General features: G+C 42.6%; 1 protein-coding gene across 1 annotated transcript; it reads right to left on the bottom strand.

The window, feature by feature from the left end:
- Positions 1-25,352: 25,352 nt before the first annotated feature.
- LOC124554102 (ankyrin-3-like) lies at positions 25,353-141,500 on the bottom strand. The gene is made up of 6 exons (XM_047128167.1): positions 141,445-141,500; positions 102,612-102,781; positions 102,441-102,488; positions 57,458-58,034; positions 40,612-40,761; positions 25,353-25,927 (listed from the first exon to the last, which is right to left on the bottom strand). Exons 2-6 carry the CDS (start codon positions 102,697-102,699, stop codon positions 25,441-25,443), a joined length of 1,350 nt encoding a protein of 449 aa, XP_046984123.1. The 5' UTR covers positions 102,700-102,781; positions 141,445-141,500; the 3' UTR covers positions 25,353-25,440.
- Between the last annotated feature and the right edge of the window lie 2,679 nt (positions 141,501-144,179).

Genomic DNA, 144,179 nt, shown 5'->3' with positions numbered 1-144,179 from the left:
TATGGCAATTGTGATCAAAATGCGCAACGGGCGTGTGCTATGTATGCTGCTCGGTATCCTGGACAACATCATCCAAGTGTCCGGACCGTTCGCCAGATAGTTACGTTATTTAAGGAAACAGGAAGTGTTCAGCCACATGTGAAACGTCAACCACGACCTGCAACAAATCATGATGCCCAAGTAGGTGTTTTAGCTGCTGTCGTGGCTAATCCGCGCATCACTAGCAGACAAATTATACGAGAATCGGGAATCTCATAAACGTCGGTGTTGAGAATGCTACATCAACATCGATTGCATCCGTACCATATATCTGTGCACCAGGAATTGCATGACGACGACTTTGAACGTCGTGTACAGTTCTGCCACTGGGCACAAGAGAAATTACGAGACGATGACAGATTTTTTTGCACGAGTTCTGTTTAGCGACGAAGCGTCATTCACCAACAGTGGTACCGTAAACTGGCATAATATGCACTATTGGGCAATGAAAACTCCACGATGGCTGCGACAAGTGGTACATCAGCGACTTTGGCGGATTAATGTATGGTGCGGCATTACGGGAGGAAGGATAATTGGCCCCCATTTTATCGATAGGAATCTAAATAGTGCAATGTATGCTGATTTCCTACGTAATGTTGTACCAATGTTACTACAAGATGTTTCACTGCACGACAGAATGGCTATGTACTTCCAACATGATGGATGTCCGGCACATAGCTGCCGTGCGGTTGAAGCGGTATAGCGTCATGACAGGTGGATTGGTCGTCGAAGCACCAGATCGTGGCTCGCACGTTCACCGTATCTGACGTCCCCAGATTTCTTTCTGTGGGGAAAGTTGAAGGATATTTGCTATCGTGATCCAACCGACAACGCCTGACAACATGCGTCAGCGCATTGTCAGTGCATGTGCTAACATTACGGAAGGCGAATTACTCGCTGTTGAGAGGAATGTCGTTACACGTATTGCCAAATGCATAATCATTTTGAGCATTTATTGCATTAATGTGGTATTTTACAGGTAATCACGCTGTAACAGCATGCGTTCTCGGAAATGATAGGTTCACAAAGATACATGTATCATATTGGAACAACCGAAATAAAATGCTCAGACGTACCTACGTTCTGTATTTTAATTTAAAAAAAGTACCCGTTACCAACTGTTCGTCTAAAATTGCGAGCCACATGTTTGTGACCATCACAGCACCATCTATCACAAAGTGAAAAAAGTGGTCCAACTAAAGCATTCATATTTCTTTACATACTACACGAATATGTAATACAAATGGGTGTTCCTATTTAAAAGAACGCAGTTGATACCCGTTTGACCTATGGCAGCGCCATCTAGTGGGCCAACCATAGCGCCATCTGGTTTCCCCCTTCACTAGTCACTAGGCAGGTTTAGTTCTTTGTAGTTTTTTCGTTTGACGCTTATTTCGTGAAATAATTGGCCCGGTCACGGTCAATGGTATATATATGGTGTTACTAAAATGTACGGCCAAACTTTCAGGAAATATTCCTCACACACAAATAAAGAAAAGGTGTTATGTGGACATGTGTCCGGAAACGCTTAATTTCCATGTTAGAGCTCATTTTAGTTTCGTCAGTATGTACTGTACTTCCTCGATTCACCGCCAGTTGGACCAATTGAAGGAAGGTAATGTTGACTTCGGTGCTTGTGTTGACATGCAACTCATTGCTCTACAGTACTAGCATCAAGCACATCAGTACATAATATCAACAGGTTAGTGTTCATCACGAACGTGGTTTTGCAGTCTGTGCAATTTTTACAAATGCGGAGTTGGCAGATGCCCGTTTGATGTATGGATTAGCACGTGGCCATAGCCGTGGCGCAGTACGTTTGTATCGAGACAGATTTCCAAAACGAAGGTGTCCGACAGGAAGACGTTCGAAGCAATTGATGGGCGTCTTAGGGAGCACGGAACATTCCAGCCTATGACTCGCGACTGGGGAAGACCTAGAACGACGAGGAGACCTGCAATGGACGAGGCAGTTCTTCGTGCAGTTGACGATAACCTTAATCTCAGCGTCAGAGAAGTTGCTGCTGTACAAGGTAACGTTGACCACGTCACTGTATGGAGAGTGCTACGGGAGAACAGTTGTTTCCGTACCATGTACAGCATGTGCAGGCACTATCAGCAGCTGATTGGCCTCCACGGGTACACTTCTGCGAATGGTTCATCCAACAATGTGTAAATCCTCATTTCAGTGTAAATGTTCTCTTTACGGATGAGGCTTCATTCCAATGTGATTAAATTGTAAATTTTCACAAACATGTGTGGGCTGACGAGAATCCGCACGCAGTTGTGCAATCACGTCATCAACACAGATTTTCTGTGATCGTTTGGGCAGGCATTGTTGGTGATGTCTTCCACCTACGCTCAATGGAGCACGTTATCATGATTCCATACGGGATACTCTACTGGTGCTGCTAGAACATATGCCTTTACAAGTACGACACAACATGTGGTTCATGCACGATGGAGCTCCTGCACATTTCAGACGAAGTGTTCGTACGCTTGTCAACAACAGATTCGGTGACCGATAGATTGGTAGAGGCGGACCAATTCCATGGCCTCCACGCTCTCTTGACTTCAGCCCTCTTGCCTTTCATTTATGGGGGCATTTGAAAGCTCTCGTCTACGCAACCTCGGTACCAAATGTAGAGACTCTTCGTGCTCGTATTTTGGACGGCAGTGATACAATACGCCATTCTCCAGGGCTGCATCAGCGCATCAGGGATTCCATGCGACGGAGGGTGGATGCATGTATCCTCGCTAACGGAGGACATTTTGAACATTTCTTGTAACAAAATGTTTGAAGTCATGCTGGTACGTTCTGTTGCTGTGTGTTTCCATTTCATGATTAATGTGATTTGAAGAGAAGTAATAAAATGAGCTCTAACATGGAAAGTAAGCCTTTCCAGACACATGTCCACACATCATATTTTCTATCTTTGTGTGCGAGGAATGTTTCCTGAAAGTTTGGCTGTACCTTTTTGTAACACCCTATATATATATATATATATATATATATATATATATATATATATATAGAGAGAGAGAGAGAGAGAGAGAGAGAGAGGAGAGAGAGGGGGAGAGAGAAGTTTTTTCTGGATGTTGAAGGTGATAATCACTCTGAATCTTGTCTTGCTACGCAGTTTTGTCTATCTTATATTCTGTTATTCGTAAACTGATGTGCAGAACTTTTTCATGCTAGGCGAGCTGACTCGGGTCTGAATTGACGACCCCCATACAAGTATGATATGTCATGGGAGTGAGTACAGAAAAAAGATTGCTCTCTGTAGAAGCCATTCCTGTAGCCAAGCAACCAAACAACTACGCTCGTTTGCCTGAGAGTGTGGTAGAAAGAGGTTGCCATATGCTACTGAAATAATAGGCATATATGTAAAGGAATTTAGGAGAACATGATTGCACTTACAGTATCTTCAACTAATAGGTTTCATAAGTGGTTTGGGGGTTGTCGAAACTGACTGGTGTATGCAACGGATAAGGAACAATGAGTTGTGTAGAACAGCTGGAGGGGATCTGACATGGTACAGTTCTGAAATCCCATATGGTGGACTGATGAACTGATGTGAAATCAGGAGGTATCATTGATGAACAAATTATGGGCAGCGTCATGGGATTAAAAATGTGAAGTGCTCACTGACTGCTTACAAGCTGATGCTGTGTGTGTGTCTACCCTGCTCCTTGAAAATCGCCTCATCTACATCTACATCTACATCACTACTCTGCAATTCACATTTAAGTGCTTGGCAGAGGGTTCATACAACCACAATCATACTATCTCTCTACCATTTCACTCCTGAACAGCGCGCGGGAAAAACGAACACCCAAACCTTTCTGTTCGAGTTCTGATTTCTCTTATTTTATTTTGATGATCATTCCTACCTATGTAGGTTGGGCTCAGCAAAATATTTTCGCATTCGGAACAGAAAGTTTCGTAAATACACTCCTGGAAATGGAAAAAAGAACACATTGACACCAGTGTGTCAGACCCACCATACTTGCTCCGGACACTGCGAGAGGGCTGTACAAGCAATGATCACACGCACGGCACAGCGGACACACCAGGAACCGCGGTGTTGGCCGTCGAATCGCGCTAGCTGCGCAGCATTTGTGCACCGCCGCCGTCAGTGTCAGCCAGTTTGCCGTGGCATACGGAGCTCCATCGCAGTCTTTAACACTGCTAGCATGCCGCGCAAGCGTGGACATGAATCGTATGTGCAGTTGACGGACTTTGAGCGAGGGCATATAGTGGGCATGCAGGAGGCCGGGTGGACGTACCGCCGAATTGCTCAACACGTGGGGCGTGAGGTCTCCACAGTACATCGATGTTGTCGCCAGTGGTCGGCGGAAGGTGCACGTGCCCGTCGACCTGGGACCGGACCGCAGCGACGCACGGATGCACGCCAAGACCGTAGAATCCTACGCAGTGCCGTAGGGGACCGCACCGCCACTTCCCAGCAAATTAGGGGCACTGTTGCTCCTGGGGTATCGGCGAGGACCATTCGCAACCGTCTCCATGAAGCTGGGCCACGGTACCGCACACCGTTAGGCCGTCTTCCACTCACGCCCCAACATCGTGCAGCCCGCCTCCAGTGGTGTCGCGACAGGCGTGAATGGAGGGACGAATGGAGACGTGTCGTCTTCAGCGATGAGAGTCGTTTCTGCCTTGGTGCCAATGATGGTCGTATGCGTGTTTGGCGCCGTGCAGGTGAGCGCCACAATCAGGACTGCATACGATCGAGGCACTCAGGGCCAACACCCAGCATCATGGTGTGGGGAGCGATCTCCTACACTGGCCGTACACCACTGGTGATCGTCGAGGGGACACTGAATAGTGCACGGTACATCCAGACCGTCACCAACCCATCGTTCTACCATTCCTAGACCGGCAAGGGAACTTGCTGTTCCAACAGGACAATGCACGTCCGCATGTATCCCGTGCCACCCAACGTGCTCTAGAAGGTGTAAGTCAACTACCCTGGCCAGCAAGATCTCCGGATCTGTCCCCCATTGAGCATGTTTGGGACTGGATGAAGCGTCGTCTCACGCGGTCTGCACGTCCAGCACGAACGCTGGTCCAACTGAGGCGCCAGGTGGAAATGGCATGGCAAGCCATTCCACAGGACTACATCCAGCATCTCTACGATCGTCTCCATGGGAGAATAGCAGCCTGCATTGCTGCGAAAGGTGGATATACACTGTACTAGTGCCGACATTGTGCATGCTCTGTTGCCTGTGTCTATGTGCCTGTGGTTCTGTCAGTGTGATCATGTGATGTATCTGACCCCAGGAATGTGTCAATAAAGTTTCCCCTTCCTGTGACAATGAATTCACGGTGTTCTTATTTCAATTTCCAGGAGTGTATATCTCGCCGCGACGAAAAACGTCTTTGCTTTAATGACTTCCATCCCAACTCGCGTATCATATCTGCCACACTCTCTCCCCTATTACGTGATAATACAAAACGAGCTGCCCTTTTTTGCACCCTTTCGATATCCTCCGTCAATCCTGCCTGGTAAGGATCCCACACCGTGCAGCAATATTCTAACAGAGGACGAACGAGTGTAGTGTAAGCTGTCTCTTTAGTGGACTTGTTGTGTCTTCTAAGTGTCCTGCCAATGAAATGCAACCTTTGGCTCGCCTTTCCCACAGTAATATCTATTTGGTCTTTCCAACTGAAGTTGTTCGTAATTTTAACACCCAGGTACTTAGTTGAATTGACAACCTTGAGAATTGTACTATTTATCGAGTAATCGAATTCCAACGGATTTCTCTTGGAATTCATGTGGATCACCTCACACTTTTCGTTATTTAGAGTCAACTGCCAACTGCCACACCATACAGAAATCTTTTCTAAATCGCTTTGCAACTGATATTGGTCTTCGGATGACCTGACTAGACGGTAAATTACAGCATCATCTGCGAACAACCTAAGAGAACTCCTCAGATTGTCACCCAGGTCATTTATATAGATCAGGAACAGCAGAGGTCCCAGGACGCTTCCCTGGGGAACACCTGATATCTCTTCAGTTTTACTCGATGATTTGCCGTCTATTACTACGAACTGCGACCTTCCTGACAGGAAATCACCAATCCAGTCGCACAACTGAGACGATACCCCATAGGCACGCAGCTTGATTAGAAGTTACTTGTGAGGAACGGTGTCAAAAGCTTTCCGGAAATCCAGAAATACGGAATCAACTTGAGATCCCCTGTCGATAGCGGCCATTACTTCGTGCGAATAGAGAGCTATCTGCGTTGCACAAGAACGATGTTTTCTGAAACCATGCTGATTACGTATCAATAAATCGATCCCTTCAAGGTGATGCATAATGTTTGAATACAGTATATGCTCCAAAATCCTACTGCCAACCGACGTCAGTTATATAGGTCGGTAATTTGATGGATTAGTCCTACTACCCTTCTTAAACACTGGTGCGACCTGCGCAATTTTCCAATCTGTAGGTACAGATCTAACGCTGAGCGAACGGTTGTATATGATCGCTAAGTAGGGAGCTATTGTATCAGCGTAATCTGAAAGGAACCTAATCGGTATACAATCTGGACCAGAAGACTTGCCCGTATCAAGCGATTTGAGTTGTTTCGCAACCCCTAAGGTATCTAGTTCTAAGAAACTCATGCTAGTAGCCGCTCGCGTTTCAAATTCTGGAATATTCCATTCGTCTTCCCTGGTGAAGGAATTTCGGAAAACTGCGTTCAATAACTCCGCTTTAGCGGCACAGTCGTCGGTAACAGTACCATCGGCACTGCACAGCGAAGGTATTGACTGCGTCTTGCCGCTTGTGTACTTTACATACGACCACAATTTCTTCGGATTTTCTACCAAATTTCGAGACAATGTTTCGTTGTGGAACCTATTAAAGGCATCTCGCATTGAAGTCCGTGCCAAATTTCGCGCGTCTGTAAATTTTAGCCAATCTTCGGGATTTCGCGTTCTTCTGAACTTCGCATGCTTACTCCGTTGCCTCTGCACCAGCGTTCGGACCTGTTTTGTGTACCATGAGGGATTGGTTCCATCTCTTACCAATTTATGAGGTATGAATCTCTCAATTGCTGTTGCTACCATATCTTTGAATTTGAGCTACATCTCGTTTACATTTCCATAGTTCGGAAGGAATGGAGCTTGTCTCTTAGGAAGGCATCTAGTAACACTTTATCCGCTTTTTTAAATAAAATTATTTTGCGTTTGTTTCTGGTTGATTTGGAAGAAACGGTATTGAGCCTAGCTACAACGACCTTCTGATCACTAATCCCTGTATCAGTCATGATGCTCTCTATTAGCTCTGGATTGTTTGTGGCTAAGAGGTCAAGTGTGTTTTCGCAACCATTTACAATTCGCGTGGGTTCGTGGGCTAACTACTCGAAATAATTTTCGGAGAAAGCATTTAGGACAATCTCGGAACATGTTTTCTGCCTACCACCAGTTTTGAACAAGTATTTTCACCAACATATCGAAGGAAGGTTGAAGTCCCCACCAACTATAACCGTATGAGTGCGGTATTTATTTATTACGAGACTCAAATTTTCTCTGAATTGTTCAGAAACTATATCATCGTAGTCTGGGGGTCGGTAGAAGGAGCCAATTATTAACTTAGTTTGGCTGTTATAACCTCCACCCATACCAATTCGCACGGAGTATCTACTTCGACTTCACTGCAAGATAAACCACTACCGACGACACAAACACTCGACCACCAATTCTGCCTAACCTATCTTTCCTGAACACCGTCTGAGACTTCGTAAAAATTTCTGCAGAACTTTTTCAGGCTTTAGCCAGCTTTCTGCACCTATAATGATTTCAGCTTCATGCTTTCTATTAGCCCGTGAAGCTCAGGGACTTTCCCAGCACAACTACAACAATTTACAACTACAATTCCGACTGTTCCTTGATCAAAGCACGTCCTGTATTTGCCATACACCCTTTAAGATTGCAGCCCACCCCGTACTTTCCCGAGGCCTTCTAACCTAAAAAAAACCGCCCAGTCCACGCCACACAGCCTCCGCTACCCGTGTAGCCGCCAGCTGAGTGCAGTGAACTCCTGACCTATTCAGTGGAACCCGAAACCCCTCCACCCTATGGCGCAAGTCAAGGAATCTGCAGCCAACACGGTCGCAAAACCGTCTGAGCCTCTGATTCAGACCCTCCACCCGGCTCTGCACCAAAGGTCCGCAGTCGGTTCTGTCAACGATGCTGCAGATGGTGAGCTCTGCCTTCATCTCGTAAGCAAGACCGGCAGCCTTCACCAAATCAGATAGCCGCTGGAATCCATAGAGAATTTCCTCAGATCCACAGCGACACACGTCATTAGTTCCGACATGTGCCACCACTTGCAGCTGGCTGCATCCTGCGCTCTTCATGGCATCTGGAAGGACCCTTTCCACATCAGGAATGACTCCACCCGGAATGCACACGGAGTGCACACTGGATTTCTTCCCCTCCTTAGCCGCCATATCCCTAAGGGGCCTCATTACGCGCCTAACATCGAAGCTCCCAACTACCAATAAGCCCATCCTCTGCGATTGCCCGGGCTGAGAATCATCCTCTGAAACAGGGCAGGCAGCTGCATCTGGCTCAGCCAGAGACAGTACCTGAAACCTGTTTGTCAGACGCACCGGGGAGGCTTTCTGATCAGCCTCCGGGGACGTCTTTCGCTGCCTGCCACGCCTTAGAACGACCTCCCAATCAACCACAGGCGAGGCCTTAGCCCCATTGCAGGCAGCAACCGGGGCGACCACAGCGGCAGACAGATCTGGGGACAGACGGGACGAGATTGACATCCCCGTGATACCCAAGTCCGGCTCCCCACAGTGGTGACCATTGGCAACAGCCTCAAGCTATGCGACCAAAGTCAGTGCCGCCAGCACCTGTGAGCAAAGGGATGTCAACTCAGCCCTCATCCGAATACATCAATCACAGTCCCTGTCCATTCTAATCGATGTTGAACAACAGTTACTGAAACACGAGTCCGTGCCTAGATAACGCAAGGGAAACACGCAAAAAATGTATGAACTAACCTGTACAAATGCCTAACGACTGCGCTACAATCTGCCTGAATTTACGATTACAGAACTAAAAATTACACCTCCTATACGAAACTCACACGCAATTTTAGTAAGAATCTACGAAGTAAACACTAAAGCGCGATGCTACAAATCTCAAATACTATAATACGTTCGAAATTTATGAATTAAACAATGCAAGTACCAAAAACACTCAAAGAAATTAAGAATTGAACTATGTAACAAATAAGTAAGCTAGAAGTATACGACTTGCTGCTGGCAGCTGCTTATCCAACGGCGACGGGGAGCATACTCCCTCATATGGAACTGTGTTGTAGCAACAGAAGAGAAATGTGATTGTGGCTCATTTGAGAACTTTTCTAAGTCGCCTCAGATGTTGTGCTACTTTGAAACACGCTTATGTCTGTACTGTAAATGCACAAAACTAAAACTGAATATCGAGCAGACGGAAAGTATATAAAGGGTATTTATTATATATTACTGACAATTTGTGAACAGTGACCAAAAGATTCACGGAAATGGGTGCACCACAACACATCACAATGAGACTGCCACGTCAGAAGGAGAAAGTGGGTGACCGTTACACAACATTTTCGTGCAAACATCACTCCAGCTTCCAAAGTGTCATCTCTTCTTACTAAGTTTTCTCTTCTTCCACAGGATGACCGCAGCGTTTACGAAAAGACTATGTAATATCAGTATGATTTTATTGTAAAGTTGTTTTTCTATTGCCATTTAGCCTAAAGATGAGGTTTAACCCTCGAAACATGTCGCTAAATAAATAATACAATAGTTGAGCCGGCCAAAGTGGCCGTGCGGTTCTAGGCGCTGCAGTCTGGAACCGCGAGACCGCTACGGTCTCAGGTTCGAATCCTGCCTCGGGCATGGATGTGTGTGATGTCCTTAGGTTAGTTAGGTTTAACTAGTTCTAAGTTCTAGGGGACTAATGACCTCAGAAGTTGAGTCCCATAGTGCTCAGAGGCATTTGAACCATTTTTTGTTACAATAGTTGACAATGTTTGTGACTGGAAGCGGTAATTTATAAAAAGCTTTTACATATTTCTTGAGACAGTCACGGTCGAAAAATATTCAAGAAGGAAAGTAACTGGTGTGGCAATCTCAACATGATGCCTGAAATGGTTCAAATGGCTCTATGCACTATGGGACTTAACATGCGAGGTCATCAGTCCCCTAGACTTAGAACTACTGAAACCTAACTAAGGACATCACACAATCCATGCCCGAGGCAGGATTCCAACCTGCAACCGCACCAGCTGCGTAGTTCCGGACTGAAGTGCCTAGAACCGCTCGGTTACAGCGGCTGGCATGATGGCTGAATTTGGACAGTTTTATGATTAGTATTCTGAAACTATCAATTCATGTAAATAACTGCTCTTGTCGTAAATCCTGTGGAGACAGCATTTCAAAGTTAAATTGTTAGAGGAAACACCACTGCGATGTGTTAATCGATTCCTTTTCATAGGGCACTAGCATGAGTTTTTGCTTGCACTCATCTTCAAATTTTGATGTAATACAGCATTATGTCAGGCATGGCATCTTTCAAAGTTGTGTTGTCCATCCCTGAGAGTGTTGCTGTCACAAAATGGCATACACCCATAGCTGAGGATCCAGTATGGCTCTTCTGAATGTTCAACAAACGATCTCAAACATTACCCAACCGACAATATCGCCGATGACACAGTGATGTGAAGAGACAAGTATTTCCATCCCCAGAGGAGATGGTCTACTGCTTTGCCTACATCCTAATGAAAGTACAACTGATGCACTCATCGCAAAACTGAAGAAAAACGAAATAAAATATACAATTGATATTGTCCATCTTAATGTTCTAATAACCAATAAGAACTCATTATCACAACAATATCTCGTTATGACACCCAAAGATCTAACCTTGGTGAGATGTACCATTTCGCCTGAGGTTTTTGACTTTTGATTTTTCCTTAAAACTGGCCTAAATGGGGAGCACATTTCCAGTAAATCCAGGGAATAAGTGAAATCCAACCTTGAACCCCGCGATTGTCACTAGTAGAATATCGTAAATGTTAAAAGTATATATCCAGTCCAGTTAAAGTTTGTAGTGTCACACGTATCTTAATAATGACAAAGACATATTTTTATAGCCTTCAGCCAAATTATTTCTGACGCTGAGTGGCAGCAGGTACATTGAATTTAAGACTTCTTAAGATTTATGGTGCCATACAGTTTATTATAAATATTGTTAAATGCTTGATGCATTCCAGAGTATAGTTACTGAATTGGGGCACAGTATTAAGCACTCGCTGCCCATGGTTATCACCGACCCTGCTCCATTGTCCGGGATCACAACTACAAACGAGTATTGTATGAATACTTTGATCTAAAATCCGAATCTTGTAGGTCATGATATAAGGTCATGTATTTGAATTAGAAGCATGAGTTACACCATTTCGACAATGTGTAATTCACAACTATCTCACTGATTACAACAAGAGATTAATAAATGGTCGTCATACTTCATAGTGACCTAACCCAAAATTAATCTTTATTGTTCATCTGACTTGATAACTAACGCTTATCTTGAATCATTTTATGTAAATATTTGTGTGACTTGATGATGATTGGCAGTTTGTGGTGTAAACTAATAGAGCCTCTACAAAGTTCAGTCATGATGTTTCATTTATTAATAAACACTAATTACTTGAATGACAGTTACTACAGCCACCAACCAATCAATGTGAGATAGCACTGCAAGATGCTGAGCTCTGTCCCAACCACTAAATGTGATAAGCCTTTACACTAAAAGAAAACAATTTATTTCAGACAAGTTACACAGTTTACCACGATACAATTTTAGATTTTTCTGTAGAATAACATGGTACAATGAACATTTTTAACCTAAAAATTAATCGAAATACTATGTAGCAAAATGTGGAATGCATAACTTTCTGTAGAAAATAAAACCATGTGTTTTAACACAAGTATCTGAAAAGCACAATATATTGTAGAGGAAACACTTAAAACCCTGCTTTTACTCATTCAAAACCACCTCCAGCGTTGTGATACCTCACAAAGGTGTATTCAGCATTGCCAAAACATGGTCCACAAACATACTTGTCACACATTATACATAAGTGCTTGCTTCTATTGTTGCCTCTGCACCCTCCAATTTGACCAGTCCTCCAAATGCTGCGATGTTGTGATGCTATATGAAGAAGAGTATTTTGTACCCTTGAGTCCTTACATGCTGAAGCCAACCCTTCTGCCAATTTGTATATAAACTAACGTGTGCTTAATTTTTCTCCTGTTACTTCCTTCCAGAGTGCCCAAGCAATTATAGCTGTTAAGCCCAAGGCATTGAACAAAACGTGAATGGGCCATCTGCGGCATCCATGCTTCACCGTGCAAAGCCGAGCCATTTGATCGTTTACGTCAACGCCATACTTAGTGCTACTGCAATAGGCCACTGACTCTGCTAGCTGTTTAAGATGTCGTTCATCGATAGTTACTGTGTCATGCACTGAACTCAAAATAAGCACATCTTTGTTCTTTTTCCCCTGATATCATGTTAGAGTCATGTCACCTGACTTACAAAGAATAGTTGTGTGCAAAGGTGCCACAGTAGATTTTGCTGGTCGAGGTAATTCCCTTCTAGATTTCTTCACTGTACCTACAATGCTTGTACTCTTACGTTTCTAAATTTCTGCACGGCATTTCGTTGCGAAAAACTTGTCACAGATTATGTTTCTTCCTGCGCAAACAGAGGGCTGCATAAGACACGTTACAACATGCCTTGCAAGGGGAACACCTGTGGGACGCTTCTCATCTTTGCCTAGGTGAGGAAACCCTTTCACCAGATACTTAGAATTCGTATCAACTGCTAGCCGAAATCATATTCCTAATGTGTCAGGTTTATTGCTCATGTATTGAATAAATGAATGGAAACAGTTGCTCATCCACAGTGATATTTTCACTTTTCACATTTATATTGGATTATAACACAAAAAGGAATTGGCAATGAAAGGATTCCACACAGGGATAGCAGGTGCAAAACGATCTGTCTTTAGTCTATGTGACGTGTGCTCTTTTCGTCAAATCGCATAAACCAAAATATTTCGGTGAACTTATTTCTGATCTTTGTGTTCCGAAAAAAATGCTGGCCTCCATGTATTCGACCACAACAGCTTCAGAGAGTTTTTTTCTATATATACGCCCTGTAAATACGTAAGTGATATTGCGTCTTCTATTGAGTCGACGCTAATGTCTGATCATCATCATGTAGCTCTTGGCGTGCTCTATGTTCTGTACATTTCTTTATATTTTGTAGCATTCTGTCACCAATTAGCAGTCTCCATGCACTACAATATACACTTTTCCTGACAATCTTCTTCGCATAGCCTGTAGGTCCCGGTGCTACCTTCAAGTTGTTCTACTGTGGACGTCTTCCAGGAACAGCTTTCGTATGTGTAAGAGTCCATGTTGTTCCGTCATTAGCTGTATCACTACTCCCAATGGAAGGATTTCCTTCCATCTGAATTTTTCCTTTCATTCTGCCACGGACGCGTCTAGTGTCGTTAGCTGGAGGTAAGCGCACAGTGTTATTTAAAGTACCTAAATATACAGTATATAATAGAATAATCCTGTCACTACAAGAACGATAAATTTCAAATTGTAATACAGAAAAATAGAACACATATATAACGCTTGCTGAAATATCAGTTGCGATAGAATATAAAATTATAGTACAATGGCTGTATAAAAGTACCTGCTGTAGGTAAAGCAACACTGGTTTGCAACTGCTTGTCCTTGTCCAGTAGTTGCAACATGGCTGTCTCAAGATTTACTTATTTCATTGATGGGAGGAATATATTCCTCATCATCAACAGCGCTTGCAGCGTCGTCTTCTCGTAATTCTCCAGCCTCACAAACATCATGAGGATCTTCTCCTTCGTATTCCCATCTGACATTGAGATCAAATATTTTAAAATTTGTTCATCAGACAAACCGTCACTTTGAACCACCATTACGAAACAACTGATACGTCGGCCACAAAAACTGCGCCACTTGAGCAACAAAGCTTCGTTGCTCCTCGACAATGAATCTGCAGAACACAATAATCAAATTAGGGAGATAAAAACCAATAGTTTGGGACATGTCCGAAAGCTATTGTTTGGGACACTTTTCAGAATGGTCCCATTGGGTAAATTCTTTGCAGACGTCTACCTAAGAAATATTTATGAAAAGTCACAGAAAATGGGACCAGTAAAGAATCCATTTAGGAAACATAAGTCTATAGATGTAGAATACCCGACAAAATGGGTGTGTTAGTAATCATTAAAACTGTTCCAGACATATAAACAATTACTGTAGTACTATTACAGTGTCTAGACTGGGTAACTAGTGAGGATGTAATAAATTGGATCCGGATCAAGAATCATCAGTTTGGTAATGGAGGACAGTTGTGATGGTCTGCGAGATGTGATGGACACTGCAGTGGGAGACCAGGACTTGGATACAGGAAACAGGTTCGAATCGATGTAGGTTTCAGAGTTATGCAGAAATGGAGGGACCTACTGAGGGTAGAGTAGTGTGGTGGACAGCATCAGACTAGAGCTGGGACTGAAGCCCACAGCAGCATCAGGGAGTGGTCCACGGCCAGAGGCTGTCTGGTGAGGGGAGAGAAGTGGGCTGCTGCCCACCCAGTCCAGCACTGTAATGGCCTGACAGCTGGACCTGCCATAGCGTGAAGTTTGACTGGACTGATGTTCGCTGACAGTGCTGCCAAAATTACTTTTGGTGTTGATGATGATGTTTGGTTTCGAGGCACTCAAGTGCATGGTCATCAGCGCCCATACAAAATCCCAATTTTTACACAGTACAATTTTTTTGGCAGTCCAATCTAGCCACTGTCACGAATGATGATGATGATGATGATGATGAAATGGATATCACAAACACCCAGTCCCGGTGCAGAGCAAGTCCCCAACTGGGCTGGGAATCGAACCTGGGACCCCATGATCCAGAGGCAGCAATGCTAGCCACTAGACCACCAGCTGCGGATATTACTTTTGCGTTGTTGAGGAGAGTGAGGATATATGCCTCCTACTTTAGTAGCAAGATTGAGCTTATTGTCTCTGAGAGAATTTGTTGTGCAGAATGGGCCATTGTGTAACATGCTCGCCACATTGCAGACTAAGGGAACAACCTAGAGCAGTGTATCAGGACAGGAGGAAAGATGCTGTTCGTGTTCCAGAAAAATAAGAAAAATTTTCAGAGGTGTTAGATTATTTGCCGATATTTTAACATGCAAATGTCAGAGTAAATCTCAGTACCAGCTTTGTGCTCCTAAATATCTGCGCTTCCTATTCCAAGTGTGAGCATGTAAGATATAAAAGTCTGTTTACATTGAAGAACCAAAACTTTAGTAACGGCCAGTTTTGAGAAGCCTTATCGAAAAAATTCTGGGAGATTCATACCTTGAACTAACTTATTTCAATTTGCCTTAAAATCGACGTCTTCTGCCTGTTTGCCATTTTACCATACGGAATGCTAAAAAGGCTTTCTTTCATATTTGTCACCACTACAGCCTTAATAGTTTACAAGCAGATGAAATTAAAATACAGCGAGAAAGAGCAGCAGCAGACGAGAGCTCGGCAGAGCAGGGAGTCCCAGCAGCGGCTTTAGAAATGGGTGCCTATTGTTCAGTAATAACTTGGTGACAGTATTTGTTACTATATTTAAAGCTTACACGTAGCTATTTTTGAAGCCTTTTGCTTAAATTAGCTAGCAAATCTAGGTCGTTAGTGTCTGATAACGTTACTCCAGTCTACCATTTACCATACATTGCTCTGCTGGGAAGCTCAACATTTCTACATCAACACCGGTGAGTATTGGAACAACAGTGGTACTGGGACAAACTACCGTTATCCGAGATGGGGGCGATGACGTAATCCAAATGGTGGCGATGACGTCATCCAAGAAGGCGGATTTTGGTGGAAGTTTGATTTTTACAAGAATGTGCCACAACCCCCTTCCCCAGAAAAATGGTGGGAAGTTCAAATTCCAACATGATAATGCGTCACATCTAGGAAAATGGCAGGAAAAATGGACTTGTCTTTATTATCTAACCAATTTCAAGCATGTGTGTTCGCCACTAGGTCTGGACCCCAACTGGCTTAGTTCATATCGTTGCCACCAGAGAACACCACTGTGATGTCAGATCATGATGCAAGTAGCGTTATTCAAGATGGCTGCACCCAGTGTATCCACCACCTGGCTTGGGACACAGAGGACGCTGTCTTGATGTCAACTGATAACGCGAGTACTGTTATCCAAGATGTCTTATATTGTCTTTGTTGGAGTCAAAGTTAAAAATCTCCACGGAGTTTACAGGTAGATAATGAAAACTGTATGCAGACAGAGCATAATTTATAAGCTTTTATCGGTCTTGAGGGTCCGGCAGACTTACTTGCATACCTGTCAATTTTCGGGTGTTCTTATTACTCCAGTAGACAAATTGTAGAACGTTGTTAAACATCACACAGCAACTGTTCTGTAAATTATGAATTGAATTTTACAAGAATGTGCCACAACCCCCTTCCCCAGAAAAATGGTGGGAAGTTCAAATTCCAACATGATAATGCGTCATATCTAGGAAAATGGCGGGAAAAATGGACTTGTCTTTATTATCTAACCAATTTCAAGCATGTGTGTTCTCCACTGGGTCTGGACTCCAACATGGATGCAATTGGCATAGAATATAGTGGGGCACATAATAAATACTGCTTGTTGGTGTCCAATACATTTAAACAACTTATCACTGGGTCGAACACACGATCCATTCTGTAGATGTATATTGTGGCCTCCAGCCTGGTAATGCCATGCTCCTTAGCCAAAGAAGACGTACAATTTTCCTGTCGTCGTGTGTCTGGACACTGTAACATCTATAAGATAACTTTTTTTACTCCTGGACTTGTGATTTGACATATAAATTTGTTATATACTTTTACCCTACAATTGGACCTCATCCACGTTGGACAGTCTCTTCCAGCTGTTATATCGTTGTCCACAATCACACTGCTGCTTCCCTGATGGTCTCCTTCCATGCAGAAGTCGTGGGTTGATATTAGGTACTCGCACATCTCCATTTCATTAAAAATTCCGGCAAAGTCTAGCGTTATGTCTAAATCCAAAAGGTAATAATCGTCCACAAGTAGCTGCTACAATATTCTGGGCAACTCCTCTATTAGAACATCCAATTTAACGTCCGCTAATTCCACTTTATATGGTACAGCCCCAAGATTTTTATATTTGTTCGAAATCGTCTCCAGTGCTTCCTTGCCGATTTTGTCAAAAATTCCTCTAGCTATCACACTGTCGCTTCCATGTAGGAGAAATGGTAGCCTCGCCTTGATACCGTGTCTTGCAGTGACGAAGTTGCAGGATTTACTACGTAGATAATAGTTAAATGAGCAACACATCTCCTATTTTAACATTACAGATCGTCCCTTCTCTAACTGCTCCTGACAGTCCTCTTGATCACAGATTTTAACTACCACAATGTTATCGCAAAAGGGTTCTGTAATAGGAGTAAGCACATTTAAGTTCTTCTTGCTGAGGAGCGTACCATTTTCGGTGTAATTTATGTTACCAATGTCAGAAACCAGATTGTCGAGGTTCCCCAGTAGTAACCATAAACCAAAGCGTTCGTCAGTTGGTCTCCTCCTCCTCCCTAATAGTTGAAGCATGTTAAGCACTTTGGAGGAATCCATGTTGACACTTTCAACTACCACAGAGGACTGATTAGATGCAGATGTCATGCATCCTTTTATACTCTACAAATCCGAGATGATGGCACTTCCAGTCACACGATTTCCGGTCATACACTCTGCTTAGACTGTAGCCCAATTGCGCTATTTTGTCGCAAGGTGTCCTTAGGAGGGAAGGCGACTACTCCATGTTGGAATTTGAACTTCCCGCCATTTTCCTGGGGGAGGGGGGCTTGGCACTTTCGCGCCAAAATTCAAACTTCACGCCAAAATCCGCCATCTAGGATGACGTCATCGCCATAATCTTGGATGATGTAATCGCCCCTATCTTGGATAACTGTACTTGTAAGGAAACTGTAAGTTGGAATTTGTATGATCAATGTTTTCAAGGTTTGTACAGATTGTAATGGATGAGGTCAGATGTTTGGAGATACTCAGCCAATTAATACATTAAACCAAGATAAATCTATATTAGCAGTCCTAGTGACATTCCAACAGCACATAATATATACAAAACCTAAATTATCTGCAGATAACTCTGAAATATGTTTGCAATGAAATCTCCTTATTCACTGTTGAACATCGGACAGGTGATTATATGAAAGAAATAAGTTATACACGATCTAGATACTGAAGTATGAGGCACTCATTGTCTGCAGTTGATTATGCTTGGAGCTGCATTCGACACCATACTTTACACCATACTGCTTTAGCAGGGCAAGTCTATAACTGTGATTAGTAAATCTATTGACCTTTCAATTAATTAATGAAACAATAAATTCATTTGAATTATGTACTTGATTTATGGGCCAAAGTATAGAATTTTATTTCAATTACTTTAATTACGACCGTAATTGCACCCTTCTGGTTGATGTGTGCGTCCAGCATTGTGGACTATGTGTTGCTCTTTTGTGTTCACTGTTGGCAGTCTGCCTTCTGTCTGAAGTGCAACCTCAGTTCTTTTGACCGTTGTACTTTGATGTCGCAAAATTGACAGGATAATATCAAGAAAACACTCATTTTATTTTCCGCATACGCCGTCATTCATTCACGACTGTATTAGTGCATCTGGTCACTCCTTCATCTTCCTTTACTCTAAACCAAATTGATCTGTTTTCATATTTTATTGAATATAACGTGGTTTCCGATAGTCTCAAAGAGTATTATATTACATGGCCATTGTATCGGAGCTTGTTAGATATTACCTGGCAGTCACTGGCAGTCCTCTGTTTGATAACTGAGTCTGTTGACTGTAATCTTCTACTGTCTGTTTCGGCAGAAGGTAAACAAATACCTCTTTATCTTTACAGCCATTTTTTAAATATTATGAGCGGTTTCGGGTTTTACCCCTTGAGAGTGGAGTGGCATTCACGCACTATCTGACATGTTAAATTTTCTGACAGAATTCCCTATACCAATTCCTCATTCAGTTGTACACTTCCCGCAGGCCATAGTTGGGCAGACCGATGCCTAAGGCAGTGGAGACGCGGGAAGTTCAAATTCCAACATGGAGTAGTCGCCTTCCCTCCTAAGGACACCTGTCTGGCCAGGGCTGCTGTGCAGCTGGTAGCATGGCGGCCCCTGCAGACGCGTTGTAGACGTGATGCCTGACAGAGGAAAATGCACTGAAGATGGGAAGAAGCAAAGTGTGGGAAAAAGGGAAAAATTTCTGTAACTTTCTGTAATCTGATAGTGCAGGTCAATGTTACGTGATACATGGTAATACGTCTTGTAAGTGGATTGTCACAGCTGTGTGTTGTATTTGTGATTATATGTCATTCTACAATTCTTTCTTCTTTAAGATAAACTGCTAACTTTTCAAATGATTAGCACATAACTTCGTTTGATTATTGCTACAGATGGCACACTGCAGTTATACATATTAGTCACTGAGTTACGCACATACATGAGTCAATTAGTTCCAGTGTTAAAGTCAAGAGCTGGCACGCCAGTCGGGAACGTTAGAGCAGAGAGGGCTGTGAAGAAGACGTCTCCAAATAGTACGCTGACTGACACCTCTATAAGACGACAATGCGACAGCGGCGGCCTCTGGGCGAAGAGAACGTAAGGGTAGGTCCCGACGGGTCGCGGCCACAGCGTCAAGATTAGGCACTTCAAGACCACCGACTTAGGATTGTATATACTGAAGAGATTTTTTTGTTTGCGTGTCGCCCTCTCCTTGCAATACTGTGTTATTGACAAAGTTAAGTATTGCCATTGGTTCATTTAGTAATAAAACTAATACTATTTGCTTGAATTGCTGTCTAGCGATCCGAGAAGGAGGTTCCCCAGGCACAATATATTGGGCATCTAGGCATGATACAACATTGGCGATGAGTATTAAGAGGAACTCAGTCCCTGACGACCACGGATTTCGTTTTCTATTTTACTGGCGCTTTAATTCTGCTTTGGCTTTTCTTTGCAGGGGTGTGTTTACTTGCTTTAACCCTGTGGCGCATAGCGTCCACTACAGTGGACAGCTTTTAATGGTCGCTTCTCCGGCATTTTCAATCAGTCCTGAGGCTGCCAACGCACACGGTTGAGTGCAGTCGGCAGTCCCTACTGGTGTTGTGTCCTGCATGCATTTGCAACCGCATGACTGATTGAAAATTCCAGAAAATTGACCATTATAAGTTGTCCACTGCAGTGAAATTCACGCACCACAGGGTTAATAGTGTCTCATATTGTTTTCGCTAATCAGTGTTTCCAGGTGGGCGTTGCGGAGATTTTCTTTGCTTCTGTACTTATTTTTATTGCCTGCCTTGTCTGTTTATTGCAGTTCTCTCTTCGAAATCGAACAACCCACTACTCTCTCCCCTTGGTCCAGCAGCACAGCTGCTAGCGATATATGAAACGCAGCTGACACAGATGTTTCAGTTTCAGAGTCAGCAAATCGCAATTCTACTGAGTACAGTACAGCAGCTACTCACCACTCAAGCCACTAATGAAACGCAAAATACCACACCTCTAGCTGCGAGTGCCATACTGCCTTTTTGCCAGTTTAATTAACAACAAGACGAATGGCTAGATGGGTTGCAACAGTTTGAAGCCCACATAATTGGTCACAACATACCAGGTACTGTGGATCTTCATTATTTCCTATCAACAGTAGGATGTGCTGTGTTTTGTCTTATTCAGAGATTATTCCCTACCGCAACTCTGAGTGAACTTTCCCATGATAAGGTTGTAGATTCACAAATTAACTATTAAGACCAACAAGTAAATGTAGTAGCAGCTAGATATCAATTCTTTTGTTGCAAGAAACTGTCAGAACAAACTTACTGTGAGTGGGTAACAGATTTGCATGGTGTGACGAGGAAATGCTAATTCAAAAGTGCTTGTGGTGCTTTATATTCAGATGTTATGTCACGTGATGCGATCGTGTGCAATGTAACTGATGTCTCGCTTAGAGAACAGACTTTGAAACTGTCTGATCCATCATTTCAGCAAGTAGTGCAAATACTAGATCAGCACAATTCGGGTGCCATGGCAGCTGATAAATGTAAGCAGCCGCCAATCAGGTTGAGTCCCTTGCTCCCGACAGGCACATTAGGCAGCATCCACTTGCGAGCGCCACGCCATGTACACAGTTCTCTATGCAGCCCAACCAGCTCTCTACACAGGCAAACAGAGTGAAGTCATGCCCCTGGTGCTACTCACAAACGCCAAGACTGCCTGTCTAGACAAGCACAGTGTCATGCTTGGGAAAGAAAGGTCATGTACAATCCGTATGTATGCAACAGAACAAACATAAAAGAAATTGTAGTCACAAGGCCCATGTAATCAATGCAGTCTAGTCAAAGCCTGCTGGAGGCATCAGCATAACTATCAAGCGAACATTTTCTTCAGTGCAGTTTCTTCAGTGGGCACAAAAAGTTTGTGGGAAAACTTATTGTTCATTTGCACATTAGTGGAAAACATGTGAAATTTCAGTTGTACACAAGTGTCTCAGTAACATCCCTGAATCGTAACTTTTAGGTTCCCCACGCCTGTATAAACCTAGCATGTACCTGATGGCTTATAACAGACAAGACTTCCTGTTCTCAGAAAATGTACTTTGCCTGCCATGTATCGCTCACATTCGTGAACTTTAACTTTCAATGTGTTACAATCATGCGTTTGTGAGAACTTAATTGGCCTTGATTCATTTGATTTGTTTGGCTTTCAAATTCAGTACAATGTGTTGGCAGTCAATGCATTCAATGCCAAAGACAGTGTAGCTAGTTTGCTAAAATAATTCCTTTAACTCTTCTCTGAACGGTTAGGCAAGGCTAACAGTTTTGTTCCACATATTGGTCTACTATGAATATCTATGGAACCGAAATTTTACCAGGCTAGAACTGTTCCTATTGCATTACTGGATGAAATAGCCGCTGGAAATAAAGAATTGCAAACTAGCGGATCTATTGTTCCCATTGGTTTTTCTTCCAAACTTTCAGGTCGCATTCGCCTCTGCTTCGACTTCAAGTGCATGGTCAACCCACAAACTGTGATTCATACTTACTCCTTACCTCGCTCAGAGGATCTCTTTGATAGATTAGGCGCTGGTCGCTACTCTTCAAAAATTGATTTGAATTGTGTGATGCGCGTCTTCAAATAACGCTTGATGAATAATCTCGAAAACTGTGTATAGTGAACACTCATTTGGGCTTATTTAAATATTTGCGTTTGCCTAATGGCAGTGCTTCCACACATGATGTTTTCCAATGTTATTAGGAACAGCTGACTGCTCAAGTGCCAAACTGTTCAAACTACTTAGACGATATTGTTGTAGCAGGTCGTACACCTGAAGAACTCACTGCAAGTTTGCGTGCTTTGTGTGTTACCTGATGCAGGACTAAAGTGTAGACTGGACAAGTGTGATTCTTTTTTAAACATGAGTTACAGTATGTTGGTCATGTCATAAACAGTCAAGGTTTACATCCTCTTCAGTAGCATTTGTTAGTCATACGAGACCTGCCAGTTCCTCGCTATCTCACAGAATTGCAGTCAGTTTTAGGGAAAATGAACTATTATTCTCGGTTAATACCGAATGCTGCAGAAATTGGAGCTCTATTCGACCGCTTGCGTCGCAAGAATGTTCTCTTTGTTTGAACAGATAAGTGCCAAGTAGCTTTTCGAGAACTTTAAGATGCGTTGCTCAGTGATCGATGCTTAGTTGACTTTGATCCTGACAAATCAACTGTATTGCCAGTTGACGCTTCCTCTTATGGACTCGGTGCAGTTCTTTCACATAGATTTGGTGATAAAGACAGGCCTGTTGCATTCGCATCAAAAGTGTTTTCCAAAGCTCAGTGTAATTATTCACAAACAGAGAGAGGGGCACCGGCTATTGTGCATGGTGTCACCAAATTCCACCACTATTTGTATGGCATGAAATTCTACTTAGTAACGTATCAAAAGCCTTTGCAGTCGTTGTAACTATTGGCCAAAAGTTGCAATGATGGGCTTTGTTGTTGTCTCAATATTAGTACGAGATTGTAAATCTTATGACAGATCAACATGATAATGCGGACATACTTTCATGTCTTACGATTGACCCTGATACAGATTTTGACGCTTCTGCAGCATTTTGTTGTCACATCGATGGTCAGGATTCTGAATTGCTTCAACCTTTGCCTCTGAACAACAGGAAAATTGCACAGGCCACAGAAGCTGATTCAGATTTGGAGATTCTGCTAAACTACATTCGCACAATTTTGCCTCGCTCATAGTATAGCATTAAGAACTCCGTAGCGCGCCAATACTTTGCACGTCGGCATAGCCTCGCTATACAGCGAGGGGTGATTCTTGTTCAAAATTATAGTGGACTGACACTGGGGGATAATTACGAAACAGCACGTCGAGACTGTACTTGGGAGGGTATGGATAGCCAAATAGAACAGCGTCACGCATGTGGGGAAATTCGGTCCGCTCCCCCATAAAAATTCTCTTCTTGGCCTAAGTCGCAATCTCCATGGCAACGTGTGCACATAGATTTTGTGGGATCTTTTTCGTTGCTTGTGGTATACACTTATAGCAACGGTTTCTCACCTCCTATCGTTCGCATCCACAAGATGGACCATCGCTGGCGGACACTGCTCCACCGGCTCCACCATCCTCAATATCCGGCGTCGAAGTATGGACACAGATGGTAGGTGCGAGGCGAGATCGTTCGTCGACTTGGTGCTTGCGTGTATCTCATTTCAGGCCCAGACGGATTGCAGTACCGACATCAGGATCAAATTCGCCACTGTAATGTGCACAGTGATACTTGTGTATCTCTTCGCCCAGATTCACAGATCCCGAGGACGTGTGGCCACAACAGCTGTCAAAGAGTGTCGTCACGACACCACAGGACGACCCCGTGGAGACGGAGGCGTCGCCTCCTCCTCTCGTCTTACCCAAGGAGCTGGACCCGCCAACGCTGCAGCAGCTTGCGGCTTCTCCATCTGGTTATGGGTCTCAGGAGTTGGATGCGTGCCCTTCTGTGCGTTTTCCGGGTGACGTTTGCACCTGAGTGCAGATCAGATGGCGGGCTACAACTGGAAGCCTGACGTCCGCTGCAACCACAGTTTCCAGTCCATCGCAGCATCCACGCTCCTGCCTTCCCTCCCGTTGTCGCGCTCCTTATACGACGACGGTCCGTCGTTTTGGGGGAAGGAATGTTATGGCGTAAAGTCGAGCACCGGCACGCTGATCGGGAATGATAGAGCAGACAGGGCTGTGGAGAAGATGTCACCCAATAGCACGCTGAGCGACCTCTGTCTAGGACCACAACGTGACATCTGCGGCCTTCAGCGGAAGAAAACATGAGCGCCACTCCCTACTTGTTGCGGCCACTTCTACAGCAGACATTAGTCACATCAAGACCAGTGACTTAGGAATTGTTTATACTGAAGAGATTTCTTTCTTGCATGTCGCCCTTTGTTTGCAGCACTTCTGTGTTATTGTCAGAGTTAAGTATTGTCATTGACTCATTTCGTAATAAAACTCTCTAATACGATTTGCTTGAACTGTTGTCTAGCGATCCGAGAAGGAGGTTTCCTAGGCACCCCATACTCAACAACTAGACAGAATACAACAAAATTCTGTCTGGAATCGGAACTAATGTGTTGTAAGTACTGGTAATAACACCAATTTTTAACTGCCGACACAAGTTGCTGCACTGTCAGCTCATTAGGTACAGAAGTAAATTCAGTGAAAGATCTCAAATGAAGATGTATTTTAAGTATAGAGCTTATGTGTCAGCAATCTGGATACAAGGAAATATATAAAAGTTTTATATAAGTTCCACATAGCACCAAACATGCACCTAAAATGTACTTTTCAGTAAAAAAATATTGTAGAAAACTAGTGTTCCTTAGTAATCGAGTATTATTCAGTTTATTTTGAATTTTCAGTAAAAGGAGAGTCCCTCTTTGAACTTATAGTAGTCTATAAGCACTCTTGGTGTAATGGTACTTGAGTTGTTGTATGTACTATGTAAATATGGGTACAAACCAAGGCTGCGGGATAAGCTTTTCTGTATTATTTATTTTATAAGTAACAAAGGTCACATAGAAGGCTTTTTTTATTTTACTCCAGAGTCGTTTGCACTATATTTAGCTTGATCCTAGGATGTCTATGAGCTGCTGGTGGTTGTTCCGCTTGGCTAGGTCCAGGGGCGTATCCCCATCGTCATTCCTGACTTCTCTGTCGGCCCCTGCCTCCAGTAGTGCAGTCGCCGCGTCTAGGTGGCCACGCCATGCGGCATCGTGCAGTGGCGTGTTCCCAGTGTGATCCCTGGCGTTGCAGTCGGCAGAGGATGCCGCCAGCAGCCGCACCACAGCCGGATTGTCATTCCATGCAGCCTGATGCAGAGGCGTGTTCCGCCAGCGGTCCCTGGCGTTGACATCAGCTCCATCCTCCAGTAGACGCCTCGCCACCTCCACATGTCTCCTGGCTGCTGCAAAGTGCAGTGCGTTCAGCTGGTTCTCGTCCTTCGCCTCCACATCCGCCCCCACTGTCAGCAACGTTCGCACCTTGCTCACTGACCCCTCCTTAGCTGCCGCAATCAGCATCTTGCCCTTCTCTTCTCCAGAAAGATCCCTGCAACAAAAGGAGAATACTTACAAATTGCTCCAAACACACGCGCCCGAGGCAGAAGCAGAACTGTGATGAGTCCGTAAAAGTCATGAAGGTTACCGCAATGCACTGGTGTCCCAAATTAAAGCTTCTAACTGCGATTTTCCGTCCTGTGTCCAATTTACGATGTAATCATGCAAACTGTCAACAGATGTCTGCACAACCGTGTTCTACACGCAAGTTAGCATTCCAGTCAACGGACAACCACGCCCACGACGAAGTCAGCGCGGCTAGCAATGGGGTAGTGTTTGCTTGGTACTCCCACATCCGCAATCATCGTAGACAGTCACAGATGGTGCAGTATGGTACAGAGAAGACGCATACCAGGCTCTCCGCAGTGGAGGGCCATAGGAGGAATGGGAGGAGGACAGTCACAACCTGATGTGGCCCGATGGGTTAATGTGAATCGCACTGTTGTTTCTCAGATGTGGCGACTGTTCGTAGAGATGGAAACTGTATCTCGAAGACGAGGGCAGACCACGTGTGATACGAGAAAGGGAAGACCGTTATTTGGTTAAAAGGGCATACGGTATTGCCTTACTACTGCACAGCAACTGGCACCTCACCTCGGAGGATGCACTGGATGTGTTGTATCGAGGCAAACGTTATACAGAAGATCTCACCAGAGTGCCACTTATTGTCAGGGGCCCGTTGTTTATGTACGTCTGACACTTCACAGAAAGAAATGTGTAGAGTGAAGTCGTCAACATCCCACCGAATGGCCGAACAGTGGGCCAATGTTGTCTTCACACATGAGTCCAAAAATGGTCTGGAGAGTGATTCTCGACGGATTTTCATATGGAGGGAACGTGGAACAGGATTTCGTGACCCAAATATCGTGCAAAAGAGACTGATATCAGGGAGGTTCTTTAATGGTGTCCTCAGCGATTACGTGGACTACCTGAACACATGACATTGTATGGGTGAATTGGCAAGGCTTAGCTCCTGTCAGGTATCGTGACGAGATTTTGGAACCTCATATGCCGTCGGTGCGAGGTGCTGTGGCCTACCACTTCGTATTGATGGACGATAAAGGTATGCCCCATAGAGATCAGCTGATTGAAGTTTTCTTGGATATGGAAGATATTGCACACCTGGAATGGTAACCTCGATCTCCCAATTTGAATCCCATAGAGCATATCAGGGATAAACACCTCTACCAGAAAACTTGAGTGAGTTTGTTAAAGCTTTAAAATACTGTGCACGGCAGAGTACACGAGAGGACGTAGAAAATCGTACATGCAAGGCTACAGGGAAGAGACAAAAGAGAAATAAGAAATGTATTGTGGTCTTTATGACGCCAACACATTCTTCCCATAAACAATGGAGGTGGGCGAAGAAGTCATAACAACAATGATTGATAATAGAAGACAGAAGTGGTAACACACTGTAGAAAGCATTAACATGACTCACAGTAGTTGGAAAGCGTAGAGACTGCTCAAAAATTAGATGGTATACCTGCAGGTACACCAGGCTTTGCTGGCGGTACAGCAGACCAAATAGCCTCCCAACTCCTGAAAACCGTTAAAGCGAAACACAGACTGAAGAAAGGGCATACGAGTAGACTTAATGCTGTCCAAGACGAAAATAATGATACACTCGATCGTACATTTACAATATCAGAATTGAAAGAAGCAATCAAAAGTTTAAAGACTGGTAAGGCCACAAGCGTAGATGATATTGAAAATGAACAGATTATACGTCTTGGCGTTCGCTCTAAATTGTGGCTGTTGGAGTTTATGAACTGCTGTTGGGCAACTGGACGAATTCCTGAAATCTAGAGACAGGCAAAAATAACTGCAATTCTTAAGCCTGGTAAGGACCCAGAAGATCCTAAGAGTTATCGGCCAATCTCTCTGTTGTGCACAACACAAACTGTTTGATACTAAGCAGATTCAAAGAGCTTACTGAAGGCACCCTAATAAAAGAGCAAGCAGGATTTCGGCCTGGCAAATCTTGTACCAGTCAAGCTCTCAGCCTAACCCACTATATTGGAGATGGGTTTGAGAAAGGACTTATTACGGGGATGGTGTTTATAGATTTTATGGAAGCATATGATACCATCAACCACAGAAATCTCATTGCAAAAGTGCAAAAAACAACAAAAAGCACTCAATTGACTGCTGTACTCAAATCAGTTCAACAGAAGGTATTTTGTTGAGTTCCAAGGTAACAAGAGCAGATGGAGACTACAAAAAGATGGGCTTCCCCAGGCCAGTGTTCTTGCCCCCATGTAATTCAATAATTATACAAATGACCATCCTATTAGTCCCTGGTCAACATCTTTCATTTATGCTGATGATAGGGCAATAGCAGCTAGGCATAAAACTACAAGGATATTGAGGAAATACTAGCTGAGAACCTGGAAAATCTCATCATGTATTACAATGAAAATCAGTTGAAACCCAATCCAAGTAGGACCCAGACTTGCCTATTCCATCTTAACAACAGGCAGGCGAAACAAGAACTGAATGTTTGGTGGAATGGCACAAGATTAACACACTGCCCTCTCCCAGTGTACTTGGGAGTTACTCTTGATAGGACACTGTCATTCAAGTGGCACATTGAGAAGAGCAGGGCAGAAATCCAATCACAGAATAACTTACTTGGCAAGCTAACAACATCCAGATGTCGACCTAATCACGCACCACCACAATGGCACTCTGTTATTCTGCTGCTGAGTTTGCAAGCTGGACACTGTCCTGAACCTGAACGAGCAAAACAGGTTCAAAATCAACATCATCTGCTCCATGGGTACCAAATGGTACCAAAACGCCTTATGTGAAGAAGTAGTTTTCTCCACTCAACCAAACCGGTCACAGGTTCACCAAAAACTTCTAGAAAAAGTCTGTGGCAGGAACAACAAGAATATGAACACGATTCTGAGGAAGTGCTGCCATCAGGTGCGGAACTTAGGTGGGAGAGATGGAAAACCCTGAACAGGCTATGTTCAGGAATGGACAGATGTAACAGAAATCTGTACAAGTGGGGAATTAGTGAAAGTGCTTTGTGTCCATGTGGGAATCCAGGCGATGAACCATCTGCTTCAATGTCCGTTAGTAAACCATCCAAGAGCGTGCATGGCCCAAGACCTGATGGCGTGCAGCAAAGTAGCGAGGGCATATGTGGACTTCTGGAGGAATGACATGTGAAACAAAGACTGTAAAAACTTTTATTATACTGTATATAGTTTTCCATGAATTTTATTTTATAAATTAGCATTGTAATATTGTAAATTTCATAGAGGACAAATTATTCTATAATGTGTGGATTTATTGTAAACTGTTTGTAATACGTATATGAACTATATGTAGTAGTGAGATGGGTTGCATCACACAAGCATCCACCAACAATTCCATAAGACTTGAGAGTAGCTCAGCAGGAGGAATGGTGTTATTGCCTCCACATGAGACAGCTTGCCCTGTCGATGTCAGGGTTGTATGAGCCAGAGGTGGTCATGGCCCATGCTGAGCACATTATCCAGTTGTTGGATTGTGTGCAAATCTGTTAAGTTGGAAAAAACGAAGAACATTTTTTTCTACCTTTATGCATATTGTAGTTGTTTATGTTATTCGTTCTTAACATTGTTCCTACTTCACTATCACCTGTTTGTACTATTTTATGACAAAATAAAGGCAACCTCACAAAATTTCTGTTTGTTGCTTTAATTTTGGACACCAGTGTACATCGAATTTCATGCGCTTTTCATACCGTTCAAATTTCTAGGCAATCTGGATCTTGGCTGCGTGAATACACTAAAGACCTGACAGCATTTACATACACTGTTGAGGTTCTTGCGGTCTTCAGTCCAGAGACAGCTTTGATGCAGCTCTCCCTGCTACTCTATCCTGTGCAAGCTTCTTCATCTCCCAGTACCTACTGCAATCTACATCCTTCTGAATCTGTTTTGTGTATTCATTTCTTGGTCTCTGATTACGATTTTTAGCCTCCACACTGCCCTCCAGTACTAAATTTGTTATCCCTTGATGCCTCAGAACATGTCCTAGCAACCGATCCCTGCTTCAAGTTGTGTCACAAATTCCTCTTCTCCCCAATTCTGTTCGGTACCTTCTCATCAGTTATATTATATACCCATCTAATCCTCTGCATTATTCTGTAGCACCACATTTCGAAAGCTTCTATTCCCTTCTGTTCACTTCCATTCATGGCTACACTGCATACAAACACTGTCAGAAACGACTTACTGACACTTAAATCTATACTCGCTGTTACCAGATTTCTCTTCTTCAGAAACGCTTTCCTTGCGATTGCCAGTCTACAGTTTATATCATATATGTTTCGACCATCATTAGTTATTTTGCTCCCCATATAGCAAAACTCATTTACTACTTTAAGTGTTTCATTTCGTAATCTAATTCCCTCAGCATCACCTAATTTAACTTGACTATATTCCATTATCCTCGTTTTGCTTTTGTTGATGTTCATCTTATATCCTCTTTTCAAGGCACTGTCCATTCTGTTCAACTGCTCTTGTAGGTTCTTTTCCGTCCCTGACAGAATTACAATGTCATCAGCAAACGTCAATCTTTGCATTTCTTTTAATTCCTACTCCAAATATTTCTTTTGTTTCCTTTACCGCTTGCTCAATATACAGATTGAATAACATTGGGGGCAAGCTACACAATAGGATCAAAACTATCTAAACACCTCTATCTAATGTGTGATTGACCAACAAATGTAATGAAAGGACGATCCGCCAGTATAAAAGGAGGCTGGTTATGTTATTATTCCCCTATTGAGCTTAAGAAAACACTAAATTCGACAGCATATGAATCACGTTTTCCAGCTTTATGTACTGCATACAATACAGTATCATTAATTGTATTAGCAAGACAGTGCTCCTTGTAATAAATCATTATCTGTCACGTGAGAGTTTGTGGACAACAACATTCCATGAATGTACTATTCTGCCATGAATTCCGAGCTGAATCCAATGTAACTGCTTTGGGATGAGTTACAAGCTGACTTCGTTGCAGATTGAAAAGTCCAACGTTGAGGAAGAATAGCTTCTCATTTTTCCACTGAAGTTCAGACCCATTACTGAAAGTTTCCTCAGCAGAGTCAAAGCCATCATAGGGATGAAACTTTGACACATCCCTTATTAATGTTCACTAATGAGTGTCGAGAAACTGTCGATGTAACTGAATGTCTACTGAGAAACGGGCCATGTTATTTGCATTTGACAGCAACACCTACATTTTGATGTTACAAACTGTGTGTTGCAGCCTCAGGAATAACATGTTAAACTTTCTTTGTGAACTAAAGACAATTAAGTACAAATAAATTCAATTAATCTGTCAAATGAAATTGTTTTAGCCAGTAGTTATGTAATTGGTTTGATGTGGCCTGCCATGAATTCCTCTCTTCCACCAACCTTCATCTCAAAATAGCAGTTACACACTACATGCTCAATTAATTGCTGGATGTAGGCCAATCTGTCTTTCTCTTTAGTTTTTACATCCCCCTCGTCTTGTCAGTCTTTCTCCATGTCACTAATTCTGCAAAGTATCCCCTCTTTCCATATCCAACATGTCCACCTAATTTTCAACACTTTTCTCTAGCACCACATCGCAGACACTCGTAGTCTCCTCAGTCATGGTGTTTTGCCACTGTCTACGATTCAGTATCATACAAAGTAGTTCTCTAAACATAGATTCTCATAAATTTCTTCCTCAAATTATGACCTTTGTTTCATAGTAGCAGAATTATGTTGGCTAGTTGTATCCAATTTTGCCTTTGCTAGTATGCTTTTTATGTCCTTCTTGTTTTGTATATCAGGGGTTATTTTGCATCCAGAATTCCTTAATATCGTCTACATCATGACCACCAATTTAAATGTAAAAAATTCCAATATCTGCTACTTCACATTAGTAATTTATTTCCGTGATTCATTCTCAATTAATATTCCTTACTCATCAGACTCTCCATTCAATTTAACAGATCCCGTAATTCTTCACTTTCTGTGAGAACAGCAATGTCATCAACAAATTTTTTCTTTGGCATCCTTTCACTGTTAATCTGAATCCCACACTTGAACCTTTATTATATTTCCATCATAGCTTCTTCGATGAATTGATTGAATAGTAGGGGAAACGACTGCACCCTGTCTTACACACTTTTAATCTGAGCACTTTGTTCTTTATTTTCCCGTATTCTTCCCTCTTGGTTCTTGTACATATTGTAAACTACCTGTCTTTCCCTGTAACTTACTTATATTTATGTAAGACTTTCGAAGATCCTGCAGAATTTTATATTTTCGAACGCTTTTTCTAGTTAAAAAACTTTTGACTGTATTTTGACTTTTCGTCAGACTTGCTTCCATTATCAAGTACAACTTTCAAACTGCCTGTCTGGCGCCTTTACCTCTCCTAAAGCCAAACTGACCGTCATCTGACAATTTCTCAATTTTCTGTTCCATTCTTATTTATATCATTCTCATCAGCAGCTCGGAAGTATGAGTTCCAAAGACGATTGTGCTGTTGCTTTCACAATTATCTGCCCTTGTTACCTCTGGAAATATGTGGATGGTTTTTTTCTGAAAGTGTGACGGTACATTGCCAGTCTCATTGATTCTACACTCTATCTTGGATAGTCGTTGGGTGCAACTTTCCCCTATGAACTCAGTAGTCATGATTAAATTTTATGTATCCTTCTAGCTTTATTTGTTATCAAATCGACCAGAGTTCTTTTAAAAATTGCCTCTAACAGTACATCCTCTATATCTTCCACGCCAACACAGATTGTTTCCTCTTCCATGTCATCAGAAAAGTTCCTCCTTCATAGAGGCTGTCAATGTAATCTTTCCATTTATCTGCTCTCTCTGCTGACGTTGGGAATGGAATTCTCATGGTAATTATTGTTTTGACTTTTCTATATTCTGTGTCAGTCCTTCTTACGACTGTTTGTTTAAAGTTTTGTCTTAAGTTTTCTGCAGTTATTTAGCCTTGGATACCTAGAACATGGTACTTATCTCATTCCTAAATGACTTACATCGAGGTGACAAGTTGTGCAAAAGTGATGTGCACATACGAAGATAGCGGTAGTATCGTGTACACAAGATATGAAAGGGCAGTGCATTGGCGGAGCTATCGTATGTAATCAGGTGATTCATGTAAAAAGTTTCCGACGTGATTGTGGCCATATGCCTACACAGCGAGAATTAACAGATTTTTCACACCGAAAGGTAGTTGAAGCTAGACGCATGAGACCGTACATTTCGGAAATCGTTAGGGAATTCAGTGTCAAGAGTGTGCCGAGAATACAAAATTTCAGGCATTACCTGTCACCACGGTCAATGCTGTGGCTGACAGCCTTCAGATAACGACCTAAAGCAGCGGCTTGTACATAGGTTGGTCAGTGCAAGAGACAAGCAACACTGCGTCAAATAACCGCAGAAATCAATGCAGAATGTACTACCAGCGTATCTGTTCGGAAGTGCGGCTAATTTGGCGTCAGTGGGCTGCGGCAAAAGATGACCAATGCAAGAGCATTTACTAACAGTATGTTGTCACCTGCAGCTCCTGGTCTCATGACCATATTGGTTGAATCCTATACAAGTGAAAAAGCGTGGCTTCGTGAGGTAAGTCTCGGATTGAGTTGGTGAGAGCTGATGGTAGTGTTAGAGTGTGGCGTTGACCGCACGAAGCTACAGACCCAAGTTGCCAACAAGGCACTGTGCAAAATGGTGTTGGCTCCATAACGGCGTGGGCTTTGTTAACATCGAATGGGCAGGGTCCTCTGGTACAACTGAGCCTATCATTGAATGCAGACGGTTATGTTTAGCTACTTGGAGACCATTTTCAACCATTTGTGGACTTCATGCTCTCAAATAACGATATCATCTAAGAGGGACTAAACTGTTCGCCACTCGCCTGGGGAAGATTGTGGACCACTAGAGTAAATGATTTGGCCACCTGGATCGTTCAATATGAATTTCATCGATCATTTATGGGACATAATCGACAGGTCAGTTCCTGTACAAAATCCTGCACCAGCAACACTTTAGCAGTTGTGGGTGGCTATAGGGGCGGCATGGCATATTATTTGTACAGGGGACTTCCAACAACTTCTTGGTTCGCCGCCACGTCGAGTTGTTGCAGTAGGCTGGGCACAAGGAGGTCTGACATGATATTAGCAGGTATCCAACGACTGTTGCCACCTTAGTGAATGTAGCTGTCTTCCTGTCTTTCTCTGAAAATGTTTATACTTTCTTCTTTCATCGATCAGTTGTATTTTATTTTCTTACTCAACATTTTTTCGAAGTTAGCTTCCCATTATCTGTGTTCGTCTGTCCACCGTCTGTGATTTTACTTTCTAGAGATGTCCTCTCCTCTTCCACTGAACAGCCCACTGTGATATTCCTTACGGCAATATCCACATCGTTGGTAAACTTTAAGTTTCGTTTCTCAGTACTGCGGTATGTTACATCCTTCTACACTGATTCTTCTGGTCGGCTCTCTTAAACCTCACTCTGCTCTTCATAATTATTAAATCTATGTTTACATCTGGGAACGCCTTACATTTCAATATCTGATTTCGGAATCTCTGTCTGACTATGATGTAATCCAACTGGAATCTTCCAGTGTCTCTGGGTATTTTCCAAGTTTCTTTTTTCCTCACATGTTTGCTGAACAGAGTATTCGTTATTACCATCTCAATTTGATTGCAGAAATGAATTAGACTTTCACCCGTCTCATCCCTATGCCAAACCTGTATACCCCATGACCCTTTCTTCTTTTCTTTCCCCTAAAACTTCATTTCAATTCCATACTTCCTCTCTTTTCTCCTTTTGCTTGCGTCGTTGCCATGTGTATATGAACTATCGTTGTGGCGTTCGTTTGATTTCGAATCTGGTGAGAAAAACTCTGGCATAGAGCTGTTCACAGTAGCCCACTCTCTCTCTCCTACCTCTTATACATAACGATTCCTACTCCCGTTACACAATTTTCTGTTGCTGTTGATATTACCCCAATGTGTCTTATGACAAATCCTTAGCCTTCTTCTGTTTCACATCAATGACCCCCACCGTATCTAGACTGGGGCCTTTGCACCTCCGTATTTAGACCCCCTAGCTTTCCAATTACGATCAAACCTCTGAATTTAAAGCTCCCAGTCGTAGAAGGTTATCCCTATGTAAATTATTCCGTCTCGTTTTCATGATCACTTCGACCTTTGTAGTCCACTCCCAGAGATCCAAAAGGGTAACTTGTCCGGAATCTTTTCTCAATGCAGATTGCTTCAAGACAGTTTCCCTGTTAACGACGTATGTCCTATGGATACACGTAATGTGGTTTTAATTTATTCGATTCCATTTCCTTCTGCATCCTCTCGTCATTGATCATTACTGACTCTTCTCCCTTTTAAGGTCAGTTTCCCACCCCAAGGGCAAGGGAATGCCCTGAAGCTCTGTCGTTCCTCCACCCTATTTGACAATGCCTTTGTCAGGAAAATGGCGACTTCTTATGCTGGACGTCTTCTGCTGACACTGCTGTTAATTTTTGTTCAGAGGTTAAGCAGTGCCTGCGTTGAAAACTGGGACACAAAAAATTTTGATCACTAGTCAATGACGCAGTCCTAAGCCATTGGTATATAAAAGCAAACACTGTCCCAACGTTTATTAGAGAATCGTATAAAAATGTGAAGTAAGTCGTTCAAGAACTTTTTGAGGTTTTGGTATCATTGTTAACAACGTCTTTTACTTTCGAAATCGTAAGTACAACGAAGGATTGCAGCACCAAGAAGAAGCAGTGCGACATAAACGAAAGTTGGTAGGCGTGTTTCTACATCTGAATGATGATGACTTTTCGCGGCAGTCACGTCGCTTAAGAGTGCCGCTAGTAGCACCACAGTGAGGGAGCAAATGAAGCCTGCTTTAATTATACGCTGTAACGGGCTCGAGCGTTAGTTACATTTTGAGATTGGACGCAGTGAGTTTATGTAGGGCCAAAATGTCTTTGACACGACAAAGACGCATTTATCAACATCCCATAGGGATTAAACGAAGTCTGTAATGGGGCTACGAGATGCTGGTTGTTCCTTCCGTGATGCAGAAATATTTCACAGTAGAGTAGCCACTATACATGCCTGCTGGGAGAGGTGATTACAAGAATATTCGGTTGCAAGAAGACTGGGTTCCATACGGCTACGTGGAACTACTGAGAGGGAATACCATCGTGTTCTGCGTATTACTCTGGCGCATTGCAATACATCTCCAGCAGCAGTTTGAGCAGCAGGTGTCACCAAGTAACACAATGAAGTATTACAAATCGGTTACTTTAAAGACAGCTCCGAACCAGATGCTCTGTAGCATGCGTTTCACTGATCCCAAACCACCAGCCTCGCTGCTGGTATTGGCCATGTTTTGATTAGGCCAGTTGGGGGCCTACAACCAGCCTTTCTGTGTGTTAACAAACTGGACCTACACGTGGAGTTATGGTCTGTGGTGCGATTTCGTATGACAGCAAGAACATTCTCATGGTTATCCCACACACCTTGTCTGTTTCAACCTGGTGATTCGACCCGTTCTGCTGCCATTAACGAACAGCATTCCAGGGGGATGTTTTCAACAGGATAACGCTCGCTCACTTACCGCTCTTGTAACCCAACATGCTCTATAGAATGTTGACAAGTCTCTTGGCATTCTCAATCATCAGGTCTGTTTCCAGTCGAGCGGATATGGGACATCATCATACAGTAACTCCAGCATTATTCACCAACAGCTATAACCGTCCCAGTACTGACCAACCTGCTGCATCAGGCATCGAACTCCATTTCAAATACTGATATCTGATACTTGAGCAACACAATCCATACATGTTTGCATGCCTGCATTCGACCTTTTGGCAGTGCTCCAGCATTTCATGTTTCCAGTGGCTTATCTCGCACTTACATTAACTTGCGATCCTGCAATGTTATTCAGTTAAATATGTTACCCTGGCAAATGTATTCTCGACGTTTCACTGTTCTATATTAACAGGTTTTTGGTTTTGTGATTCTTTTAAATCCGTGTGTTTATGACTGTAAACTATTTTTGTTTAAAGCTGTTCTCGCCTTTAGTCTTCCAAAGCCTATATTTATGTAGGACCTCTTACTAGTCACCACAGCCGTCTGATGTCGAAGAAAAGAGGAAGCCTTGGCTCTCTTTTTCCCTGTACATTGTTATTCACAATACTACCACGTTACGCACGATCTGTTCTCCAGGCTGGTTTTCTTAACTCACTCTCAACAAACTTTTCACTCCATTATCGAGTATTGTCTTAATATGTTTCATTCCTGCTCTGAATAGTTTATTTCCTCATGCTGATGTTTCTCTGTCGCTTTTTAGCCAGCTTTCTCCTCTTTTTATGTTAATCTTTTTATGCAGGAACATTTTTCAATTTCCATGTATGGTCTCTTATTCAACAACAATAATTTATTTTCAAATTTTTTTTCAGCTCCTTTTCTACTGAGATTCTGCTAATTTTATATCTAGTACGTATAACATAATTTACAGACTTTGCCTGAGATCATACACATTAATTATTTTTGATTATGCTGCATCAAGCTACATTTATGAGTTTCCGTTTTATCTACCAAGTATTCTTCGTTGTGCTCTCTATCTTTAGTCTTTCCTGTTACACTTACTTCTCGTTGGTTGTCTTCTTATGTCAAATGGCTAATGCTATTTGTATACGACAAATTGGGTAAATACTTGTCAGGCTCTCTTACTTATAAAATTTCACCGTACATTCTCTGTATCTTTCTATACTATCAGACCCATGGATGAACTTTTGTTGCCTGTGTGCATAAAGCTTTTAGATTGGGAAAAGTACTCTGAGAAGTATTTGCTCAATTTGTGGACCACTCGAGTAAATGATTTTGCCACCTGGATCGTCAGGCATCGTACATCTGTGGCTGACCATAATAGGTAATTAAAGCCCGAAATCCTTGAATCACTGGTAGAGAATGAATTTTCATAAGTCCACTGAAACATTACTGATCCCATAGTCATTGTTAAAATACCTGGTAGGGTTCCTTATTTTCTCTTGAATAGGTACAGACTCCTCTATTGCCCAATAACTTGTTGGATTCTGCTCTGATTAATTGTAAACGCACATTGAATACTCTGAACTGCCACTTTTGGGCCTGCTGAATTCAGGCATCAACTGAACTGTGTCTTGCAACAATATCAGTTCACTATCAGATAGGGTTATTATTTCACAAAGCGACAGTAAAACATCGGTGACTACCACTATAGATCAATGATTTCAAAGAAGAAAAGGGAAGTGATGACGAATTTACGCTGAAACTGGTCTGCGATGAATAAAAAGAAAACTTCTGTCACTTCGCCTGTAAAACTCCCTGAGCTACAGAAGGTTTTCCAGCTGACGATATATGGCTACTGTGTCCATTTCCACTCAACCATGCCCATACAATAGGACTGACCTAATTTTTATTGATCCAAAATGGTCGCCTTTATCACTTGGACACCGACAGGTCCGACTTCCACTTTCGTAGAAGCTCATGTTGCCACGAATGATTTCCAAAAACTGCAAATAGACGTTATCACATACGTCTCTCGTAGTAGGGTAAGCCACGGATCTCAGCTCATTTCACTCCCTCAGCTACGGTGTTACCACACACCCTGTAAGAGACTTTCTCATCATACCGTTCGGAGAATAATCATGGAAATGCAAGTGAAGGGTTCTTCCCTACATAGGTTATTCATAAGATAGGAAACCATATACGTCTACGTCTTCGTGATTACTCTGCTATTCACAATAAAGCGCCTGGCGGAGGGTTCAATGAACCACCATCAAGCTGTGCCTCTACTGTTCCGCTCTTAAAACGGCGCGCGGGAACAATGAGCACTTTTCTGTGCGAGATCTCTTATTTTATCGTGATGATCATTTCTCCCTACGTAGGTGGGTGCCAACAGAATGTTTTCGCAATCGGAGGAAGGAAACTGGTAGTTGAATTTAATGATAAGATCCCGTCCCAATGAAAAACGCGTTTGTTTTAATGATTGGCAACCAAATTCACGTATCATGTCCGTGGCACTATCTCCACTACTTCGCGGTAATAAAAAATGAGCTGCGCTTCTTTAAACTTTTTCGATGTCATCCGTCAGTCCCACCTGATACGGATCCCATATTGCACAGCAATACTCCAGAATAGGATGGACAAGAGTGGTGTAAGCAGCCTCTTTAGCAGACCTGTTCCACCTTTTAAGTGTTCTGCCAATGATTCGCAGTCTTTCGTTTGCTCTACCCACAACAATATCTACGTGATAGGTCCAGTGTAGGTCATTTGTAATTGTAATCCCTAAGTATTTAATTAAATTTACAGCCTTCAGGTTTGTGACACTTATCGCGTAATCGAAATTTTGTGGATTTCTTTTAGTACTCGTGTGAATAACTTCATACTTTTCTTTGTTCAGGGTCAATTGCCAATAATATAGACCAGGAACGATAGAGGGCCTGTAACAATTCCTTGGGGAACGCCGGATATTACATCTGTTTTACTCTATGTCTTTTTGACAGTAAATCACGAATCCAGTCGCGCAACTGAGGCAATATTCAATAGGCACGCAGTTTGACTAGGAGATGCTTTTGAGGAAATGTGTCGAAAGCCTTCTGTAAATCTAAAAATATGGAATCATTTTGACATCCCCTGTCGATAGCACTCATTACTTCACAACTATAAAGACCTAGTTATGTTCCACAGGAACGATATTTCTTAAGCTCTTGATGATAATGTCAATAAATCGTTTTCTTCGAGATAATTCATAATGTTCAGACACAGCATATGTTCCAAAACCCTACTGTAAATCGACGTTAGTGATATAAGCCAGTAATTCAGCGGACTACTCGTATTTCTCTTTTTGGGTATTGGTGTGACAAGAACAATTTTCCAGTCTTTAGGTGCGGATCTTTCTGTGAGCGAGCTGATGTATGTAATTGCTAAATATGGAACTTTTGTGACAGCATATTCTGATAGGAACCTGACAGATATACAATCTGGATCGGAGGCCCTGCCTTTATTCAGAGATTTAAGCTACTTTGCTACGAGGATATCTGCTTCTATGTTTCTCACTTTGAAGTTATTCTTGATAGGAATTCAGGAACATTTATTTCTTCTTATTTGGTCAAGGCGTTTCGGAAAACTATGTATAATAACTCTGCTTTAGTGGCACTGTCACCAGTGACTTCACCATTGTTATCACACAGTGAAGGTTATTGACTGCTTCTTTCCGCTAGTGTGCTTAATGTATTACCAGAATATCTTAGGGCTTTCTGCGAGATTACTAGACAGAGTTTTCGCTGAAAACTGAAATTGCTCCCAACACACCAGCACAGTCGTTAGTTTTGGGGAAATATTTAGTGTTATCTTACACAAGTCAGTTGTGTTAGGAGCTGAAATCGAGTCATGCAACAAACCTGTAGAAGGGTGTATAGATCGCCTTATATCCTTGCCTCGTCGAACGTCACAATTAATGAAAGGAAAAACTTTATACGAGACCTACAACTTCTGCTTCGTCAAAAGCGTAAAATAGTGACATTCGATTTCTTGACTTTATCACTTGGCTAACTGCCCAACATGTCGCTCTGTGATTGTGGACAGTCTACACGTAAAGTGGCTGAACTCACCGCAGGAGAGAGATGGCGACGTCATCAGGCTGTGGAGTGGCCTGGGGAGTGGTGGGGGGCACAGCTGTGGCTGGCCTCCGGCCGTCGTCGCTGTGGCCACTGTGGGGCTGCGAGGAGGGGCCGGTCCTGCCCTCTCCAGCGCCTGGCGTGCTGCACGGAAGGAACACTGCCTCAAAAACGGTTGTCACATCGAGTCCAGTGGGGAGATTACCACAGACTGTATGGCTGTCCACACACAGATAATAGAACACACACTGCCAACGACAGTAGTGGCCCACGTAAGACGAATGACAGCATTCAGGTATTCATACATCTTACTTCTCCTCATTTTCTCATACCTGTAGCCTAGCATATTACACAATATTTGGTACAAAATAAAGTATAAATATAAGATGTGTACAAAGTTCAACAACTGTGCTTACAACACCCATTGGTCAACATAATTTCAATACACAACAGCGTAAATCACAAAAAAAAATTGAATGACCGAACCCTTAAATGCACTTAATGTGGTACTACCGTCATGAGATGGTGTTGTAGCTCGTATGTTAAGGGGGTTGGACGTCAAACGGACCGACTTGGAGCAGAAGAGGCACCACAAGATACTAAATTCTACTGTCTATATTTTTACAAATAAATTCATAGAATTTTTGTCAGCATGACCAGGATTCACAATCATAGCAGTGGAAGTTCAAAAACATAACGAAATATTTTTTTTTACATGTGAAATTTTATAATTTTTTCACTTACTATTGGCTGCATTTTTTGCTATAGGTACAGTTTCTTCATAAGTAAGAGAGATTCTTCGATGAATTTTGCACAGCATACAATCCATACATAAAGGTGTATGAAATTCTAGAATTTATTTAATTTTCAAGAAAATGAATGACCTGTTACATTTTAAACTTCATGTTTAGAAAAAACTCAAATTTTGTAGTTAATTATCTCAAACTTTACCACAGTTTTTAATAGAGATGGAAAATTCTAGAGTTTTTAATTAAGGAGTTTGTGTTTAATGATACCACGTTGGAAAAGGAATGGGATATTTATTTTGGATGTTACATGTACCTGAGAACAGAAATTTGTGTTTTGCAGAAAATGGCCATTAAAGTTTCTGGCTGCATTTGGCATCTTTTAGAACGGTCCAGCACCATAAAGAGTTTTTCTTTCCATTTCGTAAATCAGTTTTCGTCTTTTCCACATTCTTATCATTCACACGATTTACGTGCTTTCACTACAGGCTCTCTGTTTATCGCATACAAAGCTTTGATGCAGTTCACTTTGCCCCTGATTCCCATTTTCTTTAAAATATATATCCGGCATTGCACACCATCATTAAAACATGTAACTGCATCATAAACACCAACAGCAAGCGCATCTCTTCCACACAAAATTTGGTTTTTGGCAATATTTTCCATGCACATTCATTAAAGCTTTCATTGGGGTTTGAGTGCCGCCATCAAGACATATCTTCTATGTCAATAGTCCTTCGTTACACGTATGACCATCTCTGGCGCAAATATAAACATTCGAATTCTACACAGCGAAATACACGTATGTATGACAGCAGACGTCTGTGGTCTAGCGCTTCATCTTGGTACACGTAGGACCAAATAGCGTGCCTTAAAATCACTGAAATATATATGTTTTATACATCAAACTATTCAGAAAGATGTACTCTACAAAAGAGACATATTTTCGAAAAGTCGATTTTTTTTTAATTTTTGACATCCTACCGCTTAGGAGACAGGAATCGGACTATAGAGGGAAGAAATTGGAGACAGGTATCTAAAAATCTCTTTGGGCTCTTTCGTCGCTGTTGTCTGTCAGAATGATGCGAAAATAAACCCAGAACACGAAGAAATGGGATATAAATCAAGAAGGGGATGAATTATGCCACTGATATGATGTTGTGCAAGGTTGTTAGTTTGTGGAATGTCTCTTCCGAACATTATTGATGGCCCAAAACAACACAGGGACCGCAACGCTCTCGTGACGCGATAGCACATGGGGAATGGCTCCAGTTCCGCCCTGGGGCCACGATGACGACAGCCTCAGTGGCCAGCCGCCCCAGGCGTCGCGTCGCCCCCTGGGTGAACGGCAGACAGCCCGGCGGCTGCATCGGGGGTCACCACTGGGTGAGGCGAATGCCGCGCCGAAAACTGGGGTCGACCTCCATGTCTGTACAGCGAGAGAAACTCGACAGCGCCGAACTGCTCCTTTGCCAAACAGACTACCGTCACAAGGGACGTCATTTCGGTCTCGCCGCTCGCTACTCGCTATCAAAGACAACTGAGGCGTAAGGTATCTATGGTATAATGTAAAAGTTGATCTATGAATACTAGATGTAGACATGTAACATATAGGGATTAATTCTTATCACTTTACTGTTCCATCAAGTCGTTAGACTTCCACGAGTCTTAGACAGAGTGCTCGTACGCCATTGCCGAGTAATAGCTACTCTGCGAGTTTTTTCTGTATGTTGGTATTTTAATGCCTCACAAGGAGGTGACAAAATAGCCAAATACATTATGTCTACAAGGCACAATGTCGTTGATAAATGTTGCATAATATGAAACGAATGAGGTACGATAGAAGACAGTTACCGAATTTTCAGATGTTTAAGTGAATTTTGCCCTCTCATGGTGAATAGAAAGAAATAGATAAATTGAAGCATACCGGAAAAGCGGTAATGAACGCATAATGCGGTGAGATGTCATTCTGGCTTCTTACGCACACACGCCATCAGCTGCAGTGTAACTCATCAGGGTTTCAGTTCTCCATGACTGGTAGACTGGACACCACAGCACTTTTATATAATGCCCGTGAACAGTGTCAGATGTTGTGTGATACTTGTGAAGGATACAGAGACACTTTCTATGCATGCGTTATCTGCAGTTGACATAATCTGGAAGCTGCTCCACTCTTGATCTCCAGTTGCGTGGCTGGTCTAATTGTGCAGCAATAAGATTTGGGGGCATTTAGATGTTACAATGTAGCAGTGTTGAGTTGCACATGACCACGAGGGCAGGCATTATCGTTGTCAAGGTTACAGTCTATCACATCTGGTCAAGACAAGGGAAGAATGCCATATTGCATACTGGGCTCACAGTGACCCCTTTACAACTGTGCCTACCATCTGAGACCAAATAATGGTCTTTTATCAGCAATGTGTTATCCTGCACTTTGGTTCAGAGATTCATTTATTGGTTTATTTATTTCTTTATGTCATTTTCTCAATACCCTCTCAGGTGGAACGGCGATCTTTGCAATTTATAAATAACAGACTCATTAGCCAGAACATTATGATCACCTGCCTATCATCGATTAAACGTGTACTGGCAATAGCAGCGTCACTTCACGAGGAATGACTGCCAGTCAGACGCATGCACAGTCGATGTAGGATCAGCAAATGTGCTGTCCATCTGTAGATGGGGAAGGTGCGCTGTATGTCCCAGTTTGAAGCTGAACGCTCATCACAAGCATTTCGGAATGCACGACTTGTTGAGTGTTCGAGGAGCGCTATCGTGAGTGCCTTCGACATGTGGCGAAACCTAAGTGAAACTATGTCCAGACGTCATGGGGTTGGGTGGCCGTCCCTCATTACATATCTCGAATGTTGTAGGCTGGGCAGACTGGTAGAACGCGACAGACGGTGCAGGCTACAAGTGTGTCTGAACACACAGTGCCCTCAAGACTCCTAACAGTGTTCCCCTGCAGCTGACAGCCCATACATTTGCCAATGTTAAGACCATGACATCAGCAACTATGACTGAAATGGGCACATTAGCATCTCCTGGGCACCTATGCTGTGGGACAGAGAGAAACTGGCGCTGGTTCCATTGTGCTCTAGGGAAATTCACCTTGACATTCATAGGTCCAGTAGAGATTGTTCAAGGCACCATGATGGCCAACAAGTAATATACACTTGTTTCAGACCACATACTCCTCTTCATGAGGATCATGTTTCACGATGGCAGTGGCGTTTTTCAACAAGGTAATGCACCATATCACAAGGAATGGAAGTGATGGAGTATTTCGAGGAACAGAGTGGCGAGTTTCAATTAATGTGCTCGCCCTACAACTCACCAGATGGGAATGTGATTGAACACATCTGGAATGTGCCTCGACGTGGCGTAAGAGCTCATTCCCCCCATGAGGAATTATTGGGAATTAGGTGCCTTGTGTGGGCAGTGTGGTGCCAGTTCCCTTCCAGACCATGATGCGTCACTACTGCTATCCATTGCAAAGGTGGACATATCAAGTATTACGTAGGTGATTATAATGTTCTGGCTGATGAGTGTTTATGTTTTAGTCCTTAGTAACTGTTTTCATTTAGCCTACTGGTTGCTGGTTTTGGTACACAATGCCACCTCAGGACATCCTCTGCTATGCTCTCGGGAAACTACTAGGTACCTCGAATATGTCAAGCTTGTTTTTCTTCTATTTCTTTCTTATTTTGAACATTATAATATGGTATATCTGAAATATAAGATTTTCTCTGTCCTTTTTCTGTCTACTAGTATGCTCCAACATTTATATGGATATCGATGTGGTGCTCTACATAGGGGCATTCGTTATTTCAAATCATCTTACCTAATTTTACTATTTCATTTTACATATTGCTATTAACACTACAATGAGAACTGATACTGTAATTGCAGTAATAAACAATATAACTTTTACAACTATTGAAAGCCCCTATTAATACTACATCACCATGAATTTTCTCTAGAAGCTACAACTACTACTGTTACTACTATGTTACTACTGACAGTTGTTACTAATATTAACACTAATAGAAATACTTATACTGCAGTCACAAAAGATAAGATTTTACCTTACTGCCTTGTATAGCTTTGCTCTTTCCATATACAGTAGTCTAACGTGGACGCACATACACACGCAATTTATTAGAAGGTGGGGTCAAATAAAAGCTGCCAGAGATTAGAGTTCTATAGTACAAAGCAATACAACAGAGGAAAGTAAATACAGCACTAAGATGACGATAGTAGCTGTTGAAAATGACCACCATTCATCTCTTGATGCTTTTGGGCCCTGGTCGGTAGGTTGCTGAAGGCGGATCGGAGGTTGGATGCTTGAATTGCTGCAGTCTCATCTGGAGTGTTCTGCTGCAGTTCTTGATGACGATGAGGGTTGTTGTGATTGACTCTGCTCTTGAGGGCTCTCGTGAAGTGTAATAACACACTGACAGATCAGGTGACAAAGATGGCCAGTTAGGGCCCCAACCAGGCTGACCTCTGCTAACAACTGTGAATCATGAAATTGTGTATCTGTCTCAAAGGTTCGGCTTGCTGTATGACCAGTTGCTCCATCTTCTTGGAAGTAAATGAACGCGTTTCCCTCCTCCATTAATGCTGCCACAAATAGCTCCAAAATGTTGGCAATGTGATGGGCCAAAGTCAGCAGCTGATTGAAGAAGGTGAAACCAGTAATGCTGCGTGCAGACATTGCACACCAAAATCCAACCTTATGATCGTGCAAAGGTGTTTCGTGGAAGTTCTGCTGACTCTCTGCTACCCAGGACCTGTGATTCTGTTAGTTGACGTAACAACTAAGCTGAAATTAGTCCCCATCAGACATAAAGAAAAGATACATGTCCAAGCCATTCATTGTTATCTCAGTGAATGGACATTCACAAATATGGAGGTGCTTGGGAACATCTGCTGGTTTTAATGCATGACCAACAGACATGCGGTAGGGATATACAGGGTGGTCCATTGATAGTGTCCAGCCCAAATATCTCACGAAATAAGCATCAAACGAAAACACTACACAGAGAGATACTCGTCTAGCTTGAACTGGGGAAACCAGATGGCGCTATGGTTGGCCCGTTAGATGGCGCTGCCATAGGTCAAATGGATATCAACTGCGTATTTTTAAATAGTAACCCACATTTTTTATGACATATTAGTGTAGTACGTAAATAAATATCAATGTTTTAGGTGGACCACTTTTTTCGTTTTGTGATAGATGGCGCTGTAATAGTCACAAACGTATAAGTACGTGGTATCACGTAACATTCCGCCAGTGCGGACGGTATTTGCTTCGTCATGCATTACCCATGTTAAAATGGACCGTTTACGAATTGCGGAAATGGTTGGCTCTGAGCACTATGCGACTCAACTTCTGAGGTCATCAGTCGCCTAGAACTTAGAACTAATTAAACCTAACTAACCTAAGGACATCACACACATCCATGCCCGAGGCAGGATTCGAACCTGCGACCGTAGCGGTCACGCGGTTCCAGACTGAAGCGCCTTTAACCGTACGGCCACACCGGCCGGCCGATTGCGGAAATGGTCGATATCTAGTTGATATATGGCTATTGTGATCAAAATGCCAAATGGGCGTGTGCTATGAATGCTGCTCGGTATCCTGGACGAAATTATCCAAGTGTCCGGACCGTTCGCCTGATAGTTAGCCTACGTTATTTAAGGAAAGTGTTCAGCCACATGTGAAACGTCAACCACGACCTGCAACAAATGATGATGCCCAAGTAGGTGTTTTAGCTGCTGTCGTGGCTTATCCGCAAATCAGTAGCAGGCCAATTGCACGGGGATCGGGAATCTCAAAAACGTCGGTGTTGAGAATGCTACATCAACATCGATTGCACCCGTTCCATACTTCTGTCCACCAGGAATTGCATGGTGACGATTTTGAACGTCGTGTATAGTTCTGCCATTGGGCACAAGAGAAATTACGGGATGATACTACAAGATGTTTCACTGCATGACAGAATGGCGATGTCCTTCCAACATCATGGATGTCCGGCACATACCTTGCGTACGGTTGAAGCGGTATTGAATAGCATATTTCATGACAGGTGGATTGATCGTCGAAGCACCATACCATGGCCCGCGCATTCACCGGATCTGACGTCCCCGGATTTCTTTGTGGGGAGAGTTGATGGATATTTGCCATCGTGATCCACCGACAACGCCTGACAACATGCGTCAGCACATTGTCAATGCATGTGCAAACATTATGGAAGGCGAACTACTCGCTGTTGAGAGGAATGTCGTTACACGTATTGTCAAATGCATTGAGGTTGACGGACATCATTTTGAGCATTTATTGCATTAATGTGGTATTTACAGGTAATCATGCTGTAACAGCATACGTTTTCAGAAATGACAGGTTCACAAACGTACATGTATCGCATTGGAGCAACCGCAATAAAATGTTTAAACGTACTTACGTTCTGTATTTTAATTTAAAATACTACCTGTTGCGAACTGTTCGTCTAAAATTGTGAGCCATATCTCTGTGACCATTACAGCGCCATCTATTACAAAGCGAGAAAAGTGGCCTAACTAAAACGTTCATATTGCTTTACGTACTACACGAATATGTAAAAAAAATGGGGGTTCCTATTTAAAAAAACGCAGTTGATATCCGTTTGACCTATGGCAGAGCCATCTAGCGGACCAACCATAGCGCCATCTGGTTTCCCCCTTCAAGCTAGTTAAGTTTTTTTCATTTGACGCTTATTTTGTGAGATATTTGGCCCAGTCAGTCAATGGACCACCCTGAATATGCAGGTCTGCATAATCAGTGTGATATCATGGTCTCTTGTGATAGGTATTGGATTGATTTGGTAGGTCTCTGAAACATTTTCTGGCGCACTGCAGCCATGTTTTGTGGTGTGCAGGGGAGTTTAGGCATCTTTTTTTACTGGTTCAAAACAGATCCTGTTTGACAGCACTTTCGGATTAAGCGTTGCATGGGACTCGTTGCTCACACTTTAACACCACTAAATTTTGCAGAATACAACTGACCACACCGTTTCCATGACTTCGTTCTCACATAACTTTTCACAACGAACGCCTGCTGCTCCACTGAGAGTACCACCGCCCCCTTTGCTCTGCTCCACTCACAATGGCACAGGCCCGCACTACAATCTGAACTGATGTGGATCACGTGGTGGATCACATGGCGTGCATGTCACAGGGTGTGGCTACATGCATATATTCAAGTGCAAACCTATCCAACCTCCCAAGCCACTTTAATTTGCTCCACCCTGTACTAACAGAAGTATCTAAGGTCTCTCTATGTTTGCAGCCAGATTTGCCACGCTATCATGTCCGGCAATATTTTACTGCCTCGAGACAGCATTGCAACCGATCAAAGGGTATCACTTATATTTCACTCATTTTTCTAATCTTCTTAGATACACTCGTGGTCACCTTCCTTAACACTTTTGTTATTGGACCAACCAATCGCAGTAATGTATTGTTTTGTTCACAGTCCCTAAGGCCATGAGCATGTCTTCCTCATCGCTGCATTGGTGTCAGAGACTACTAGCAGATGGACTATGGAATTATTGAGCCATGTGTAGCTGTCATTACTAGCAACACAGAAAAGGCTACTACTGGGGTGGTGCTGTGAATATAATGCATAGACAACTGGCATTACAGCAATGAATCACATCTTGTACTGGCCCAGATGAGCATCGTCAGGCACTATGGCGGCGACCTTGGTAGAGGTCGCATTCCTCCTGTTTTCTGGAGACGTGCAGCAGTGTTACTTCTGGTGTCATGGTGTGTGGAACCACTGGGTATGACCTCAGCTCAAGACTCATACTGACTGAGGACACTGTCAGCACAATGGTACGCCACTGACATCCAGTGTCCCTGTTTGCTGCCTCTCTTGCAACAGTGTTGTGACATCAACAATCAACAGGAAAATGCTCACCCACACATGGGATGTATCTGCATGAATTGTCTGCATGACGTTGAAATACCCCCATGTCCCGAAAGACATCCAGATCTAACAAGTAGGATCATGTCGGGTGTCAATCCATTGCAGTCGTAGTAGCCGTGATATCAAGGACGTATTGCAATGGTTATGGGCCACTTTGCCTCAAGAGAGGGTATAATGACTTTAGAATGTTCTTCCCAACAGGACCAACGCACGTGTCCAGGTAAGTGTGGTTGCAATGCCAAATTATAAATCGGTTCATGCCACTAAGTTCTGTGTAAATTTGATTGGATTTTTCAATGACTCATATAATGTCACATACTGTCTCAACCTGTGAATTATCATTTAGTTTCGTTTGCCCTTCCTGATACTTCAGTTCTTGTTGATGTAATGTATATTCAAACATCAATTCCACATGAAGTGATGTTCATAGTCTTATGTGGAGGTTATCTTTCCAGTCTTACATGCTTCACTTTCTGCAGACTCTACCTTTCACTTTTGCAGCTGGTAAAGTCCATAAATTTATGTTCATGTCATATAGCAATGCACCGGCAACCTATTTCCACATCCATTTCCTTCAATATTAATTTGGGAGATATATAACCAACAATGAAACTAGAAACTCCATCCACTACATTAATATATACAGAAACTTTGGAAAAGAATTTTAGCTTAGGAAACAATCCCCCTACTACCACACTGAATGAACATAATACAAAGAAAGATGTTGACATCGATTAAAACAATAAGTTTACTGTTAACCATTGCCATCTCTGCTTTTTAGAAACTAAAATTCGATTTTTTTTCGCCATAACACTTCGCTAACGCCACCCTCCTCTAATTTGTTTAAAGATATGCTTATGTAGTGACAGAACTCCCGACATGCCAGAGACGGGGGTTGAGTGGGCACCTGTGGTCTGCACAGCTGTGATGACGGTCCGGCCACAGCCGCTGTGCTCACTGTGTGGCTGTATATTGGGGGTTGGTCCTGCTGTGTGCAGTGGCTGGCCCACAGTGCAGATGTAGACTGTTCCAGTACATGTATTAACACAGAGACCACTGGGCAGCTGTCCATCCACAGATAATGGGACCAATACAGCCAAAGGCGACAGTGGGTCGACTAATCCACTAAGATAAATAACTTACCTAGTGAGACAATCAGTTTACACACTGCCTCTCATGAGTTCCTCATACTAGCAGTTTAACATACCAAGTTACAATCACTCAGAAATTAGATTGGCAAAACGTTTAAATTTACTTAATTTGCTGCCGGCCATAATGGCCGAGCGGTTAAAGGCGCTACAGTCTGGAATCGTACGACCGCTACGGTCGCAGGTTCGAATCATGCCTCGGGCATGGATGTGTGTGATGTCCTTAGGTTAGTTAGGTTAAAGTAGTTCTAAGTTCTAGGGGACTTATGACCACAGCAGTTGAGTCCCATAGTGCTCAGAGCCTTTTGAACCATTTTTTTTTGCTTAATTTGCTACTATGTCCATCAGATGGTGTTTGTAGGTCATATGCTACAGACTGGGCGGTAGGGGGAACATAGAGTAAATATGGTGACAGATACTTCTGAAATGACTGGGGAAGGAAATTCAGAGAAAAATGGAGCACAATATTTGTCATATTACGAAGCTACTGCAGTAAAAATTTCACTTCCATTAAAACCTTTACGACAGAATTGAAACTTCGGCCAATAGATTTATTTGATTCACATTGGCCAATGAGCACTCACACGAAACAGGTGAACGTTGAATAGTACCTGACTGGGAGGCTGAACGAGTCTATGAGTATAATCAGCAAAATAAGAAGACACATTAATTATTTATATATATATATATATATATATATATATATATATATATATATACGCCTAAGGGCTGATTACAGGTTGTCTCTCACTGAAATCAAGAATTTGGTTTGGTTACTGGGTTCAGTGTAATGATACTGTATTAGTATATGTCATGGATACAAGAATGATTGAGTATGATTGAAAACCATGAGAAATAGGTTACATAAGGCAATGCACCAAATATATCTCAGTAAAGATTCATGAAATCATGCTTTCACATAGAAAGAAGAGAAAGTCCATTGTGCCTTCTTCAAGTTAGAAGAAGATACAGGCAAATGTCTGGAGACTGCAAGATACTGAAGTGTTTGAGTGTGTGTGTGTGTGTGTGTGTGTGTGTGTGTGTGTGTGTGTGTGTGTGAGTGTGTGTGTGTGTGTGTGTGTGTGTGTGTGTGTGTGTGTGTGTGTTTGTGTGTATGTGTGTGTGTGTGTGTGTGTGTGTGTGTGTGTGTGTGTGTGTTTTATATTAGTGCATAATAATTTAAATGAAAGTGCAATGCACAGACAAAGGAACTATGCTACATATGCCAGTTGATAGAAATTTGTATATAGTGTGATAACAAGTGAAAAAGTTGTGGCTGGTGTCTCGACGACGTGCAATTTACAAGTGGTGCTTATGAAGCAAGTGTTGTCATGGAAAAAGACAAGCATTTCCAGAGCTCTGCAAACAATGCTACATGCAGCAGTGGTGTTCAATGGCAGTAACTGTTTGAAGATACGTGTATCAAATGAGAACTATGTTGCTGAAGATGTGGCAGCTTCTACTTTTGTCACTTGTAGTTGTGAGTGTGTGTGTGTTGGTTAACGTTTGTGATTTCTCACGAAGAAACAGGACGATGAATTTACGATTGACATAAGAAGAGAGGCTTCATGTACATGCACGTAACGTGGATGGATACTTGTGTGTGAACTGGTTGTCATGGTAAGCAGATGAATAGGTACAATGCAGTAGTGTACATAGCTTGAGGCAATGAAGAAGATACTGGTTGGGTCTTGTGACATGCACGCTATTTAAGAAGTGGATTTCCCAACTTTACTTCTAAATAATTCAGATAGAATTACATATTTAAAGTTAATGTGTAAATAATAGGCATCTTGAAAACATGGCTGTGTCGATAAGCATTTTCATTCAAACATTGATTTTCGTTTAAAATTATGGAATACACTTCTGTAACAATAAAAATAAATGAGAAATGAATCACTCAGTGTAAGGATTATTATGTGAAGGATATGATGCCAGTTTTTGAAGCAGCTCAGAAAGTGGTGCATAAATATTCAGATATATCTAAAAAGAAAAGTAATTTATGATAATTACTAGTTACTAGCATTGTAGTGAGTATTTATAATGTGATATGTTCATAAAAAAGAACATAAGTATCTAAAGATCTCTTTCATTTTGACGTGGTTGGGGATGGACCAACAACTGGAACAGGTCAGAAAAGGAAAACACTAAGTTCTACCAGAAGAAAACACTGCAGGACTAATATTTACAAAAACCACAGGGAAAATTAAGCAAAGACTGGTCAGTAGATATTTGACAGACCCTCCTCTAAGAGCCAAGTACGGAGTTATCACACAAAAAAGCGCCTTCCTTTGTGTGTTGCACAAGGGAGAGCACTGAAGCATGGCAATGTCATGGGAAAGAACAGACTAGAAGCGGGAAGGAAATGTGAAGGAAGACAGAGCATTATGTGGAGCTGCCTGAAGCGGCAGAGCTGTGGTGAAACCCGGTGGCCTTTCTTGTGAGGTGGTCATGTGGTGTTTAAGAATTATGTTTTCATATCATCTCCTTCAAGGGAGATGGTCCAAATATGCTCCGATTGAGAATGACAACATATTCCTTAGAGATTAGTAAACTTCAAAAAAGTTTTTTCTAATTCCCCTCGAATAGTTTTTTAGAGTTAATGAATTTTGTTACAGAAATTGTCAGCGAATCCCACATATATACCTACAAAGTAAAAGGGAGGTACACAACACACAGAACTGTTGTACTGATATGGATGTAGCGACTAATGTGACTGACCACTACAACGAAGATTTCAGGTTTTACAGAATGGAAACATCACGAATGGGGAATTTAAAATACCTTGAACTGTGCTGCAGCATTCTAAGATACACTATGTGATCAAAAGTATCCAAACACCTGGCTGAATTACAAGTTTGTGGCGCCCTCTATAGGTAATGCTAGAATACAATATGGTGTCGGCCGACCATTAGTCTTGATGATAGCTCCTACTCTCAGATGCATACGTTGAATCAGGTGCTGGAAGGTTTCTTGGGGAATGCCAGCCCATGCTTCATGGAGTGGTGCACTGAGGAGAGGTATCGTTGTCAGTCGGCAAGGCCTGGCACGATGTTGGTGTTCCAAGACATCACGAGAAGTTCTTTAGGATTCAGGTCAGCACTCTGTGCAGGCCAGTCCATTACAGGAATATTACTGAGGCGTAACCACTCCACCCCAAGCCGTGCATTCAGAACAGGTGTTTGATCGGGTTGAAAGATGCAATCACCACCCACGAATTGCTCTTCATCATAACCGCCTCCGAAGTTTACTGTTGGCATTACACACACTGGCAGATGACGTTCACTGAGCATTCGCCACACCCACTCCTTGCCATCGGATGGCAACATTGTGTACCGTGATTCGTCACTCCACACAACGTTTTTCCACGGTTCAGTCGTAGAATGTTTACTCTCCTTAAACCAAGCGAGACATTGTTTGCATTTACTGGTATGATGTGTGGCCTATTAGCAGCCACACGACCATGACATCCGAGTTCTGTCACCTTCCGCCTAACTGCCATACTACTTGCAGTGGATCGTGATGCAGTTTGGAATTCCTATGTGATCATATGGATAGATGTCTGCCTATCACACATTAAGACCCTCTTCAACTGTCTGCGGTCTCTGTTGGTCAACAGATGAGGTCGGCCTGTATGCTTCTGTGCTGTACGTGTCCCGTCACGTTCCCACTTCACTACCACATCGGAGACAGTGACCTAGGGATGTGTAGGAGTATGGAAATCTCGCGTACACATGTATGACACAAGTGACACCCAATCACCTGACCACGTGCGAAGTCCATGAGTTCCGCGAAGCGCCCCATTGTGCTCTCTCACTTTGTGTAATGACTACTGAGGTCACTGATATGGAGTACCCGGCAGTAGGTGGTAGCGCAATGCACCTAATATGAAAAACGTATTTTTTATGGGGAGTCCGGATACTTTTCACCACATAGTGTAGATGTTTCCCTGGTCCTGGTAAGGAGCGACAGACTTGCTCCGCTTCTTCACCTTCACTTTACACAGTATAACGCTATTTATAGGTATCTCATTCCCAGAAGCAGGGGAGACAACAAACGAGAACAGAGGGTACTTTGAAGGAAGAGGTTTAGGGTAGCATGTACAGCACAGAGAACAGAGTGGGCTTTCCCTAGCTGCCAACAGCACATGTCACTGTGGTGTCTGTCTGTGATCTGAGCAGTCCATCATTGTGTCCATCACTCGAACGGAACCTGCAGTGGTCACAGCTAATTTTCCTTTTTCTTCAAACATTTCAGGAGCTAACGTAAATAACAGCTTGTTGTACACATGCAATTCAATAGAAATGTTGACTGCAAATAAGACCTAAATAATCCACGTAGCTATGGAAATCTTGGCTATTGCATGATTCTCTTCTTGCTAACATATCTGCCAACAAAAGATTTGATGAAAATGTTATTAGAATTCAACGAAAGCATTGTGAGCCATCAGAAAGTGCTATTTCTATTTCCAGTGTCTGTGTTTATGGCTCTACTGTGCAATGGCCTTCAGACATCCATGCATGTTTGAAGAAACAAGTACAGCTTGAGCTACAGCTGCGTGAAGTACAAGAGGCGTATTCACAATCGTGTATACGATGAGACTCCAACTGTACAGTTTACTGGTGATGTAAAAAGCTTGATGTCAGACCTGGACTGGAATCTGAATTTTCCAATGTGCAAGTATGATCGCCGAACAACTTCGTCTATGCGAGGATGCTTCAGTGACCGACCTAAAACTCCACATATCACCGTGAGTTTCCATGTCTTGCTGTAGAACAATCACTGTAACTCTCACTCAGGAAGAAACTTACTTATTGTTGCCACGACCTGTGCCTGGGCATATGAATACTACTTTCAGCGCCTGTGTTCAAAAACCTCCTATGGCATGTCCTTCAGACAAGGATGCATGTCTGAAGGAACAGACGCTGCTGCAGATCACACCTGTATTTAGCATAATAAATGTGTTTGCAGTTTAAAATACGATGAGATTCTCACTCTACAATTTACTGGTGACATTAGAAGATTTGTGCCAGACTGGGACCCGAACCTGGATTTCCCATTTTATGCGAGCAGTGGCCTTAACAACTTCCAGGATCCAGGTTAGAGTGTCAGTATGGAAGAAATTTTACTATTTTGCCAATATATAGGGTAAATCACCTAATGCTTCCTCCAGAAATATTGCGGGTATTGAAAGTGCTATTCATCTGCTGTTTTCATACAGTGGATTGGTAGTCTGGAGCTCGTATTGTTAGCCAATCCATAGATTGTACTAATACCTAGGAAGTGTATTTGTTGTGACAAGATACACTTTTCTAAATAGACCTACTCCTATTGACATTAACAAACGAAAAGTAGCGAAGTTCAGAATGTCAGTGGTGTTTGTTGCAGGATCCAAGTATGAGTCGTTTACAAGATACCGTATTTGAAACGTTCGACATCGGCACTTGTTTGTGGCATTCAACCTGCTTATTTGCGAAGTACAATGTCTTTATGTTTGCTTACTTCGAGCATGCGTGTTCCTTGAGAGCATTTAGACAAGCTATTCAGTTAGTGTGTGACAATCCAATGCAGACAACGCCGGTATTTGTATGACATACATTATGTGACCAAAGGTATCTGGACACCCCCAGAAACATTCATTTTTCATATTAGGTGCATTGTGCTGATACCTACTGCGAGGTAGTCCATATTGGCGCTCTCAGTGGACATTACACACCGTGATACAGCAGAATGGGGCACTCCACGGAACTGACGGACTTCGAATGTGGTCAGGTGATTGATGTCTCACTTGTCATACGTCTGTATGCGAGATTTGCACACTCCTAAACATGCGTAGGTCCGATGTGATAGCGAAGTGGAAACGTGAAGGGACACATACAGCACAAAAGCGTACAGGCCGACCTCGTCCGTTGAATGACAGAGACTGCTGACAGTTGAAGAGGGTCGTAATCTGTAATAGGCACATATCTATCCAGAACATCACACGGTAAATCGGAACTGCGTCGGTATCCACTACAAGTACAATGACATTTAGACGGGAGGGGACAATACTAGGATTTCATGGTAGAGTGGGTGTTCTTAAGCCACACATCACGATGGTAAATGTCAAATGACGCCTCGCCTGGTGTAAGAAGAGTAAGCATTGGACGATTGAACAGTGGGAAAATGTTGTGTTGAGTGACTAATCATGGTACACAATGTGCCAAGCGGATGGAAAGGTGTGGGTATGGCGGATGCCCTGTGAACTCTCTCTGCCAGCATGTGTAGTGGCAACAGTAAAATTCGGAGGCGGTGGTTTTATGATATGGCCGTATTTGTCATGGAAGGTGCTTGCACCCCTTGTTGTTTTGCGTGGCACTATCACAACACAGCTCTACATTCGTGTCTTAAGCGCCTTCTTGTTTCCAACTGTTCAAGAGCAGTTCGGGGATGGCGATTACATCTTTCAACATGGAAGAGCATCTGTTCATAATGCATGGGCTGTGGCCGAGTTATTGCATGACAGTAACGTCTTTGTGAACGACTGGCCCCCACAGAGTCCTGACCTGAACGCTACAGAACACATCTGGGATATATTGGAAAGTCAGCTTCGTGCCAGGTCTCACCAACCAACATCGATACCTCTCTTCAGTGCAGCACTCCGTATAGAATGAGCTGCCATTCCCCAACATACGATCCAGCACCTGATTGAATGTATGGCTGCAAGAGTGGAAGATCAAGGCTAAGGGTGGACCAACACCAGACTGAATTCCAGCATTACTGATGGAGGGCTTCATTGAATTTGTAACTCATATTCAGCCAGATGTCTGGATACATTTGATCACATACTGTATACAAGAAAATTGATATCAGTAGTAGTGTATTTTACTGCGCATGCACATCTAATTAAACTTTGTGGTGGACATTGTAGGCCTGGCAGTACACACACTTATCGTTGTGTAGCGTAGAATTGTAACTTGTCTCACGCTTACCTGGTGTCTGTCGGTGTCTCTGCAATCAGATGAGTCAGCTCCACAACAGTTTGTGGGTCGTTAACTACAGCCTCAGCCCAGCCCTGCGTCGCCATCACACGGAGCATGTGGGCCTTTATGAAGGCGACGGCGGCCTGCTTCAGCCTGTTGGCGGAATGCCTAATCGCGATAACACCTGCAGCTGCCGCAGTCTCGACAGACAGCTGGGCGACCACCTGTTGCTCACAGTGCGCTTTCAGTACCGACAGGCCGTATACGTCGGCGGCGACCAGCAGCTGTGGGGCCATGCTGGGCAGCTGGGGCACCTGCAGGGTGTAGAGGTATGCCAGCACCTGGCGCAGCACAGGACCCTCTGTGTCCGAGAGTACGAGCTGGCTGCTGCTGCCCTCTACAGTGACGCGACGGAATGTGTCCGCAAACACGGGACTCCTGGCGGCCAAGACAGCCCTGTGAGCCACAAGCCGCGTGTCCCCAGCCAGCAGAGTAACCATAGCGCCGTCCCCGGCGTCCAACAGGGCACCCAGATCCACGGCCATGGCCTCCTCAGCCTGCTGAACTCGTCCCACTGTGAGGGATTCTGGAACACAGTTTCCCAAGGGACAGATGGGAGTGGCTGCCAGTGCAGAGTTAATTATTTTATCAATTTAAAGGCATTTATAAAGCTGCCATCAGGATAAAATTCACACACAACATAGACTAAAGTGTGTAGATGAAGGAAATAATACTTTGGAAAATCTATTACATCTCCTCTTAAAACTTCCCTATTTGCTTGTAAAAAATGCCACGGAAGGAATACAGGCCTCCTATCATTTGTCTCTTTGTACAATTACTTGCTCAAAGTATCAAAATGGTGATCTAGCACAAAACTAAGAGCATATTTTATTCAACACACAGTCCCAATTTCTGCACTTATTTAAGGAAACAATGATATTTTATGTCTGAAATCTGTACCCCTCTGCCCTTAACCGCTAGCCCAGCATGTTTCTCTCCAGGAACTGATACAGGGGATCAACTAACTGCTGTCACAGTCTGGAATGACTTTTCTAGAAACATGATATAGAGATGGTGGGCATAGCTTGATGGCAACTTCTCACATATTCCAACATGACAACACCCAATATTTTGTAGGGTAGTGGCGTAACGGCCCCCTCCCCCAGTGGATAAAATTAAATTTTATGTGGGGTACAAACAACTGTGTCCAACTGTGTTTCGCTCACAATACTAAATTATTTCTAAAAGATCGTGTTTATCATTAATATTTCACAACAATGTAATAGTTATTACATAAGTTAACATTAATTAATTTTTATTTTCAAATAATAGAAGTAATGAATGACACAATGTGGTGCATGCTACAGCTTGTCAAACGAATGTATGAACTTCATATTCCACACATTATCCTCCTGCTGCACGCAATAGTTTTCACTTTGTACCATGATGGAGAAATTGAGACATATAGATCACATATGCTTCAATATCTCATAAAAATTTCTAGCAAATGACCAGAAATTTCGTCATCACTCAGTTCATAATAGTAAATGAAAAAATATTAAACTTCAGCTCAACACTTACTATGTAGTGGCTATTATTGTAGTGTAAGATGTGTACAGTACTTTTTTTTATTATTATTTGTGGCACCTAGTCACACACAAAGCGTTGGCAAGTTAAAATCTTTCGATTTCTGACACTGCAGAAGTAAGGAGTCCAGCAATCAAGTGATTCAGAAACAGTAAGTAGAGTGCACGAATTTTCACTTGATTGATTTTAAGTAAAGGTGCAGGGCGAGGGTGACACAAGTGTCAATAGAGAGAGAAGTGGTGTAGAGGAAACAAGTTTTGTAACAAGTGCATAACTTCACTGCAGACAGTTAGTTAACTTCCATTTTTGAGTAGTCTTAGACGCAATGAGAAAGGCTACATCATTACAAATCAGAAGTACCAATTGTATAATTGACACATTAGTCTGAGGATTAATAAAACGTCTACAAAGCTAAGTATCATTTATCTTTCATCACTTTCAAAATAAAAATTTTTGAAGGAAATATTCTTCTAAGTGGAGTTTAGTTAATTGCTAAATATGATGACTTAGTGTGTGTGTTTGGGTGGGTAGGGGGGTGGGGCAGGGGAGGTGGAGCTCTAGCTAGTGTCTGTTTGCACTCTGGGATAATGGTCTCAGAAAGGTTGGGAGCCATTACTGTAGGGGGATATGTCAGGGCCAGTCATAGAGAATACGCTATATTTTCAACACACATTTTTTCTATCATTTGATAATTCATGACACCCTACCAAATTGTTGCAGGTGGTACTGATAACTGACCTTTGTTGGTGTAAGTTCTTCATTATAAGCTGTTATTAGCGCTGAAAATAGTCACAGTTCCAGTTACTAAGTTAGATGATCAGGTTGATCCTTTAAATGACTTTTTAAATTACTATTATTTATTGCACTTGTTTTCTATCAGGTAGCTCTGAAAATCCGAGAAACAAAAAAGTCCTGGGAAAGACAACATTCTAGCTGACTATGTCGAACGTGGAAGAATTGGAATTAGAAATCTGTTAAATACTCCCTAGCATAACATATAGAAACTGCGGAATTTGCCCTCAGATTCTAGAAAAACGTTACACGACATTTGTCCTTAAAGGAGGAATGTCTTAAAATACGAAAATTACCGAAGCCTTAGCTTAGTTGAGAATGCCTTATCAAATAAAAGCTTCCACTGTCTTCGAACAATTGAGACAGGATTATCAGAAAGTCAGTTTGGATTCGGGAAAAAACAAAGAATCCAAGAAGGAGTAATATCATTAAACTTAATTTGAAATTGTAAATACATAGCTTTGGTAGGTATACAGGAAACGTCTCATGATGTAAAATGGCCAAATAAAGTTTGAGGTACAGGAGAGAGTAGGAATATACATAGAGAGTGATATGTTATGTGGAAGCTGTATAATAAAAGAGAAGACTTCCATTGGAGTGCACTCTACACAGGTTCAACGCAAGTTCACAAATGAGTCCGGCAGGGTGGTGTACTATAAACAGTTATCTTTAATCTATTCAACGAACAGATACTTAGGAGGGGGAGAAGTGTTACATGTAGTAATACAGGAGAATAGAGCAGGTATGCATGGCATAGCTGTTTTATCTGAAAGTGAATACAGTCTAGGGCCATGCTAGTGGCCTCTGTGTGCATCAGAACCAGAATGGTTCCCAAAGTGCACCTCCAAGGTGAATTTGGATAATCCATGAGTGGACATTGCACACCACACAGTCTTCCATTGAGGGTAAAGTGACATCTCGATCGCCAAATACTGCCTCTCAGCTCCCAACCGTGCCAATTTCACTTACTAACGAATCCATACAAATAAAAGTGGCCGAGAACAACATGGGGTGTTCGATGGGCATTCTAATTCCCATCGTGTCCCGCGGCTGGGGCATTGGACTGGATGAAGAAGACCCATTGAGTTCCCTCCACGGTCGCCAGATCTAACACCTACGGACTTTTACTTGTGGGGAACTGGAGAAACTTCCCACGCTGGAGGAACTTCTCCAGGAGATTACAGCGACATGTGCAGCGATCTACACTGTAACAGTGACTGACATAGTTGCGACGAGCCGGAAGCTGTGGCCGAGCGGTTCTAGGCGCTTCAGTCCGGAATCGCGCTGATGCTACAGTCGCAGGTTCGACTCCTGCCTCCGGCATGGATGTGTACGATGTCCTTAGGTTAGTTAGGTTTAAGTAGCTCTAAGTCTAAGGGAGTAATGCCATAGTGCTTAGAGAATTTTAACTACCGCTCGTCATTCTGCTATGTGTATAGCCGCCGACTATAAACATTTTAACACTTAAAGGAACCCTATGCTAAGCTGAAAGTTGTACAACATATGTGATGAATTATTAATTGTAAAATAAACACATAAGTAATAGTTTTCGTTCCTTATGGTGTGCATACATTTTTCTGGCTGACTGTATATAAAGAAGAAAAAAAATTTTAATTAGTTACAAAGTTCGGCGTGTTACAGTTTATTCAAAATGTAAACGTTACTACATATATTCGGATTAAGGTTATGACATCTTCGATGTTCCTGCCGTCATTGGCGATGAGGTGGCGCAGATGAATAGCAAAATTCTGCGTGACCCGCTGAAGTGTCGGAAAATCGATGCTGGCGATGGTCTCCTGAGTGTCTGTTTTCAGCTCAGCAATAGTCTCTGGGCTATTGCTGTACACCTTGACCTTAATATAGCCCCACCGAAAGAAGTCGATGTATTCAGATCCAGAGAATATGGAGGCCAATCGAGGTCCATGCCCGTGCCTCCTGGGTACACCAGAGCCAGAATGCGGTCCCCAAAATGCTCCTCCAGGACATCAAACACTTCCCTGCTTCAAAGGGGTCGAGCACTATCTTGCATGAATCACATCTTATCGAAATGAGGGTAACTTTGGATAATCGTGATTATATCATCTTCCAAAACCAAAAGAATATTGCACTGATTATTCCGTGACTGGAGACTGCACACCACACAGTCACCCGTTGAGGGTGAAGAGACTTCTCGATCACCGAATGCGCAGTCTCAGTCCACCAAATGCGCCAATTTCGCTTATTGACGAACACATCCAAATAGATGTGGGCTTAGGGGCGAAACGAAACCATATTCACATCAAAGTCCTGTTCGTCAATTCTGGAGACAAGAGTGTAGGCGAAACAAAACTGCTGTTCCATGGCCCTCGGGCTTAATGACTGAGGAGTTTGAATTTTGTATGGGAAAACATGCAGGTCTTCAGCAACTATACGTCGCAGTGCCTCCCAGTTTATTCCCAGCTGTTGTGCAGCGCGTCTGATAGATTTCCTGGGGCTGGTTTGAAACACAGCGCTTGTCATCCTGATGTTTTCAGGCGTTTCCATCCGTTTTGGTCCACTGACATTACGAACACTGTCAGCACGAAAGCTACCCGTTCTCTCAAACTTGCGGATCATATTCTTGATTTTTAGCACACACGGACCGGGTGTCTTCATCCTAATCTCGGTCGCACCACTTCCTTTGAGCCGCATTTGGGCTGTTATTGCTCGTGTAGTAGGCCTTCACAAGTGGTATATGTTCAGGTACGCTGTACCGTGACGTTTTCTCGTGCACGTAGCCGACAACAACCAGGCGCACGTGCATACGCAAACTAATTCCCATCATCCCCCGCAGCCAACAGTGCATTTTGAACGTCATAAAGGAAACCGTTCTGAAGCTATGAAGATTTCATTTCATGTAGGTCAATAATTGTCACCCTCAAACTTCCTGGCAGATTAAAACTGTGTGCCGGATCGAGATCCGAACTCAGGACCTTTGCCTTTCGCGGGCAACTGCTCTGTCGACTGGGCTACCCAACCACGACTCACGTCCCGTCCTCAGGGCTTCAGTTCTGCCAGTACCTCGTCTCCTACCCCCCAAACTTCACTAGCACTCCTGCCAGGAAGTTTCATATCAGCGTACACTCCACTGCAGAGTGAAAATTTCAGTCTGCAAACAAAGCCCAGGCTGTGCCTAAGCTATGTCACCGCAATATCCTTTCTTTTTTGGAGTGCTAGCCTTGCAAGATTCGCAGAAGAGCTTATTTGAAGTTTGGAAGGTAGGAGACGAGGTACTGGTAGAACTGAAGCCCATAGGAGGGGACGTGAGTCCTGCTTGGGTAGCTCAGATGGTAGAGCACTTGCCCTCAAAAGGCAAAGGTCTTTAGTTCTTGTCTCGGTACGGCACACCCTTTTAATATGCCAGGAAGTTTCATATCAGCGCACACTCTATTGCAGTGTGAAAATTTCAATCTCGAAGTGTCAGCCTGCATGAATAACTTTCCTTCCTGATTTCTATCGTAAACATGTTGTTGTTGTTGTTTTGGTCTTCAGTTCAGAGACTGGTTTGATGCTGCTCTATCCTATGTAAGCTCCTTCATCTCAAAGTACCTACGGCTATCTACTTAATGTATTCATATCTTGGTCTCCCTCCACGCTGCTCTCCAATACTGAACTGGTGATACCTTGATGCCTCAAGAAAAGGCAGACCAAGAGATCCCTTCTTCTAAACAATTTGTGCCACAAATTTCTCAATTCTATTCAGTACCTCCAGACTAGTTACTTGGTATACCCATTTAATCTTCAGCATCCTTCTGTAGCACCACATTTCGAAAGATTCTATTCTCTTCTTGTATAAACTATTTATCGTCCATGTTTCACATCCATACATAGCTACACTCCATAAAAATACTTTCAGAAACGACTTCCTGACATTTAAAACTATACTCGATGGTAACAAATTTCTCTTCTTCAGAAACGGTTTCCTTGTCATTCTCAGTCTACATTTTACATCCTTTCTACTTCCACCATATCAGATAATTTGCTCCCCAAATAGCAAAAGTCATCTACTACCTTAAGTGCCTCGTTTGCTAATATAATCCCCTCAGCCTCACCTGATTTAATTCGACTACTTCCCATTATCATCGTTTCGGTTTTGTTTAAGTTCTTTTATCCTCCTTTGAAAACACTGTCCGTTCCATTCGACTGCTCTTCCAGGTCCTTTGCTCTCTCTGAAAGAATTCCAATGTCATTGGCAAACCTCAAAGCTTTTATTTCTTCTTCGGATTTAAATTCCTACTCTGAACTTTTCTTTTGTTTTCTTTACTGCTTGCTCAGTACATAGACTGAATGACGTTGGGGATGGGCTACAACCATGTCTCACTCCATTCTCAACCACTGTTTTCCTTTCATGCCCCTCGGCTGTTATAACTGCCATCTGGTTTCTGTACAAATTGTAAATAGCCATTCACTCGCTGTATTTGAGCCCTGTCGCCTTCATAATTTGAAAGAGAGTATTCTAGTCAACATTGTCAGAAGCTTTCTCAAAGTCTACAAATGCTAGAAACGTAGGCTTACCTTTCCTTAATAAACCAAATAATCGTAAACATACGCCAGTGTATTGCTCTTACGTCTTTCACCTTAGGCAAATACATTTTTTTCAGCTTTGGAAGACAAGAGTCAATTATGAATGAAAAACGAGCGCAGTACTGTTATGTCGTCCATCAGTCCCTCCCGATGGGGATCCCACACTGCACAGCAATACTCCAGAATAGGACGGACAAGCCTGGTGTAAGCAGTCCCTTTAGTAAAGCTGTTGCAGCTTTTAAGCGATCTGCCAATGAACTGCAGTCTTTGGTTTGCTCTAAGCAAAAAATTATCTATGTGATCGTTCCAATTTAGGTTATTTGTAATTGTAATCCCCAAGTATCTAGTTGGATTTACAGCCTTAATATTAAGTGTGACTTATCGCGTAATCAAAATTTCTTTGGATTTCTTTTAGCACTCGTGTGAATAACTTCACTCTTTTCTTTATTCAGCTTCAATTGCCACTTTTCGTACCATACAGATATCTTATCTAAATCATTTTGCTGTTCGTTTTGGTCATCTGATGACTTAACAAGACGGTAAATTACAGCATCATTTGCAAAGAATCTGAGAGGGCTACTCAGATCGTCTCCTATGTCGTTAATATTGTTCAGGAACAACAGAGGGAAAAATTTGGTAATTTGTGGTAAGGTCTTATGGGACCCAACTGCTGAGGTCATCCGTCCCTAAGCTTACACGCTGTTTAATCTAACATAAACTAACTTACGCTAAGGACGACACACAGACCCATGCCCGATGGAGGACTCGAACCTCCGACGGGGGGAGTCACATGGAGCGTGACAAAACGCCCTTGACCGCGCGGCTATCCCGCTCGGACACAACAGATGGCCTATAACACTTCCTTGGGGAACGCAGGATACTGCTTCTGTTTTACTCGGACTGTGATCTTACTGAGAGGAAATCACGAAGCCAGTCGTACAATTGAGGCGATTTTCCATATTCATGCAGTTTGGTCAGAAGACGCATGTCAGGAACGGTGTCGAAAGTCTTCTGGAAATCTAAAAATTTGGAATAAGTTTGACATCCCCTGTCGATAGCACTCATCACTTGATGAGTATAAAGAGGTAGTTGTGTTTTACAACAACGATGTGTTTTGCATCTGTGAGGCAATACTGGACTTACGACTTATCTTAGAAGGAAGATTAAGGAAAGGCCAACCTACGTTTCTAGCATTTGTAGACTTTGAGAAAGCTTTTGACAATGTTGACTGGAATACTCTCTTTCAAATTCTAAAGGTGGCAGGGGTAAAATACAGGGAGCGAAAGGCTATTTACAATTTGTACAGAAACCATATGGCAGTTATAAGAGTCGAGGGGCATGAAAGGGAAGCAGTGGTTGGGAAGGGAGTGAGACAGGGTTGTAGCCTCTCCCCGATGTTATTCAATCTGTGTATTGTGCAAGCAGTAAAGGAAACAAAAGAAAAATTTGGAGTAGGTATTAAAATCCATGGAGAAGAAATAAAAACTTTGAGGTTTGACGATGACATTGTAATTCTGTCAGAGACAGCAAAGGACTTGGAAGAGCAGTTGAACGGAATGAACAGTTTCCCGAAAGGAGGACATAAGATGAACATCAAGATAAGCAAATCGAGGATAATGGAATATAGTCGAATTAAGTCGGGTGATGCTGAGGGAATTAGATTAGGAAATGAGACACTTAAAGTAGTAAAAGAGTTTTGCTATTTGGGGAGCAAAATAACTGATGTTTGTCGAAGTAGAGAGGATATAAAATGTGTAAGTAGGCTGTTTATGTTTTCTTTATGTAAGTAGGCTGTTTAGGTTCTTATATTGGTAACGCCGCCGCCACGTAGCGCTCTCTGTATGAAAATGAAATCACTGGCTGTGCTGTGTGCAGTCTGTGGCTAGTTTGCATTGTTGTCTGCCATTGTAGAGGGGCAGCTGGATGTTAACAGCGCGTAGCGTTGCGCAGTTAGAGGTGAGCCGCCAGCAGTGGTGGATGTGAGGAGAGAGATGGCGGAGTTTTGAAATTACATATATTATGACTTGTGATGATATTAAGGTAAATACATTGTTTGTTCTCTATTAAAATCTTTCATTTGCTAACTATCCCTATCAGTAGTTAGTGCCTTCCGTATTTTGAATCTTTTATTTAGCTGGCAGTAGTGGCGCTCGCTGTATTGCAGTAGTTCGAGTAATGAGGATTTTTGTGAGGTAAGTGATTTCTAAAAGGTATAGCTTAATGTTACTCAGGGCCATTCTTTTGCAGGGATCTTTGATAGTCAGATTGCGTTGCGCAAAAATTATTGTGTGTCAGTTTAAGCACAGTCGTGTACAATTGTTCTAAGTGGACGTTTCATAAGTATAAATTGTTATAAAGGGGATGTTTCATAAATGTAGACTGGCAATGGCAAGGAAAGCGTTTCGGAAGAACGCGAGTATAGATTTAAGTGTCATGAAGTCGTTTCTGAAAGTACACTCCTGGAAATTGAAATAAGAACACCGTGAATTCATTGTTCCAGGAAGGGGACACTTTATTGACACATTCCTGGGGTCAGATACATCACATGATCACACTGACAGAACCACAGGCACATAGACACAGGCAAAAGAGCATGCACAATGTCGGCACTAGTGCAGTGTATATCCACCTTTCGCAGCAATGCAGGCTGCTATTCTCCCATGGAGACGATCGTAGAGATGCTGGATGTAGTCCTGTGGAACGGCTTGCCATGCCATTTCCACCTGGCGGCTCAGTTGGACCAGCGTTCGTGCTGGACGTGCAGACCACGTGAGACGACGCTTCATCCAGTCCCAAACATGCTCAATGGGGGACAGATCCGGAGATCTTGCTGGCCAGGGTAGTTGACTTACACCTTCTAGAGCACATTGGGTGGCACGGGATACATGCGGACGTGCATTGTCCTGTTGGAACAGCAAGTTCCCTTGCCGGTCTAGGAATGGTAGAACGATGGGTTCGATGACGGTTTGGATGTACCGTGCACTATTCAGTGTCCCCTCGACGATCACCAGTGGTGTATGGCCAGTGTAGGAGATCGCTCCCCACACCATGATGCCGGGTGTTGGCCCTGTGTGCCTCGGTCGTATGCAATCCTGATTGTGGCGCTCACCTGCACGGCGCCAAACACGCATACGACCATCATTGGCACCAAGGCAGAAGCGACTCTCATCGCTGAAGACGACACGTCTCCATTCGTCCCTCCATTCACGCCTGTCGCGACACCACTGGAGGCGGGCTGCACGATGTTGGGGCGTGAGCGGAAGACGGCCTAACGGTGTGCGGGACCGTAGCCCAGCTTCATGGAGACGGTTGCGAATGGTCCTCGCCGATACCCCAGGAGCAACAGTGTCCCTAATTTGCTGGGAAGTGGCGGTGCGGTCCCCTACGGCACTGCGTAGGATCCTACGGTCTTGGCGTGCATCCGTGCGTCGCTGCGGTCCGGTCCCAGGTCGACGGGCACGTGCACCTTCCGCCGACCACTGGCGACAACATCGATGTACTGTGGAGACCTCACACCCCACGTGTTGAGCAATTCGGCGGTACGTCCACCCGGCCTCCCGCATGCCCACTATACGCCCTCGCTCAAAGTCCGTCAACTGCACATACGGTTCACGTCCACGCAGTCGCGGCATGCTACCAGTGTTAAAGACTGCGATGGAGCTCCGTATGCCACGGCAAACTGGCTGAAACTGACGGCGGCGGTGCACAAATGCTGCGCAGCGTGCGCCATTCGACGGCCAACACCGCGGTTCCTGGTGTGTCCGCTGTGCCGTGCGTGTGATCATTGCTTGTACAGCCCTCTCGCAGTGTCCAGAGCAAGTATGGTGGGTCTGACACACCGGTGTCAATGTGTTCTTTTTTCCATTTCCAGGAGTGTATTTGTATGGAGTGTAGCCATGTATGGAAGTGAAACATGGACGATAAACAGTTTGGACAAGAAGAGAATAGAAGCTTTCGAAATGTCGTGCTACAGAAGAATGTTGAAGATTAGGTGGGTAGATCACATAAGTAATGAGGAGGTATTGAATAGGATTGGGGAGAAGAGAAGTTTGTGGCACAACTTGACTAGTAGAAGGGACTGGTTGGTAGGACATGTCCTGAGGCAACAAGGGATCAGAAATTTAGCATTGGAGGGCAGTCTGAACGGTAAAAATCGTAGAGGGAGACCAAGAGATGATTACACTAAGCAGATTCAGAAGGATGTAGGTTGCAGTAGGTACTGGGAGATGAAGCTTGCACAGGGTAGAGTAGCATGGGGAGCTGCATCAAACAAGTCTCAGGACTGAAGACCACAACAACGACAACATGTCTATCTGTCAATAAATCGTTTTCTTCGAGGTAATTCATAATTTTCGAACACAGTATATGTTCCAAAACCCTACTGCAAATCGACGTTAGTGCTGTGGGCCTGTAATTCAGTGGATTACTCCTACTTTCCTTCTTGGGTATTGGTATGACTTGAGCAACTTTCCAGTATTTAGGAACGGAACTTTCTGTGAGCAGGCGGTTTTTTATAATTCCTATATATGGAGCTGTAGCATCAGCATAATCGGAAGTGAACCTGAGTGGGGTACAATCTGGACCGGAGGTTTTCCCTTTATTAAGTGATTTAAGCTGCTTTGCTACACCGTGGATGTCTCTACTTCTATGTTTCTCATCTAGGCAGTCGTTCTTTATCGGAATTCAGAAATATCTACTTCGTCTTCTTTGGTGAATTAGTTTCGGAAAACCTGTTTCATAACTCTGCTTTAGTGGCACTGTCGTCAGTGACTTCGCCGTTGTTATCGTGCGTTGAAGGTGTTGATAGCGTCTCGCCACTGGCGTGCTTTATGCGCGACCTGTCGCTGTTCCTTGATCACTGTCAACTGTCCTCAGTGCCAGTGATTGGCCGCTCGCTAAAGGGTTAATAAAGGTGGCGTTTGGACATTTAAGCTGCTGATTCACAGCAGCTTACACCTCGGCACTTCCGAGGTGAACACGTATACAGAATCCCTGCATACTTACACATATGGAACTTTTGTGCATTGTGGTTGGCTTTTTCTTTCACACATTTGCAACCACACGGACAACGTTTATATATTGGCTTTGGCAAGTATTTCTGTGGTTATGTCACTTTGTACGTATATCCACACACAACTTACAGTGCTTACTCACTAAATGCTGTCGTCGTATGTCTCCCTGTGGCCGCCACGCCTACAGGAGAGATGACAGGCTGCTCCCTGCCGAGGACAGAGAGCTGTACATCACCATGGTCGTCGTATTCCACGCCAAGACAACTTGGTGGCCAAGGAATCAGGGTTGAAAAGATGTTTTGCTCTAAATGCAAGTCCGTCTGGAGACTACACACCATGTTCCTCGATGCTCAAAAACTCGGTGATGTTTTCACAATTCTTCTCCTACTTTCGTTTCTGCCCCTGTGTGGTCAACAGAGAACAGGCCATTGCTTCGGTATCTTTCTTTCGTCTGTGAACATTATACTGTTGTGTGTATTTTGTTAATTCACTAGGATTTATCTATAATGTCTGGTCTCACTTCAGAATAACGAAAGACGTCTGTCCTGTATGCATTTTACATCTGTTTGTTACCAGATTTTTCTGACACAAAAATTAAAGATTTCTAAGACACAAATTAAAGATTAATATGATTAACTTAAATTGTATAGGCACTTAAGTATTTTGCAACCATACATAATTTTTCAGTTTTTATATACATATATATATATCTTGTGTACTTCACCGTCGTAATTGTCAGTAAAAATGGACTACGCCTGTCATTATAGACTTTCATTTTGCCTCTATGCATTCACCCTTCAATACCTGATCTGCTGCCCATAGAAAAGTACACTTTCAGTGGCTTGCTTGTGCCATGTGTACTTGCAAATAATAATCCATCTAAAACGTACGACCACTAACAGCCATAATTATTAGTCTGCAAATGGCGCAAGTACTGATATAATATTGTTTAGTACATTGTTCTCAGTCACCAGTAGAAATATCTGCATTTATACTCATTACATAGTGTATGTCTACATGTAGGAAGGTGAACAATCTGTGCGTACAACTAACTACACAGACTAAGCATTTGAATGTTATATATACTGAAGAACCAAAGAAATTCGTGTAGGGCGCCGCGAGCCCGCAGAAGTGCCGCAACACGACGTGGCATGGACTCGACTAACGTCTGAAGTAGTGCTGGAGGGAACTGACACCATGCATCCTGCAGGGCTGTCCAGCTGTCCATAATTCCGTAGGAATACGAAGGGCTGGAGATTTCTTCTGAGCAGCACGTTGCAAGGAATCTCACTTATGCTGAATAATGTTCATTTCTGGGGAGTATGGTGACCAGTGCAAGTGTCTAAACTCAGAAGAGTGTTCCTGGAGCCATTCTGTAGCAATTCTGGACGTGTGGGGTGTCGTATTGCCCTTCTGGAATTGCCCAAGTCTGTCGGAATGTACAATGGACACGAATGGACGCAGCTGATCAGACAGGAAGCTATGTACGTGTCACCTGCCAGAGTCGTGTCGAGTCGTGTCCAACAGCAAGCACCCCACACCATTACAGAGCATCGACCAAGTTGAACAATCTCCTGCTGACATACAGGGTTCATGGATTCCTGAGGTTGTCTCCATACTTCCATCCACTCGATACAGTTTGAAACTATACTCGCCCAACCAGGAAAGACGTTTAGAGTCATCTACAGTCCAATGTCGTTGTTGACTGGTCCAGGCGAGGCGTGAAGACTTGGCCTTCAGCTCCGAAGTCCGTTATCGATGATTTTTCCTTGTCTCGTTTTGCAGCCTGATTCTTGTTGACGGCCCAGAATTAAAATCTATAGCAATTTGCAGAAGGGTTGAACTTCTGTTAAGTTGAACAAAATGGTGGTGCGGGAAATTGTCCACTTCATCAGGACATCGGAGATGCTGTGTCCCATTGCAACTGTGCCGACTATAACTCCACGTTGAAACCCACTTACGTCTTGATAACGTGCCATTGTAGCAGCATAACCGATCTAACAACTACCCCAGACGCCCTCATCTCGTGGTCGTGCGGTAGCGTTCTCGCTTCCCACGCCCGGGTTCCCGGGTTCGATTCCCGGCGGGGTCAGGGATTTTCTCTGCCTCGTGATGGCTTGGTGTTGTGTGCTGTCCTTATGTTAGTTAGGTTTAAGTAGTTCTAAGTTCTAGGGGACTGATGAGCATAGATGTTAAGTCTCATAGTGCTCAGAGCCATTTGAATTTGAACTGCCCCAGACACATGTTGTCGTATACAAGCCTTGCCGACCGCAGCGCCGTGTTCTGCCTGTTTACATACCTCCGTATTTGAATACTCACGCCTATACCAGTTTCTTTGGCACTCCAGTGTAGATGACTCATCATAAATCTCACTGTATACACAGACATACACGTAATGCCTGTTGACTTTTCCTTTCATACATTTGTAACAACACGGAAAACATGTCTGTGCTTATTTATGTTTGTAACTACCCAGTCTTACCAGTCTTAATCATTAAATGTTCTTGTCGTATGTCTTCCGTGAACGCACTCGTACTTCTTTAAAAGCACTGTTCACAGTCAATTGTCTTCCTTTCATAATTATTGTTGGATATACGCAGACCAATGCACTACTTTTATTTCAGCCACGTTAAGTACTTAAGGTTCGATTTTCGAGTCGTGTCGAGTACTGTGCCTGCTTTCCATTGCCATTCAAACAAACGAAGTGTCTGTATGTAAGTTCTGTGTAGTGAAATATTTTTGAATACACAGTATCTTTTATTTCTCCATCTGGCGCGGACACGAATAAATCAGAAGGTTTTCCAACTTGTCATCAGGCCACATGCAGCATGTGAGAAATATGTATTTGCCTAATTTAGTAATCACACTTGCAGCGAAAGTTCCTGTGCTTTGCTGCTGGTTTCTGAAAATGTGAGTCGCAACTGGAAATAGCAAACGTTTCAACTCGAGTGGCATGTCCGCTGGAATCGTTGGGTTGTGAGGCAACAGTATAGCTTCTCCTGCAATGTTCCCATTTAAACGTGTGGTATTAATGATATTGTCAAATTTTTTTGCCAAAAAAGTGGTACCATTGGAAAATCGTGGTGGCTTTATGATTCGAAAAAGAATGACATCCAAGCAAATATACATCGTTAAACCGTGCAGCAGAAGGCCTGAAGTGAATTTAGGAATATGGCTGAATTTTTAAGAACTTCATTCTGATTCATTGCAGTGTCAGTGCATAGATATACAGTCGCCTCGCCCGATGCTTTGTTTTACATGTAGATGAATAAGTATGTTTAAGGATGTGTAGTTCATGAGCGAATTAGTTGAAATGAACTATTCTGAGAAAGGAACTGTTTGAAGTGGCCTTTCTCTTAGTAAAATGTAGTTAGTTTACTTCTGGTTTCCCCTACATATTGGTAGTTAGAATCCGTGTGAACAAACTTCTCCTCCCTTGATACTGAGTACAGCTGAATCCCAGGAAGTAAATGTCCTTCGTTCTGACCTCCTAGTGGTGGACTGTACGGATTGCATCTGATTAGAAGACTGAAACCGTTCTGTCAGTTTCTAATCTCGCCCCTCCTTTCTACTTCCATCTGTTGTCCACATAAGGCAAAAGATTTTATGATGATTTGAGAGGAGCGAAGATTACAGATAACTTTCTAGATTACTTAGCTTGTCATTTTTAGTTGTCTGCAGTTCTTTTTTTCTAGAGGCTGATTCTTTGAAGATATAAATGTCACATCAGCCCCTCGCCCTTGGTTTAAACCAAATACATTGGAAGATTGTGGTTGCAGCAAGTTTTTCACATAAATATATTTTCTCATTTTGTACTATATCAACAGCATTTTCATTTTTCGCATTAGCAAAGCTGAAATTAAAGTGTTCGCACAAAAATACGTCCGATCACAGACATGCTTACGACTCTCTCACTCTGCAGAAGTAGCAATATTCCAAAGGGTTTACAATTTTGGTTAACAAATGAATTCTTACTACATTTGTTTACATAATTAATTTCGATTATTGTCTCACAAATGAATCCACAAATCAACATAGTAAACAGTATAAGATTGTGTAATTAATTACAGAAATTTTAAGTGTGACATAACTCTTAGTTTCAAATGTTTCTAAAAAAATTATTTTAACTATACATTCAGAACTAGTACTTATCGATTATAACATATGAACTAAAATATGTCATAAAGTAATTGCATTTAATAAATTTTAGCTCGTAATATTTTATACCACATACGAAATTATATGAAAGTTTTCATAAAGGCAGCTGAGATAATATTGACCTGTCCAAGATTCGGAAAATAATACTGGTATCGACAAGTACTGTTATGAAAAGTAGTGCTAGAGGAGGATGTCCCGTTACATGCCCTCTTACTTAAGTTCAGCTTCCAGTTCCGAACTGTGGGAACTGCGTGGGATAGAGGAGAGAAGCCATTCCGTTAGTTGGCTTAGTTCACCTCAGTCTACAGTACCTGTATCTAAATATTTCCTTCTCATGTTAAGACCTAATTTTTGCGAAATAATTAATAAGAGCGAGTTTTTTCTATTTATAGATCTTGTCAGATGGAAAATTAGATAGCAGATAATCGCTTTGGTGACAAGGATAATAATTTCATCCCTAGTGCTTCCCACTTCGTGGGTTCCCAACTAAATACTTTGGATAAAACTGAAAACGCTCAGCCCATTGTGTCAGAAAGACTGCATGAAAAAAAATCATAGAAATATGAAGTCTGATTTGTTTTTAAAGGTCTGAGTCATAGTTCGTTTCGCATAACTATGAAGCGCCGATGTCTGCTCGCGTCCTGCCCGTCGTGGAGTGCACGAGCTCGATTTCTTTGTTTACTCCTCACCACGGCTCTGTGCACTGCTCCCTGTTGAGAGCGAGCCGTGGCGCACACTGAACGCCGGGTAGCGATCAGGATCACTTTTCAAATTGAATATGCACGGCTACGACCTTTTGAAATTGAGTTGTACAGGATGATCTTCGCCTGGACCCACAGGATGTAACTGGCATTCACTTTTCCATTACTGGTAACGTTGAAGGTGTCAGTATTCGCACCGAAGAATTGTGTACCGACATTGAGATCCACCACGTGCCAAACCTCAAGTTCAATGACCCTGACGGACATGGAGGGGCCTCCATTCGATTAGGGTCTTTGAACTCCCGACTGAGGTCCCACCAGACATCATCATGTCGTCTTCCAAGCCATATCGCAATGTATGCAGTCACCAGGCCGACAGATGGAAACCATTGATACCTATCCTGTTCTCAACAGTGTCCGTCAACTGAAATATGAATTAGTGAAGCATGTGCCATTATACCTGTTTATAGGAGCATGCAACGCCATCATCACATATGACATGCAGCCCCGTTGCTGCAACTAGGAAGGACATTCCGCCAAAACTGTCCCTGGCGCTGGCTTGGAGAGACACCACTCAACGACGCTGCCCCCATTGCGACGTCCATTGTCCATCCAGTCACCTATGCTGTGGGCACTGCACAAACTGCTGGTCTTCAGCACTACTCACGTGATCCATTACAAACGGTGACTGCCATCGCAGAGACTGATCTGGCACCTATCACATCACTGGAACCAGAGCTGTTAACTGGAGGAGACACTCTCCTGCCTAGCACCGATGACAACAACACAGAAATGGCTCCAAATGTTGTACCAATTTCTGCCTTCCTTCTGTCAGCCATTGAACCAATGGGCAATTGCTACCACAACTCTGGATAGCATGTTTGCAAACAAAAGCCTCAATGGAAGCGCCAAAAATGGCACTGTGACCATTGGATGACTACCTTTAACAAATGGTGCCTGACGATGACCAAATGTCTGATGACGCCAAGTCCTCTAACACTTTGTCTCATGATTGCTTAATGTCATAGTGACACAGTCGTGCCAACCCTTTTATGCGTGCATCCCAGGTGGCATAACTCTTTTGGTACCGACTCCACTTGTATGCACAGCAGACTACACAACTTCTATAGTAATGAGCTTCTGGGAATATGAGGTAGACGATGACACCGCACTACTGCCTTGTGCTACCGAAGGGAGTATCCAGATGGTGGTATGGGGCAGAGCAACAACACAGTGACTGACAATGCTACAGATGCCACAACTGGTATACCATGGAGAGCCACTGACAGAGGGCATGTAACTTTCCAGGTGGGCATGGGGACTAAATAATACTGACAGGCCATGCTCAATGTCAGTAACATTAATGCGCGCCATAAACTGACGATGTTACAAGGCTCACAGAATACAGCAGGTGCAGGCATAGCCCTCCTCCAGGAGATGTGATGTATTTCGTCAGCTCTTTCAGATACAACACTCATGTTTTCCACGCATCTGCCATTGGCAGTATCATGACGTTCTTCTCTGTGAAGGCTTGATTGCCTCACAGAAGCGGCACGACGCTCACTCTCCATGGCATCAGAACTGTAAATATCTACACCATCTGCCAACTACACACCATATGAAGCCCTCTCCACGATTCATTCAAATGTAAATGTCGTGTGACTAGCGCCTCCCGTCAGGTGGACCATTCACCGGTTGCAAGTCTTTCGATTTGACGCCACATCGCGACTTGCGCGTCAATGGGGATGAAATGATGATCATGAGGACAACAGTCCCTGAGAGGAGAAAATCTCTGACTCAGCCGGCAATCGAATCCAGGCAGTTAGGATTTGCATTCTGTCGCACTGACCACTTAGCTACCGGAGGCGGACTTTCGACTTGTTGACTCGTGGGAATAAGTACATGGCGATAGGGAGGGTTTCACACACCATACCAGCAATTCCCATCCACATACACGGCATCTCTCAAGCCTGAATGCCAACAGCTCATGGAGGCAATATGGAAATCCGGCACCGTAATGGCTTCCTTGAAGAGTGGAAGCATCAGTGTCTATTGATCCCTGTTGCTCCAGAACTCTGACATGAAGATCTTCACTTGACTTTCTACACCACAGCTGAGAAGGGTTCCCTGCTTTATGGTCTCCCACAATCAGGCGTCTTTAGGAGGCTGTCACAACATCTGCACTGCCTTATGTCGGTACTGTAACATTACTGTGCTTAGACAGACACTGTGTCTGATGGGAGTCTTCGCTTCCCTTGATTTCAGCTAGGCCTTGGAAAGGGTTCATCACTCTTATCTGGCAGTAGTGATGCAGAATGTGGGATTCCCAGACAGCTCTGCTGCGCAGCATCTTCGATCCTATATGATCGTCGACTTATGCCATCCATGCTGGTAGAAGGATTGGTGTGGCAGATGCTCTTCCAAGGTCCTGTACTTTCTCGCCATGGAACCGTTACTTTGCGGCCTCCGTCAACTCCTCAGTAAGTCTGTGGGCGACCTGGTCCTTGTCCTGCGCAGCAGAAACGATGTTCAAGCAACACTGAAGTGGGTGGGGTACTAGGGAATTGCTTCAGACAGTGTCATTAACATTTGCAAATCTCGCTCATTGCCTATAAGACGTGGACTGCCTGCTGAATGCGTTACTCTGCTGCATGTCCGTGACGTGATAACATGTCTACGCATTAATTTTTACAGTCAACTTGGGGTGTTTTGTCGCCCTTAACAATAGGCGCTTATTATGCTGGATCCGGGCAGAGCTCCTTTACCACTGAATCTGAACCCTGCACATCTACAATGGACACAGTATGCAAACATTTATGTTACATCGCAAATCCTGCACATGGCCCAGACTTTTCCCATCGTGCCGTCAGTGGATAGACACAAGTTATCCACACTGGCATGTGGTTTAAGGTGAGCTATGAGTTCCGCACCCTTGTGAAGGGCAAAGGAGGCCTCAGTTTTTGTCATCTCCAACATCAAGCAATTGTCCTCTTTAAATTCTTGGATGTCAAGATGTGGCAACGTATTTTGACTTGTCTGATCAGCTTATTGACCAGTCGCTGTCATTGCCCCAATGCTGCTGACAAATGTCCCAATGTCCATTCCCTGCTGGAGCTATTTCTTTCATGAATACAACTACATCTGGACCCCACTTCTTCCTCCACATCTACCGATGGCCAAAATTATGCCTCACTTGCAATCGTAGCTTCTGCTGAATGTGATTGAGGAGAAACAACCCCTTGTTGCGTGGAATGCTGTATTGCGTCAGATGTCCAGTCCACCTGATACATGATGGTTATTGGGAAGCAGGTATTGGAGTCGCTTCTATCCAGGATACACCTTGTAGCATCGCCATTATATACCACGTGTGGCCTACAACGATGGCTGTGAAGGCCAGGCACGTAATGTTTAGCCTTTGGTCCAGCAGATGTCGGCATTTATTTCACACGACTCCTGACATTATCACAGCCCAAAAGCTTCTCTTCCCAGCTATGGACTGTTTCCTGTGGACCAAGACTCAATCAGAAGCTCGGATTAGCGGACATGCTGCCTAGTACCTGTTTGGTGGTGGTCGATTTGTGGCAGTACCTTAATGACTGTCATTGTGCAGTTGTCAAGAACTCTAAGAACCAACAATATTTATCGGACATTCTCAAGGGTGCTTTCTGTAACCACCTTCACAGCTGGATCATACATGCTAGGAACAGCGACATACCTTCCTTTCCTCCGTTTTACAGAATCTATCCCCTGAACAGTTATTCATAGACACTTGTGAAAAGCTATGCGTCAGTGATTTGCTAACGCATCCCTACCACCCAGACTTTCTCTCGATGATGCTGAAGGCTATCGTCAGTCTTCATGGGGAAGTGCTGGTGCAGCGGAGATGGCTTAAAAACACTATTAAAAAAGAACTTCGCTGTATCCTCCTTTCCCCTCTGGTAAACGTTAATGGTGTCATATTAACTGGGGCTACACATGAAGTTGAGGAGATTTTTTTCAGGGGGGGGGGGGGGGGGAGGCTTCTTATTAAGTGTAGGATAAGAGTGGCGATGGTATTAACTTCTTCTTTTCTTTGTATGCCTAGTTATAGTCAAGAATGTGAGAAATATGGTAAAAAAAATGGTCAATGAGGCATAGCTGACATTTTCTCCACCGAGGGACTGGGTATTGTGTTGACTTCAACATCATTTCATGCCAATCGACACGTAGGCGCCGAATTGACTTCACCTGAAAAGCCTTGCAACAAGTTGTTGGACACACACAGGTGAGGCTCCTGGCGTACCCACAAGCATCATCATTGTATTCAGTTTTGTAGTCAATGAAATTATTAAATACGACTTTCTAATTATTGCCGTGCGTAGTGGCTGCGTGGTTTAGGCGCCATGCCACAGACTGCACAGCCCCTCCCGCCGGAGGTTCCAGTCCTCACTCGGGGATGGGTGTGTGTGTTGTTCATAGCATAAGTTAGTTTAAGTAGTGTATAAGTCTTAGAGACCGATGACCTTAGTTTGGTCCCTTAGGCATTCACTCACATTTGAACACAGTTTTCTAATTATTAGTTTGTGGGTTTTTATTACTGCTCTTGTTTTTTGCTCGTTTCAACTGGTGCATCCAACTAATTCAATAAGAAGAAATATCTCTAAAGGAGTAGTTGTGTACAAAGGACTGGATCGCCCATCTCACAATTTTTGTAATTCTGAAAAATTTGAGCATAACTTTGTATCTGACTGCTGTCGCTTTGCGGAAGTTCGTAGCCAATGTGATGCATTGTGTTGATTCATCGGTTGTCACTCTTCCATTCCAAATATACACTCCTGGAAATGGAAAAAAGAACACATTGACACCGGTGTGTCAGACCCACCATACTTGCTCCGGACACTGCGAGAGGGCTGTACAAGCAATGATCACACGCACGGCACAGCGGACACACCAGGAACCGCGGTGTTGGCCGTCGAATGGCGCTAGCTGCGCAGCTTTTGTGCACCGCCGCCGTCAGTGTCAGCCAGTTTGCCGTGGCATACGGAGCTCCATCGCAGTCTTTAACACTGGTAGCATGCCGCGACAGCGTGGACGTGAACCGTATGTGCAGTTGACGGACTTTGAGCGAGGGCGTATAGTGGGCATGCGGGAGGCCGGGTGGACGTACCGCCGAATTGCTCAACACGTGGGGCGTGAGGTCTCCACAGTACATCGATGTTGTCGCCAGTGGTCGGCGGAAGGTGCACGTGCCCGTCGACCTGGGACGGGACCGCAGCGACGCACGGATGCACGCCAAGACCGTAGGATCCTACGCAGTGCCGTAGGGGACCGCACCGCCACTTCCCAGCAAATTAGGGACACTGTTGCTTCTGGGGTATCGGCGAGGACCATTAGCAACCGTCTCCATGAAGCTGGGCTACGGTCCCGCACACCGTTAGGCCGTCTTCCGCTCACGCCCCAACATCGTGCAGCCCGCCTCCAGTGGTGTCGCAACAGGCGTGAATGGAGGGACGAATGGAGACGTGTCGTCTTCAGCGATGAGAGTCGCTTCTGCCTTGGTGCCAATGATGGTCGTATATGTGTTTGGCGCCGTGCAGGTGAGCGCCACAATCAGGACTGCATACGACCGAGGCACACAGGGCCAACACCCGGCATCATGGTGTGGGGAGCGATCTCCTACACTGGCCGTACACCACTGGTGATCGTCGAGGGGACACTGAATAGTGCACAGTACATCCAAACCGTCATCCAACCCATCATTCTACCATTCCTATACCGGCAAGGGAACTTGCTGTTCCAACAGGACAATGCACGTCCGCATGTATCCCGTGCCACCCAACGTGCTCTAGAAGGTGTAAGTCAACTATCCTGGCCAGCAAGATCTCCGGATCTGTCCCCCATTGAGCATGTTTGGGACTGGATGAAGCGTCGTCTCACGCGGTCTGCACGTCCAGCACGAACGCTGGTCCAACTGAGGCGCCAGGTGGAAATGGCATGGCAAGCCGTTCCACAGGACTACATCCAGCATCTCTACGATTGTCTCCATAGGAGAATAGCAGCCTGCATTGCTGCGAAAGGTGGATATACACTGTACTAGTGCCGACATTGTGCATGCTCTGTTGCCTGTGTCTATGTGCCTGTGGTTCTGTCAGTGTGATCATGTGATGTATCTGACCCCAGGAATGTGTCAATAAAGTTTCCCCTTCCTGGGACAATGAATTCACGGTGTTCTTATTTCAATTTCCAGGAGTGTAGAACATCTGTGCTGCATAACATTCAGCAAATGCATCATGTGGCTGTTTCTCATTGATATTCGTCTCCAAAGTCAGTTCTGCATATATTTCTATAATACCGATAATTTTAGAAGTGCTTTCACTTCTTCAGTGGCTTCTCGATTAGGTACAACTTATAGAGCTTTGTCCAGAAGCAGCAGACAAGAAGACAAATGCGCCACCAAAGTGGCTCAACTCTGAGAGTACGATGAAGTCTTTTATGCTCTGTAGTGCATTCGTCCCTCATAATGAGCTGACGTGATTGGAGTTCTGTACCCATTACAATAGTTTTGTGGGTACTTGATGGAGCTATCGCACTGATTGAACAGTCGACAGTAATTTTGTTGCTGAAAGCGATGTTTGGCTACTATCGAAAACAGTTGCTGCAGTTCCAGATGACGCAGCTGCAAGGGTACTACTTTATTCCGACCATATGTTTTTCAAAATAAATGAAACGGACAACGTTCTGATTTTGCCTCCTGGGGCATGTAGGATATACTATCAACGACATTGACTTGTAATTGTACGCATCTACATCTACATCTACATCTATACTCCGCGAGCCACCTTACGGTGTGTGGCGGAGGGTACTTATTGTACCACTATCTGATCCCCCCTTCCCTGTTCCATTCACGAATTGTGCGTGGAAAGAACGACTGCTTGTAAGTCTCCGTATTTGCTCTAATTTCTCGGATCTTTTCGTTGTGATCATTACGCGAGATATATGTGGGCGGTAGTAATATGTTGCCCATCTCTTCCCGGAATGTGCTCTCTCGTAATTTCGATAATAAACCTCTCCGTATTGCGTAACGCCTTTCTTGAAGTGTCCGCCACTGGAGCTTGTTCAGCATCTCCGTAACGCTCTCGCGCTGACTAAATGTCCCCATGACGAATCGCGCTGCTTTTCGCTGGATCATGTCTATCTCTTCTATTAATCCAACCTGGTAAGGGTCCCATACTGATGAGCAATACTCAAGAATCGGACGAACAAGCGTTTTGTAAGCTACTTCTTTCGTCGATGAGTCACATTTTCTTAGAATTCTTCCTATGAATCTCAACCTGGCGCCTGCTTTTCCCACTATTTGTTTTATGTGATCATTCCACTTCAGATCGCTCCGGATAGTAACTCCTAAGTATTTTACGGTCGTTACCGCTTCCAATGATTTACCACCTATGGCATAATCGTACTGGAATGGATTTCTGCCCCTATGTATGCGCATTATATTACATTTATCTACGTTTAGGGAAAGCTGCCAGCTGTCGCACCATGCATTAATCCTCTGCAGGTCCTCCTGGAGTACGTACGAGTCTTCTGATGTTGCTACTTTCTTGTAGACAACCGTGTCATCTGCAAATAGCCTCACGGAGCTACCGATGTTGTCAACTAAGTCATTTATGTATATTGTAAACAATAAAGGTCCTATCACGCTTCCCTGCGGTACTCCCGAAATTACCTCTACATCTGCAGATTTTGAACCGTTAAGAATGACATGTTGTGTTCATTCTTCTAGGAAATCCTGAATCCAATCACAAACCTGGTCCGATATTCCGTAAGCTCGTATTTTTTTCACTAAACGTAAGTGCGGAACCGTATCAAATGCCTTCCTGAAGTCCAGGAATACGGCATCAATCTGCTCGCCAGTGTCTACGGCACTGTGAATTTCTTGGGCAAATAGGGCGAGCTGAGTTTCACATGATCTCTGTTTGCGGAATGCATGTTGGTTATGATGAAGGAGATTTGTATTATCTAAGAACGTCATAATACGAGAACACAAAACATGTTCCATTATTCTACAACAGATTGACGTAAGCGAAATAGGCCTATAATTATTCGCATCTGATTTATGACCCTTCTTGAAAATGGGAACGACCTGCGCTTTCTTCCAGTCGCTAGGTACTTTACGTTCTTCCAGCGATCTACGATAAATTGCTGATAGAAAGGGGGCAAGTTCTTTAGAATAATCACTGTAGAATCTTAAGGGTATCTCGTCTGGTCCGGATGCTTTTCCGCTACTAAGTGATAGCAGTTGTTTTTCAATTCCGATATCGTTTATTTCAATATTTTCCATTTTGGCGTCCGTGCGACGGCTGAAGTCAGGGACCGTGTTACGATTTTCCGCAGTGAAACAGTTTCGGAACACTGAATTCAGTATTTCTGCCTTTCTTCGGTCGTCCTCTGTTTCGGTGCCATCGTGGTCAACGAGTGACTGAATAGGGGATTTAGATCCGCTTACCGATTTTACATATGACCAAAACTTTTTAGGGTTCTTGTTTAGATTGTTTGCCAATGTTTTATGTTCGAATTCGTTGAATGCTTCTCTCATTGCTCTCTTTACGCTCTTTTTCGCTTCGTTCAGCTTTTCCTTATCAGCTATGATTCGACTACTCTTAAACCTATGATGAAGCTTTCTTTGTTTCCGTAGTACCTTTCGTACATGATTGTTATACCACGGTGGATCTTTCCCCTCGCTTTGGACCTTAGTCGGTACGAACTTATCTAAGGCGTACTGGACGATGTTTCTGAATTTTTTCCATTTTTGTTCCACGCATGGTTGTATCATAGCCTATATGTTGTTCTGGAACCAATCCCAGAATATTCGTTTGAACAGATGTGCCCAATTAGTCAACGTCATAGTTTCCCGCTGCTTATTGTGAACGAAAACGTTGTTTGAGGCAGATTCGGGGCAGCCATTCCCAATAGTTTGTTAGGGACTGATAAGCATATGTCGTCCATCGAAACCAGTATCTCGTTATAGAGATCTGGCGTGAATCGAATGTTCGGATTTTGATTATTAGAATGCATAGATGTTAACCCTTAACTGGAAGCGATATTTTAACGAACGTAACTAAAGTCGCGGGTCCAAATGGACCCTTGAATAAAAATTCAACACAATGCCCATAAAAGATATAATTCATATGTAAATGCGTAATGATTGTATTAAAATAAATTTTATTTCAAATATAAATAAACTTTTATTGACGAAAAATTTTATATCGTGTTATTTGTTTAACTTTAAGTCCTATGTTTTATATTTTATAAGAATTTTTAGCATTTTACTTTGGAATGCTTCATGACTGCTTACATAAAAAACCAAGATATACTGTGGGGTTTCTCATAACTTCCGCTTAACATAAATAACGACTCTACATGCCATCAGTCAGAAACAAAAATAATGAAAATGAAACAAGGAAGTGTCCAAATGTTATCTGCATCAGTACCTTAACGAAGAACGGCACTTGGCGCACACACTTCTTTTCCTGCATGCCGTTTACAGATTAATTTAAAACAAGTGTCGCATTTTTGTGATTGTTTGCTGTCAGTTTTAGGACCACATAAATAACGTTTTCCTCTTTTTCGTGATCCACATTGATTACAAGGCGAATTTTCTGGTCATTGGTCATTTTGCGGTTTATCAGCTGCCCCTAGAAAATTATCTATCCTACTCTCAAATCTACTGAACATGAAGAATCTTTCTTTCTGTGATAAAGGGCCTTATCAAATTTAGTCCAATTTCTTTTCTGCAATTATTATTTTTCATACTTTTTCCACCATTTGATGCCTTACATAATACAAATCCATTTGCACTCGCAACATTGAATGTTCTTGTAAAGACTGAATAATTGGCGAATTTCTGATGTAATGTATCAACACCACCTTTCGCTCTGTTGTAAAATTCAATTATCTCAGGTTTTCCACTACTTTCATTGACTGAATTGTCATGGTGCATTGCTGTGATCACAACTGCGTTTCGGTCCTTCTTAGGGACATAACATGCCAATGTTTTATCCTTCATGAAACCAAATAACGTAGATCCTACTACCCCTTGTTTATTGGCTAAAAATTCTGGTGGTATTTCCTTTTAATTTTGTTCATCGTTCCAATTAAGGTCCAACCATTTTCAATCAGTCTGTCAACGAGCTCCACAGTAGAAAACCCATTATCGGCAGTTATATTTCTATTTGTTCCAAATAAAGGTTCTGAAAGCTGCAGTACATTCTGTGTTGGAACTGAAAGTTGGCTTATTTTATTAGTAATTGCTTTGCCTGTATAGATAAAAGCATTGTATAAACAGTGTGTTTTAGCGTCGCTAAGGGACTTAATCTTGATGCCATATTTAGGAGACATCGAGTGCATATAAACCCTGAAAAAACATTTCCCTCTAAAAGGGCAAAGCAGTTCATCAACTGTGAAATATTCTGAGCAGCTATTTTTTTTTTCATGACAGTTCAGAATGAAATTTCCAAATATTTCTGAGTGAGAGTAGCGCGTCCATTAGTTCTTCTTTCTTCCGTAGAATTCATATATTGAAATCTCAAAGCAGACAACAGGAACACAAATCGCTTCACTGACACCGTTATTCTGAATCGTAAACAAAGGCATTCTGCATTGTTTGGGTGACCAGTATACAAGCGGCCTAACCTGTCGGACGACTATAAACTAGGACGACCTGGAACTGCTCTACGTTGATGGCGGCGTTGCAACTTGTTCGCCAATGTTTTCTGCTACAGCGTAAAGCCAAGCGCCGGTATATCAGTCGTGAACGATAGAGAGGAGATGGCTGTGAGACTCGCACACTGGCCGACGCTTCTCCAGGATGACAAAGCGAGAGCTGCGGCCCCTACGCCAAGACGACATTAGCGCCGCGCCCGACTGGTCGCGGCCAAACTGAGTGGTAGCTTCAAGGTCAGCGAGTTCTACAGCAGCTTCGAGATTAGGCACTTGTATATCAGCGACTTAGGATTGTTTATACTGAAAAAAATGGTTCAAATGGCTCTGAGAACTATGGGACTTAAGATCTCAGGTCAGTCCCTCGACTTAAAACTAACTAACCTAAGGACATCGCACACATCCATACCCGAGGCAGGATTCGAACCTACGACCGTAGCAGCAGCGCGGTTCCGGACAGAGGCGCCTACAACCACTCGGCCACAGCGGCCGGCGTTTATACTGAAGATCATTGCGTATTTTTCATGTCGCCCTTTGCTTGCGACACATCTGTCTAATTGACAAACTTTTGTTATCTTTTCCTTTCGTAATAAAACTCACTAATACGATTTGTCTGAGTGTTGCCTAGCGATCCGAGACTAGGCTGGATTTAACATTTTCCCTAATTGCCGAATTCCACTACTCGCTGTTGGTGTGAGACCTGCACGTTTTCGAGGACGACGGTGAATGTGGTATATCGTAATGGTTAACTACTTCAGTATCATTGTTACATAGTTTTAAAGTGATCGATTTTTCGGTATCTTCAGTCAATGGTCGACGACAAAACTGGTATCATTGCCAGGTGTAGTCTCGCCGACAGTCATCTTTTCTTACTTTTCCGGCATTTCCCGACAGGCATGCAGGGATAATCGCTGTTGCAGAAGTCATATGGACTATAAATCATGTCTTTGTTGAAGACTTCCATTAAGTATGGGTCAATGTCGACTTTGCGTATGTGTGATTCTGTTGATCAGTGTGAAGTTGCCTGGATTTTGTGGTCAATAAAATAGAAATGTATGCCTGTGACACTCCTCTACTTTGCCGTTCAACGGAATACATCCAGAAGCGTGTCTCTCCAAAACCATGATGATCGGCAATGAAAATTATTCAGAACTTCTGTGTTTGGTTAATGTCAGGCGCAGAAAATGTTATGACATTCAGGTGATGACCCCCCAGTGAACCTAAGTTCCTTTACTTCATCCCATGAATGTCTGCGTGTGAATATGTTAAAATAACCTGAGTGGTCATTTGTGCAAACAAATGTTCGATAGAGTTATGTCACCTGTCACCAACAATGATAATGTTGAGGGTGATGAATGTAATTTCGTCTGTTTCTCTTATCCACCTGCTCAGAGCATTGCTGGTGTTTCATTTTAGATGGCACTACAAGTTACAATTATCAGTTTTTACGATAACCCCACCTGTGTGATGCCTCAAATCATAATTAGCACCACAGTCTAATGCACCAAGATATAGATCGGTATGCAGTGTTCGTCTGAATCGAAAAGCGCGTAGTCGATTGCTTTCCATTCTTACTTCACGTTGCTCGTTGTTTCTGCGGTTCGTGATGCCTTTTTCTTCCGTGCTAGAGGTCTACATTGACCAATAGCTCTTTGTAAAAATCTGATTTGAAGGGAGGAAGGGAGGAAACTGGGGCTCAAAGTCCCGTCGAGATCTTGGTTATTAGAGGCGGAGCACACGGTCGGAATGTTTCAATGACGGGGAACGAATCCGGCAGTTCCCTTTCAAAGAAACCACTCCAGTATTTGCCAGGAGCGACTTAAGGTAATCACGAAAACCTAAATCTGGATGCTCAGACACAGATTCGAAACCTTCGTCTTCCGTAATAAGGAACCAATTTCGTAACGACTGCACCATCCGGTTCGCTTGATAGTGAAACTATTGCTTCGCGGAAACTATTACAATTAGTTTGTAAAAAGAAGAGAAAATGGAGTCAGTTGTGTTATGCCGAGCTGCAGTTTGAAGTTTATAATTAACACCACTTGTTACGTCAGACACGAACTGAAAAATCTGTATCTATGTTCAACTCATTTCACATACGTCATACATACGGGAATGCAAGAGCTTCCGCTGAACAATGTGACACAAACAAATATGTTGAAAGGACAGCGCACCACATATTCGAAAATAAAATATGAGTAGACGTCTATGGTAACGCCTCAATGTTGGCGCACCTGCACAGACGGATAGCGTTTTCGCCTGCCGCCACCTGCATTCAGTTGAAAGCTGGCAACTTCCGAGATGCCTCTCAGTTACGTTTGCGTTGTGTGTTACTGCTGCTAAAATGTTTGCTTCACTTTTATCAATAATTGCTCTTGTTTCTTCTTGGCGTGTTCTATTCTCGACACTTACAGTTTCTAGATCTTCCTTAAGCAACTTTAATACAACTCAAAAGCCTCCGTTTGTTGACACACAACAGATCAGCAAAGTTTAATTGCAAATAATCGAATGGTATAGAGTCGAAGGGGGGACAAATAAAGAAACGTTCATATGTAGAGGTAGGGGTGCAAATGTGGAAGCGTGTGGGTAATGTGGGAACGTCTAGTACCTGGCGTGCAGAGTGTTGTACTCTAGTAGGGCAGCCAGAAATTGTGGCAATAGTTCCTGTTTGTCACGGTAGAGGGTTAGCAGTCAGCTGAGCAGCAGGCGCTGTGACAGTGATGCAATTTACGTTCGCGCATTTTCTAAACCTTTCTCGAGGGAAGCTGTGGTATTATATTTATTTACATACTTTGTAGTTATCTTTCTTTACTGATAGCTTATAAAGGGAGGTGCATAGAAGGTTTTAGCAGTCCTTTGTCAACCTTAAATGGATAGTTGCTTAATGTAATCTACCGAAATTGAAAATGGCCATTGTGTAGGTAATGTGGAAGCATACATAGGATGGCTTTGTGGAAACGTTTCCTCAATACCAACATGAAATACATTACTTCTAATACGTTTTGCGTCTGTTTCTAGATGCCACGAAAGTTAACTGATGGGAAACCAGGAGTTATTGTGAAGAAGTGGGATGCTGAAAACATGATTAAGACTATAATAGCCTTAAGGGTAATTGGTAAATGCCATCCTTCAGGGTGGATTCAAACTGAGCTCTTCTCAGAGTGGTTTGACAACTTGATTTCTAAGGCACAAAAAAAAAAAAAGGTTCAAATGGCTCTGAGCACTTTGGGACTTAACATCTGTGGTCATGTCCCCTAGAACTTAGAACTACTTAAACCCAACTAACCTAAGGACATCACACACACACACATCCATGCCTGAGGCAGGATTAGAACCTGCGACCGTAGCGGTCACGTGGTTCCAGACTGAAGCGCCTAGAACCGCACGGCCACACAGGCCGGCTCTAAGGCACATCCCTCAAAAGAATCTTCTGTGTTGTTATTTCTTGATGGGCATAACAGTCATGCCAGAAACCTTCAAATTATAGAACGTGCAAGGGAGAACCATGTTACAATCGTAAGCATCCCGCCTCACACCTCTCATAAAATTCAGCCGCTTGATAAGACCTTTATGGGCACTCTAAAAACGTATTACGCTTTGTTCGTCAATGGTTGCAGCAGAGTAGCCTGCCCTTAGGACCATATGACATATCTGTGTTGTTTGGGAAAGCCTACCTAAAGTGCCAGACTGGCTCTACTGCTGCAAAATGATTTTTGGAGACTGGAATTTTCCCACGTGATGGGACTGTTTTCGCATAAATCGACTTTATAGCTGTGACGTCGGCTTTAGATGAGGCCAGAAGTGTGAGATGACCTGATGAGAATCCAGCACCTCCAGGTGGAAGTAATGACCTCAGACGAGAAGACACTCAAAACTCATTCAGACCTGTGACAACTGACAGCCCAAGTGAAGATGGCCAAAGAGAAAGCAGAAGGTCAACATCGTTGTCAAATACCTCACCAAACACGGGTGTGTCTGCACAAGACATCACGCCAATCCCTCCTCTAAAGAGGAAGGTTTACAACAGAGCTGTTTTGACATCTTCGCCTTATAAAACACGCCCTGAAGACCCCTTAATGGTGGGTAAACAGAAACTTCCTAAGGCACCTGCCAAAAGCAAGAAAGAACGTGAAGCTCCTCCTAGAAAACCATGCAGAAAACGGCTTAAGTTATCTGATGATTCAGTTGAAGAGCACAATGCACCAAATGTCTCTTCTGGCGAGTCAGATTTGGATCTCCCAGTTGGGGAAAAAAACCTACTGAAGAGGATGCCATTTGTGTTTTTCGTGGAGGCGCATTTTTCAAAGACGTTCGGGGAGAACTGTAGATTAAATGTGTAGTGTGTGAGGAGTGGAGTCACTCTTTGCGTGCCGAAAATGAAGGAGATATTAACATATGCGAATTTTGCAAGCGAACTTCGCATATGAAGCATTTTTCTATTACTGTTTCGTTTAAAAATGTTTTTGTCTAATTTAAATTCAATATAAAATAAATTAGTTTCTAATATTTTCAATAGTTTTCGTTTGAAGTAGTCATTTTCGCACAATTTTAAGGCGTTTGCACATTACCCACACATCTTGAAAACTTAATGAGTTGTTGTGCAAGCAGAAAATGTTTTTTGATTTTTAACGTATTTAGTTTTTGTGTTTCAGAATATTACATTCATTGCTAAAACATTATGAATTAGCTTTGGCTAATTTTTAGAGCTGAAAGAGAAGTATACATTTATTTTTTATACAGCAAAAACAAACTGGGTTTTCACATTTACACAGTCCTTGTGTGGCGTTTTCTTGTTTTTGTAAAATGCTCCACCGACGCAGTTGACGAAAATGTGCATTAGTCAGGTTGCATAAGGCTGAACCGCCGTTTTCGGGTATGGAACGCTACTTGGATGAATAGCCACACATGCGCACCACCTCTCCTATAATCTCGACTCTCCAATTGATTTTCAATTGCCATTCTATCAGATTTATGAATGCATCCGCTGCTCATTTTTAAGTTGTTTTCGAGTGATTTCAATGCTGGGTCATTGTTACATTAAAGAGCATGGCATACAGAAGCCTTATTAAGTAGAAACGAGCAAAGAAATTACATAAGACGCAAGACAAATACAGACAATATCTGTAACAGTGATACAGGTTCGACAGAATGGTCGGTCCCCAAGACAGCAACATGTGAGGGTAGTTTGTGATCGAAAAATTACCACGCAGACTGGAAGCAGCATATTTAATTCCGGATTTAAATGATGTTTGTTGACTTAGCATTTGGTGCTTGCGATATGGTACTGGCTCTGCATTTCGTCGCCTATCTGCTGGTCTGTCGAATTAACACCAACATGGCGAATAATGCGCTATGTATGAAGCAGGAAGGTGGCGATACATACAGCGAACTTTGAGAACGGAGGACTCTACTGGCAGCCACTGCGGACTTGAGCCTTATATTAACTCTGTTTCTGCCTGGCAGGCTAATGTTGATAATGTCGTGCCTCAAATGAGAGCTACAGGCATGCAACAGCTTGGCCAGTAACACCAGATGGAGTTTAACAATGTTAAATATGACTGTAGTCTTCCGCAGCCATTGTCACAGCCAGTAAAATTTTTCTGGGTTTGTGACTGCATTGTAAAACCACCGATGTTTCAGTCACTGTTGCAAGTGACCTTCTGCAGTGTGTTTTGGTTTAATGTTTTGTAAGCAAAAACATCCTGAAGAAGGACATATGCAACAGTGACCGAAACGTCAGCAGTTTTATATACCTACAATGCAGTCACAAACCCAGAAAAATGTTACTGAGTTTACCATTCTTCTTATCGAAGTTCTCTACGAGGAGGAAGTATGGGCATGCATCAGATCGACTGTACCGTATGTACAGGGAGAGTCACTAACAGTTGCCACCTAAAGTAACTCCGGAAGTATGACAGTAGCTAAACAGTTTGTCTAACAAATGTTGCATGGGACAATGGGGGCTACAATATGACGTTGGTTTTTTATTGCTAGATAGGGTCGTGTCAGAGATATGAAGGTCAACTTTGTTTTTTCTCTTAAATGGGATGCTATCGTTTGGTATTTGTTTTCTGATAACGACTATCGAGACGAATGCAATGATGTGTAACAGTAAGGTCTTTGAAGGTCAACGAATGTCCAAAGGTGGCATGAACGTCCATTTACAGAAGGTGTTCCAAGTGATGACCATCGGTATCAATGCATTACTGCAATCCTCTTATCATGGATTGATTGGTATTCCTTACCACATCACCACTTAGAGAAGCACATACTCTGACAACTCTCTCTCGTATATCGTGCAAATAGTAAATATTCGCCGAATATAGTATATCCATCTAACGTGCCTTTCACATGTAAACACCATACGACGAATTCGCAATACAGCACTAATATTGTCGAATCAAGCGAATGTGTATGAAGTCTTCCTTCGAAGAACAAGTCGATATGCTTCTCATTTGCGGGGAGTGCCAACGAAATTCAGTGAGAGCTAGAGACTTATATGCTGAAAGATATCCTCAACGGACTCACACTATACGACGTACATTTAAATATGTGTATGATAAATTGAGAACAACTGGATATTGAACGTATCGGAAGCATATCAGGCGAAGGAAAGTTACTAACGAGGAAACGGAACTTGGTACTCTTGCCACTGTGGTTCGAGATTCTTGTGTTAGTTCACGTCAAATCACAAGGGAATCTGGCCAGGGTTTGAAGCTGCCCCAGTACAGCTCACATAGTACCCAGTACAGAAAGCTGGTGAAAACGCGGAATTGACAGCAGTGAGACACTCATAAAACTTTCAACCTGTATCGAAAATATACACTGAGATAGTGTGGCATTTGCCGCAGGTCACAAACAAATTGTACCAACCAACACAGAAACATAAATTGCGTGTGAGGCTTTCTGGCAAAGACTCGATATTATGGTGGGCATTAATTTGGAATCAGGCCCCTCCGTCAACTTCTAGACATACTCCAGATGCAACCAAAAATAATGCAGAAGGCTAAAGCACTGTTATATAAGTTTCCAAGTCACTCTCTCATTGTTGAAATAGATGTTAATTGGGCAACAATCTACTGTTTAAATGAGAGTTCAGTAAGGGGTGGGGATCTGGTGAAACATTTCTAAATGAGTTGTCTGATGATTACCTAAAACAGTCTGTTTGGGAGCCCACTCATGATGTTGCACCTGATAGTTTCAAAATGACCATACCTCTTTGAGGAAGCTCACACAGAAACTAGTATCAATAACCATGATTTACAACATGCAAATGGCCACTAAAACAAGTAGCAGAATATATATATGTTCAGCAAACAAGATAAAGAAGCAATTGTGAGCTATTTGAATACAAAACTCGAAATATTTAGCTCTTGAGAACAACATGTGGAAAAATTTTGGTTGAGGTTTACAAGAACAGTCAGCTGTTCACTTGGTACGTATCTACATAAATATCATCCTTACCATAACAGTCTCCACCAAGAATTAACTGCTACCGATTGTATGCGTCACATTGAATTCTGCCGACGGGCTCAACTTCATATTCAGAGGGATGACAGATATATTAATTTGATTTTATTTACTGACGAGGCTACATTCATGGAAATGTTAATCTGAATAACATGCATTATTGAGCAACTGAAAATCCGTGTTGACAGTGGCAAGTTGCACACCAGAAACCGTGGTTGGTAAATCTATAGTGTGGGATGCTGGAGGATAGAATTATAGGCCCCTACTCATCCAAGGAAATCTTAATGGTAGGAAGTACACCACCTTCCTGCAAGGAACATTAGATGTGTTATTGGAAGAAATACCTTTAGGAACGAGGAACAGAGTGTGGTGTCAACACGATGGGTGTCCAGCACCTTTTCCGATGATGGCTAAAAATGAGCTGCAGGGACAATTCCCAAATTGTTGGATTGGTTGCGTAGGAGATGCGTCGTTAGGGGTTCATTCGCCAGACCTGATACCTCTGGATTTTTTTCTTGTGTGGATTCGTAAAAGACATTATTTATAAAGACGTTCCTACTACACCTAAGATATTCAAGAGAGAAATGTCAGAGCTGGTGCTTTGATAAGTGCTGATGTGATGACGAATACCACTCAGTCCATGATAAGAAGGTTGGAGCCATTCGAACACCTTCTGTAAATTGACGTTCATGCTACCTTTGTGACCCTGTTGACCTTCAAAGAACTTACACATCATTGGATTCGTCTCGATAGCCGCTTTCATAAAATAAGTACCAAACTGTACCATGTTATTTAAAAAAACAAAATTGACCTTCATATCTCTGACACGACTCCACCAAGCTACAAAAAAACCAACGACATGTTATCACCCCCATCGTCCCATGCACCCTTTGTCCGACAAACGTTTCAGGTTCTATCACACTTTTCAAGTTATTCTTGGTGGCAATAGTTAGTGACTCACACTGTAGACACTCGACCGAGCAAATGTGTCGTGGGGTGGTGGGGGAAGGGGGGGGTCGGGGGATGACCCCGAGAGTGTTGTCTGTATTTCAGCACTGTGCCAACAGCAGAAGGGGATCTGAACCCGGTACCTCACAGTCTGGGACAGTATTAGAGAGTCGGCACAGAGCATTTTAGTAATATGGCCTGCTCTTCTGCTGCTAATGGCCTGCTGCACTGGTGTCAAGAATGAACCTGTTAGGGTGGTGGTATGACCAGGACAGTGTCAGAAGGATCGGCGATCTGTGAGGTTAACTGACGATGACTACCAACGTGAAGGTGTGGCTATGTTGAGGTGTATAGCTCTGGCGGATCTCACACTATAAGCTCTTCCTCTACGATAACGACGCTACAAGTACCAAAAGACTTATAAGAACGTGTAGAGTGCGAATCGTCAAACTCGCAACACAGCCAACGCACGGGAGCACATCAAAAAGTGATCGCTACGAGAGCTCGCTTGAAACTGTCGTGTTGGGTTCTCAAGTATGCGTGACAGCAAATTTTCTCGTAATCCAGAATAATGGGATCCACAATGGACTGAAAAATCGGCCATTGATTAACGGAGATATTACAATCCTGGAAATTGAAATAAGAAAACCGTGAATTCATTGTCCCAGGAAGGGGAAACTTTATTGACACATTCCTGGGGTCAGATACATCACATGATCACACTGACAGAACCACAGGCACATAGACACAGGCAACAGAGCATGCACAATGTCGGCACTAGTACAGTGTATATCCACCTTTCGCAGCAATGCAGGCTGCTATTCTCCCATGGAGACGATCGTAGAGATGCTGGGTATAGTCCTATGGAACGGCTTGCCATGCCATTTCCACCTGGCGCCTCAGTTGGACCAGCGTTCGTGCTGGACGTGCAGACTTACACCTTCTAGAGCACGTTGGTTGGCACGGGATACATGCGGACGTGCATTGTCCTGTTGGAACAGCAAGTTCCCTTGCCGGTCTAGGAATGGTAGAACGATGGGTTCGATGACGGTTTGGATGTACCGTGCACTATTCAGTGTCCCCTCGACGATCACCAGTGGTGTACGACCAGTGTAGGAGATCGCTCCCCACACCATGATGCCGGGTGTTGGCCCTGTGTGCCTCGGTCGTATGCAGTCCTGATTGTGGCGCTCACCTGCACGGCGCCAAACACGCATACGAGCATCATTGGCACCAAGGCAGAAGCGACTCTCATAGCTGAAGACGACACGTCTCCATTCGTCCCTCCATTCACGCCTGTCGCGACACCACTGGAGGCGGGCTGCACGATGTTGGGGCGTGAGCGGAAGACGGCCTAACGGTGTGCGGGACCGTAGCCCAGCTTCATGGAGACGGTTGCGAATGGTCCTCGCCGATACCCCAGGAGCAACAGTGTCCCTAATTTGCTGGGAAGTGGCGGTGCGGTCCCCTACGGCACTGCGTAGGATCCTACGGTCTTGGCGTGCATCCGTGCGTCGCTGCGGTCCGGTCCCAGGTCGATGGGCACGTGCACCTTCCGCCGACCACTGGCGACAACATCGATGTACTGTGGAGACCTCACACCCCACGTGTTGAGCAATTCGGCGGTACGTCCACCCGGCCTCCCGCATGCCCACTATACGCCCTCGCTGAAAGTCCGTCAACTGCACATTCGGTTCACGTCCACGCTGTCGCGGCATGCTACCAGTGTTAAAGACTGCGATGGAGCTCCGTATGCCACGGCAAACTGGCTGACACTGACGGCGGCGGTGCACAAAAGCTGCGCAGCTAGCGCCATTCGACGGCCAACACCGCGGTTCCTGGTGTGTCCGCTGTGCCGTGCGTGTGATCATTGCTTGTACAGCCCTCTCGCAGTGTCCGGAGCAAGTATGGTGGGTCTGACACACCGGTGTCAATGTATTCTTTTTTCCATTTCCAGGAGTGTAGAAACTAATAGTTCTTAATTTCAGCCCACTCTCCACTGAATTTAGACGCTTTCTCAAACACAAATCTTACATTTTCTGTTCGTTAACCCCATCAACTCTGTTCATCTACGTATACATCTGTTTCCATACTCTGCAAACCACTTCGAAGTGCATGGCAGAGGGTACCTCCTAATGTATCAGTTATCAGGGCTTCTTCACATTCCAGTCACAATTGGAGCTTGGGCATGATTGTTTAAATTACCTCTGTGCGTCCTGTAAGTCAGCTAATTTCATCCTCACGACACCTGTGGGTTTGCTAGATTCGAGGCGTAAAGTAGCTTCTTGAAACTTTCAGAATGGTCTTTATTTGAATAGTTTCCGTCTATCTTCAATGTGTGCCAGTTCAGTTTCTTCATGGATCAAAGAATCATTGAATGTTCGTGTTGCTCTTCTCTATGTCAATACCTGATGCCAGTCCTATTTGATACGGCTCCTACACACTAGAGCAATATTCTCGGTATCGTGACATGAGACAATTGTAAACAATCATCTCTCTGGACTGATCCCATCACCCTAGTATTCTACCAAAGAACCGAAGCCTTACACCTATCTTATCTTCAACTGAGAGCACATGATCGTTCCAGTTGATGTCCCAAATTGTAGCGCCCAGAGATTTGTATGAATTAACTGGTACCAGCTGTACTCTTTCATTGGTGACTATATTTTTTTTTATCAAGATCCTACTCAATATTTGTGCAGAATTCTTCAGATAGTACATCATTATAGATAACTGCATCATCCACGAAAATTCTAAAACTATTAAATTGCTGCAAGACGAGTAATATATAACAGAACCTGCGAGTCCCAATACACTTACATTGTCCACACCAATTTCTCTGCATTGAAGGTATGCTGAAAGATATCCTCAACGGACTCACCCTATACGACGAACATTTAAATATGTATATGATAAATTGAGTCCTCCCTTCCACATGAATCCTCAGTTAAGCCACAAATTTCGCATCATACGCCATATGATCTTACTTTTGGTAATAAGTGTGGTTATGGTAGTGAGTCAAATGATTTTATCGAAAATCCGAAATTACTGCATTTATCTTACTGTCTAGATTATGGCTTTAAGGATGTCATGAAGGAAATGTCACTATTTTCGGAATCCATACTGATTGGTAATGAGGTCCTTCTATTCAAGGAACCTCATTACATTTGAGCTCAGAATATGTTCAAAAATCCTATAACAAATGGATGGCAAGGATATTATACGGTAGTTTTGTGAATGACTCCTGCTGCCCCTCTACTAGATGGGTGTCTCCTCGGACTTCTCCCAACTACTGGCCACTGTTATTTGTGATAGAGATTTACAATGTATTATTGTGTTATTTGTACGAGGATTTTGGTTAAGAGGGGGGCTAACTTAGTCGCAAATTCGGTGTAGGATCTGATAGAGATTCCATCAGGCTCTGGAGCCTTGTTAAATTTCAGCTGTTTCTCAACACTAGTGACACTAATTCTACATCTATATCTGTCATCTTCAGAAATTGGAGCAGTACCCCACAGCACCATCTCTAAACAAACATTTCGGAAAACTGACTCAGAGTTTCTGATTTTGTTTTGCTATTCTTAATTGCTGTCATTACCCAGTCTACGAGTGTCTGAACACTAACTTTGGTACCAGCTTTACATGATACCGGAATCTCCTTGGTTTCGTGAGAGATCCTTCCTATTCTATTACAATAGTCTTAGTAGGAATCAAATTATGAAAAATCCAGGATGGAATGTGACAATATTACGAAAAGGAAACTTGCAACTCACCATAGAGCGGAAATGCTCAGTTGCAATAGGCACAACAAAAAACTCTCAGAATTAAAGCTTTTGGTCAATAAGGCCTTTGTCAACAAGAGACGACAGACATGCATACACGTACACCCCCCCCCCCCACACACACACACACACACATGCACTCACACAAACACGACTGCAGTCTCAGGCAACTGAAACCACATTGTTACCAGCAGCACAAGTGCATGGTGGGAGTGGCGACTGGGTGTGGTAAGAGGAGGAGCGGCAGGATGGTGGGGTGGTGGACAGTGAAGTGCTACAGGTTAGACAGAGGGCAGTGCATGGTGGGAGTGGCGACTGGGTGTGGGGAGAGGAGGAGCGGCAGGATGGTGGGGTGGTGGACAGTGAAGTGCTACAGGTCAGACAGAGGGCAGCAGAAGGGTGTCAAGGGAGGGGAAGAAGCAGAAAAGTAGAGAAATAAAAAGACTGGGGTGGTGGTGGCATGATGGCTGGGTAGTGCTGGAAATGGCAACAGGGAAGGCGTTGGATGAGTGAAGACAGTGACTGACAAAGGCGGACACCAGGCAGGTTGTTTTAACCTTTGTCAGTCACTGTCTTCACTCATCCATCCCCTTCCCTGTTCCCATTCCAGCACTACATAACGGTCATTCCACCACGAAAGACAGTGTTTCTTTAATTATGAGAGTCTTTTTGTTGTGCCTAACTGTGACTCAGTAGGCTTAGTAGGTCGGCCGGAATTTTCTCTCATCAGCCAAATACATTTAGCATCTTCCTACATGTAGGGCTACGTTTTGCCTAGCATTCATTGACCAGTTGTCTCTTTTTCTTTACATGTTTCTTTCAAATGAATGCTGACCGTGGAATGTCCCTCTTATCATGAACTGCTGTATATATGTACCAAGTGCACAGCTGACTGTTCTTGTAAACCTGAATCACAATTTTTCTACATGTTGTTCTCAAGAGCTAAATATTTCTAGTTTTGTATTCAAATAGACCACAATTGCTTCTTTATCTTTTTTGCTGAACATATATGTATTCTGCTACTTGTTTTAGTGGCCATTTGCATGTTGTAAATCATGGTCATTGATACTAGTTTCTGTGTGAGCTTCCTCAAAGAGGTATGGTCATTTTGAAACTATCAGGTGCAACATCATGAGTGGGCTCCCAAAGAGACTGTTTCAGGTAATCATCAGACAACTCTTTTAGAAATGTTTCACCAGACCCCCACCCCTTACTGAACTGTCATTTAACCAGTAGATTATTGCCTAATTAACATATATTTCAACAATGAGAGAGTGATATGGAAACTTATATGACAGTGGTTTAGCATTCTGCATAATTTTTGGTTGCATCTGGAGTAGGTCTAGAAGCTGACAGAGCGACCTGATTCCAAATTAATGCCCACCATGATACTGAGTCTTTCCCAGAGAGCCTCACACGCAATTTATGTTCCTGTTTAGGTTGGTACAATTTGTTTGTGACCTGCGGCAAATGCCATACTATCTCAGTGTATATTTTCGATACAGGTTGAAAGTTTTATCAGAGTCTCACTGCTGTCCATTTCGCGTTTTCACCAGCTTTCTGTACCGGGTATTATGTCAGCTGTAGTGGGGCAGCTTCAAACCCTGGCACGTTGATATCAGTGGTCTGGAAGTTAATCACTTGAACTCAGGTCCCTATCGTTATCTGGACTGGACGAAGAGTAGTCTAATCTAAAAACCGTTGTGTACACTCTGCACCCAAACAGCTACCTGAGCAGCAGCCTCTGATGTGTACCACACACCTGACCCATTTAGGGTGTCCATAGAATACTCAACCCCTTGATGCAAGTCCAAGAATTTTCAGGCTGCTTTGTCACAGAACCTTGGAACTCTGAATCAGTCGTTCCATTCGATTCAGAACGTGGGATGCACGACCAGTTTTGCACTGCAGCAAATTGTGAGTCTCACTGAAATTAGATGATGCCAGCTTTCACAACCTTCACTGCCATTTGAATGATCCAAGTGTGGCCGCAGAGCACAGTCAGCAGCTGGTAGCCCCCGGCTCTCTCAGCGGCTGACTGAATGGCCTCTGTAGCGTGCTGAATAAGGCTCCCAGCCATACACACTGAGTGCACTTAGTGTTCACTCACATCGCTTTTTGCATTTCGCTAAGGGATACATTCACTTGCCGTACATTTGAACTTCCTCCTGTTAAAAGATCCTATCCTTTTATGTTTTCCTCTTCTCGACACTGCACATACCATGTTACTCAACAGCTGAAGTCAGTCTCACTGACTCAGTTTCGATTTCAGTGGAAGCCTGCACCTCATATTTGTTGGTTATGGTGATGAGTACCACGTGCTGCCTCCACCGACCATGCAGCCTAGTACTGCCACTAGCAGACCGGTCACAGCCAAGTGCATGGGCGGTGACAGATCATGTACCTCGTGTAGAAGTGACAGCAAGATATGATAGTGTGAGGTACCTGTGGTATATCGGATACATGACTGTCGCTAACTCTCCCGAAGCACTCACGCACAGCAGCTTGCAGGCGGCTGATCTTAGCTTATGAGCGTCGGCTAATTCTCCCCACGTTCGAGGACAGTGTTCATAGTAGGGCTGCAGTGTGGCTGGTGTAATGTCTTACAGAATAGTAAACAAGTGTCATTAAATTAAGCCTAGAGATTCATTTTTATACTCTGGACCAGTTAAGCTCCAAGTATGACTAGTTACCGTTAATATCTGAAGCAGTCCGTGCTCAGATCGATGTTTCCTATACAGCCTCAGTATCACCTTCTATAAACGCTACTAATCTCCTGAATTTTTTTACAGGCTGCAGTCGAAAACAAAATCAAGATAATAATTACTTTGCGGTGAATGCAGACAATGGAACAAGACATGCAACTTACAACAAGTGCTACAAAATCACTGATTTTCTACGACATACGTAATTCTCATCACTGGTAACTTATTAAAATTCTCAAAAATTTATATTTATTCACGTTGATATACAATGAATGATGGGATAAACATATCACTGAATGAGATTGCTACTCCGGAATTTTTATAGAGGATAAACGCTGCTCGTAACGGATGCTATAGCACAAAATTCGTTTCTCATGGCACACAGCGTACGAAAATACGGAATATAGTGCGACACAAACACGGATTTTGGTACAGTTAACACGAATAACTTGTTTAAAATTGATATGAAGTGTTAGGACGTGACTTTTAGAGACGAATTTATCTGACACATCTGGTTTTACTCGGACACGAAGGAAATAGCGGAAGTTGGCTTGTATACGAAATTATGAGTAAGTAGCCACGGGAACTGCCGGATTCTTCATTTTTCTGGTTTCGTGTCACATTTTGCACTTGCGTGTCAAAGATGAACTCTGCAACATCAGTACGTCTCTAAAAAAAAAAAAAAAAAAGACGTACAGTGTGGAGCATAATGCAACTAAAGGCGCGTTGGTAACCCTCTTTGAACATTTTACTATTACGTTCCGTAGACAGATTACTTTTAGCACTGTAAGGGTCTATGGAAGATACTAGGTGATTTTTTTCTACGATGTACAAACACTAGGGGTTGATCAGTGAGATGATAAGGAACAAAAATGTTTTAATGATGTCCAGAAACGCATGGTTCCCATGACAGAGACCATTTATTCAATCATACTTTGTTACAGAAGCTGCAGTGCAATACCACGCAGCCATACTTATAGAATGCATTTTTTCCTCCTAGAGGGTCGTACTGTTTCTCGCACGTCATGACCTAACATGCAGGAAATCATGAAGGACGTACCCGAAATGAAGAGACACTAGACATGGTAAAAAATGTGATTAAAACTGTCAGTACCAGGCAATGGGCCGGCCTGTACGGGGTAAGCCAGACGACCGTGTGGGACATTCTCCATGACGATTGTTACTACCCTTATCAGTTAGAGCGTGTGAAGGGGTTACTAGCGACAGACATTCCACATCGGCAGCAGTTTTGTCGTCGGTTGCTTCACCAGGCAACCATGATTGCAGGATTTGTGTCATTCATCCTATTCGCCGATGAGGCCAACCTTACGTGGAGTGGCATCTTCAACTTTCATAACAGTCGTCTGTGGGATAGTATGCAGATCCCCTGTGGTACGATGACAGCGAATCATCAGGATCGGTGTAGCCGGAATGGGTGGGCTGGGATAATTTGCGACCGTATTTTGGGACCAGTCTTCCTTCCACGTCACCTAACAGAGGGGAACTAACGGCGTTTCTTACGGGCGTCTTGCTGTAAGAAGTGCCATTGATGATTCTAATGGTTGTGTTATGACGGTGCTCCAGCCCACTTCGCCATTAACGCCCGGACGCATCTCAAACGTGTCTTCCCAGGTTGAAGGATCGGACGAGAGGCTCCAGTTGCATGTCCTGCTCGTTCACTGCATCTCAACCCGTGCGATTTCTGGTTATGGGGCGAGCTCAGAAGCATCGTGTACGCAGAGGACACTGGAGCAGTGTATTCACCCTGCCTATGAAGCTGTTCGTATGCAGCCTGGCCGATTTGAATGTGAGAGACGGAGCACGCTACTGCGCGTATACACGCATGCGTTGAGGCACGCGGAAACCATTTTCATTACGTACTGTAACTGTCGTTGCGTGGTACAGCGAGTTTTAGGCCGCAGTCTTTGTAACAGTGTATGAATAATTTGTGTCTGGTGTGGAAACCATGCGTTTCCAAACATAAATTCATTAGACCTTTTTGTTCCGTATCCTCTCATCGATGAATCCCTAGAGTCTGTACACGGTGGTAAAAACCATCCTGTATACGCAACGTGATGACTAAATAGCATTCGAACTGAAGCTTTCTAGAACACCAAAAGCGATGATACACTGATAGCCAATAATGTTGCGAAGTTCGCTCGCCGTATCCTTATGTCTGCAACGTGACCCAAAGCAGATACCCGACCAAGTTCACTCCGGCGTATACCACGGGTGTTATGCTACTGGCAAAGCAATAGCGTGGGACGTACGTATTGCCTGTCATCCAGGAGCAATGAACAGTACTGAATACAAGTTCGTGTGACCCTTGGACGAGACAGCATTCTGAACAAATGAGATATCACATTATTAAGATTAAATTAGTGCAGAATTATTTTACATCATCTATCGCTGTTTCAAAAGTAAAAGCTGGATATATTCAAGTAGCAATCTACTGTATTTGAATATGACCGCCGCCCCACGGCGCCGGCGTGGACGTCTCAGACCACCACACAAGACTGCCGTGATTAAATAAAATAGCACCAAATGAACCCCGTGGACCATGAGGTGTTTTTAGTAGTAACGGATGAAACACTTACCTGAGTTGTCGGTTGTTAAAGTATGCAAGGTGACTCCGGTATAGGATTCTGAAAAAGAAATTCGCAAAAATCTCAGTAAAAAAATTAAACTTATTGTTCATTATTTCACAATAAATTGTTATCCATTATCATACTCATACTCTTATGAATCGAATAAAGTAAAATTTTTACCTGTAACAGGAACTTGGTGACAGTAGCCAGTAAATATGACCAGCGTCACAAAAATGCGGATGAACCAACTAAAGCTTCTGCGGAACATGATGGAAGGACGAAGGTGTCGAGCCAAGTAAGAAACTTTTCTCTCAAAATAACTTCGCCAAACTTGCAGTCTGCTGAACAACCTGAAATTTTACGAAAAAGTGAAACCACAAAACACATTTTTTGCCATTACCTGTATATTAAATAAAGTAGCGCAAATGAATTTGGATCACACCATTTTACAAGGTGGATGCCACTCCGTTGTTCCGAATATACAGTGTGATTCATGAAGAGATGCAAATATTTTAATATGTTATTCTACAAGTAAAACTAAAGAAAAACGAATAAACATAGATCCGCAAATGCTTAGTTACCAAGTTACGGCTAATAAAAGATTTTGCCTGAACTTTAATAACTTTGCTAATATGAAGCCATCGCAAAACTGAACGAGGTTACAGTAAACCACGATTTCCATTTATTTTGTGGTTATTGGTCTGGTGAATGTAATAAATCATGCCCCACATGTGTATCTGCAGTAGTTTTCCAGAAGCAAATAAGTAGTTTCGTAAACTTTTAATTTATTACTTGCCCCCATTTTGTTTTTTTAAATTCCAGACAACTGCCCAAAGTTTTCAACAGAAGTTGCAGAGAAATTAATTTTGGAAAAAATGATGGTAATAACGTTAACTGAATCTGTATGAACGTGTCAGATTATCTGCTTTTTTTTAGTGTCATAGCACACGTGAATTCATCTTAAACTAGAAAAAACAAAGCTCAGTGTTAAGGGAATTGTACAGTGTACATACAGTTTCATAATACATTCACAATAAATGTTCAAAAATGTCTCCACTGAATTCAATGCATTTAGCTGCACTTGTATGAACAGATTTCGTTGCTCGTTTCAGCTTCACAGGGTCGTTCTTAATTTCGTCTGTTGCACTCACAACGCGAGCAAGCAAAGCCTCACGTCTATTGACTCTGTCCTCATAAACTGTGTCTTCACTCATCCCCATACACAAAAATGCATTGGTGTTAAATCCGTCGATCTGAGTGGCCACAGACGTGTAGCACTTTGACCAATCTATATCTGGGGAAAATGTTCTTTTAAATGTATAGTGACGGGTTGGTGGAATGTGGAGGCGCGCGGTCATGTTGGAAATGCATTTGCAGTCCCGTAGAAGTGGAAGATCTTCGAGCAAGCGGGGCATTTCTCCTTGAAGGAATTGTAAGTACTTCTCGCCAGATTGACGTCCTGGGAAAATGTTTTATTAGATTCACCACATCAATAACAACAAAATGAATGGAAACAGTGCTTTATTTTAAACTTGTACAGTTTCGCGATGGCTTCATATTAGCTAAGGAGCTAAATTTCAAGCAAAATCTTTCGTTAGCCGTAACTCCGTAACTAATCTTTTGCGTAACTCTGTTTATATGAACTTTTTTCTTTAGTTTTATTTGTAGAATAACATATTAAAATACTTGCATATCGTCGTAAATCAACCTGTATACTGGCTGATCAGATGAACTGTTCACGTCAAAAACTTTTGAGAGCATTCAAGAGATCGTTATGATGTTTGCACCTGATTAAATGAGAGAGACTGCTGTATGAGCCACGCATAGTCCGTTGTCATACTCATATTCTTTGCAGGAGACGGGGATCAACTTCTCTTTTTCAAATGAAACTACAGTACACTACTGGCCATTAAAATTGCTACACCATGAAGAAATGCAAATGATAAACGGGTATTCATTGGACAAATGTATTACACAAGAACTGACATGTGATTACATTTTTACGCAATATTGGTGCATACATCCTGGGAAATCAGTACCCAGAACAACCACCTCTGGCAGTAATAACGGCCTTGATACGGCTGGGCATTGAGTCATACAGAGCTCGGATTGCGTGCAAAGGAACTGCTGCCGATGCAGCTGTAACACGATACCACAGTTCATCAAGAGTAGTGACTGGCGTATTGTGACTAGCCAGTTGATCGGCCACCATTGACCAGACGTTTCCACTTGGTGAGAGATCTGGAGAATCTGCTGGCCAGGGCAGCAGTCGAACATTTTCTGTATCCAGAAAGGCCCGTACATTACCTCCAACATGCGGTCGTTCATTATCCTGCTGAAGTGTAGTGCTTCGCAGGGATCGAATGAAGGGTAGAGCCACGGGTCGTAACACACCTGAAATGTAACGTCCACTGTTCAAAGTGCCGTCAGTGCGAACAAGAGGTGACCAAGACGTGTAACCAATTGCACCTCATACCATCACGCCGGGTGATACGCCAGTATGGCGATGACGAATACACTTTTCCAATGTGCGTTCACCGCGATGCCGCCAAACACGGATGAGACCATCATGATGCTGTAAACAGACCCGGATTCGTCAGAAAAAATGACTTTTTGCCATTCGTGCAGCCAGGTTCGTCGTTGAGTACAACATCGCAGGCTCTCCTGTCTGTGATGCAGCGCCAAGGGTAACCGCAGCCATGGTTTCCGAGCTAAGAGCCCAGGGCTGCTGCAAACGTCGTCGAACTGTTCGTGCAGATAGTTGTTGTCTTGCAAAAGTAACCATCTGTCGACTCAGGGGTCGGGACAGGGCTGCACGATCCGTTACAGCCATGCGGATAAGATGCCTGTCATCTCGACTGCTAGTGATACGAGGCCGTTTGGATCCAGCACGGCGTTCCGTATTACCCTCCTGAACCCACCGATTCCATATTCTGCTAGCAGTCATTGGATCTCGACCAACGCGAACAGCAATGTCGCGATACGATAAACCTCAATCGCGATATGCTACAATCCGGCCTTTATCAAAGTCGGAAACGTGATGGTAAGCATTTCTCCTCCTTACACGAGGTATCACAACAACGTTTCACCAGGCAACGCCGGTCAACTGCTGTTTGTGTATGAGAAATCGGTTGGAAACTTTCCTCATGTCAGCACGTTGTAGGTGTCGCCATCGGCGCCAACTTTGTGTGAATGCTCTGAAAAGCTAATGATTTGCAGATCACAGCATCCTCTTCCTGTCGGATAAATTTCGCGTCTGTGGCTCGTCATCTTCGTTGTGTAGCAACTTTAATGGGCAGTAGTGTATATGTCAATACGTGGTGATCTACTGTGCAGAGGGGGAGGAGGATGGGGGGATTTGGGGGTTTGTTGTGAGGGAGGAGACCGGACGGCGAGGTCATTGGTATCATCGAATTATGGAAGGAGGGGGAAGGAAGTCGGCCGTGTCCTTTCAAAAGAGCCATCCCGGCATTTGCCTGGAGTGATTTACGGAAATCACGGAAAACCTAAATCAGGATGGGCGGACGCGGGGTTGAAGCGTCGTCCTCCTGAATGCGACTCCGGTATGCTGAACACTGCGCCACCTCGCTCGGTCGAGGATGTGGGCGTGTCTCGCCTACAGCAGTGGCGTCAGCCGCCTACACGAGCCTTGGGCGGGTAAGGCCACGCCAGCGGGTACTTCCGAGTGTGGTGCCGAGGGAAACTGCTCTCTAACAAACGAATTCTGTGTGAGAAAGTATAATCCCATTTCAAAAACATCATAACTATTATGCTATTTAAGATATGTGCGTGAACAACACACTGAAGGAAAGAGCAAACTCTCGAGCTTTACATGGTTCCCGCTTGTTTGCAGGAGTGGGCGCCCACCTCAGTTGTAGTGAAAATTGTGTCTGGACAACCGAAAGCGTTTCGTGTTTTACGTTTTGCGCAGTGCGGTTCAGTAATAACCGTTGAACGTGACTTTCGTACTAGGTATGGTGTGGATCCTCCTACAGCACAAAGCATTAGACGGTGGCATGAACAATCCGTAGAAACAGGTTCTTTGTGTAAAGGCAAATCGCCGAGCCATCCCCGAGTGTCTGACACAGACATCGAACGCATTCGCCACAGTTTCACAAGGAGTCGTCAGAAATTCGTTCGCCGTGCAGCTCGACAGTTCAACATGCCCCCTATGTCCATCTGGCGTGTGTTGCTTCGACGTTTACACACGAAACAATACAAAACAAGCTTTTAGTAAAGGTGACAAACATAAACGTTTGGAGTTCTGTAATTTCGTTCTTGGCAAGTGGGAGGATGTCAGTTTTCTTCCACGCTTAGTGTTTAGTGACTAGGCAAGGTTCCATTTCAAAGGAAAGATGAACCGCCATAATGGGAGAATACGGAGTACGGGAACACCACATGAAGTTACACAAAATGAGAGGGACTCTCCAAAATTGGATGTGTTTTGTGCACTTTCACGGTAAAAGGTGTACGGCCCATTTTTTCCTTTTCCTTTTGTTTTGCCGAGATCACTGTTACAGGAAGTACATATCTCGATATGCTTGAGAACGTTCCCATCCCACAATTGGAGACTGATTCGAACGATTCCATTTACCAACAGGCTGGGGCATCACCACACTGGCATCTGGAAGTGTGGGAATTTTTAAATCAAAGTATTATTCAACGATGGATCGGTCACATTGGACCAAATGTTTCAGCCTTACATAACTGGCTTCCAAGGTCACCAGACCTGACTCTATGTGATTATTTCTTGAGAGGGTCTATGAAAGACTCAGTTAATGTGCCTCCATTACCAGCAACAGTGAATGAACTGAGAAATTTCGTAACAGCAGCTGCGGAAGCTGTAACTCGAGACATGCTCGCTGTAGTATGGGAACAATCTGAATACGGCATTGACATTTGCCGTACGTCTCAAGGCCGGCATATTGAAGAACTATGAGAAGGTATGAAAAAAACTTTGAATTTCCCGTTCATAAGGAAACAAAATCAATTGTATTTGTTTATTAGTTTCAGAAGTATAGGTGTGACGTATAGGATGATTATTTTTTATGCTGCCTGTATAGTGTCGGCAACTGACGGTGGCTCGAAACGCGACATTCTCCTAAACACCATATCATGAAACCGAGGATATGAGACAGATATTCGTGAAGAAATAACCTCACCGCTACATGGATCACAATTTGTCGATATTTATTACAACATTTAGGAATGCTTTTGATTGCGAATATTGTGATAGGCCTTTCATAATTAATAACTAGCTCGCTCTTCGAGGTGTCGTACCATATATGGTGTCAAATCAAAGCTAAAGACGGTCATAAACACTAAAAAAAGTCTGATTTCATTTATGTAACTTGCTCTGTCTTCTAGCAGCATGATTGTGTAAATGTGACAATATTCTGAATTAGCCACAGTTGAACGAAATAAGATGGTAACTTAAGTTACTCAGTTGCATAGGTAATCATAGTTAATGTTGAATACCATTTCATACTAGGTTTACTCATAAATGCAAATCGGCGTTAGTAAACTGTGCACTTCGAGTTTTAAAGAAGAAATGAACAGATGGCAGATTAACACTCCTTTTAAATTAGTCGCACATTAATCGTATATATTTAAGTAGCACAATTCTTGAGAGTACTAAACAACGTACCTAAATATGATTTACATTTTTATTAATATGTTAGGTAATACCACACAGCTGATGTTTTGAATGGCAACAAAATGATTGTGATAACTTTGAGGTTATTTTGAATTTAATGATTTGGAATTTAATGTAAAGTACGTGTGAGGGACAGCCTTAAATATGAATATTACTCAGTGTTAAACGTCGAGTCAGTGTTGGGCGATGCCGCAGAGAATGTGGAAGGGCGTGGATCACTGCGCGTGTTCTCTTTGCGTCTTTCGGTTCATTCGGTACTTGGTGCTTCGTCGTTCGAGTTTCGGCAGCTTTCTGTCTCGGAGTGTCGTTCCGGTGATCTCACGAGAGGTAAACCTGTAGACAGATCTGGTCGGCGAGTTAACGCAAACTCTTCCTGGCTGCAGAGCGCTGGACTTCCCTTAATTTACTGAGCTCTGCCCCACACTTTTACTTCGTGCAGGATTTGAAATACTCTAAATAAAGTTTCGATTATTTATTTTGGAGAACTTGTTGTAACTTTAGCATCGTACTAGTGAGAATCAAGGCAGAAATGAAATTACAGGGTGAATATTATTGAAGTGAATGAAGTAACATCGCCATAACGTGTCAACGGTTTGCGTTAGGACGTTAAAACTACGCTGTTAGCCATGGGGCATGATGGGAATTAATACCCGCATGCGTTTGGTTTGCTTTGCTGACAAAGCCTGAGCCTTGATTGTCTGCCATAGAGTCCGGATATGAACACACGGACTCCTCATTGTGCGGCTATATTAAAGATAGGGTGTACAGCAGTAACCCCAAGACCACTGCTTAACGGAAAACAACCATTCAGGAGGTCATCGACAGCATCGAAGTTCCGAAAATTCAGCGGGCCGTGCAGTATTTCGCTATTCGTGGGCACCACATCACCGCCAATGATGGCAGACATAACGAACGTCTCATAACCTAAAGTCGAATATCTGTAGTGACATTTACGTGTTAAGTAAAGTGAGTGCACGCCCGACAGTTGGTGACTAATTTGCGATTTTCCTCATACAGTTGAATAATTGTCACAGTGTAGATTACTTTGCTATAGCTGATGTTATTAGCGGCATGTGAGCAGTGAACCATGTATTGCATCGTGTTTAGTAAAGAATCAAAATTTGTTGAGATGTTTGCACATAGTTTTGATAATTACTGCTTTGAGAAAAAGGAAATCTGCAAGCATTTGTTCTGCGTTTACCCTGTACTTCTACTCTTTATTTATGATTGTTTGTTAATGACTTTGCTTTGAATCCACAGTGAAGTGAGATCAACATTCACAGATATTTCAGTAATATCAATAAATATTTATGAATGTTGACCTACAATCGGATTGTGTTGTTCAACTTCATTAGCCCTACGGTTTTGATTGTTCAGTCCATTTCTCAATACTCCGCTAAATAGCCTATAAATTGCTTGAGAAGTGAATCATTTCTTATCTGCGTATCGGCGCATTAAAACGCTGGTGTGCGACTAACCTCTGTGACACATAAAGGAGAGTCAGCCCGTAGTGCGGGTCTGATATTCCGGCCTTGCGACGTCCAGACACCGCTGCCAGAACACATGGAGGAGACTCATTTGCAAATAAAATCTACAGTTTAGGATTTATGTCTTTTGAACATCGTGCCGAAGCTTTGTTGTACGTAAATTCGCGAATTCTTTTGGAAGTACAGAACTTATTAACTGGAAAAATAAATTATTCTATTCTACTTCTTTCGAAATATTGTAGACAAAAGACAATAAGCTTTATAATTCAACAAATTTGAAAGTTAATTCAGTGGAAGTATTGATGCCATATGTCTCGACACTATGTGACGCAATGGTATCGAACCGGGGGTTGACAGACAGCGGACATACTAAACTTCATTTCCAAAATTGTTTCGCTCGGGAAGATCGTACTATGGTGCCTCATTTAATTCATCAAGCGAACGTCTGAATAACAGATATCGAAACAAATATCCATTGGAAAGAAAAACAACTGAAATTATTCTGCAGAGGAATAGGCACTGGATCTGACAGAACATCAATCTACACTCCTGGAAATTAAAATAAGAACACCGTGAATTCATTGTCCCAGGAAGGGGAAACTTTATTGACACATTCCTGGGGTCAGATACATCACATGATCACACTGACAGAACCACAGACACAGGCAACAGAGCATGCACAATGTCGGCACTAGTACAGTGTATATCCACCTTTCGCAGCAATGCAGGCTGCTATTCTCCCATGGAGACGATCGTAGAGATGCTGGATGTAGTCCTGTGGAACGGCTTGCCATGCCATTTCCACCTGGCGCCTCAGTTGGATCAGCGTTCGTGCTGGACGTGCAGACCGCGTGAGACGACGCTTCATCCAGTCCCAAACATGCTCATTGGGGGACAGATCCGGAGATCTTGCTGGCCAGGGTAGTTGACGTGCACCTTCTAGAGCACGTTGGGTGGAACGGGATACATGCGGACGTGCATTGTCCTGTTGGAACAGCAAGTTCCCTTGCCGGTCTAGGAATGGTAGAACCATGGGTTCGATGACGGTTTGGATGTACCGTGCACTATTCAGTGTCCCCTCGACGATCACCAGTGGTGTATGGCCAGTGTAGGAGATCGCTCCCCACACCATGATGCCGGGTGTTGGCCCTGTGTGCCTCGGTCGTATGCAGTCCTGATTGTGGCGCTCACCTGCACGGCGCCAAACACGCATACGACCATCATTGGCACCAAGGCAGAAGCGACTCTCATCGCTGAAGACGACACGTCTCCATTCGTCCCTCCATTCACGCCTGTCGCGACACCACTGGAGGCGGGCTGCACGATGTTGGGGCGTGAGCGGAAGACGGCCTAACGGTGTGCGGGACCGTAGCCCAGCTTCATGGAGACGGTTGCGAATGGTCCTCGCCGATACCCCAGGAGCAACAGTGTCCCTAATTTGCTGGGAAGTGGCGGTGCGGTCCCCTACGGCACTGCGTAGGATCCTACGGTCTTGGCGTGCATCCGTGCGTCGCTGCGGTCCGGTCCCAGGTCGACGGGCACTTGCACCTTCCGCCGACCACTGGCGACAACATCGATGTACTGTGGAGACCTCGCGCCCCACGTGTTGAGCAATTCGGCGGTACGTCCACCCGGCCTCCCGCATGCCCACTATACGCCCTCGCTCAAAGTCCGTCAACTGCACATACGGTTCACGTCCACGCTGTCGCGGCATGCTACCAGTGTTAAAGACTGCGATGGAGCTCCGTATGCCACGGCAAACTGGCTGACACTGACGGCGGCGGTGCACAAATGCTGCGCAGCTAGCGCCATTCGACGGCCAACACCGCGGTTCCTGGTGTGTCCGCTGTGCAGTGCGTGTGATCATTGCTTGTACAGTCCTCTCGCAGTGCCCGGAGCAAGTATGGTGGGTCTGACACACCGGTGTCAATGTGTTCTTTTTTCCATTTCCAGGAGTGTATTTGCAGTATGCGAAAGAATTTTCTCCTCTTCCAGCAGCAAAATACCGTACGTCATTTGAGGACCAAAGCTTTCCTAGATTTGGAATTCTCTCTTTACAATTTCTCATTGTATTAGAAATAAAAAAAGGTTATGGAACGTTATCTACAACTTGTACAGAAATAGGACTGCAATTATAAGGACATGAGACGGTAGCTTTGAAGCATATAGCGTACATAATTGAATGTACACGTTGATCGTATTGTGGAGAAACCAAGGGCAAATTGAGAAAGGAAATAAAAAACTAAGGGAGAAGAAATGTAATATTTAAGGTTATCTGATGAAACTGTAATTATGTCACAGACTGTAAATTATTTGAAAGATCAGTTGAACATAACGGATACAGTCTTGAAAATAGGGTGTAAAATGTGCGTCAATAAAAGTGTGTCAGCAGTTCTGAAATGCCGTCGAATTAAATGAAGTGTTGACTAGAGAATTAGGTTAGGAAATGAGTCACTAAAAGCAGTTGTAAAACTTTGTTCTACGGACTGGCCAATAGCTGTTGATTCCCAGTGTAGATGGGATATAAAATGCGGACTGGAGCATCACGAAAGGAATTACTGAAAAGGAGGAATCTATTAAGATCTGATGGCAATTTAAGTGCCAGTTAGTGGCATCTGTTACGAGTGCAGCCGTGATTTGAAGTGAGACGTGAAGGATGAATAGTTCAGACAAGGAGATAATGGTACATTTTGAAATGTGGTGCAACAGGAGGACGTTGAAGATTAGATAGGTAGAGTGAATAAGAAATAAACATGCAATAAACACAAAATAAAATAGAAAAATTTTATCTTGAGTGTAATCGTTCAACTGTACAATATTTTCTGTCACTGAGCATTTGTGTAGAGTCACAGATATAGCACACGCAGTATTTTCGTTGGATGAAAGGATAGACTCTTATTGTATGACTACTTCAAATGGCAGAGGGTCATGTATTTATTTCAGAAAAAGATCAGAGTTCGAAGCAAGACATGACCTTAGCACGGTAAGTGCAGAAAAACTCTCTGTTGCATCGGCTATTTAATGGACAGGAACACAAAACGCCAAGAAATTAATCAATATGTGTTTGTCTCGATCTCCTGGTGATAGTGTGGACTTTTTTCTCATTAAATTAACAGATATACTACCAAAGATCTCAAGTACAAAAGTCTACATATTGTTGTGTAAAGACATAAACATAAACACAGGTACCATAAATGAAATTGGTAGCATCCTCATAAATATCCTTCAGAGTTTTTGGATGTCCCAGTTGGTCAATAGTACAACAATGGTTACTACAACAACGGCATCAGTGATTCACCATGTGGCCAAAAGTATGGACAGAGAAAAGTGTGATATAGCTGTACAAGATCTTGGATTCTCAGAGCGTTTCTGTCAAATAACAGTAAAATCGGGTATGGAAAATTACCTAAACTACAAACTTCTGAAATATATTATCAGAAATCACAATACAAGATTTTCCAAAAGAACCAGCAAACCAAACCTGGGATTAATTGTAATGAGAAACGAATCTAAATGTAAAATCGTCTGTATTCTCAACATTATTTAAATTGAATTTCCAAAAGACCTTTTGAAAAGCACCCAAATCACTAAAAATGTTTCACAAAAATAAATGGATAACAGCAGTTGTTAAGAAGTCCTTCCAAGTCCTTCTGTGCCTCAGTTACATTAAAAACAGTCATAATGAGCCAGAATTATTAAATCTTTATCGAAGGTGCCGAAAGATTTACAAAACGTTGCTAACTGCGGCAAAAAGTCGTAAGTACACTTTTGTTGCTACAACAACAGAGCAAGAAGCTAGTAAAACTATGCAAAACTAAAATATAAAAGGTCTAAAGGATTAGATGAAGTAACAATGTGTGTACTGAAACACTGCATGGAGAGTATACAACCTCCCTTAATAAACACGACAGATGAAATCTTGACATCAGGGAAATTTCCAGAATTTTTAAAACAGGCAAGAGTTGCATCGCTGCTAAAGAGAGGTAAGAAGACAGTATAGAAAATTAGTGGCCCATTACGCTGTTATGACCATTCTGGAAAATATAAACATTTATGAAAGACAGATTAATGAGTTACTTGAATAAATACAATATTTTAAGTGAATAATTGTTTGGTTTTCGAAATAGTAGGAGTATAGAATTAGCCATAGTGCAATTCATAACTTGACTGCTCTTGACAAAGACGAGTGAGTGACACATAGTTTTTAGATGATTCGAATGCTTTTGATACTGTAAACGATAACATTCTACGAAATAAGTTAGAAACATTAGTGATAAGAGCAGTACATAACGACTGGTTCTGATCATACCTAGCACACAGGGTACAAATTGTACATATAACACATACCTCAAATAAGTCTAATGTCTTAGTAAAGCATTTATCAGAGTCAATACATATTAATACAGAAGTGAAGGAGGGTAGCATGTTGGGAATAATACTCTTCTAGATATACATCTCAGGCTTTTCCACTTGTGACAGTCATGGATAAATAATATCTTTCCTGATGACAGCAATATTGTAGTTTCTGAGAAAACTAGGGAACTCCTTGTAGAGGGAGAAAACAAGGCCCTTAAAAAGTTATACAATCGGATAATATGCAATAAAGTGACACTGAACATAAAGAGAACGAACGGCATGAATAGCAGGTTTAAGAGTGAAAGTGATCCTATTCAGTTAAATGTAGATGGCACCTCTATAGGCAATATAACAAATGGAAAACTTCTAGGGATAAATACTGATTCTCAGTTTAACAGCCAAACGTACTTGCGAGGTAACGTATTCAGCATGCTATGACCTTAGAGATTCACCGGCATTGTACACTGAAGCACCGAAGAAATTGGTATAGGCATGCGTATTCAAATACAGAGATGCTTAAACAGGCAGAATACAGAGCTGTGGTCGTCAACGCCCACATAAGACAACAAGTGTCTGACGCAGTTTTTACGTCGGTTACTAATGCTACAATGGCACTTCATCAAGATTCAAGTGAGTTTGAACGTGGTGTTACAGTTGGCGCACGAGGGATGGGACTAAGCATTTACGAGGTAGCGATCAAGTGAGGATTTTCCAGTAGGACAATTTCACGAGCCTACCATGAATACCGGGAGACCAGTAAAACATAAAATCTCTGACATCACTACGGCCGGAATAAGATCATGAAAGATAGGACCAATGATGACTGAATAGAATCGTTCATCTTGACAGAAGTGCAACTCTTCCGCAAGTTGCTGCAGATTTCAATGCTGGGCCATCAACAAGTGTCAGTGAGCGAACCATTCAACGAAACGTGATTGATATGGGCTTTCGGAGCCGAAGGTCCGCTTGTGTACCCTTGATGACTGCACAACACAAAGCTTTACGACTCGCCGGGACCTCACAACACCGAAATTGTATTACCGACGACTGGAAACTTGTAGCCTGGTCGGGTGGGTCTCGTTTTAAATTGTATCGAGCGGACGGACGAGTACGAGTATGGAGACACGCTCATGAATCCATGGACCCCGCATTCCAGCACGGGACTGTTATAGCCCGTGCAGGCTCTGTAATAGTGTGGGGCATGTGCTGTCGGAGTGATATGGAACCCCGCATATATCTACATCCGACACTAACAGGTGGCATGTGCGTAAGAATCCTGTCTGCTCATCTTCACCGATTGATGTCCGTTGTGCATTCCTATGGGCTTCGGCTGTTCCAGCAGGACAATTCCAGATATGAACATCATTGGGCATATCTGGGATGCCTTGCAACGCGCTGTTCAGAAGAGATCACCACCCTCCAGAACTCTTACGGATTTAAGGAAAGCCCTCCAGGATTCGTGGTGTCAATCCTCTCCAGCACTACTTCAGACATTAGTCGAGTCGTGTTGGGGCACTTCAGCGTACTCGCGGGAGCCCTGCACGTTGCCAGGTACGTGTACCAGTTTCTTCGACTCTTCAGTATATTACGGCCATCATCTCTTAGTGACATACTGTACATGTGTACGCTCAGTTCTTAATTATGATATTCTCTTCTGGAAATCAAATGTACAAAATACGAACACAACTTTCAACCTGCAGAAAAGTGGCATAACATCAGTAACCAAGCGTAGTACTCGAGGTGATTGCAAAGATCTGTTCAAAACGCTGGGGCTTTAAGTGCACCGTGTGTGTACATTTACAAAGCCGTTGTACACATCAAAGATGACATGCGCTTTTACTGCACGAAGAGCTGGAACAGGATAAAGACGGAACTTGCCTTTAGCAAGAAAAAATAAGCAGAATTTTAAGTCAAGGAATAAACCTGCACACTAGGTTTCCGAAGGAGATTACGTAAATTTCTAAAACAAATCTATTTAAGCAGGAAATTGAAATGCACCTGTTAATCCAAACATTCTACACAGTGAAGGAATACTTACATAACGCATAGAATGGCCTGGTAAGAAAATGTAATACAAAAAGACGATAGTAGAAAACCTAACATTTGACGTAAGTTTTTCACTCTACATTTCCCCTCCCCCCTTTTTCCCTTCCTTTTTTTCTGGAGGTATTGCGCCTCCAAAAGCTGTGCAGTGTATACGAGTGAGACGCTGTCCTCTACCTGAGCTAAGCACCCCACTCGTTATAGAGGGCTGCAGGCTCTGTTTTTCAGGTTAGCAGGTGCGAAGCTGCAGTGCAGTAAATGTTCCTGACGTCAGCTGACGATGTGTGCGTGTGTAGTGCTATGAAACAATGTGTGTACAGCGTGTTTGGAGTGTGAAGTGAGTGTTAGTGAGAAATGAATGGACAGTGTAGCATTAGCGTTTGATCACTGTGAAGTAACCCGTTTGTGAGACAGTACTGCGCCTGGCACACACGCAAGTTTCCTGCCGAGGCGCCGGCTCATCCGCCAACAGGGCGCCGTTTCATCATCTTGGCCTGGGGACTTGCCGCGTTGAGGTGGCCGCGAGGCTGCCGAAAACGAGGCTGTAGAGTTCCGCGCAGCGTGAGCCGAGCTGAGCCGTGTTTACACCTGGAGGACCGTGAGGTATCACGTGGAGCTGAACCGAAGCTGTGTCCAGTAGAGTCAAGTACGGTCATAAGAATACGTTCTATGCTGTGTTTACCTGCACATAGACTGCGTGATAGTGCAGGACAACAGGTTTAGCCGCGCATTAAACTTGGACAGCACTGGCCAGCTATCTGGTCCGACTAAACTGCTGTGATGTGAGCAGTTGCAGTTCAGACATAGAAAGAGATGAGCTTCCAATCTCATCTAATCTTTAAAGAGAATGAAATAACATTCGTCAAAACCCCAGCACTACCGCACGCTTCTTAGCTGTCCAGACGGAAACCGTAAAATGCTCTCGTTCTCACCAGACATAGTGTAAGTAGGCTGTTTAGGTTTTTATGCTGCAAACACCACGTAGTTCTCTGTAAGCATATCGCTAACTGTGCTGTGTGGAGTCTGTGGCTGGTTGGACTCATTGTTGCAATATTCGCTACCGTAGCGCTGGGCAGTTGGACTTGGATAGTGCGTAGCGTTGGGCATTTGAAGGTGAGCCGCCAGCAGTGGTGGATGTGGGGAGAGAGGTGCCAGAGTGTTGAGAGGTTACTATGAGCTGACGATCTGAACGTGTGTCCGTCAGAAAAAGGAAATTTGTAAGACTGGATGTCATAAACTGTTTTGAACACTATTCAGGTAAATACATTCTATGTTCTCTATCAGAATCGTTCATTTTCTATCGATGCCTATCAGTAGTTAATGCCTTCAGTAGTTAGAATCTTTTATTTAGCTGACAGTATTGGTGCTCGCTGTATTGTAGTAGTTCTAGTAACGAAGATAATTGTGAGATAAGTGATTCATGAAAGGTATTAGTTATTGTTAGTCAGCGCTATTTTTTTGTAGGGATTATTGAATGTCAGACTGCGTTACGCTAAAATATTATATGTCAGTTTAGTGATGATCAGAATAAGTAAAGAGAAAACCGTCTGAGTACATTGAGTCTTGTTTAGCTGTTTGAAAATCAAATTACGTAAGAGTTTTTCCAGCACTGTCATTCTTTACATACAAAGGGGAAATTTCGTATGTCGACCCTTAGCCGAGGATGCCTCATAGGAACCTTCTGATTTTTTCTTGTACTTTGTGTAATTAGTGTAGATATTGTTTATTGCTAGCGCTCAATTGTAGAGTGAATCTCCTTTGCAGTTGTAGTTTTTCATTGTTGTACATTAAAATAGTTGTGAAATGCATGTAGATTTGCACCAAGTATTTCGCAGCCGCTCTTGGATATTATTTTCAGTGTTATTTTAATGTGTTTTCTTATTTTGCTCTCCAAATTGGGCTTCTCTGGGTTATTGTGTGAAATATTTTGCCAATTACGGCATGTGAAAAACGTAACACTAGGCTGCAAAGTAAACTGAGAAATGACAGTGAAGACGAGAGTAGTGTTTTAGCGCCACCGTGTAATGAATTAATAAATATTCAGAATAGTAATTTCGTAATTATGCATAGGGAAATGGACCAGGTAATAAATAAGGGTGTAGACAGTGAAACAGCTAGTGAACAGGGTAGTATTGTCGATCTATCGGTCGGCAACAGCTCGCCCCAGGAATCCGAAATGACAGGACACAATCTTGCAAATACCGTAGATTCAGGTTTTGCGTCCTCACCTTTTCCTCAGTTAAATCAAGACAGATTTTCTGCTTTTCAAAATGCGAATGTTTCCGGTGCAAATCCACTGCCGAAAAGCATATAGGAACAGGTTGCAGACACTAATACATTATTATTGTAATTAATGCAACAAATGGGACAAAATCAAAAACAATCACAGCAACAAATTGAACAAAATCAGACACCAACACAGGAACAGCTTCAATAGTTAGACACAACGCTTGAACAAACATGCGAAGATTTAACTGCTGAGTTACTTAACATCGTAACAAAATGTCAAAAAGTCTGTGATGACGTAAAAACATAAATTTGTTATAATTTTCAAACTATTTTTTCACGGGATGAAAATGCATTACAGAATCTCGAGGCAGCTATAAAACAACTGCAAACTATTGTTCATGAAAATCACGACACCTTGTGGGCTAAAATTGACTCAGTTGCATGGACCGATTCGGTTACGCAACTTGCAAAAACTTAGGAAAACTTAAAGAACACAGTAGATACTCTAAAACTAAGTTGAAGAAAACACACGGAAGAAATCAGTTAATTATCGGAGAAAGTAGCCGAACTTTCGGATCAGTTCAGTAACTTATCTACAAAAATAGATGATGATCTGAATGACACAAGACCGGTAGCATTCATTGACACAGAAGTGTATGAACAAATTAAGAAATTTAAACAAAATCAGAATCAAATCAATAAACAGTACGAAAGAGAAATCCGGGAGGTACAAGACCAGTTGACACAGGTAATACATGAATTACATATTTCAGAGGAGACTCGCGCTCCAACACAGGAAGAGGGACTTAGAAATAGGAAGAGCCACAAAATAATAGCACAGGGCACTTTGGAAATTGTAAAAGTAAGTGGCAAGGTGCACCAAAATTTGAGATGGAACCGCCGACACGACGTAACAATGAGCGATATGAGACTCGCCGTCATAATGATTTTGACTATAAGCTGTTCATTACTACACGTAAATTCAAAACATATAAGAATTCCGTAAATGACATTCATCTAGCGTGGCTTCATAAATTCTCTCATTGTTTTCTTCCCAGCTGGTCATTAGAGCACAGATTGGAATTTATGTGCGGCTATTTGGAAAATGAACTTGCTGTAAGAATGCGTTTGGTCATTCACGATTGTCACACTGAAGGAGAATTCTATCATGCCTCCCTCTCAGCATATAGGTCTCAAGATACTCAAGACCGAGTAAAACATAGCGTCATAATGATGAAACACTTCCAACAATCTAAATTCTCCAGTCTTGTCAAATATTTTGAAGACAAACCCATACAGCCCTCAGAACTCATCCGCATACGCTTCATCAAATTGCCTGAACATTTAAGACATATTAATTTGGCAGGACGTTGCAAAGACAATATCGAAGCTTTTCAATTACTCATGCAAGAATTGGAAATTGACAATGACAATCGCAGGACGCAAAACCAGGAAAACAACAATTACAGGTCACATCCGTCACAACTCCGTGTCGACAGAAATATTAACTGGACAGGACAATGCTATTCTCACAACACAGATCGTGAGCAAAACAGACACCACCCGTATGACAACCACTGGCAGAGAAATAATAATTAAAGGGAAAGATCACCTCTCTGCAGTAATGACTATGACGATAATCATAGACAATATGGGAACCAAAATAATTATTATCAAGGGAGACAGAATAACTTCAGATGCAACAGCCCACCCCGCAGTTACAATTCAGGGAGAAATTCTCCATCACGTGACAGACAAGAAAGAAATTATAGAAATTACCTACACCATGACAGACGATATAGTCTTAACAACAGACCAGAATTTAACCAACACTGGGGTGATTCAAACAGGGCAGGGCCCTCTCGACAAGATGAAATTGTAGAGGCTAGATCTCCAAATTCCAATAGCGACGCATGACAATGACTCACACCACTGGCAGCCACGAAAAGTACTTATGGAGCTGCCTACGTAGCTGACGTGGCTAATAATTACGTAAAAATGGAAGACATTAGGGACATTTTACTCCAGGAATACCACGTAAAACATAACAACTTTGCATATCCTGTGATTCACATTACAGTAAATGACGAAAAATTTATAGCAGTGCTTGTCTCTGGCAGTCTTCTTTCAGTAATTAGTGAAACAGCTTTTAGCAAATGCAACAAATCGAACGATTGCCCCACACTTCCTTTACGTAAAATTAAATTACAAGGTGCAATTTTTGGAAATGGTGTAGATGAATGCCAACAAACCAACTTAGAATACTTTTGTCAAAGCCAAAGTTCACTATGAACTTTCTTATCGTTCTATTATTGTCGACAGAAATTATGTTGGTAGTAGACTTTTTGAATGAATACGAAGCAATCTTAAACTTTCACGATGCTGAAATACGTTTAGAGAAATAAGGTAAATCAATAGCATTGAAATTTGAAGATTGGCTCTCAAACCATGACAAGGAAATTAAGTGGCATTACCTCTTGATAGACAACAGTTCGGAAATTTCGACGGAACTTGACACTAACAATCACTCTGAAAGTATTGACAGGGATAATATCGACGACGTATTCGAGACTAATGACTTAATTCAGAATAAAATTAAAACAATTGAGAAATGTAGTGACTCTGATAGGCAGGACCTTCTTGACATTTTACAAGCACATTCCACAGCTTTTACCCACAAAACAGAAACTATCAAAGCATTTCAGTATCAGTTTTGTGTTCGTGAACATACTAAATTTTGTGTTAGACCATAAGTAATTTCGGCACATTATAGGGTCTGTGGTAGAACAGATATACAATCTATGCTTGACGAGGACATTATTGAGTCTGCAGTAAGCTCATACAACAATCCATTACATGTTGCTGAGAAGAAAAATGGATCGATCTGACTTGTCTTGGATTCGAGACAAATCAACACTATCATCATTCCTGAAACAGACAGGCGGCAGACGTTGGAAGAACTTCTTCAAAAATTTAATGGTGTAAAAGTGTTCTCTTCTATTGATCTCAGATCCAGCTTTTATCAGATCGAACTTCATCCAGAAAGTAGAAAATACACACATTATCTTTGTTTCGGCGTTTGTTATCAATTTCGTAAACTTACTTTTGGTTTGAACATTGCTTCGGCTGCATTTATTCGTGGGCTAAATTCCATATTACCTGAGTTCTTAAAACGTCACATCACCTTATATGTGGACGATATTCTGATAGCAGAAGCCTCATGGGAACAACATAATCTCATCCTCAACAGTGTGTTACGTATTTTTGTAGAATCTGGAATTACAGTTTACTTGGAAAAGTCTGAATTCGGTATGACAAAGGTGTAGTTTTTGGGACGCATTTTTTTCTGAAGGCATTCAGCCGGATCCTGAAGGGTTAGAAGCAATCAGAGCCATTCCAGTTCCATCCACAAAAAAACATGTCCATAGTATTCTACGTCTCGTGAACTTTTACCGTCGTTTTCTGAATATGCAAATTCTAGTAACACCAAAACTTTGTTCTCTCTCACTGGATAAACTACTATTTGGAGCTGGGACGAACAGGAACAGTTGGAATTCAATTCTTTGAAAGAAGGACTACTTAACACCCCAATACTAGCTCATCCAGATCAGTCACAAGATTTCTGCCTTAGCACAAATTCTTCTAAAGTCAGTCTTGGTGCCCATTTATTTCAAGAAGCCATAGAAGATTACACTACTGTTCAGAAAACCATTGCTTTTGCTAGCCACGTGCTAACAAAATAGGAAAACATTATTGCGTTACTGAATTAGAAGCTTTATCTATCGTTTGGGCGTTCAACAAATTCCGTTTCTTTCTTTCTGGTAAACACGTAAAAGTATACAATGATCATCGTGCATTACAATTTCTTATGTATTCAAAATTAAATCTTGACAGGTTAAAACGTTGGACATTATTTCTTCAAGAATTGTACTTGACAATAGTCTACAGTCCCGTCAAGGAGAACACTGCTGCGGACGCACTATCACGTGCGCCGACTGGGCTTCAGAAAATTAACACAGAAGCCAACCTGGAGAAGAATTTCAGTATTCTTTACATTCGAAAAGTCGCCTTTGAGAAGTTCATCATCACATCCTTAAAGGACATAGCTCATTAACAAGATAATGATCCGATTTGGAAAGGCATCAGAAGTAAATGACATGAAAAGACACACACACAGATTAGGTATTATTATCTGGTTAGAAACAACATACTCTTCAAACGTAGCACTGTTGATGACTTGATATGCGTACTTTGCATTCCTGACGAGTTTGTCAATAAGGTCATTTGGTACATTCATTTCAGGTACGCACAGTTTGGTCCACGATAATGTTATCATATTTTTCGGACGACTTGTTATTTTAACAATATGGAAAAAAGAATTCGAAGAATCGTGTCTATTTGTAAACTTCGTCAAAATGTTAACCATCTACCAGCATACATCGAGCTCCGTTGTTTCCTATCATTCCTTCTAAATTAAAAGAATTTGCTGCTGTTGATCTCTTGGGACCCCTTGTCAGAACATCGAATGGATTTACGTACGTTTAGTCGCTGTTGAAATTACTTCAAAATTTCTTTCTTTCACACCGTTACGTAAAGCCACTGGACGGTCTGTATCCAATGCCTTTGATACAAATGTCTTACTTGAAGTTCGACACGTTGCTAGGCATTTCAGATAACGGACCGCAATTCAGATCTGTGGTTTGGTAACGCTTGCTTTGGAATCGTAAAATCAAACCCATTTTTATTTCATTATACTCACCACATTGTAACCCTTCTGAACGGATCGTGAAAGATATCAATAAGCCTTGTAGACTTTATTGTCACAGAAAGCATCAGTATTGGGACAGACATTTACACTTATTTCAAAACGTGCTCGATGAAATGTCTCATGACTCCATTGCTTTACCACCTATTCTTGTACTGAAGACTGAAGAACCACCGAACAGAATCAGAAACCTTGTACCTTTTCTGAATACACAACTTCGACACAAAGACATACACTCCTGGAAATGGAAAAAAGAACACATTGACACCGGTGTGTCAGACCCACCATACTTGCTCCGGACACTGCGAGAGGGCTGTACAAGTAATGATCACACGCACGGCACAGCGGACACACCAGGAACCGCGGTGTTGGCCGTCGAATGGCGCTAGCTGCGCAGCATTTGTGCACCGCCGCCGTCAGTGTCAGCCAGTTTGCCGTGGCATACGGAGCTCCATCGCAGTCTTTAACACTGGTAGCATGCCGCGACAGCGTGGACGTGAACCGTATATGCTGTTGACGGACTTTGAGCGAGGGCGTATAGTGGGCATGCGGGAGGCCGGGTGGACGTACCGCCGAATTGCTCAACACGTGGGGCGTGAGGTCTCCACAGTACATCGATGTTGCCGCCAGTGGTCGGCGGAAGGTGCACGTGCCCGTCGATCTGGGACCGGACCGCAGCGACGCACGGATGCACGCCAAGACCGTAGGATCCTACGCAGTGCCGTAGGGGACCGCACCGCCACTTCCCAGCAAATTAGGGACACTGTTGCTCCTGGGGTATCGGCGAGGACCATTCGCAACCGTCTCCATGAAGGTGGGCTACGGTCCCGCACACCGTTAGGCCGTCTCCCGCTCACGCCCCAACATCGTGCAGCCCGCCTCCAGTGGTGTCGCGACAGGCGTGAATGGAGGGACGAATGGAGACGTGTCGTCTTCAGCGATGAGAGTCGCTTCTGCCTTGGTGCCAATGATGGTCGTATGCGTGTTTGGCTCCGTGCAGGTGAGCGCCACAATCAGGACTGCATACGACCGAGGCACACAGGGCCAACACCCGCCATCATGGTGTGGGGAGCGATCTCCTACACTGGCCGTACACCACTGGTGATCGTCGAGGGGACACTGAATAGTGCACGGTACATCCAAACCGTCATCGAACCCATCGTTCTACCATTCCTAGTCCGGCAAGGGAACTTGCTGTTCCAACAGGACAATGCACGTCCGCATGTATCCCGTGCCACCCAACGTGCTCTAGAAGGTGTAAGTCAACTACCCTGGCCAGCAAGATCTCCGGATCTGTCCCCCATTGAGCATGTTTGGGACTGGATGAAGCGTCGTCTCACGCGGTCTGCACGTCCAGCACGAACGCTGGTCCAACTGAGGCGCCAGGTGGAAATGGCATGGCAAGCCGTTCCACAGGACTACATCCAGCATCTCTACGATCGTCTCCATGGGAGAATAGCAGCCTGCATTGCTGCGAAAGGTGGATATACACTGTACTAGTGCCGACATTGTGCATGCTCTGTTGCCTGTGTCTATGTGCCTGTGGGTCTGTCAGTGTGATCATGTGATGTATCTGACCCCAGGAATGTGTCAATAAAGTTTCCCCTTCCTGGGACAATGAATTCACGGTGTTCTTATTTCAATTTCCAGGAGTGTAATTGATTTGGCTATTAAAAATATAAAATCTGCTGCAGACAAAGAGAGAAAACTACACGGTAAAGCAAATGCAAAGAAACTCTATATTGGTCAGAAAGTTCTCGTTAAAGCTCATTGATTGTCACATAAGAAGAAACACTTGAGCCAAAATTCTTTCTGATTTACAATGGACCTTACAGAATCCGACATATACCACATGATAATGGCATTGAAGTTGAAACTCTGCATACTAGGAAAGATAAAGGACTACATCACATTTCACAAGTAAAACCGTTTATTGAGAGATAATTTGCTTTACGAATTAGTCACTGCTATAAGATTTCTACTTCATGTTACTCGTACGCTTTGTCACACTTAGAAAGTCTTAACATGTAACAATGTTTAGAAGTCAGTTATCCAGTCAAGAAACTAGGGAACATATTTAGACAGTAATTACAAATGAATTTTTGTAGTGAACAGATGGCACAGTGCTATTGTGTGTAGATTCTTGCTTGTTAATTGAACGATTATGTAACGACTATAAGGCTTACATAATTAGAACGTATACTGCTAATGAGATTTTAATGCAACATTTTGGTTTACTTGAAAAGACATTCGGGATTTACTTTCTGAGAGATAACAGATGATACAATTGTTAGTTTATGTGACAGCTACACGATTATATGATGCCGCTATTAATGAGTAATACAATTTACATTATTGCTTCTGCGCCATATCTGTTTTATATCAGCACAGTTTTTCTACATTCTTCTGGAAAGTAAAATATGTTTTAGTAGTAACTTTTGTGATATAGCTACAAGGATACAGCCTTTTCTGTAGCACAAAAATACGTTACAATACAATACTTTATTGGTCATGGTAATGTACGTAATAACTACGACATTATACGCAGAACATTTCACTTTTCTTTATAACGAGGTAAGTACATTGACTTTTGCAGAATTTTTTTTATGGCCGCCGATAACTAAGACACTTGGGATATTTTTTACCGTTAAGTAATGACAGAAATTATCTTACAGCAAGACGCACAGCTTAGAGCTATAGGACACGCATTTAAGTGATTAATTTTTGTACTTAAATCATTTTTTTTCCAAAGATTCTCGAATTACGAAGATACAAAGAAGGTTTTTGGTGATACATTTCATTCCATTGTTGTAATCAGTAACACCTGAGGTTATAATTACACTAACCCTCAGGGGGTACACGTTTACTTTCTGTACTAAGCGTGTGGCAAGTGTTTGGAGCCATAGCTAATATGGTATTTGCTTATTCAGTTTTACACATCAGTACCAAATTTCTCTAACACTGAATTACACAGCTATCTGATGATTTAACTGAGAGAGACAAACATTCTTTTTACTACATCAGTGACTCATGTTTATGTACTTACACGTTAGGTAACTTCACACTTATGAAATTGGATTTTGCCTAAATTTTTGTAAACTGTTCATATTTACTTTAGAAACCACTGTGATAATATGACAGCATGTTTTTAGAGATTTTGAAATTATTGAAGAAAGCTACGACGTTTTTGAGATTTGACTATGGTGTTATGATATTATTATCGCGACGACAATATGTATTGTGATGTCGAGGTGTGGTTGTCATTATGAAGGGTGCATGACTTTGACTACCACTCTCCTGACTGAAATCGTAGGACACTATTATATTTATGGGATTTTGCTTCTACACATTAGTAACGTAAATTTACAACCTGCGAAATTTTTTATATGAGACTGCCACTGTAGTGGAAACCACTGTTGGATGTGTTTCAGTAAAGAAGGTAAGTGAACTTGACATAATGTGCTGTGTTTCCCAGATGCGTGACAGTTGCCTGGAAATAAACCATGTGTGTGTGTTTTTCCGAGGCACAGGTGTAGGAAAAAGAGGCCACTAACCTCGCTATTAACATATATTTGTAGAAAGCATTGCATGTATGACACTCTCATACTTGAAAACATATGATTACAGTTTGGAGCTCATACTTTCTGATATTTACTAAAATGCCTAATAAAATGATGAGAAATATTTTACATCTATATACCTGATTATGACTACTGTCTTTTTAGTTGAGAGTTTTTTACTGCCTTATCGCTAGTGAATAAAATCAGTATGCTTTGCCTTATATATATTTGCTCATTTTGTTTAATAACTGGTTTCTAGCTGCGCTGCAGGATTGATTAAAGTAGAATTTAATAGCTCTACTAATGTAAGTATTTTCTGTCTACAGATCTATTAAATAATAATTTTATGATCTACATTCTTAAAAAAAGGAGCAATAGCAAACAAAAGAAGCATAAGGAGAAGTGATTGACAACAAGAACTGTAGACATAATTTCCATTTCAAGGGCTTGGTAATTTTTTTGTAGAATAGGTTGTTGTGGTGCATCACTTAAGTGTTAAGATGTGACACAGGCGTTAACATGTAAATAGACATTTTCTTACCTGCGTTGCTAACTTTACTGTAATATTTATTCTGCCTGAGCTTTGTCAAGTTCAGGTCTAGTTTACTGCTTTTGCTGCTGCTGTTTGTCAGGCATTGCCCTACTGAATTTTACTTTGTACTACTCTTATAAGCCAGTTTCACCACTGATTTATTTTTCTTGTTTGCTGCATATTGCCTTCAAGCAGTTGTAATGTTGCATTTGCTTTGGCAATTTAGATACATTGCTGCTTGCTTTGCCAAATGCATTTTTTTGTCATTTCTGTTTGTGTTAATGCTTGTGCTGCTGCATTGCCTCATCTCTTAGTTTATGTATCTGAGCTCAGTAAGCTTAAGTTAGCTTAAGAGAGAGAATACTATATAAGAGACTAAGTCTGAAGAATTGGGAAAGAATGCATTGAGAAGCTATAAGAAAAAGGTTTGGCCAAAAAAGTAGTGCACAATGAAGAATAATTATTTTGAAAGAGGATATAAACAATAAAGTAGGGTTTATGGACAACAGGTTTAGGCAGGATTTTCTTAGAAACAAATGATGTGGTACGATAATGAAAAATAATTGATGAGGTAAGGTAATGGAAAATACAGAAACCATGCTTAGATAAGAGCATTTTGCGAAAAAAATGTTGAAATAAGAGGAAAGATCTACTGAATGAAGTTTTGTGTTGACCTGCAGTACCAAATGCTATACTGAAAACAAACCCTGTCCTTTCCTCTTGTGTTATTCTGCTATGTGTTTACATATACCCTTGTGTGTCTATGTTCTTCGTGTCTTTATGTGCTTATCTGATAAGAGTTATGTTGTAGAATTTTCTGATACTAAGCTGCATTTCCTAAGATAAGGAGTACTGTTATCTTCAAATAACTTGGAAAAATGTCTAGATATTAATTATTGTGTTATGTTTTCCTTTAATGATCATATGTCAAATTAATGTTAGAATATTCTCATTTCTCATTTATTTACATATGTCACAATTCTTATAATACTCATGTATATGCTTATCCTATTCTTTTGTTAAGCCTGTATTACTACAAACGTTGTCTGTATTATTATGTTCTTTAATGATGTTTTCTGTACCTTTATAATTGTATTATTATACCATAAATTTGTAATTGTATAGATACCAGTTTTTCAAATTAAGTGAATAGTGGGGACTCATTTTACTGCACACATTTCTGTTGGTCATACTATATGTGTCAAATCTCAGATGGTAAATGACTGTCTTAGTGTTTGGACATGTGTTGATAATTCACCAAGAGAGTGATTAACTACATTGCTGGTTCTAAGGACATTCCAAAAAGTTCGTAACTGCACAAGTAGTGGTTCATGGATGTTATCTGCAAGACTCTTTGATGGTGATTGTGCACCCGCACTGTCGCAACGGATAGTTGCTGGCCATCTCTACAAGGACTACAGTGGGTCTGCACCTTTAAAGGCCCACCAATGCCATTATCTTCACGAGGACTGAAGTGGGTCTGCATCGGCGGTGGCCCTCTATTACCATCATCTCAACACGAAATACTGTGGGTCTGCTCTGTGATCACCTACCTACCAAAATTCTTCAAAACTTCGACTGTGGGTTTGCTCTGTTGTGGCCCATTATCTGTCTGCGTGCCAAGAGTTAGCACTGTATTTCTGTTGGAAGAACAACACAACTTCTTCAAGGCTGCATGGAAATCCACTACTTCCGTGTGTACTTTCTTTTACTGCTCAGGCTTGGGTATAAAACTATCATTCTTACTGTGATGAAGGATGAGGACTGCCTTTGTGGTCTATGAGGACTATTTTTGCTTTTGACCAACATTGTATGAATAAATGCGTGCATTTGATATCTTTGTTATTGTAATAATGAAAAATTTAATCAAATTAGTACTGCCCACTGCCCAAACAATTTATAAAAATTTTTGTAGGGCGCATGGGGGCAATGTAAGTAGGCTGTTTAGGTTTTTATGTTGGTAACGCCACGTAGCTCTCTGTATGAAAATCGCTGACTGCGCTGTGTGCAGTCTGTGGCTGGTTAGACTCATGGTTGGAATATTCGCTTGTGTAGTGCTGGGCAGTTAGATGAGAATAGCCCGTAGCGTTGGGCTGTTGGAGGTGAGTCGCCAGCAGTCTTGGATGTGGGGAGAGAGATGCCAGAGTTTTGAGAGGTTATTATGAGGGGACGATCTGGACGTGTGTCCGCCAGAAGAAGGAAATTTGTAAGACTAGATCTCTATTATGAGTTTTGAATACTATTAAGGTAAATACATTGTTTGTTCTCTATAAAAATCTTTCATTTGCTAACCATGCCTGTCAGTACTTACTGCCTTCAGTAGTCAGAATCTCGCTATATTGCAGTAGTTCTTCTGTAGGATTATTGAAAGTCACATTGCGTTGCGCTAAAATATTATCTGTCAGTTTAGTGATGTTCAGAATAAGTAAAGAGAAAACTGTCTGAGTAAGTTGAATTTTACTTAGCTGTTTGAAAATCAAATAACATAAGATTTTTTGCATCGCTGTCATTCTTTACATACAAAGGGGAAATTTCAGTAGCAATCTAATTACAAACAAGAGTGATTAGAATTCCTAACTTAAACTTAAGGTCAATATTCTGAGCGAGCTGTGTGAGATGCAAAAGCATACTGCAGGTATTTCACCATACTGTTGAATACTGAAGCTACTGGAAGCATTAATTACAGTCAGTCGTCTGGTAATCTCTCAGCTCCTTCTTTATCTGAATGCGAGAAACACATTTCAGTTTTGGAACTATGATCTGCTACATTGATAACGAGGCGATCAACAATAGAATCCACGAAGTCACTCAGGCGCCGTATTTTCTCGTCTTATTATATGAGGTGCCGTTCTATATCGCGCCGGCGTTCGGCAGTGGCATGTGAAAAAGCTGCGTGCGTTAATTCCAATACGTCTGTCTGGCAGATTAACAGTCTTGTTGCTTCTCAGGCCAAATCCCTTAGCTTGGCTCCCGATCAGTGCTGTTGGACTCATACTGTAATGGGACAGTAACAACTGTAAGAATGCTGAATTTTTATTGCGTGCTCGATGTTGTGAAAATGATTGTTTCTCATGTTTCTGCGACACTCATCTCTCTCGTTCGTGTGACACTACATCTTTAGTATAAAACAATGGACACAGTGCAAATAAAGAGTGTTCGTTTATTTTTATATTACGCCTAAAAATTAAATTGTTATGTGTTCTTAATTCAAGCAACCTTTATTAACAATCTCTCATAAAACTCGATAATTAAGAATTTATATTTCTAATGAAAACAGGAATTTCGCGCAGAATATGTAATTTGTTTGATATAAGAAGACGAGCATTACTCATAAAAATGATGAATTTTGCAATTACTGGATGTAGGTATTTGAAATTGACCGAAACAAATGACGAAGGCGAGACTCGAACGAACGATCCATGAACTGTACCAGATTATCACTCTACTACACTAACGATTCAAGAAGAATATAATAATTCCAATCCCAAAGAAGACAGGTGTTGACAGATGTGAAAATTACTGAACTATCAGTTTAATAAGTCACAGCTGCAAAATACTAACGCGAATTCTTTACAGACGATTGGAAAAACTGGTAGAAGCCGACCTCGGGGAAAATCAGTTTGGATTCCGTAGAAATGTTGGAACACGTGAGGCAATACTGACCTTACGCCTTATCTTAGAAGAAAGATTAAGGAAAGGCAAATCTACGTTTCTAACATTTGTAGACTTATAGAAAGCTTTGACAATCTTGACTAGAATACTCTCTTTCAAATTCTGAAGGTGGCAGGGGTAAAATACAGGGAGCGAAAGGCTATTTACAATTTGTACATAAACCAGATGGCAGTTATAAGAGTCGAGGGACATGAAAAGGAAGCAGTGGTTGGGAAGGGAGTGAGGCAAGATTGTAGCTTATCTCCGATGTTATTCAATCTATATATTGAGCAAGCAGTAAAGGAAACAAAAGAAAATTTCGGAGTAGGTACTAAAATCCATGGAGAAAAAAAAAAAAACTTTGAGGTTCGCCGATGACATTGTAATTCTGTCAGAGGTCTTGGAAAAGCAGTTGAATGGAATGGACAGTGTCTTGAAAGGAGGATATAAGATGAACAAAAGCAAAACTAGGATAATGGAATGTAGTCGAATTAAGTCGGGTGATGCTGAGGGAATTAAATTAGGAAATAAGACACTTAAAGTAGTTAAGGAGTTTTGCTATTTGGGGAGCAAAATATCTGATGATGGTCGAAGTAGAAAGGATATAAAATGTAGACTGGAAATGGCAAGGAAAGCGTTTTTGAAGAAGAGAAATTTGTTACATCGAGCATTGATTTAGGTGTCAGGAAGTCGTTTCTAAAAGTATTTGTATGGAGTGTAGCAATGTACGGAAGTGAAATATGGACGATAAATAGTTTAGACAAGAAGAGAATAGAAGCTTTCGAAATGTGGTGCTACAGAATAATGCTGAAGATTAGACAGGTAGATCGCATAACTAATGAGGAGGTATTGAATAGAATTGGGGAGAAGAGGAGTTTGTGACACAACTTGACTAGAATAAGGGATCGGCTGGTAGGGCATATTCTGAGACATCAAGGGATCACCAATTTAGTTCAAATGGTTCTAAAATTAAAGGGCTCTGAGCACTATGGGACTTCTTAGGTGATCAGTCCCCTAGAGCTACTTAAAACTAACTGACCTATGGACATCACACACATCCATGCCCAAGGCAGGATTGGAACCTGCAACCGTAGCAGTCACGCGGTTCCAGACACCAATTTAGTATTGGAGGGCAGCGTGGAGGGTAAAATTCGTAGATGGAGACCAAGAGATGAATACAGTAAGCAAATTCAGAAGGATGTAGGCTGCAGTAGGTACTGGGAGATGAAGAAGCTTGCACAGGATAGAGTACCATGGAGAGTTGCATCAGACCAGTCTTTGTACTGAAGACCACAAAAACAACATGTTTCAGTTACGACGAAGTTGTTTTAAACGAACCAAGGTAGACCATTGCTTTGGGGCGGATGTCTGGTTATCTAAGTTGCTGAATGCGAGAGAGCTTAAAAATTAGTTCCACAGCGTGCAGTTTTTCCCAGTGCTACAGATGAGGTCATATACCAAACTTGGAAAAATAACACAAGTGCACCCTTAAATATTTGGCCTTTAAAGTGTTGCTAAATGGAGTGAATATACCCAAAACAACTTTCGGATGGTGGGCTGAGCTATCCTGTGGCTAAAAGCCGCACTTGAAAGATTCGACAGTCGCCAGGTAACGTAATGTTACAAACAGCCTGCCACATAATAGGTCATGAACCGTTATTTTATCAGTGATGTAGGCTGATATGATTACAAGACCTGCAAACATATGATTTAATTCTCTTTTTCGAGATTGTGAGATAGGATAGCCACCTCCATGACTGTGTCACACTTGCTAATTCCCTTTTCTATCTCAGAGAACAGTTTCTGCAATCAAGCCATGTCCATCCTCTCGAAGTTCCAAAATTCTTGTGGATCTCCGGGCCTCACTTCTTTCATTAGCAGTGAATATATTTGAATGCCTTCGTTCCTCCCTTTCGGCCACTGGCTTTTAAGCAGTCTTAAGGAACGCATAAGCCTTGTCCCAGAGTCAAACCCAACAAAATCTGGCTTTTCGTTCACACCGTCGTTCTGCACTAATCCGAAGATTGACAGTCACTACCAGAGCAACAACTCCTAAGACAAGTGCGTCCTCCATGTGTAGAATGCTGTATAAATGTAAATTTAGATATACATATACCTTTGTAGCTAAGTGTCGTAACATAAAACTAACTGTTGGGTCTGTTATTCTGAACAGTAGTAACCTACATTAGAGAATAACAATTACTTAATAAATAATAATAAGAAAACAACTTCTTATTAAACAGGTACCCTGATCGAATGGCGTTACAATATATCACACTGTTCCACTTGTGTTTCTAGCGGTAGAACGGATGACTTTGCAAGAGATCAGACAGTTCTATTTGTGTTTCGCGCGTTACTACCATCTACCCTAGTGGGTAGTGTAATAGGTCGACGTGGACCAGTCTGTACTTACAGATATGCACACTTGGGGCGCTGGTGCATAGGCATACGGTTTATGCGCATCGTGTAACTGGGACTTTACAATCCGGTCCTTACGGTGAGCATCCCAGCGTCTGTTCAGTAAGCGGGTTTTGATGTTTGTGTCGCCGAGGCACTTGTGCTGAGTTGTGATCGTTTGGCTGTGAGCTGGGCTGAATGCATTAAGGCCGTTTGCCGTACCAGTTAAATTACCACAGGCCCACTGAACTTTCATAAAGTGCGATCCGAATTAAAGTGTCAGTCGTTCGTGCGTCTCGTAATCATATCCCATGAGAGTTATGATTTTTATTTTGTAAATTCCTGTCAAGTGGACAGAGAATTTGACGCTTCAAATTGTCATTAGCGTGTCGGCTGTCAGTTGGGGTTCGCTCAGAAGTCTTCTCACCGTGTGTATTCGGATTTGTATATCTTACTTCTGAAGTTTAATGTTTTGCCTGTTTCTGTTGTAAGCGGACTGTGTGCTGTTTATGGTTTCTCTATTATACTGTGTAATGGCATGTGGGATATGACACTGAATCTGAATACCTTACTATGTCTGTTAGTTAAAGGTTGTGATATGTATCATGATCAAACAAGGTAACAGGTTAAGGACTTGTCAAGTTCCTGCACTCGAGAAAAAGAATTTGGTGTTACACATTTGGGTACTAAATTGTTCCTTTACTGTTTACAAATGTCTACCTTTGTATTTTGGATTGCTCGGTTATTACTGTGTTGTCTGTTTCAGGGCAGGGACTACTCAGGAGGACATCGTTATCAAGAGAAACAAAACTGGTGCTTTACAGACCAGAGTGTGAAATTTCAGATCCCTTAATCAGGCATTTTGGTTAGGAAATTTAAAAAGGAAAATGGATAGATTAAAGTTAGATATATTGGGAATTAGTGAAGTTCGGTGGTGGGAGGAACAAGACTTCTGGTAGTGTGAATACAGGGTTATAAATACAAAATCAAATAGGGGTAATGGAGGAGTAGGTTTAGTAATGAATAAAAAAATAGGAAGGCGGATAACCTACTACAAACAGCATAGTGAACGCATTATTGTGGCCAAGATAGATACGAAGCCTACAGTAGTACAAGTGTATATACCAACTAGCTTCCCAGATGACGAAGAGGTTGAAGAAATCTATGATGAAATAAAAGAATTTATTCAGAAAGTGAAGGGAGACGAAAATTCAATAGTCATGGGGGACTGGAATTCAACAGTAGAAAAAGGAAGACAAGGAAAAGTAGTAGGTGAACATGGAATGAGGGTAAGGAAAAAAGGAGGAAACCGCCTCGTAGAATTTTTCTCAGAGCATAACTTAATCATAGCTAACACTTGCTTTATGAATGATGAAAGAAGATTATGTACGTGGAAGAGGCCTGGCGACACTGAAAGGTTTCAGATAGATTATGTAATGGTAAGACAGAGATTTAGGAACCAGGTTTTCAATAGTAAGGCATTTCCAGGTGCTGATGTGGACTCGGACCACAATCAATTGAACTGTAGATTAAAACTGAAAAAACGGCAAAAAGGTGGGAATTTAAGGTGATGCGACCTGGTTAAATTGAAAGAAGCAGAGGTTGTAGAGAGTTTCAGAGTATTAGGAAACAATTTATTAGATTGAGGGAGAGAACTATAGTAGAAGAAGAATGGGTAGCTTTCAGAGACGAAACAGTGAAGGCAGCAGAGAATCAAGGAGGTAAAAACACGAGGGCTAGTAGAAATCCTCGGGTAACAGAAGAGATATTGAATTTAGCTGATGAAGGGAGAAAATATAAAAATGCAGTAAATAAAGCACGAAAAAAGAAATACAAACGTCTCAAAGATGGGCGATATGACACAGGGATGTAAGTTTCAATAGGTACTTGGAGATGAAGAAGTTTGCACAGGATGGAGTAGCATGGAGAGCTGCATCAGACCAATCTTTGTACTGAAGACCACAAAAACAACATGTTTCAGTTAAGACGAAGTTGTTTTAAACGAACCAAGGTAGACCATTGCTTTGAGGCGTATGTCTGGTTACCTAAGTTGCTGAATCCGAAAGAGCTTAAAAATTTGTTCCACATCGCGCTAGCCTCTGTGACAACATGTATAATTGTTTGTCCAAATTTTAATCCCTACATCAGCAAACTATTTCGTTGTGTTCTGGGCCCTAAATTAATTACTGTTGAATCTTGGCAGCTTTTAGTATGCTCATTTTATGTGTTTTGGTGAGCCTTTCACCTTTTAAGCGCATGTTTGTGTTAAATAATAAATTGAGCCGTTAACTCGCCAGTTTTAACTGAGTGGCTTGTCATGATTTTGGGAATTGAATTGCAACTTGGAATTGTCTCACGGACCGACCATTATAAGGTGTAAGTGATGTCAGATTCCCTGAATAATTGTCTTGTCTAAGTTACCTGGAAAACTCAGTCAGTATAAGCTCTTATTGCAGCTGTTGCTTGTATAGAGCGTCTCCATATTGTTCATTAAGACATTTTGATTTTGTTATTTATGTAACTAGTATATCCTTTGCTATTGTTTACTGTGCTATGAATTTCTTTGACTGCAAGCCTGATATGCATTTAATTTCACTTAATGATTCCTTCATTTTTGACTAATTATTTCATTCAGTCTGAATTTAACTAAATGCCTGTATCGGTATAAAGTTCGAAGCATCCTCTGCTGTTGCTCTGTGAAGCATGTGTAATCTTGCTATATGACCTCAGACTAATAACTACATTTAAATTTTGTTATCATGTAACAAGCTTAATTCTTTAATGATCGACTTCTCTAATTATTCGAGATATCGAGTTTGTTTGATGAATTCGTATTGTGTGCTAGATTGGCTCATTTGGTTACCAGCACCTTACCCATCCAACCTAGCTACCTGAAGTATTGTACGGAAGGGATAAACTGAATGAGGTAGCACCATCTTAAATTGACTAGCCTTGTATTCGGGAGGATGGATGGTCCACTCTTCATTCACCCACCCTAATTTAGATTTTCGTGGTATCCGTAAATCATCTCAGGTAAATGCTAGGTTTATTCCTACTGTAAGGCAACAGATCACTACTTATCGCAATCTTGCCATTCTACACTTATAAGCCTGCATAAGTCTATACATGCGAATTACCTTAACTTACTAAAATTGAAAAAAGTGATATACTAATAAACTACTACTACTACTACTACTACTACTATTACTACTAATACCATTACTACACCAACAACACACAAATGATGAAGTACGCTTACATACCTGGTCAACACATGTATGGCAGTGTGATCATGTGTGTTCTGGACATAATACAAAATGCTCATGTGGACTTGTTACCTCATTCCTTCCTCAGTTTATCAACAATAAGGGGTACGGTTTTCAGTCCTTCCTTTCCTTCTTCAGATAATGGTCGACCTTTCGTAGTTACTAAGTAGCATTCCGTACAGGTATAACTGCTGTTCCCAAGAGTGTACCCAGTATCTGTGCAAAGGGTTGGTTCCTACTAATTTTGTGGATGGGTAATGTGTGGAGAAAACGAAGCACAATTTATTACGACGAGAAACTAAAAAATTATGAAAAACAGATTATGAGGGCCACATTTTTTCCCTCATAATCTGATTACCATATGAGGCCGACCCGCTACCGTGTCAGTTTCTGCCATAGCGACTCTGGTTACTTCTTCGAAGTGGCAACAAACCCAGTACAGGCGCAATAGATTTATTTCTGTTTTAATTTTGTTCTAAATTGATAGGAATATTATTAAGTCTGCATGTGATCATTTAATGACTGGGGCCGTACTTCCTGACAGACTTTAATGACGCTTGGAAAGAGAGATCTGTAAAAACGCAGATAGGCGAAATTAGTTCCAGACCTACTAGAGTACTTCAATTCTTTTCAAAAGTCTATGAGAGTGTGACTCGGATAGAATACTGACTCACGTGACTGACCAGAACGTCTTAACAGCGCTCACTTTGCATTTTGCCAAGAATTCTGTATAGAGAAAACAGTACCGAACCTCAGAAAATGAATGACTGCAGAGGTAAGCAAAATCAAATATTCCGCTGTGTAGTTTCATGAAGTTGCCAAAGTCTTTGACTATGTAGGCCACAAAGTTCTATAGAGCAGCTGTGGCGTTAACGGAATCCTTTCTGCACTGGTGGAGACTGACCTTCATAACAGAGATCGAAGGGTGTCGCAGGAATGAAACTGACCTCGGAATGGGGGGAAATGGCGTGCGAGGTCCCATAAAGACATTGGTAAAAGGCACACTCTTGTTCTTAATCCTCATAAAACTATATCGCCTTCCAGCGACTTAAAAGTGCGATTTCAGACAAACAATAATTACCTGTTGCCAACACAAGTAGGCATTACTGATCTTAAACTAAATTAATCGCATTGAGTATAAAATTCCTAATGCTTTGTGAGTAAAAGAGAATACTTTAGCTCTATATGAGAATTTCAATTTGTGCAAATTGATGGTACTGATCCCCCATGGTACACAAAACGGGTCAGATCGTTGTTGCAGAAGCAACGAAAAAAGCATTCCGGATTCAAAAGAAAGCAAAATCCCAAAGACTGGCAAAGGTCTACAGAAGTTCGAAATACAGCGCGTACTTCAATGCGAGGTGCTTTTAATAATTTCCACAACGAAATTCTGTCTCGAAATCTGGCACAAAACCCAAAGAAATTCTGGTCATATATAAAGCACACCAGTGGCAAAACGCAATCAGTACCTTCACTGCCCGATAACAGTGTGTCAGTCACTGATGACAATGCCACTAAAGCACAGTTATTAAACATGGTTTTCCGAAACTCCTTCACCAAAGAAGACGAAGTATATATTCTTGAATTCCAATCAAGAACAACGGCCGAGATGAGAAACATAGAAGAAGATATCCTCAGAGTAACGAAGCAGCTTAAATCACTTAACGAAGGCACGGCCTCCGGTCCAGATTGTATACCAGTCAGGTATCTCACAGAGAATGTTGATAAAATATCTCCATATTTAGCAATTATATACAACCACTCGCTCACAGAAAGATCCGTACCTAAAGACTGGAAGATTGCTCAAGTCACACCAATACCCAAAAAGGGAAGTAGGAGTAATCCGCTGAATTACAGGCCTATATCAATAACGCCGATTTGCAGCAGGGTTTTAGAACATATACTGTATTCGAACATTATGAAGTACCTCGAAGAAAACGATTTATTGACATATAGTCAGCACTGATTCAGAAAATATCGTTCTTGTGAAACACAACTAGCTCTTTATACTCATGAAGTAATAAGAGCTATCGACAGAGGATGTCAAATTGATTCCATATTTTTAGGTTTCCACAAGGCTTTCGACACCGTTCCTCACAAGTGTCTTCTAACCAAACCGCGTGCCTACGGAGTATCGCCTCAGTTGTGCCACTGGATTCGTGATTTCCTGTCAGAAAGTTCACAGTTCGTAGTAATAGACGGAATGTCATCGAGTTAAACAGAAGTAATATCCGGCGTTCCCCAAGGAAGTGCTATAGGCTCTCTATTGTTCCTGATCTATATTGACGACACAGCAGACAATCTGAGTAGCCGTCTTAGATTGTTTGCAGATGATGCTGTCATTTATCGTCTTGTAACGTCATCAGATGATCAAAACGACTTGCAAAATGATTTATATAAGATATCTGCATGGTGCGAAAAGTGGCAATTGACATTGAATAAAGAAAAGTGAGAAGTTGTTCACATGAGTACTAAAAGAAATCCGATAAATTTCGGTTATGCGATAAGTCACACAAATCTGAGGGCTGTAAATTCAACTAAATACTTAGGGATTACAATTACAAATAACCTAAATTGGTACGATCACATAGATAATATTGTGGGTATAGCAAACCAAAGACTGAGATTCATTGGCAGAACACTTAGATGCAACTGGTCTACCAAAGAGACTGCTTACAATACGCTTGTCCGCCCTATTCTGGAGTATTGCTGTGCGATGTGAGATCCACATCAGATGGGACTGATGGATGACATCGAAAAAGTACAAAGAAGGGCAGCTCGTTTTGTATTATCGCGAAATAGGGGAGATAGTGCCACAGACATGATACGTGAACTGGAATAGGAATCAATAAAACAAAGGCGTTTTTCGTTGCGACGGGACTTCTCAAGAAATTTCTATCACCAGTTTTCTCCTCTAATTGAGAAAACATTCTGTTGGCACTCACCTACATGGGGATAAATGATCATCACGATAAAATAAGAGAAACCAGGGCTCGCACCGAAAAATTTAAGTGCTCTTCTTTCGCGCGTGCCGTTCGAGAATGGAACGGTAGAGAGACAGCTTGAAGGTGGTTCACTGAACCCTCTGCCAGGTACTTTATTGTGAATAGCAGGGAATCACATAGATGTAGATGCTACTTTATTGTGAATAGCAGGGAATCACATAGATGTAGATGCAGATGTAGAAATTTTGTTAAGACGAAAGCGAGTTAACTGAACCAGGGATGTGGTTGTGTACAGTTGGGCAGAAGGGAAGTCTTGTTTTAATAGCAGGAAAAGTAATGATTTTACTGAAAAGAATATAGTAATAGACAGACTGTGCATTACATGGAAACTAATTGTAGCACGCCGGCAGTGGAAGTAGTCTGAGCACGCAGAAAATAAGGAAAAGTTAAAAGTAGCCAGCAAAGTAACACAGCAGCACTGTCGCATTAAAATACAAAAATTTGTGGAGAGACCACTATTCGTTTCGAAAATATCGACAGAGAAGTCAGAAGACAGAAGGAAAGAGAAAAGGTCCAAGAACCCAAATTTCAGCTGTGTATCGACGGAAACGACATAAGATTATCAAGAAGAAGTGTGGAGACAAGGGAAGTACGAGAAAGAACCAATAGTTATTACAGAATACGGGTATACGTTATACTAAGAGAAAATGTGTACGAAATAAGAGAGATATTTCGCCTGAGAAATAGAGTGAGACTTTGATCTACAGCAATGGTGCAGACTTTGATATAAAACTTGAGTGTGTACCGACTTGGTGCTTGAGCGAATGGGAAGTAATAAAGTGGTTTAGTATTGCACAAATTATTTAATGTCAGGACCAAAACACACGTTCTGAAAAGTGTGACATCAAATAAATTGACGCCATCCAACTTCAGTGACGGACTGTAAATTTTACGGCAACGTGCGTTAACGAAACTGAACTTTTACAGACACCGTGTCATGTAGACGATGTTGCTGATATGATAAGAGATGAAAAACATTAAAAGGCGTCCGATGAGGGGAGCGCAGGAGACATGCAAATTGGTCTCCCCATTCCATCCAGTGACTGGGATATGTAGCATCGTGTATGTCACGTACTTGCACAGATAAGGCTGCAGGCGTTCCAATTAGTCGTCGTTTTGAACACCTGCTGTTGTGCACAACGTTGCTGAGTAAACTTTTGGAATCAGCCTGAACATAATTTGAACATTCAACTTTCCTCCACGTTGTTACTTAGTTTAGTAAAAACAGTTATGAACCCAGAGCATCTGAATTTCTTCCTGCTGGAAAACAGATGTTAGGTACATTACCACTCTGTAGAAGTCTTCCAGCAACTGTCGCCTGAAACGTCCTGGCAGATCAGAACCGTGTGCCGGACCGAGACTCGAACTCGGGACAGTTGCCTTTCTCTGGAAAGTGCTCTGTCAGGATGTTTCATATTAGGCACACTCTGGTCCGGAGCGAAAACTTTATTGCGGAAGCCTTTCCTGCTTCAGTTGTCATTTAAGTCCGACAAGTATACATCAAAAGCAACATTCGTTCTGGAACCTGTTTGAAAACTATTGAATTCGTGACAATAATAACTATGCAAGTAGCACCATTATTTACATTGTGCTGTAAGAAGCTGTATTTACTATAGATCATAGCTGACGTGAGACAATACAGGTGCTCATCACAAAAGCTGTTGTGGTTCAGGTAGAGGAAAAAATGGTTCAAATGGCTCTGAGCACTATGGGACTTAACATCTGTGGTCATCAGTCCCCTAGAACTTAGAACTACTTAAACGTAACTAACCTAAGGACATCACACAACACCCAGTGATCACGAGGCAGAGAAAATCCCTGACCCCGCCGGGAATCGAACCGGGGAACCTGGGAGGTAGAGGAAAATAGGTGGGAAAAGAGAAAAACATCTCGGTCTCCGTTTTCATAGCCTCCGCTTTTAAGTGTGGATAACACTGAGAACAGGAGACTGCCACTTTTAAGTGTGGATAACACTGAGAATACGGGAATGTCAAATAGAGGGAAGTTACACGCACAGTATATATATATATACCGTACGTTGATGGAAGGAGTACGTGGAGACTCACCAGACAGGTCGGGCGGCGCGGCAGCCAGTGCAGTGGTGGCCGGCAGCGAGACTCGCCTCTTGTCATGGACTGGGCTGCCGCCTCCCACCCACTCTGCCCGCAGTTTTCCTCGACACCCCCTCCCTCCCCCACTCCTTCCCCCTCCCCCCTCCGCACCGGCAACGATAACCCTTGCATAGGTCTGACGTTCGAAATATTTCTGCCATGTGATCTTAGCCGAAACACTAAGAATTCTTGCTCTTACGCAAAGGCTGTAAGTGAATTCATATCGCGTATTCTGTCGCCCAGTGGCCATTCTGGCACCGTAATGCAAAGTGATGCATTCGGTATTTCTGAACTGTTTCACCGCGCAGTATGGTCCCTCCTTTCAACCATCGCACGAGGCCCCAAATTGCAGAGACTGAGATAGGTGATCGCGGAACAGAGTGGCTGGAGCCTCTGACTAGCAGAAAGCCACGTGGGCCACATCAGATGCTGTTCGTTCCCAGCCTCTGCCCACTCCATTCCCCGACAGCGACGTACTTGCCCACCACGAGGTGTTCATTTCAGTGGTCTTCCTCTCTCCTTCTGCGAGATACGCACCCCGGACAGACAATTACTCGCCCTCAGGAGGCGATTCGCACTTGCCGTCAACACTACTTCCAGCCATGGAAGTGGTCTCGATCCAGCGATGCGCCCTACAATTGATGACCAAATTTGTAGAGCTACAAGATTGAGAAGATTTTGACTGTTACATATCTCTCGCTGATCCAAACAATCTTTGGCCTTTTCTATATTCTTCCTGTTGGACGAGAAGGCGTTCGCGCCTGAAAGTGTATAAAGATGTCGATAATCTTGTGATTGAGGGGGGAAACCACACGAGGAAGCGGTTTGACACTGAATTTTCGAGATTCTTTTGGGGCAGGAAGATTAAATCAGAATTTTAAGCAATTTTTATATCACTTAATTCATATTTCGAACAATTTTTGTGATTTTTTTTGAATAATTTCAGCCAAAATTAACAAAGTTAGGCTGTGATGTCCACTGAAGTTTGTGAGTATAGTTCTGCAATTGCGTGCAGTGCAGCCATTCCGATTTTCATCTGAAATCAAAAGGATTTTGATTTTACATTAATAGCGTATTTTCTAAGAATATGAAGCTCAGTGCAGGTAAAAATAATGAATGTTAAAATGACTGCTGGCGTTGCAACAATTTACTTCGATTTACAGGATTGTTTTTCTCTAATTAAGCAAAGAAAAATACCCTTAAAACCATGATATCATCTCACACGGTGGTTCAAATATTTCGTAATTTTATAAAGAATCATACTATCAAATTTCATAATGATCGGTTCTGTACTTTTTGAGTTAGATTGCACGCAAATGTCAAAAAAGTCATTTCGAGATGAACGCCTTTGAAAAATAAATTCTCGGAAACTAGAAATTCAAGTTAACAATAAGGTAAAATGCTTTCCGAGCAATCTGCGATTCCAGCAACAAATAGTAAACCTTACTCTTCCTCACATGCTTCGTTTTGCTCTAGCAGCTCTTCTTTCCGAGTTTTCTGACTTCTTTCGATTCCAATCAACTAAGTGTAAAATACGATGACCCGATAAAAATGCACCTATTCCGTTACTTGAGATATGTGCGTGAAAATGTACTGATGGAAAGAGCAATGCGGGACGGTAATAACTTTTCAGCGTGACTTTCGTACTGGATATGGTGTGGATTCCTACAGCACAGAGCGTTGGACGATGGAACGAACAATTGCGAGAAACAGGTTGTTTCCGTAAAGGCAAATCGCCGGGACATCTGCGAGTGTCTGACACAAACATCGAACGCATCCGCCATAGTTTCACAAGGAGGCCGCAGAAATCCGTTCTCCGTGCAGGCCGACAGATCAACATGCCTCCGATGTTCGTCTGGCGTGTGTTGCGTAGACGTTTACACGTGAAACCGTACAAAATTCAGCCACTGCAAGCTCTTCGTGAATGTGACAAACAACAACGTGTGTTCTGTAATTTCGTTGTCAGCAAGATGGAGGGTGACCGTTTTCCTCCACCCCTAGTGTTAAGTGACGACGCAACATTCCATTTAAAGGAAAGGTGGACCGTAGTGCTGCGAGAGTATGGGGTACGGAACAACGACATGAGGTTGTTCAACATGAGAGGGATTCTCCAAATTTTAATGTGTTTTGTGCAATTAGACGGTAAAAGATATACGGTCCATTTTGCTTTGCCGAGAACACTGTTACAGGAAGCACAAGCCTCGATATGTTTGTGAGCGATACTGTACCACAGTTGGAGACTGCATTCGAACGACTTCATTTACCAACAGGATTGGGCACCTCCACACTGGCATCTGGAAGTGCGGGACTTTTTAAATCAAAGGATTACTGAACGATGGATCGATCGCAATGGACCAAATCATTCACCCTTACATTACTGGCATCCAGGTGTACGGTCCTGGCTGTAAGTGATTATTTCTTATGGGGGTTTATAAAAGACTGTGTTTATTTGCCTCCATTACCAACAACAATGAGTGAACTGAGACATCGCATGACAGCAGCTGTGGAGGCTGTAACTCAGGACATGCTAGCTGCAGTGAGGAACAGTTTGAATACCGGATTGACATTTGCCATTCATGTCAAGGGAAGCATATTGAACACCTACAAAAAGGTATGAAAAAGAAACTTTTTCAGTTTCCCGTTAATGAAAAAAGAATATTCATTGTACGAGGGTCACTGAGTAAGTAATG

Source organism: Schistocerca americana, chromosome 11 (genome assembly GCF_021461395.2).
Source record: "Schistocerca americana isolate TAMUIC-IGC-003095 chromosome 11, iqSchAmer2.1, whole genome shotgun sequence".
Lineage (NCBI taxonomy): Eukaryota > Metazoa > Arthropoda > Insecta > Orthoptera > Acrididae > Schistocerca > Schistocerca americana.
Note: the sequence above shows the minus strand (reverse complement) of the source record. Positions and strands in the feature narration are given on the sequence as shown.

Coding starts and splice junctions, on each gene's coding strand:
- LOC124554102 (XM_047128167.1), bottom strand. CDS start 102,699: ATGTTCCGCAGAAGCTTTAGTTGGTTCATCCGCATTTTTGTGACGCTG. Junction 58,035..102,440: donor TTTAACAACCGACAACTCAG/GTAAGTGTTTCA, acceptor ACTGTGTTCCAG/AATCCCTCACAGTGGGACGA. Junction 25,928..40,611: donor GTCGCCATCTCTCTCCTGCG/GTGAGTTCAGCC, acceptor CTTTTGTTGCAG/GGATCTTTCTGGAGAAGAGA.